Source organism: Oryza glaberrima, chromosome 2, assembly GCF_000147395.1.
Source record: "Oryza glaberrima chromosome 2, OglaRS2, whole genome shotgun sequence".
NCBI lineage: Eukaryota > Viridiplantae > Streptophyta > Magnoliopsida > Poales > Poaceae > Oryza > Oryza glaberrima.
Genome location: NC_068327.1, coordinates 11551628 through 11693505, shown reverse-complemented (window position 1 = coordinate 11693505; position 141878 = coordinate 11551628). Strand labels below are relative to the sequence as shown.

Here is a 141878-nt window from a genome sequence, read left to right as displayed (position 1 = left end):
CGGTGAGGAGGACGCTGGTGGCGGTCTGCAGCGGGGTGGGGTTCTCGTCGATGGAGAAGAGCGTCGGGGTGCGGAGCTCCACGGGGCCATCTCCCTCGCCGTCGTCGCCCGGGGGAGGCTCGGCTGCCGAGGTGGACAGCTCCGGCTCGGCGCGGACGGCGACGGAGCGGCGGAGGCGGAGGGCGGAAGCGGAGGCGGCGGGGAGGAGGTCGCGGGACGGGGGGAGGAGGAGGCGGTGGCGGAGGAGGAGGCGCGGAGAGGAGTGGAGAAGCAGCATGGTGGGAGTGGAGAGCTGCTTGGCGGTGCTCGGGGAGAGAGTTCAGTGGATAACGAACGGGTCGGGCGAGAAAGGGTGTGATGAATTATTTTCATTTCTAAATTTTTATTTTTTAATATTTACAGAAATATTATACCATTTAAAATATTTACAGAAATGGCCCCCTGCCGTCAAAGTGGAGAGCGGCAAGGTGTGCACATTTTGCATTGAGGTCTCTTGCCGCCCTCGTACAAGAGGCTAAATGCAATTTTCGCCATGTTAAAAATGCATTTTGCTAATTTTTCTTTTGCATCTCGGCTGTCCCTCACGTCACCCTGGGTCTATTTTTGTAAATATTTTCGTCGGTATAATATTTCTGTAAATATTAAAAATAAAAATTTAAAAATGAAAAAAGTTCGGGTGTGATCGGTAGATGGGCTACTTTGATGGACCGAGGCCTTCTCCATCGTTTCTTGGTGGTGGCCTGGTGTGCGTACGGTGGGGGTGGGTGCTAAGGGACGGGGAACTGACGGAAAGTTGGAGAAATAGGTTTATATTGACTCCCTCAACTCATGCCCCTCATTGAATCGCATCCCTCAATAGTAAAATCGGGTATAACCCATCCTCCAACACTCAAAACCGTTGCAAATCGACTCCCCGAGCAGTTTCAAAGGTGGTTTTATCCCACGTGGCATCTTTACCTCCGTGCAACGAGGTAAGGAGTAAAACTACAGACGCAGTTGGACGGTGGTCAGGCTAGCTCCTGCAACAAATTGGTATTACAATGTCCTAACCAATTTCATTTCGTACCAAGGAATCTAATTAAATATTATAAAATCTATGTGCAACCTTACAAACTATAGTCCAAATTGGTGGAAGAAGCCTTATGATTCTATTTTCTCCGTTTCATAATGTAAGTTTTTCTAGCATTGCACATATTCATATAGATGTCAATAAATCTAAACATATATGTGTGTCTAGATTCATTAACATCTATATGAATATGGGTAATGCTAGAAAATCTTACATATGAAACGGATGGAGTATCTCTTAAGCAGATTGCTAGGGTGGACATCTAGTCAAACTATAGTGAGGATAGGCTCAAAGTTTAAGTCTAAGGGCCTGTTCATTTAATTTACTATCAAATTTTTGTAATTATATAAGAAATCCTGTCGAAATTTTGACAAGTTGTCAAAATTTCGGCAACTATGCCAAAGTAAACAGGCCCTAAGTCAATAAAAGCAAAGTAAAGTACGTACCTTTACCTACATCAAATTCAATGTTAACATAATCAAATAGAAAAGAAAACGGAGGAGTGCATTGCCAACATAAAAGTGCATTCTTGATTAGCAAGATACTAGAGAAAAATACAGAATCCTCATTGGTTAGCACAAGGCCATTAGCTAATTAGCACAAGGTTATTAGCTAAGGAGCGAACGAGATGAGCAGAGTAGCAATAATAGACTAGAACCAGTTGACTTGCCCATGCCAGTGACTTGCGCCTGCATTCTGCTGGTAGCCTAATGCCTCGGGCACTCCCCTGTGTGGTCGCATCGCCACCTCACACCATCCGCCTCATAGATTTCAGGCATATAGCCTCCATCCCAACCCTAGCCCCCAAATACCAATGAATGAGGGGGGTTCCTGTTACACGCTTAAGCGCTAGCATCAGAGGCGCCGCGCACTTTCACGGCCATAAGAGCGCTTAGCGCTGTTTTTTTTCTTTTTTTTTTTTGATAAGAATGCGTATGTTTCTTCCCTTTGTTTAATTAACTGAAACAAACTTTCAACTTTGATTTATTCAAGATTTGGAAACTTTTCAACTAATATTTGAAAACTTTCAAGTCTAGATTTGAACTTAGATTTCAAAATTTTCAAGCCAAGATTTTAATACTTTCAACTTAAATCTAAAAGTTTTCAACTCTTATTTTAAAACTTTCAAATCTTTATTTGAAAAATTTCAAGTCAATATTTGAAAACTTTCAACTCAAATTTAAAAACTTTCAACTAAAGGTTTGAAAACTTTTAACTCAGATTTAAAAACTTTCATCTCAGATTCAAAAACATTCAACTCAAATTTGAACACTTTCATCTAAAAACTTAAAAACATTCTTCTCAAATCTTAAAAACTTTCAACTATTTAAGTTAAGATTTGAAAACTTTCAACTCTGATTTAAAAACTTTCATCTAAGGTTCAAAAACATTCAACTCAAATTTGAAAACTTTCATCTCAAAACTTAAAAACTTTCAACTCAAATCTTAAAAACTTTCAACTCAAATTCAAAACTTTCAGCAGCAATTAAAGATGAAAGATTCAATTTCTAAAATAAAAAGATCACAAAAAAAATCGGCAAAAAAACATTTCACGGCGCGGGGGAAAAAAAAGAAGCGAGAAAAAAAGGAAAAAAAAAAGGAAGAGATGGGACGCGCGTGGGGGTGGGCCAGAAACTCGCGCCGCTTGTGCTAATAGCGGGTACGCGCTAATTAGCAATTTCGAAGAATGAGGCCTGGTTTAGTTGGGGAAAAAATTTTGGGTTTGGTTGTCACATCGGACATACGGAAACACATTTGAAGTATTAAACATAGTCTAATAACAAAACAAATTACAGACTCCGCCAGAAAACTGCGGGACAAATTTATTAAACCTAATTAATCCGTCATTAGCAAATGTTTACTGTAGAGCCACATTGTCAAATCATGACGCAATTAGGCTTAAAAGATTTGTCTCGCATTTTACATACAATCTGTGTAATTGGTTTTTTTTTCCTACATTTAATACTCCATGTATGTATCCAAACATTCGATGTGATAGCGTGAAAATTTTTGTTTTGGGAACAAAACAAGGCCGAATCACGCCTCGCTGCTACCTCTAACCACCTACCCCCTCCAGTTCCTAATTTGTTGACGTTTTAGACATGATTACACATACCAATGAGTGATTAATTAGTGTTCTTACTTCCTGTTTTACCCCTAACAAATACGGTTTCGAGGTACACCAAACCACAACCTGCTCTTGGTTTGAGTGGCCATCGCATGCAAAACTGAAGCTACTAGTCTTGAGTTCGATTCTTGGTGTCCACTTATTTTTGCACTCATGCACAACGCCGGCAGCGTCAACCACAACGGCGGCGCCGTCCACCTGTTGTGCGAGCTTCACCACCACGGCGCCAGCGTCGACCTGCTCCACGGCAGCGGTGGCGTCCTGCACGACCTGCTCCATGGCGAAAGTAGTGCAAGGAGGCGAATAGAAGGCAGCGCCCCGCGCAGCATGCATGACGTTGGAAATAATGGGAGTAATGACCGGCTGCATGCATGCAAGGGCAAGCAGGTCCAAGATGCAAAAAAAAAAAAAGCTAAAACGTCAAGAAATATCATACAATACAATGGTTCAAGAGCTAAAACGCTAACAAATTTCAAACCGGAGAGAGTAGTCCAAAAGTAAGTACCCAAGTGACCTATGGGCCCGCACTATGTAACGCCAAATCAACCAATTTGACCGAGCGCGTACCACTTTATCTTCTCCCTAATACAGATCATCCTCTTCATCTTCTTCCATAAGCCCAATATAGATAGAAAGCTCTCATGAATCTCAAAATTAGGATATACGGGTCTACCTGCTGGATTCATCCCTGCTTATTTGTAATAAATAAATACGAAAACGGTTCTTCTCATTTTCCTCGGTAATTTTCATTTTCATTTTTCAATGGGCATAGCATCTAAAGTATTAAAACCTCCCCCCGCTGCTCGCTCGTCTGAGTTTTGCGCTGGCGTGGATGCTGCCGGAGCACGGCACGTCAGCGCGCGTGGGACGGCAAGTAGATTTCACGGCCTCTCGTGAGTCCGCGTTGATTCTGTGAATTTTGCAGAAAAGCCCTCTCCTTTATAGCTATTTTGATATATGTCCTCGCCATACTTGTTCCTGTTTAAATATATTACGTTTAGACCCTTCTATTTCTACGAAATCTAATACGAAGGTGACAAAAATGAGAAAAAAGGACCGCGCCCTGAATCGTGGAAACTGAGGGGTCTTTTCGTAGAATTCCCTTTTCTTACATGCCATCTCTCCCCCTCCGGAAACCCCCAGCCACGTCAAAAAAGAAAAATAAAAAGAAAACAAAAAAACTCCCGGCCGTTAGGGTTCCATCGCCGCACTCATCTCTCTCGCTCTCTCTTGCGCGATGCGTCGCGCCGCCTGGATCTCACGGAGCCGTGGCCGCCGCCCACTCTTCCCCCGTTCAATACGCCTACATTTAAGAATTTACCACTTAATTCGTAAGCCTTTAAGATTTTACCACTAGGATAGCGAATTTCTTCATTTCATACCACTCCCGTCAAATTTACAGCTCATCCATCTCCTTCGTTCACACCAGTGTAGGGCGCCACCGTCACCATCGCCGGGCCCTCCCTCGCCACCATGGCGCGTTTCTTTCGCCTTCGTTTGTCATCCCCGCCATTGTGCTCGAAGGCCGGAGCTGCACTCCATGCCATTGCGCTTGGGTGAGCATACCAGCGAGTGATGATGGCGGTGGCCAAGTTCGAGTACTGCACGGGTGCAACGACAATGGCGTGGTCGGGGATGGCTTCACGCCGCTGCATCTCCCCTCCTCCTCACTCCGGGCACTACATCTCCCCTCCTCCTCGCTCCTCTCCCCTCTCTCCTCTAGCACGTGTGGGTCCTACCACTTGAGACGAGGAACTCGTAGCCAAAACTTGCTTCGCGTTCTTGAGGAGGCCATGCGGATGGATGACGTGGCAACGAATATTTGGTTTGGGGAGGAGGCTGTACGCCACATCGGCGCAATGTGAACGCCCTAAGGGTGTTCTTAGCTTTTCATGTCAGCTTTTGCCATCTTCTATTTTTGTCCTCACATGTTTTTAAACTACATAACGTATAAAATTTAGCACTAAACACCCTAAAATTCAGAAACAAGGATACAATTTCTCCCCTTCCATCATTCTCTCTATTCCCCAACCACCACAACTCAACGGCAGCTGGCAGCACAACGAGCTCCAACAGAGGACAGCGGCTCCCCAACCTCCTCCCAAACAGCGGCTCGGAGGGCGACGGCGGCGGCGCGAGAGCTCGCTAGGACCCCTCCTCTCCTGGCCGGCAACGAGCGCTCGGCGAGCGACGGCGGCGGCGTGGGAGCTCGCCGGGGCCCCTCCTCTCCTGGTTGGCAACGAGGTCTCGGAGGGCAACAGCATCAACGCGAGAGCTTCCGGGGCCCCTCCATTCTCGGCCAGCGACGAGGGCTCCGAGGACGACGGTGGCAGCGAGGATCCGAAGCGGCGTGAGAGCTCGTCGGTGCCCTCCACTTCCGGCCGGTGATGAGGAGACAGAGCACCGAGGGCGACGGTGGCGGCGCAGATCCAGAGCGACAGTGACTCCGACGGTGGAGAGAGAGGTTTGTTTCGATGGTGGGGAGGTGGGGATGATGGTCTACAGCCTGGATTCCATGCTTTTATCTGCTTTTTCCGTTGAGCTTCTCGTGTCTCAAGTTAGGATGTGTTTAGTTCCAGGGGTGTAACGTTTTTGAAGTATACGGACACACATTTGAAGTATTAAACGTAGACTAATAACAAAACAAATTACAGATTCCGCATGTACACTGCGAGATGAATTTATTAAGCCTAATTAATCCGTCATTAGCCAATGTTTATTGTAGCATCACATTATCAAATCATGTCGCAATTAGGCTCAAAAGATTCGTCTCGTAATTTACATGCAAACTGTGTAATTGGTTTTCTTTTTCCACATTTAATGCGCCATGCATGTGTCCAAACATCCGATGTGACGTTTTGGCCCAAAATTTTTGGGATCTCAACAAGGCCTAGTCCCGTATTCCTCACAAAGAAATGGTCCCCACTGCCACATTAGCAGCTGTCCTACGTGGCGAGCTGTGCCAACTCGCCACGTTCCTGCACTGTGAATCACAAAAGTCAAGGGACAACATCACAAAAGTCAGTCAACTTGAGAATCATATGAATCATTGAATATGGTGACAGCCAAAAATATCATCTTGACTTGTCTAGATCTGTAGGTAGCAGAGAGAGTAGCAGATAGCCTGTGAAAGAGAGCAATTGCAGAGGGAGGCTTGCAGCTAAGAACTAGTCCCCGTGGAGCATGGCGGAATCGCTGCTTCTCCCCGTGGTGCGCGGGGTGATCGGCAAGGCGACCGACGTGCTTGTCCAGAAAGTCACCCGCATGTATGGCGTCGACGGCGACCGCCCTAAGCTAGAGCGGCAGCTGCTGGCGGACGCCGAGTTGAAGAGCGAGACCAACCCCGCCATCAAGCGCTGGATGAAAGACCTCAACGCCGCCGCCGACGAGGCCGATGACATGCTCAACGAGTTCCAGTACGAGGCGCTGCGCTGCGAGGCCATGAGCCTCGAGTCGCTGGGACACAAGGTACGAAGCTGCATGACCCCACTCGAGTTCCGTTTTACCATGAGCAGGAAGCTTGCCAAAGTGCTCAAGAACATCAACGAGCTGGTTGAAGAGATGAACATGTTTGGCCTGTTGCTGCAAGATGAGCTAGTACATCAACTTCCTTACTGGCAGACGTACTCAGCGCTGCCATCAAATGAATTAGATGATATCTTTGGCAGAGACGACGACAAGGAGGCGGTGGTGATCAAACTGTTGCTCGATCAGCGAGATCAGCACAAGTGGGAGAACCTGCAGGTTCTCCCCATCATGGGGATGGGGGGTTTAAGCAAGACAACGCTCGCCAAGATGGTCTACAATGACTACAGGGTTCAGAATCACTTCGAGCTAAAGATGTGGCACTGTGTGTCAGACAACTTTGAAGTTGTCTCCCTTCTGAAATCCATCATTGAATTGGCTACAAATAAAGCATTCCAACTGCTTGACAACGTCGAGTTGTTGCAAAAGGAACTACATAAGGTCGTTGGCCAGAGAAGGTTTCTGCTCGTGCTCGACGATGTATGGAATGAAGAAAAGAAGAAGTGAGAGGAAGACCTAAAGCCACTCCTGTCTTCTGTTGGTGGTGGTGATGGAACTGCTATACTAGTGACAGCTTGGAGCCAACAAGTAGCATCTATAATGGGCACCCTAGAATCCCATAACCCAGCCTGTCTGAGTGACGATGATTCATGGGAACTATTCTCAAAGAAAGCATTCAATAAAGGCGTACAACAGCAAGCTGAATTGGTCACCGCTGGCAAACTTATTGTCAAGAAATGTAAGGGGCTTCCTCTTGCTTTGAAGACAATGGGTGATATGATGAGTTCAAAGCAACAAGTCAAGGAATGGGAAACAATTGCAAGAAGCAATATTGGGGACAATGACAGGGGTGAAGATGATATACTACCTGTACTAAAATTGAGCTACAGACACCTACCACCTGAAATGAAGCAATGCTTTGCCTTTTGTTCAGTTTTCCCAAAGGACCATGAGATGGACAAAGAAGTGTTGATCCAACTGTGGATGGCAAATGGTTTCATTCAGGAAGACGAAACAATGGGTTTGGAACAAAAGGGGGAATATGTTTTCCGTAATTTGGTTTGGAGATCCTTCCTCCAAGACGTGAAACAGGAAAGGTTTTTTTTCCGTTTGCAAAATGCATGATTTGATGCATGATTTAGTAAAAGATGTGGCAGATGATAATGTAATTTCAGAACAGTTAATCCCACAGGAAGCATATACCGGACGTTGCATATCAGCAATGAGTCAAACAGTGGGATTGCTCAAAACATCATCTTGTCTCCGCACTTTGATAACTCTGTGGTTACCAGTACATATTAATAACTTAAGACAGATGTCATTAAGAGATATTGGTACTGACTTAAGACTGATGTCATTAAGAGCTTTGGGTACTGTCCGTATGCATGATTGCTCTTTTCATAGCCAGGTCATCAATCCAAAGCATCTACGGTATCTTGACCTTTTTGGGTCTGACATGGATGTGCTGCCAAGTTCAATATGCACGATGTATAACTTACAAACACTAAGGCTGAACCGTTGCAAAAAACTGAGATATTTACCGGAAGGTATGAGAACAATGAGCAAGCTCATCCATCTTTATCATTTTAGCTGTCCATTGAAGCGGATGCCACCAAATATTAGCCTACTGAAAAATCTTCGCACTCTAACAACATTTATTTTGGACACTGAACCTGGCCGTGGAATTGAGGAGCTCAAAGACTTGAATCACCTTGCCAATAGGTTGGAATTGTACAATTTGAGAAAAATAAATAGCAGGAAAAATGGAAAAGATGCCAATCTCCATCTGAAGCAAGATCTAAGTGAACTAGTACTTTCTTGGGGTAGTAGTAAATTTTGCATGCCTTTATGCTAAACATAAAGGGAAATGCTGAACATAGCCATCATTAAATCGGATGTGATGGCTGCGTTGCTGAAATTTTGCTCAGCCAACTCTCAGAATTTGGAAATGCTGAACATAGCGATTATTACGTTGCTGCCAAAGAAGGAGGCCTCTACCCTTTTGAAGGATTATAGACCTATTAGCCTCATTCACGGCTTTGCCAAATTGGCAACGAAGGTCATCGCTCTGAGGCTCACTCCGAGAATGGGTGAGCTGGTCTCTCGCACTCAGACATCGTTCATCAAAGGCCAATCTATCCATGAGAACTTCATTTTCGTTCAAGGGCTGACAAGATAATTTCATCGACAGAGGAAAGCAATGGTTCTCCTTAAACTTGACATCTCGAAGGCCTTTGATTCAGTTTCATGGAGCTTCCTTTTGGATATGTTAAAACACAGAGGTTTTGGGAGGAGATGGAGAGGTTGGGTGTCGGCTCTTCTCCTAACTGCAGAAACAAGGATTGACATCAATGGCACTTTAAGTGACCCCTTCAAGCCTATGAGGGGGCTAAGACAAGGGGATCCATTATCTCCTCTTCTTTTTGTCCTGGTGATGGATACTCTTCATGCTATGTTGCAGAAAGCAATGTCAGCCGGGTTGCTTGACAAAGTTAACCACCGGAGCAGAGCACCAAATAATTCGCTCTATGCCGACGACGCCGTCATCTTCTTTAAACCGGTTCGTCATCTTCTTTAAACCAAATTTTGCATGCCTGAAAACAAGGGATGCAACGAGGAAGAAGTGTTGGAGTCGCTTAAACCTCATGCTAAGCTCAAAATTTTGGAACTACACGGATATAGTGGCCTAAAGATCCCACAATGGATGGAAGACCCACAAATGTTGCAGTGCCTAACAACTCTCCACTTTTCCAACTGTTCAGGATGTAAGGATCTATCGACTGTGTGGTTTTTGGTCTCGATTGAGTGTATGTCTTTATCTAAAATGGAGAATATAACCACATTGTTTATGAATGTCGTTGGTGTGAAAGCCGAAGGATACTACATCCCTCTACAAATTTTCCCAAGGTTAAAGGATATGACACTAAGCCAGTTATCGAACTTGGAGAAATGGACAGAAAGTACTACTGGAGAGGCCAATACTAGCTTAGTTACGTTTCCGAAGCTCGCAACGCTATGTATCTCTGATTGTCCAAAACTTGCAAGTGTTCCAGATTGCCTAGTTCTAAAAGAATTGAAAACATATAGATATTGCAGTCTTGCAATGAGCTCACTTGCACATCTAACCACTTTGTCTGAACTCATTTACCGGGAAAATGAGTCTATGAGAATGTCGTTGGGCTCATGGCCATCTCTCACGAAACTACATATTAGTTCGTCATATAACCAAATGGCCACTCTGGAGGTCGACACAAACCAAGGCCCACTAGAAAACCTTCGGATTTTGAGGCTATATGGCCTCAACTTTTTCACAGCTGCATCCGGTTTATCCAAAATGCATCTTGGGCTATGGAAATGCTTTGCCTTTGTGGAGGATTTGTGTATTGGTGCATGCAACGACCTTGTGCATTGGCCAATGGAGGAGCTCATGAGCTTGATTCACCTTCGATCCCTGTCTATTGAACACTGTGATAACCTTGAAGGAAAGGGTTCATCATCGGAGGAAATCATGCCACTCTACTATCTAGAGAAGTTTCACATCAAAGACTGCAAAAGTCTATTGGATATTCCGACGATGCCTGCATCCCTTGAGGAGCTGTGTCTGCTACTTTGCCCCAGATTAGTGGCACTGCCTTCGAACCTTGGAAATTTGGCCAGGCTAAAGACTATGAGTTTTGAGCACTGTCATGACCTGAAAGAGTTGCCTGATGGGATGGATGGCCTTATTTCCCTTGAAGAATTGAAGATTACGGGGGTGCCCAGAGATAGAGAGATTTCCACAGGGTCTCCTCCATCAGATTCCGACCCTTCGATACCTAATGGTAGCAGGCTGCCCTAGCTTGGAAAGACGGTGCAGAGAAGGTGGCGAGTATTTTGATCTGATCTCCTCCATTCCACGTATAGTTGTTCCAGTAGCAAAACATAAGTGACGGAATCAACATCAAGCCTGAAGAAGCTTGTAAAGGGGCTCCTCCCCTCCTGCTCACTCTCAAAGTGAGGTGTGTATGCTTTGCTCTTCCATTATTTCACTCTGCCACTATTCACAAGCTAATTAATTAATTACATAAGCTAAGCGCCGGGAGTTTGCTTTGGAATTGCCGGAAAAATTGGATCCTTTAGAGTAGTAATATTTTTTCAGGAATACGCAAGGAGCGCATTTTTTCCATTAAGAGAAATAAAAGTTATTTACATTTGAAAGAAAAAACAGCATGGGACTGATACAGGACATTGACAGTTAATCCTAGGTCTATCTATCGCACTGAGTTTGGCAACCAAACTCCAGCCGAGTTTAGTTCCAAAATTTTTCTTCAAACTTCCAACTTTTCTATTACATCAAAACTTTCTTACACACACAAACTTTCAACTTTTCTGTCATATCGTTCCAATTTCAACCAAATTTTCAATTTTGACGTGAACTAAACACACCCTCCCTCCTGAATTGCAGCGCAGGAATCGCTGGGTTTGCTTTATGCCAAAGAGAAGCCTCGTCAGCCATCCCTTTGGCCACATCTACCCAAGATCTGCACTGCTGATTGAGAGTAGTAGTATTCTTTAGAGTAGTAGTATTCACGTAAACTTTGTGACTTAGGCGCAGTCTCCATGCCTCTGGTGATCTTTGTAGTCTTTTTCTGCAGCGAACATATAGCTTGTTCTTGAAGATGAACAGCATCAGGAGGATTTCTGGGATGAGCAAAAGTCTAAGGTCCCCTCTGCAATTTATAAAGACAAATATGAGAGCATAGTTTTCTTCAGGGAGCTGTATAAGCGTGACAAAGATAATATCGATTAACCTCCTGGAACACAAGTACTCTGTTGAGTTTGATGCTATCCAAGGTGAGATCTTTGCCTCTTGCATTTCTATTTTTCCTACACATGTTGTCAGAAATGTTATGGACATATTCACAATCTCTTAATATGTCTAGGCGTGATTCAAAGATGGATAAACTCACTGCAGTTTTTGTATTCCTCTCAATCTGAATCTGTGATGGGTGGCCACACCAGCAAAGCCCCATCAGGGAAGGAGGATTTCCTCATAACAGTGGATGAGAAGCATGATTATGACAGGTAGCTTATAATTCACTTGTTCTAGATCATATACCTGTGTTGTTGGAACTATTTTTGAGAAGCACAGCTCGTTTCAGGCTGAAGACGCCTCCAGTTACACCACTGTTTCTTTCCATAGAGACGGAAACCAACCAACTCCTCTCAAATGATTTTCCAGAAGAAGCAACCTATCCCTCAACCAGTTAAACCTTCAGCTTCCAGGGTATACTATCTGCTCTGTATTATCCTACATCTAAAAAAAAAAATCCCAGATGCAGCTTTTCTCCTCAACTGAAAACCACATTTCTAGAACCTGTTTCTTTTTTTTTTTTTGCCGGGTCGGCGAAGGAGCCGACCAAATTTCATTAAGATTGAAAGGGGGAAAGTTATAGATTTTACACAACATTAAACTGTCGAGCCGGGGACTAACACCCCTGGAGAGCAGAAACCGGAGGGGGGGGGTGGCGCGGGTTACTCCTCACAACACTGAAAAACACCCGCAGCTCTCCAAACTGCAACTTCCTCTTTAATATCTGCCACAAGGTGCTTAGCCGTCTTGCTTCTTTGGTCGAAAACTCTGATATTGCGTTCCTTCCAAATTAGCCAGCTCACCAACATGAAAAAGGTGTCAAAAGCAGTCATGTAGCGCGTCTGAAATAGAACTTGTTTCTTCATCGAAGAGCTTATCTTGATCTTGACTTTATCCATGAGAGCTTTCTGGGAGGACAAAGGCAACAAAAAAAAATCGGTTACCCACACCTGACTCATCATCAAAGAACTTGTTCAGACGGGCTGCACCATCCATCTCCACTGAGAATAACTAACCTTGCACAATTGAAAAGAGATCAACTTACGCAGGCATAATGAGCAGGCAAACCTGTTGCTGCAACTGCACCTACAGTTTCTACAGCAAGTAGGAATGCAAACAAGAAACACTCTGACAGATGCTACGTACGCAAGCCAAGGCAGTACCACAAGTGGACTTAAGAATGTGACGAAACCTGAACTCCCTTACAATGCACCGAAGAATCTGACCACAACAAGATCTATATTTACATGCCGTGCGCCAGCATTGGATGTAGGTGAGAAAATAGAAAATGGCAGGATAAGAAGAAAATCATGCCCACCTGTTGCAACAATAGGGACCAAGGAGCAGAGATTAGATGGCAAGAAGAAAGGCCTACCAGCTAAAGTGAAGGCTGTGAGCAGTAGCAATGAGTCTACTTCTAATAATGGTGGCCGTTCTGGTGAGGCCACAACAATGAACGGAACGAGAAAAACAGATGGGAAGAAAGAGCACATGTCAAAGCATGGAAAATCGGCTGAAGAAGTGAACATGTCATTTTATACAAGTTTGTTTTTACAGTTTCTAGTGTTCTCTGCTTCGTACTCTTCTTTTTCTAATGATTCAAAGGACGAAACTGTTTTGCATGATCCGAAAAACATACATGTTGTAACCAATTAACTATCCGGTGCAGATGTGACTTCAAATGAGGAACTTATGTGTTTTATGGGTTCGAAGTAGAAGGCTTTTACCTGTGCTATTAGGTATCTAGGCAAAATGAACAGACCTCTTTTTCATCTACATATTCTAGTAGGTAAGATTTGTTCACATTGCTAGCACCATTGCTGTATCAGTATACATGCATGTACCAGTAATACTTCTATTTGAAGAATCTTGCCACAAAACGAACCAACACATGGAGTATCTAGCTGTAATATGAATGGTAATCGGTTTGGAGCCTGATGCAAGGATCAGATTTGCAAGAGAAAACAGCACAGCAGGCTATCACCAGCATGGCCACCACCAGGGTTCACAGTTCCGATACCACCTTCCATGCCAAACGCTGGCAGCACGTTGGTTTTCACGAAATCCGATTGAAAACCAACAAATTCATATCGGTCGGTCTTTGTGTCAAAAACCGATTGGCTTTACCAAAATTTCGAATGGAAACGTTGAAATTCTTATCGACAGTTGAAAGTGAAAACATCAATCTGTTTGTATCAAAAACCGATTGATTTTGTCAAGAAACCAATGTGAAATTTCAAAAAAAAATTGTTTACTAAAAATGTGGAAAATAGTGAAAAAAAAGCTAGAAAATTGGGAAAATTTCTAATAGTTTTGGCATGCCATTTCTATAAATTTGACCCATTGCTTGTTTCTGATCACAAATAATGAAAACAAATGTTTAATCTTCTATGTAAAGATAAATAAATATATGCATAGGATTGTAGGAATGCTAACCTTACTAAGCTAGTCTAACAAGTTTTTTTTTCTGGAGTATTCTGTTATTAAATGAAATGACAACAAAACAAGCTAACATGTATTTCCAAACGAAAATGTTATAAAGGGAAATGCATGCACCTAGATATAACATAGCAAAGGACGATGGCACCGAAAACCTAGAATGAACTAAGTAAAGTGCGGGAACAGACAAAGGTATTGGACCTGTAGACTTTTTTTTTTTTTGCTAGTAGTAGCTCAAACTAGGTGGAAGATTTGGATATATTTCTAAATTCCTCAGCATGAACTTTAATTTTGAAGCCATTGCCTCTTCATAATGGTAAACAGCATTCCCTTGACAGTTGATTGGTCACCCTCTCATGATATGTTATTGGCGGGATGTCACGATGGAACGGTACCTTTTCCTTACCCAACAAAATTATTTTCTTATCTTAAATCATGTGACCTTTGAGTCTTTCAAGTTGCTGTTCTGAAAGTTCTGTGATTGACTTTTTTATATTCCAGGTTGCTTTAGGGTGTGTTTAGTTCACGTTAAAATTGAAAGTTTGATTGAAATTGAAACGATGTGACGTAAAAGTTGAAAGTTTGTGTGTGTATGAAAGTTTTGATGTGATGGAAAAGTTGGAAGTTTGAAGAACTGCTTTACTGACAACATGTCTGACTGTAGAACTGCTTTGCTGGTTTAAAAGCAGCCAGTTACTGGAGTTCCCAAATCTTCGCTTTTCTTATTCTGTTCTGTTTGCAAACAAAACTAAATCATGTGTTCTGTTGATAAACAGGTTCAAAACCTTTTATGTGTGTAACTGCTGAATCTGCTCCCATCAGAACCGTGTCGTGGGCACCATCTGTGAGGTAGCCAGTTGTACTGTTACTCTGGTCTATTCCAAAAGATAATTTTTGAGTTTTGACTCTTGTCATTCTATCAGTAAGGAAAACGTGAATACCTTTGTCACTGCTGGAGAGGATGGTCTGAAATTCGGGGATTTAAGGTAGGTGTTGGCCTTGTTGTGAACTTAAGCAATGTTTAAAACATCTTTCGAACTACTCTCTTATCCTGCATGAATTTCTAATATTATGTATGGGTCCTCAGAGGTCTGAACATTGAGTGTAGTCTCTCCCCCTTCCTCTCTGAATTCGTGGCACCTCCCAATTTCTGAACCATTCATATTTGTTTCTGTTTGTTTCCTAATGGTAAAAATTCCGAGTTAACAAACAAAAGATAGGCACGATATGCAGAATATGTTATTATCACATGGACCAATGATGTCAGTAGGAGTTTCTTCATGAATCCAGTGCGATATACGGTTTTTTTCTTTAGCTTTTCAATGGGCACTAAGAAACTTGTTCTAGAAGCTGCAGTATGTTTGGCTATGAATATACTGATTGTTATGGTTAAATCACTACCTGTCACAGCCCCCTTGGATTTGCTGTTGTTTTCTACCGTTTTTGTTTTGTAATATTTGGGAATTTTAGTGCATCTCATAAGATATCTTTGCTGCAGAGATCCATATCGTCATCTTTGGGAGTTAACTACTGCTCGAAGGGCCGTAATAAGTCTTCAATGGTTGAAGGATGCAAGGTAATATTTGTTAAGCACTAAATGTACTTGTTTTTCTTCACTAACACGGTGTTTACGTTGTTTTCCTTGTCTTTGAAACACTGCACTAATTTTAAATGGAGATGTATGTTTTCATTAATGTTGGAACACATACTAGAAACCATATTTGCTAGAATGTTGACAATTATTTTAGTCATGTAATTTATGTTCATAGGGCCTGTACTTCTCCGTTAGTGTGTGCTAAGGTGGATATTGTCTTTGTTTATATAATTAGTTCCATTAAAGCATCAGCGTATTTTTTTAAGTAATTCTATTTGCACTTTTTTTTTGCAAACGCTCTATTTGCACTTGTTTACATAATTATTAATATAAATGTTTGTATTTGCCCACGTACCTTCTAAATGAGATGCAAGCTTCCTTCACTGGACATTGTCTTGATGTATTACTGGATCAAAGTAGACGTGATTAAATAGACCACATTGTTTCATTCATGGTGATATTGTGTGTATATATGCCAGACATACCCTTTTTACTAGAATGGTAATGTTAACTGTTATATTTTTTATCTTTGTGTTCAGAGGTATTGTCATATCATTGGAAGATGGCGCATTAAAGTTCGTTAGCTTGTTAAGAATCGCAAATGATGTTCCTGTTACTGGAAGGCCATTTGTTGGAACGAAAACTCAGGGTGTTTCTACCTATCAATTGCCTGAATATTTGATCTGGAGTGTCCATGCCTCAGAAATTACAGGTGCATTTCACCTCATGTCCAACCATAGTAGATGTCAAGTATCGGAATATTGGTTATAGCCTTATATCAATATTTAGTTCCACACATTTGAGCAGAGTAAAAATGTCAAATATATATTCATGATAGTTCATGAATTTGTAATTTTGTTTTGCTGATATCCAGGCTATGCGGCTTATTGTGTGGCTGATGGAACTGCTGTTTGCTTTGAGGTAAACTAAACAGCACATAAACTATTGATTTATGCATGCTATTGTGATTCTCTATAACATTGCTAAATAAATATTCAACTTACTGTAGCTTACTCCGAGATTCTAGGAAAAGGAACCTGGGAGAAACCGTGTACCATATTTTCTTTGTGGTTCATTATCAGAGGGAACAACCATTAAAATTGGTATCGCATTACCAAACTCTCCTTTGTCAAATGTTCCTCTGGGGACCAAACGGGCTTCTAAAACTTGCAAAGATGTAGCTCAATTGCATGTTATAGAAGAAGGGAAACTTCTTACCAACTCAGGTAATCGCTGTCACCTGCAACTTGTATCATTTTGCTTGTACCTGACATGCCTGCTTAACCACCATACAGAATGCAATTGTGCTATAAATCCGAGCATCAGAGATGGTCAACAAGATGAACCTGATGAAGGACAAGAAACTGGTGCCATAGTTTTAGCTGCTCCTTCAATGCAAGAGAACTTTGGCACAAGCACCAGCAGGGGTAGCGAATCCCCTGAAAATTTTGAGGTATTTCCTCCTAAAGCTGTAGCAATGCATCGGTTGAGATGGACCATGAATAAAGGTAGCGAGAAATGGTTGTGCTATGGAGGTGCTGCAGGCATTATCCGGTGTCAGAGGATCTAAGGAACAAGAGCACACTTGAGGAATCTCCTTGCATATCAGGAAAATCTGCATGTGTCCATCTACACAATAAACTGTTGCATGCTGTGGTATGTTTCATCCGTTTCTTTCCTCTACTGTTATTTTGATCACCATGTCCATTTTGGGTTATATGTATTAACTTCTTGCACTGTGCTTGCAATATAACAGATTATGGCCATGTTTGGTTCCATGGGCTAATATTTAGCCCTACCCTTTTAGCCTCAAATTAGCCCTCAAGGATCCAAATAGGTGGGCTAATTTTGAGCTAATATGAATTAGCCCTCCTCAAAACATTAGCCCCTCCAAGGGGTGCTAATGGGGCTAATTTTGTGTGGGGACCATCAAAAAGCAGCACTCTCTCTCTCTCTCCTCTCTTTCTACTCTCTCTCCACCTTTTAGTCTTGAATTAGCCCATGGATCTGAACATACCACCCTAGGCTAATGTTTAGCCTACCAATTCATGACTAAACATTAGCTCTTAAAATTAGCCCTGGGCTAATCTTTCAAAGAGGGCCTATCTTTGGAACTCCCGACGGAGCTGTATAGCCTTATGGACTGAAGCTTTACCTGAGCTGCGAGGTTCTCTGTGTTTTGGGACCAGCAATTCATTGCATGTTGGTTCGAGAATAGAAAATATTGTCACTCCATGCGATTCTTCCTCCACATTACTCTGAAATAAGTGCAATAAGTGCCTTTGGCGATCCAGATTCGCAAAATCTGTTGTAATTGTAATTGTAATTGATAGCTATTCTTATTCATTTCCTGTAACATATGTAAGATTGCACAGATTATTGATGCAGCTGAAAAACCGCACGATATTAGGTGGGATTTCATGCATCGCTGTTTAAGTTTTGGAAGTCATACAGCCTTGTTGCTTCATAATATGTACTACTCTTTTTAAGGATTGTTGAGTTGTTAGGCTGTCGAAGCTTTTTTAAACAAATCAACAGCAATGTGTTGAGGCATTTCTTCGCTGCTGTGCTCAAGTTCTCGTAGGGAGCACGACCCTACGACATAGGAGCATTTCTGTCCTTGCTCCTTACCAGATAAAGAGAAGATCTGATGTATCTTTGTTAACACGATATCATAACAGTTGGGTAAACACGATATAGGAGCATTTTCATTATTGGAGAGAATTTGGCATATTTACATTTCACTTAGCTGTCTTTATCAAAGTGATATTTCGGGTGAAACTGCAGGATGAAGTACTGTACAATAGTAATAAACGTGGCTCCCCTTAAAAAAAGAAAAAAAAACATGGCCTGTTAACATCCCTAATGTCAATGTTCTTAGTGTACAATACAACTATACATGCATAATTCTCAGTCGCTCCAGTTATCCTCATCGACTACAAAATCCATTTGCCTCTTGCCATCATCTTCCTGCAGAGGTTTAGCAGTGCTAACAATCAAATGCCTAAAAAAGCTTATGCAATAATATCCCAATATGCCCGACTACTCCTGAGAAATTTGAATTTGATAGGATGTAGGAAAATTCTACAGAAAGATATATGATAACAAGAAATAGAAAATATACCATTTCAGTAAACGCTGGAGTTGATGGAGACCACACAAGAATTTGCCTGTCATTGCTGCCAGTATAAAGCTCCTGAATTCCAAAAGACTCAGCAATGGTATTGATGCGGGAACATTCAGGGTTAACAGAGGATAGGAGTAGAGGGAAGACTTACTTGTTCTTGTGCACTATAGTAGCAGCAATTAACAGGTTCATAGTGCCCACGGAATGTTTGAAATGTCATACCAGACCATAAATTGTACGCCTACATGAATTTGGCAACACAAGGTGAAGTATAAAATTCAGCGTCCAAACTGAGAAGCTAAAAAATGACCACACCTTAATGCTTGCCATGCATGGGATGAATACAAGTGATGGATCCTCAGTGACAGCTAATTGTAGCGGTTTGCTAGTCTGTAATCGCATAGCTTCAAAATTGACCAAAGTATTACAGCCTGAATCAATATCCCAAAGTCTTAAGCGAGAATCAGAACCTGAAGAGAGAGGATAACAATCATTAATGCATACTGCATACAGGCATAACAAGAAGATAGCCATAGGCAATAATTCCTTTCAAGCAATAGCAATCGAATGCTCATAGAAATAGCAATTAAATTCAATCAACCTGAGCTAAGAAGGTACATCCCATCTGTAGTTGTTCTTAATCCCGTAACAGCACCATAATGCGCCGTTGCACGATTTTGACTAGAAGACAAACCAGGGTGCAATCTCTGTTGGATATGTCCATGTCCAGGGATTTGACTTTTGTGCAATTTGTGTGACTGTTTCTTACTCTTGCCTGTCCTCTGCTGTGCAGAGTAAATCTTTGAAGAAGATGAAGGTTGTAAAGAGTTCAAAGGATCCTAGTCAAAATTAAAAATGAATACATTGATCATTTGCACAACTAGAGTGGAAGGCTGAGTTTGCGCGTCATTTCTAGGGCACAACAATCAACAAGAAACAATGTATGCAGACCTTATATTGTAAGAATTGGAGCACTAAACTGATCCATAGCACCTATATACTGACACTAATATGTGAGACAAACCTATAAATTAATAGCCGCAGAAATCAGCTTTTACTTGAAGGCTGACAGTATTGATCTGTAGCATTACAACCATAATGTTTTACTTAAAGCTGCAACATTTTTGAAGCTTTTGCAGAAAATAAAAGTGGAAGTCCAGCTTTAGCGTTGCAACCAAATATTCTGATAACAAATGTAAGTGATGGATAATGGTGACCATACCTTATCTGAGGTGCCCTCAAGAAAAGGAGGTCGCCTTCCTAGTTGAGACCATGATTGATCAAGAACAAGAAAGCATCCAGCTCGTCTTATGTCCCAAAATCGTATTGCTCCATCACAACCACCGCTCATCAAAATCCACTCACTTGAAGTAGACCACTCCAAAGACATGATACCATCTGACATGTCAGATACCAAGGATAAGGTGGTAACCATACAAACAAAGCAAGCATATTTTCATCACTACACTAGAAGTAAGCAACTAACCACGATGACCAGACAACGTGTGGGTAAAGGCTCCAGAAGCAATATCACATAAACGGACCTGAACATCTGCACTTCCAGTAGCGATCAGCATATGTGTTGTTGCAATTGGGGACATTGCTGCACTGTACACTTTTCCAGGCATCTTAAAATCCATTACGACCTAGAAAAGAAAACCAGGCAAAAAATCAGAACATCAGGATCACACCGTTGCCACCACAAAGGAGGCAAGACAAAAGAAAAATTAGCAATCGACAAAGCAGATGAAAGCATACTTGAGTCGAATTAGTATCCCACACTTTGACATACTGATCAAAAGAAGCTGTCACAAACAGCCCAGTGTCCACAGGATACCATACGGCCATAGATACCGCGAACTTGTGGCCATTTTCATGCTGCTTGTCCACAAGGAGAATGCTCCTATGCTTGGCAATGAACCCAGCTTCGTATTCGATCGCATTCTGCACATCAAATATAGCGGCTGATCCATCCGATGCGCCCGAGAGCAGGTACCGCCGCTCTATCAAATCAACCTGACCATATTGTCAAATTACAAAACACCAGCAGGAGCGACTCAGGAATTGCACATCAAATATGCAAGATTCCATCTACAGGGTGTACAAATCAAATTGATCTAAACCACTAAGGTGAGAGAAGAAGGGGAGTGAGGGAGTGAGAAGGGGGTGGACCTGGAGAGAGTTGACGGCGCCGTTGTGCGGGGTGGCGAACTCCTTGCGGTTGGAGAGTGCGAGTGAGGCGGTGCGGCGCGCCCGGGCGGCGGTCTCGAAGCGCCGTGCCCCAAGCTCCCCGCGTTCCCTCCGCCTCACCGCCTCACACCACATCCACTCGGCCGCGCACGACAGTTGTGTCCCTCTTCTCGGCGGTGACAGCGGGCGATAGAAACGGTGCGGTGTGCCAGTGAGGGATGAGCGGCGCGGCCGAGCGGGAGCTATGCTGACCGGAGATGGAGGAGGTTTCGGCGGCTGCGCTTGGAAGCTTCCATTAAATTAGGCAGTTTCAATCCGTGTTGATTTATGACTGCTCGGATCCTCCCGTGTCCCGTGTTCGACTCACATATGGCCTCATGGGGCACCTGATGGATGTTTGTCTCTGGCTAATCATGAATGATGAGTTGTGGTGTGAACATTGATAAATTTACATATACTATAAAAATACTCGTGCGTTGCAATGGGTGAATACTATTTTAACATTATTATTGTTATATACGAATTCGCTTGGATTTTTTTTAAGAAAATCATGAGCTACAATTACAAGTCCGACTTTTATCTCAAGTTAGCATGTGAGTGATTTTTAAAAAAAGATTTCTTATACGACTCCTTTCGTATTTTCAAAAGCAAACGAGCTTAAAATCTAACTCAAACACATATCTGTATTTCTAAAAGCGAACGAACTTAAAAAATGACTCAAACACGGATGATGTACCAAAATACCGACAAAAACATCTTCAACTTTTATAATAGCAGAGATAGAGAAGTGTTTCGTTATATCATCATTATTTAAATGGGCTTGATAGAATATCATAAGTTAAATAAAGAGTGTTCACTACGATATCGCTCGTTCGTTTTATTATCGAAATAAAACTAACTAAATTTATACTACCACCATCTTCGTATATATGACGTTGGCTAGTTCAAACCCGGCCGCCTCACACCACATCCACTCGGACGCGCACGGCAGCTGTGTCCCTCTTCTCGGCAACGACGGCGGGCGGTGGAGGACGGTGCGGTGTGCCGGTGAGGGATGAGCGGCGCGGCCGAGCGGGAGCTATGCTGACCGGAGATGGAGGAGGTTTCGGCGGCTGCGCTTGGAAGCTTCCATTAAATTAGGCAGTTTCAATCCGTGTTGATTTATGACTGCTCGGATCCTCCCGTGTCCCGTGTTCGACTCACATATGGCCTCATGGGGCACCTGATGGATGTTTGTCTCTGGCTAATCATGAATGATGAGTTGTGGTGTGAACATTGATAAATTTACATATACTATAAAAATACTCGTGCGTTGCAATGGGTGAATACTATTTTAACATTATTATTGTTATACGGTTTAGATAGGATAAAATTCACTATAGGAATTCGCTTGGATTTTTTTTTAAGAAAATCACAAGCTACAATTACAAGTCCAACTTTTATCTCAAGTTAGCATGTGAGTGTTCTTTAAAAAAAAGATTTCTTATACGACTCCTTTTGTATTTTCAAAAGAAAACGAGCTTAAAATCTAACTCAAACACATATCTGTATTTCTAAAAGCGTACGAACTTAATAAACAACTCAAACACGGATGACGTACCAAAATACCGACAAAAACATCTTCAATTTTTATAATAGCAGAGATAGAGAAGTGTTTCGTTATAATATCATTGTTTAAATGGGCTTGATAGAATATCATAAGTTAAACGAAGAGTGTTCGCTACGATATTGCTCGTTCGTTTTATTATCGAAATAAAACTAACTAAATTTATACTACCACCATCTTTGTATATATGACGCTGGATCTATATGATTTTTTTAAGCAACTTTTGTATAGAAACTTTTTGTAAAAAAACGCACCGTTTAGCAGTTTGAAAAGCATGCGCGCGAAAAACGAGAGTGGGCAGTTGGGAACGAGGGGAAACGAACTAAGCCTAAAGCTGTTACTGAAACTGCCAATCCTGAATACAAAGTAACAGCTAACAAGTAGTCTTCACAAATAAAGGTGGGGCTCACTGACTTAGTGACTTCTAGATAAAGGGGATCATGTTTCGCTACTCCTCTGTGCCTTAAACCATAACATCAAATGGTAAGCTAGAAAGTCACAATGTGCATAAATGATCATCGATTAGAGTCATCAAACAACAAATGAGTACAGATTAAGGAAATATATCTACCAGAACAAAAGTGACTTAAACTTAGTGAATTAGTAATAAAACAAGTAAAAGTGCAACTGCATTTTGTTCATGACCTGAAAAAAAAACCTTGTATCATTCTAATCAATAGAAAAACAGAATTGTGCATTGAGCTAATATTGTTACCTAAGGACAATGGAAGTAAGAATATGGCCAATTGCAGTGGCAAAAGCCAAATGAATTCTAATAGCCAGAACAGGAATAATGAAACGGCACCAAAGCATTCCTGTGACAACTGCTTTTTTTTCTGTTTGTGCGGCTATTAATTTATAGGTTTGTCTCACATACTATCAGAGGCACACCATTTCCTAGCCACAATTTTACAGTGAAAGATTGACGATAAATGTCAACTTACGGATGACGGCAATGAAACCAAAGAAAAAAAACTACCATACGGATGAGACTAACATGTGAATATGCAGATTTAGAGACCTAGGAGAAAGAGGACGGGGAGTACACCAACCTTGGGAATAGTTGTCGCGGACTCGGGGAGGAGGCGGGATGCGACGGGCGGCGGTCGAGGGCGGTGCGGGTCTAGGGTTTCGGCGGTGGTACGAGTAGAGGAAGGCGCGATGAGGGAGGAGGGAGGAGTCGGCGGCGTCGGGGTGACGGGATGAGTGCGAGAGAGAGGAGGGCGGCGGTGTCGAACGGTCGACGGTGACGATGTGGGCGCCGGCGCGGCGATGTGGGGAGTCCGGAGGATGGATTGGTGGGGGGCGGCGAGATGCGACGACGGTGGGGGAGCGGCGGGATGGGACGACGGCGGGGGGCGGCGGGGCGGGTCTAGGGTTTTGTCGGCGGCGGCGGGTGACGGATTTGGGTTGGGAGGTGTGGGAGAAATTTCATTATGTACAATCTAATACGCTGAACTTTAAGAGTCTAGCACTCAATTCGTAAGACTTTAAAAGATTTTACCACTAGGATAGCGAATTTCTTCATTTCATACCACTCCAGTCTAGAGGTGAAAACGGAACGGAAACCATCTTTATTATTTTCGTTTTCATATTATTTTTAGAATCGGAATCGGAAAAGGAAACCCCGGAAACAAATATTATCGATACCGAACAAAAACGAACCAGCGCGGATACGGTAATTAAAATTTATCGGAATACAAAAACTCCTTAAACTGAGCTTCAAACTTTTATCAAGTCCAATTATCAAGTCTCAACGGTCAACAATTCATCGTAAAATACAATTATATCAAATGAAATATTTTAATGGGGCCCGACTGTAAGCTGGTCAAAGATGAGTCAAGGGCTGAGGGAGAGGCGTGGGTCCCACTCTCTTTTTATTTTATCTTCTTTTCTTTTCTTTCTCTCTTTCCTCCTTGTCTCTTTTCTCTCTCTCCCTATCTCTTTTCTTTCTCTGCTTCTTTGTGCTTCTCGACTAGGCAGAGAGGGGGACGGCGGCGAGGCAGGAGGATGACGCCCGGGCGTCGGGCGGCGAGGTCGGGCGGCAAGGCGTCATCGGTGTTGGTGGCGGTGAGGAAGAGTCGCCAGTGGGCATCGGCGTTGAGGCATTGGCGTCGGCGGCGTGGACGGCGACGGTGAAGCACACAGAGGGGCGAGACACCGGGGGCAGGGACGGTGAGTGACGGCGGGGGGAGGACGACGCGAGACGGCGGTGGCGTGAGACGGCGGCGGCGTAGGGGGACGGCGGCCGACAGCGCCAGATCTGGCTGCGTGTGGCGTGCCTGCGTGGTGCGCACAATGCACTACCATTGCTCCAAAATCCCTAGCCTCTGCCTCTGACTCTCACTCTCCTCAACTAGGGTTAGCTGTAGTGGGTTGGGCTAGGCAAGCGGGAGGTATTATGGACTTTGTAACTTCGAAATTCCGAGAGAGTTTTCGGAAAGTTTCCGACCGATTCCGAGTTCCGACGGAAACTGCTCTTATCATTTTCGATTCCGTTTCCGAGAAAATATTTCCGTATTCATTTCCGTTTCCGAAAAATTCTGATCGGCCGATTCCGTTTTCGAAAACCTACCCGGAATCCGGAAATATTCCGTACCGTTTTCACCCCTACTCCCGTCAAATTTACAGCTCATTCGTCTCCTTCCGTTTACACCAATGCAGGGCGCCGCCGTCTCCATCTCCAGGCCCTCCTTTGCCGCCACAGCGCACGTCTTTCGCCTTTGTTTGTCATCCCCGCCATCGTGCCCGGAGGCCGGAGCTGCACTCCATGCCATTGCGCTTGGGTGAGCATACCACCGAGTGATGATGGCAGTGGCCGAGTTCGAGTACTGCACGCGTGCGACGACAGTGGCATGGTTGCGGATGGCTTCACGCCGCTGCATCTCCCCTCCTCCTCACTCTGGCCACTGCATCTTCCCTCATCATCGCTCCTCTCCCCTCTCTCCTCTGGTACGTGTGGGTCCCGCCGCCTGAGACGAGGAACTCGTAGCCAAAACTTACTCCGCGTTCTTGAGGAGGCCACGCGGATGGACGACGTGGCAACAAATATTTGGTTTTGGGGAGGGAGGCTGAACGCCACATCGGCGCACTGTGAACGCCCTAAGGGTGTTCTTAGCTTTTCATGTCAGCTTTTGCCATCTTCTATTTTAGTCCTCACATGTTTTTTAACTACATAACGTATAAAATTTAGCACTAAACACCCTAAATTTCAGAAACAAGGATACAATTTCTCCCCTTCCATCATTCTCTCTATTCCCCAACCACCACAACTCGACGACGGCTGGTAGCACAGTGAGCTCCAACAGAGGACGGCGGCTTCCCAACCTCCTCCCAAACAGCGGCTCGGAGGGTGACGGCGGAGGCGCGAGAACTCGCCGAGACCCCTCCTCTCCTGGCCGGCGACGAGCGCTCGGCGGGCGACGGCGGCGGCGCGGGAGCTCATCGGGGCCCCTCCTCTCCTGGGCGGCAACGAGGGCTCGGAGGGCGACGGCAGCAGCGCGAGAGCTTTTGGGGCCCTCCACTCCCGGCCAGCAACGAGGGCTCGGAGGACGACGGTGGCAGCGAGGATCCAGAGCAGCGTGAGAGCTCGTCGGCACCCTCCACTTCTGGCCGGCGACAAGGAGACGGAGCACCGAGGGCAACGGTGGCGGCATGGATCCAGAGCGACGGTGACTCCGACGGTGGAGAGAGAGGTTTGTTTCGATGGTGGGGAGGTGGGGGTGATGGTCTACAGCCTGGATTCCATGCTTTTATCTGCTTTTTCCGTTGAGCTTCTCGTGTCTTAAGTTAGGGTGTGTTTAGTTCTAGGGATGTAAAGTTTTTGAAGTATAAGGGCACACATTTGAAGTATTAAACATAGACTAATAACAAAACAAATTACAGATTCCGCCTGTAAACTGCGGGACGAATTTATTAAGCCTAAGTAATCCATCGTTAGCAAATGTTTACTTAGCATCACATTGTCAAATCATGTCGCAATTAGGCTAAAATAATTCGTCTCATAATTTACATGCAAACTGTATAATTGGTTTTTTTTTTCATATTTAATGCTCTATGCATGTGTCATAACATCGGATGTGACGTTTTTAGCTAAAAATTTTTGGGATCTAAACAAGGCCTTAGTCCCGTGTTCCTCACAAAGAAATGGTCCCCCACTGCCACGTTAGCAGCTGTCCTACGTGGCGAGATGCCACGTTCCTGCACCGTGAAGGCCTGAAGGGACAACATCACAAAAGTCAGTCAACTTGAGAATCATATGAATCATTGAAGGCGGTGACAGCCAAAAATATCATCTTGACTTGTGCTACGATTTAGATTGGATGAGGCCAGAGCAGAGGACTCATAGCCTCCTTGCTTTGCTTCTTGGGCGTATCATCAATAGGTAGCAGAGAGACTAGCAGACAGCTTGTGAAAGAGAGCAATTGTATGGCAGAATCGCTGCTTCTCCCCGTGGTGCGCGGGGTGATCGGCAAGGCGACCGACGCGCTTGTCCAGAAAGTCACCCGCATGTATGGCGTCGACGGCGACCGCCACAAGCTGGAGCGGCAGCTGCTGGCCGTCGAGCGCCTGCTGGCCAACGCCGAGTCGAAGAGCGAGACCAACCCCGCCGTCAAGCGCTGGATGAAGGACCTCAACGCCGCCAACGATGAGGCCGATGACGTCCTCGACGAGTTCCAGTACGAGGTGCTGCACCGCGAGGCCATGAGCCTCAAGTCGCTAGGGCACAAGGTACGGAGCTACATGACCCCCTAGAGTTCCATTTTACCATGAGAAGGAAGCTTGCCAAAGTGCTCAAGAAGATCAACGAGCTAGTTGAAGAGATGAACACGTTTGGCCTGTTGCTGCGAGATGAGACACAGCAACTTTCTTACCGGCAGACGTACTCAGTGCTGCCATCAAATGAATTAGATGATATCTTTGGCAGAGACGACGACAAGGAGGTGGTGGTGATCAAACTGTTGCTCAATCAGCGAGATCAGCACAAGTGGGAGAACCTGCAGGTTCTCCCAATTGTGGGGATGGGGGTATAGGCAAGACAACGCTTGCCAAGATGGTCTACAATGACTACAGGGTTCAGAATCACTTCGAAATAAAGATGTGGCACTGTGTGTCAGACAACTTTGAAGTTGTTTCCCTTCTAAAATGCATCATTGAATTGGCTACAAACAAAGCATGCTAACTGCCTGAAACCGTCCAGTTGTTGCAAAAGGAACTACAGAAGGCCGTTGGCCGGAGAAGGTTTCTGCTCGTGCTGGACGATGTATGGAATGAAGAAAAGAAGAAGTGGGAGGAAGACCTGAAGCCACTCCTGTCTTCTGTTGGTGGTGGTGATGGAAGTGTTATACTAGTGACAACTCGGAGCCAGCGAGTAGCATTTATAATGGGCACCCTAGAATACCATAACCCAGCATGTCTGAGTGACGATGATTCATGGGAATTATTCTCAAAGAAAGCATTCAGTAAAGACGTACAACAGCAAGCTGAATTGGTAACCGCTGGCAAACTTATTGTCAAGAAATGTAAGGGGCTTCCTCTTGCTTTGAAGACAATGGTTGGTATGATGAGTTCAAAGCAACAAGTCAAGGAATGAGAAACAATTGCAAGAAGCAATGTAGGGGACAATGACAGGGGCGAAGATGATATACCTGTACTAAAATTGAGCTACAGACACTTATTACCTGAAATGAAGAATGCTTTGCCTTTTGTTCAGTTTTCCCAAAGGACCATGAGATGGACAAAGAAGTGTTGATCCAACTGTGGATGGCAAATGGTTTCATTCTGGAATATGAAACAATGGGTTTAGAACAAAAGGGGGAATATGTTTTCCGTAATTTGGTTTGGAGATCCTTCCTCCAAGACGTGAAACCGATCAAGACATTTTCTTTCACTGCTGATGAGTCTATAATTTGTTGCAAAACGCATGATTTGATGCATGACTTAGCAAAAGATGATATACCGAATTTTCCGATGATAATGAAATGAGTCTAATAGTGGAATTGCTCAAAAGATCATCTTCTCTCCACACTTTGATAACTACATGGTTACCAGTACATATTAATGACTTAAGACAGATGTCATTAAGAGATTTTGGTACTGACTTAAGACTTATGTCATTAAGTGCTTTGGGTATTGTCTGTATTCGGGCTTGCCCTTCTCATAGCCAAGTGATCAATCCAAAGCATCTAAGATATCTTGACCTTTCTAGGTCTTACATGGATGTGCTGCCAAGTTCAATATGCACGATGCATAACTTACAAACACTAAGGCTCAACGACTGCCTACTTTTGACATATTTACCGGAAGGTATGAGAACAATGAGCAAGCTCATCCATCTTTATCTTCTTAGATGTCCATTGAAGAGGATGCCACCAAATATTAGCCTACTGAAAAATCTTCGCACTCTAACAACATTTGTTTTGGACACTGAACCTGGCCGTGGAATCGAGGAGCTCAAGGACTTGAATCACCTTGCCAACAGGTTGGAACTGGAGAGCTACGGCCAAGCTGGAACCGGTCGGTTGGGCTACTCAGAGAGTTCTCTGATAGGGGAGAGGGGGAAAATGGCTGGGGAGCGAGAGAGCGAGCGCGTGAGGGAGCGCCCTCACCGCCCGGCGGACGGCCACTCCGGTGTCCGACGGCCACATTCCAAACCCCAGTTTGGTTCCTGGCGCGACATCGTGGTGGGGATTGGGGACCACACGTTAGGTAAGGCTGAGAAGGAGGCGGCTTGGATAGAGGTGAGAAGGAGGAAAGGAGTTCATTCAATGGCGACCTACCGGCGCCCAACCACTCGTCCGGCAGCATTCAAGGCGGTGAGGGATATCCCCCAGTGGTTGCAGGGAGGTGTTTCAAATGCCTTGGCCTAGGGCATCAGAAGGCGCAGTGTACCGGCCAGATTCGTTGCTTCCGTTGTTGGTTTTCGGGCCATCTTGCGAGTTTTTGCACCGAGCATGAAGAAGTCTCTTCAGCTTGCCCATGCTCAGTTGCTCAGCCTGCTTCCCTCACTTCTCCAGCTCGTGTGCACCCTGCTGCTCGCCCCGTTCAGCCGACGCCATGTCCTGCTGCTCGTCCAGCGCCGCATATAGCTGCTCCTACTTCTCGCCAGCGTCCGCCATCCCCGTCCGCTGCTTCGGGTCGCACGCGCCCCGGCCTGCTCCGCTTGCCGACTGCGGGGCGGTTGGGCGAGCTGAGGAAGAAGCTCATCCGCGGGACGTTGTCAAGTCTTCCAAGGAGATGGCAGGTTTTCAAATCTGCGCGGCTAGGGAGCACGCCTACATGGAGGGTTTTCGAGTCGGCGAGCCGGAGCTGCGGCCGGGGACTGGCCGCTACGTGCTGTCCTGGACGGCAGGTATGGAGCACAATGAAGCTTGGCTCAACCAGCACTCGCTGTTGGCCATGGTTCTGAAGACGAGACCATCGGTCTCACCGGGGGAGATGTTAGAAGCCATCGTCCAGCACACCGGCATCAACGAGAGCAACGTCCGTGTCGACGTGACACATACGGAGGATTTTCTGGTGTTGTTCCGCATGCTGCAAGATCGGAACCTTGTTCTCCGTTGCTCTCACGAGATTTTCGTGAAGGGGGTTCCCACGTCCTTCAAGCTGTGGAGCCGCCGGAGTTGGGCGGACAGCTCGGACTTGAAGTTCTTCACCAAGATTTCGCTCAATGGGCTCCCTGCTCACCTGTGGGAGCGCGAAGTGGTGCGCAACCTTGTCAACGAGCTCGAGGAGGAGCTCGTCGAGATCATCCCTGCCAACGACGCCAGATGTCTGGGCCTCTTCGCCTGGTTCAAGAATCCCAACAAGCTTCCTAAACGGCTTCAGGTGGAGGTGCCTAAGAAGATAGGGGCGGGCGGCTCCTGGAGGAAGTCGTCTTCGAGCTCTGCTCCTCCTTGAGCGCCTTGAGCACGGCCCTCTTTTACTGTATGGCGTCTTCCTCCACGTTGAAGAGGTAAACGATCCCATGCCGCGCCCCTGATAAATTCTACAACGATGATGGTGACGATGACGTGACAAGGCGCAACACCTTCGACTACTGGGCTGAGTGGTTTGACAGCGCAGGTCCGTGGCCATCGGACCGGGGAGGCAGCACTCGCTATGGAGGAGCATCAGGTTCGGCCGGGGGTTTGGAATGCCAAGCGTTCGACCTCCTACCGTCGGTGATACAGCAACCAGTCTGTCTTTTCAACACGGAGGAAGCTGTGTCGGCCGTCGTTCGTTCCGGTTCGTCGGCTGAGGGGGAGGATTTGCTCCCGTCTTCTCCAGGCGCTGCTGCTATCGTCGGGACGAGGGAGCTGGGCACACAAGTGCCGGTAACGCAGGGTTTCGAGGTGGCGGCGACGGCTGTTGGTGCGGCTGCTTCGGTTACCCCTGAGGTTGGCGCTGCTTGCCGTCGTCCTATGGGGTCTGGTTCTCTCCTCAGCTGAGACGATCAACGCGTCGCTTCAGGTGGCGCAAGTCAACGACGTTTAACAATTCTCGCCATTGACTCAGGCGATAGTGCTGGTCTCGCCCGAAGTGGTGGTCGACACTGTCGAGGTGATCTCGCCGTCCCTACCTCGCGTGTTCGAGCTTGCTGTACCGGGTGCAGGGGCGATATGATCCCCTGTTGCTGAGCTCATGTTGGCAACGAGGTGCTCGCCTGTTGTCTTCGATTTGCTGCGTCTGATGGACCAAGAGCAAGTCGGCGGAAGATTGTGCGGCGGGGTCGAGGTACACGCCCCGGCGGTCTCGTTCGTGTTGGCGGTCGGGGAGCAAGGCGGAGGTTCACGGTGCGGTTTGCCGATGCTGGCGGACGAGAAACATGACGGTGGCCCACGGTATAGAGAGGTCACGAGGTCAACCTCTCCTGTGACACACCATTGCACTGTGGACAAGGTTCACGGTCGCAACTCCCAAGACGAAGAGAGCAGTCCGAGGCCAGCATCGGCGCCTGCTTCCTGCTGGTCGCTGCAGACCACGCCGCTCCCTGCTAGACGCCTTTGCTTCGACGACCTCTGTTTGGATCCTCCATTAATGGGGGCGGTTGAAGGCAGCAGCCCCCAAGGTGGGAACTCAGCGGGGGAGCATTTTCGAGCTGGAGGTCCGGCTCCTACTGAAGTCGTCCGTGGGTCGTATTTGGCAATTCCTCAAGCAGCCCAGGAACAGGTGGTGCCTTTTGACCGTGTCTACTCTCGACGAAAGGAGGCCGGCTCTAAATTGGGCCCGTTGCCAGCTCAGATCGCTGTGTCGGCAACCCAGGAAGTGCAGAGCGCAGCCGCAGCGGCCCAGGAAGCAATCCTCGTTGCGGCCGATGAGAACATGTGCGTACAAGTCAACATCTTCGTCGACGCTATCTCCACGCCGCCCTCATCGTTCGTCCTCAGCAAGCCGCCTGCCTCCGTCCCAATCACCAAGAGCAGATGCCGCCCGGTGATCCCAGTTGATTTCAAGCCTTGGAGAAGCCCGCGGCTGGCTCTGCAAGGCTCAGGCACCCGACGCCACTCCATCTCCAAGGCATAGCGGGTGACTATGAAGAATCTGGGAATCATTGAAGAAGAAGAGGAAGCAAACGATGAGGCGATGGAGGAATATGTTCAACTCTTCGACGAACCGCTGCCGCCTCACCATGTTGAGGCCTTGGCGGAGCTGCTTCATCTTGAACTGGTGGAGCCGGAGTTCCAAGCGCTAGCGGATGTGGCACCTTTGGCAGTTGCTTCTCCTGCTTGATTTTGTATGCTGTGTTAGCCGGGGGCTGGGGGTGTCTGGTTGTTGTAATGTCGGGAGTGAGTTTCAATCTTCTAGTATGGAATGTAAGAGGGCTAAACAACGCTGCGAAGTGCTCCCTGGTGAAGGAGTATGTTGTTTCCTCCAATGCGTCGGTTGTGTGTTTCCAAGAATCTAAGTTAGAAGTTGTTGATCGTGTCACTGTCTTTGAACTCTGCGGCCCTGATTTTGATCGTTTTGAATTTCTTCCTGCTCTTCAAACTAGAGGTGGCGTGGAAGGGGGATCTATTCCAGGGCACTCTTGTCCATGTTGGACAATGGTCGGTGACAGTTAATCTGGATTGGCGCCAGGGAGGGAGATCCTGGGCTGTGACCTCGGTGTATGGCCCTCAAAGGGATGATGAGAAGCTGTTGTTTTTGGAGGAATTGTCTGTCATCAAGAATTGTTGTTTGGGGAAATGGATGATAGCCGGTGATTTCAACCTCATTACAGCAGCCGAAGACAAGAATAACACAAGGATCAATCGGCGCTTGATGAATGCTTTTCGCAGTAAGGTGAACGATCTAGAATTAAAGGAGATGTATCTTTTTGGTAGAAGATATACTTGGAGCAGTGAGCAGGCAATCCCAACTTTGGTGAAACTCGACAGATTGTTCATTTCCACTCAGTGGGAGGATCTCTTCCCCGAAGCTCATCTGCAGGCTCTGAGTTCTTCAGGTTCAGACCACTGTCCTCTTCTTTTAACCTGCGGTAACCGAGTCCCTAAGCAAAAAAAAAGGTTCAGATTTGAAACCTTTTGGACAAAGCTTGATGATTTCAATGACGTAGTGCAGGAGTCTTGGGGGAGTGAGGTCGATAGCTCTGATCCTTTTTGTATTTTGTATGTGAAGATGGCAAGATTAAGCAAGGCACTTGGTAAATGGGGACAGCGGAAAATCAGCTCGTTCAAATTACAACTTCAGATTGACATCAATGGCACTTTAAGTGACCCCTTCAAGCCTATGAGGGGGCTAAGACAAGGGGATCCGTTATCTCCTCTTCCTTTTGTCCTGGTGATGGATACTCTTCATGCTTTGTTGTAGAAAGCAATGTCAGCCGGGTTGCTTGACAAAGTTAACCACCGGAGCAGAGCACCAAATAATTCGCTCTATGCCGATGACGCAGTCATCTTCTTTAAACCGATTCGTCATGAGGCCATGCTAGTCAAAGCCGTGCTTGATCTCTTTAGTGAAGCCACTGATCTTCTTCCCAACTTCTCCAAGAGTGCAGTTTCACCAATTCGCTACACAGAGGAACAGAGCTCCTTGGTTCAGGATATTTTACATTGTAGATTTCAGAACCTTCCAATCCTCTATTTGGGTCTTCCGCTCTCCGTGAGGAAACCAACAAAAGCAGAGTTACAACCTCTTTTTGATCGCTTGGCTAAAAAGGTGGCAGGCTGGAAACCAAAGTTCCTTTCACCTAACGGGCGGCTCTGTCTGATCAAATCAGTTTTGATGGCCATTCCGGTTCACTTTCTCTCTGTGATGCAGCTGCCGAAATGGGCCATCAAGGACATCGAACGCCACTGCAGGGGTTTCTTGTGGAAAGGTCAAGAAGAAGTTAATGGGGGTCATTGCCTAGTTGCTTGGAGAGCCGTCTGTATGCCGGTTGAATTTGGTGGTTTGGGAATCAGGGATATTGAGCTTTTCGGGAAGGCTTTACGACTGAAATGGGAGTTTAACAGGCTTGAACATGAAGATAGGCCATGGACAATGGCTAATTGGGAATCTGATAAGGATGTCCGCGACATTTTCAGCTCAACTTCACAGCACATGGTGGGAGATGGCCGTTGCATCAATTTTTGGAGAGGTAACTGGCTGCCTCGTGGGGGAAGTATTGCAAATAATTGGCCTATCATTTTCTCCTTTGTCGGTCGAACGAAGATCACAGTGGCTCAAGGACTGACGAACAACAGGTGGGTTAGAGACTTGCAGGGGTCCATTTCCAATAGGGCCCTTGCTGACTATCTGAATTTATGGGATGAGCTGCAACTAGTGTCTCTTCAAGACGGGCAGTCAGATTCGGTTTTATGGAGGTTTACAGCAAGCGGCGCCTTCTCGGTTTCCTCTGCATATGAGTTCTTCTTCTACTCTTCGGTGAAGTGCCCCCACGGTGAGCTGATTTGGAAGACCAAAACGCCGGCAAGAGTGAGGTTCTTCCTTTGGTTAGCTGCGAAGGGCCGGTGTCTTACAGCTGACAACGTCAGCAATCGAGGCTGGCCACATGATACGACATGTACACTGTGTCGAGCTGCGCCGGAAGACTGCATCCATCTGTTTACAAAATGCTCTTTCACTAACAGAGTGTGGCAGCAGTTGAGAACTTAGCTGAATGTGGCGTTTCCCCTTCCTGATCAGCTCGGCCTACAGCTTGCAGAATGGTGGCTGCAGGTGCATGTCTGTTTTCGGTCAAGGTACAGTGCTGCCTCCGATTCTCTGTTCATGTTGGTCTGCTGGAAGCTTTGGAAAGAAAGAAACGCAAGGATTTTTTATGACAGATCAAGGGTGGTAGAACACTTGGTGGCAGACATCAAAGAGGAGGTCCTGATCTGGAGAGCGGCCGGAATTTTTTCTTGCGGGGAGTAGCAGCATGTTTTTTGGCCCCCTGTAAATAGTTTTCCTGTTCTTTTTCGAGGTTTCCCTCGACTCGACAGTATAATGTTGTGTATATTGTATTACCCTCTTTTATCTTAATGAAATTTGGTCGACTTCCTTCCGCCGACCCAGCAAAAACAGGTTGGAACTGTACAATTTGAGTAAAATAAATAGCAAGGAAAATGGAAAAGATGCCAATCTCCATCTGAAGCAAAATCTAAGTGAACTAGTACTTTCTTAGGGTGGTAGTATATTTTGCATGCCTGAAAACAAGGGATGCAACGAGGAAGAAGTGTTGGAGTCGCTTAAACCTCACGCTAAGCTCAAAATTTTGGAACTACACGGATATAGTGGCCTAAAGATCCCACAATGGATGAAAGACCCACAGTTGTTGCAATGCCTAACAAATCTCCACATTTCCAACTGTCCAAGATGTAAGGATCTATCGACTGTGTGGTTTTTGGTCTAGCTTGAGGGTCTGTTCTTATCTAAAATGAAGAACCTAACCACATTGTTTATGAATGTCGCTGGTGTGAAAGCCGAATGATACTACATCCCTCTGCAAATTTTCCCAAGGTTAAAGGATATGACTCTATGCCAGTTATCAAACTTGGAGAAATGGACAGAAAATACTGTTGGCGAGGCCGATACTATTTTGGTTACGTTTCCGGAGCTCGCAAAGCTATGTATCTTCGATTGTCCAAAACTTGCAAGTGTTCCAGATTGCCCAGTTCTAAAAGAATTGAACTCAGCTAGATGTTGCAGTCTTGCAATCAGCTCACTTGCACATCTAACAACTTTGTCTGAACTCATTTATGAGGATAATGAGCGTGTGAGAATGTCGTTGGGCTCATGGCCATCTCTCACGAAACTAGATGTTAGTTCGTCATATAACAAAATGTCCACTCTGGAGGTCAGTACAAACCAAGGCCCACTAGAAAACCTTCGGAGTTTGACGCTATATAGCCTCAACTGCTTCACAGATGTATCTGGTTTCTCAAAAATACATCTTGGGCTATGGAAATGTTTTGCCTTTGTGGAGGACTTGTCTATTAGTGGATGCGACGGCCTTGTGCGCTGGCCAATAGAGGAGCTCATGAGCTTGATTCACCTTCGATCCCTGTCTATTGAAACTTGTCGTAACCTTGAGGGAAAGGGTTCATCATCGAAGGATGGTCAATTACATATCCCGATGCTGCCTGCATCCCTCGAAAAGTTGTGTCTAGTATATTGCCCAAGATTGGTGGCGCTTCCTTCGAAGCTTGGAAATTTGGACAGGCTAAAGATTATGAGTTTGCAGCACTGTTATGACCTGAAAGAGTTGCCTGATGGGATGGATGGCCTCGTTTCACTTGAAGAATTGAAGATTTGGAACTGCCCAGAGATAGAGAAATTTCTGTAGGGTCACCTACAGCGGCTCCCCACACTCAAAGAGCTACTTCTATGGGGATGCCCTAGCTTGCAAAGACTGTGCAGAGAAGGCGGTGAGTATTTTGATTTGGTCTCGTCCGTCCAACGCATAGACATTTCAAAACCAGAAACAGAACTGGCTGAATGGCCCGAATCAGAAACAGAACAAACCGAATCAAGATGTAACAAGAACAAGCAGCTTGTAAAGAGGCTCCTCCCCTCCTTCTTGACTCTCGAATAAGGTGCGTACGCTTTGCTCTTCCATTATCTCACTCTTGTCACCTTTTCCATCATTGTCAAACGACAGGAATAGAGGAGCCAAAAAACCAGGATGATAAATTGATAAGCTGTACCGGAGAAAGAGTCGGGATTACCACCCTGTTACAGGCAGGGCGACGAACTTGGTTGCTGGGGTGGGAAGGAGTGGCGGCTGGATTGTAGTTGTTATGTTGTTGACAAAAGCCTCAACTTGCTTCGCCCCCTGATCAGCATCAGAGCCTCCCTGAGCTGCAAAGGAAGTAGTGAAAACAGGGGAGGAAATACGCTGGGAGTCAGAGTCAGGCGAGTAGATGGAGTGCTGCACAGAAGCCTCATGAATCAAGGGATCAAGGTGCCGCTCTAGCAAGCTGAGCACATCATCATCCTGCGAGGAGAAGCAAGTGTGAGCTTGAAGGAAGGCGTGGTCTAGGATCGGAGACCTCGGAGAAGGCAAAGCGTGTGAGCGTAGCAAGCGAGCGTTTGCTTTGTAAACGGGCGCACGGGTGCAAAACTTGAAACATTTGCCCAGGAAATCCTGTCAAAAAATTTTGGGTTGCTTGATGATAAATCTGCCTTTGATGATAACATCAAGAAAATTTACTTGCAGCTGTACAAGAAACCACTCTCTCTGGCGTCTCTGCAGACAATCGCGCATTTGGTCGAGAAGGGTGGCTGCAAGAGCGTTCGCCTGAAGGCCACAACCAAGAAGTCTACGGTGGCGCCGGTATAAGCATGACCGGAGCTGTGCTGCAAGGTCGCCAAGCAATTTAATGAAGTCTTTCCCGAGCTCACTTCGCAATCAGCTGTCCCGGACTTGCTTCAGTATGAGTGTCTTGTGTCTGTTGGTAGAAACTGTGTTTGCAACTCAGCATCACCTCTGTATGCAGCTCTCCACCCCTTCTTGTTGTGTTTCTCCCTGTCTATCTGGGCTGTGTTTCGGCAAGAACGGCTATAACTGGGGATTGCTAGTTTGTATCTTAGTCGATCTGTGTTTCCATGTCTCAAGAAAATGTTTTCCACTTTAATTGCAATGTTAGAGGTCTAAATGCCAGAGCCAAACAAGATGCTATAAAACTTCTCATTCAACAATACGGCGCGTCGATTGTCTGTCTGCAAGAGACAAAACTTTCAGCTATCTCTTCCCAAATCCTCCTCAACTCTCTTGGATAGAGATTTGCATAGCAATATGCTGCACTGCCGGCGGATGGCACAAGAGGTGGAATACTGCTTGCCTGTGATGAAAATTATTTCTATCTCTCTGATGTCTTTCTCAGTCAATACTCTGTATCTGCTACTATAACCATGCGCGAAGAAGGGCTTCAATGGTCGATCACAGTTGTATATGGCCCTCAACTCGAAGCTGAAAAAATTGAGTTCCTGGCCGAACTAGAGACACTTCAACCCACCATGAAACCAGCTTGGATGGTGATCGGAGATTTCAATTTTATCTACAAAATTTCTGACAAAAATAATGATCGTCTCAATAGAAGGATGATACAACGTTTTAGTGGTCTCCTGGATAAAATCCAAGTGAAAGAGCTGCACCTTCCTGGTCATCGCTTCATGTGGGCGGGAGATGGGGCAAATCCAACACAAACAAAAATCGACCGAGCGTTTCTCACAACTGATTGGGATTTCATGTTTGGAGAAGCACACCTTTTCCCCCTCTCCTCTGCATGTTCAGACCACGCACCTCTTTTCCTTGTTGGAAAAGAGAAAAGAAGCAAACCACCTCAATTCTGTTTTGAAGCCTTTTGGTTGAAAATTCCAAGTTTTTTGGAAGTAGTTCAAGAATCCTGGCACAGATCAATCTTTGCCACCAACCCTCTTGCAGTTTTCAGGATCAAGCTTTGCCGACTAGCTCGTGATCTTAAGAGGTGGAATAAAAGTCAGGTGGGGGACATTGCACTGCAATTTGCGGTGGCGACTGTAGTCATTTTTCAGCTTGACGTAGCACAAAAATCAAGAAGTCTATCTGACAAGGAACGTCTGTTAATCTCTAACCTGAAATCTCGAGTGCTAGGGCTTGCAGTGCTTAACAAAATTAAGATCAGACAGCGGTCTCGACTCACCTAGATCAAGGAGGGTGATGTTAATTCAAAATTTTTCTACCTAAAAGCCAACTCAAGGAGAAGAAAGAATTTCATTCAGTCTTTACAGACCCCAATCGGAATTGCTGTCACAAACCAAGATAAAGAAGAGGAACTTTACCGTTTCTACAAAGAAAGATTGGGTACCAATTTCCAAAGAAGTGTGCGGTTGAACTGGAACTCGCTGCAAATACCTTCGGGACTTGGCTGATCTTGAAGGAGACATTTCTGAAGAAGAACTCAGGAACACAATTTTCGAGATGCCATCAGAAAAAGCACCTGGACCGGATGGTTTTATCGAAGCCTTCTATAAGTTAGCTTGGGAGATAATCAAAGGGGATTTGCTGGCAGCCATCTCTTCTTTCATGAACCTTAATACCTCACACCTTGCAGATTTGAATTCGGCTTTTATGTCTCCTCCCAAAAAAAAGATGATGCTAGCAGTTTGTTCACAGCTTCAAAAAATCATTACCAAAGTTATGGCCAATCGGTTGGCACCGAGACTCAATGAGTTAGTCTCGCAAAATCAAAGTGCGTTTGTTCGTAAAAGGGCCATCCATGACAATTTTCTTTTTGTCCAAAATATGGTTCAGCTCCTTCATAGGACTAAAAAGCAAAGCCTGTTCATCAAAGTGGATATTGCGAAGGCGTTCGACATGGTATGTTGGCCTTACCTCCTTGATGTCCTTCAACAATTTGGTTTCTGCACTCAATGGCTCAACTGGATCTCGAATCTTGTTGCGATGTCTTCCCAAATTCTTGTCAATGGCGCGCCGGGACAGCAGATCTTCCATGCAAGAGGCCTGCACCAAGGTGACCCGTTATCGCCAATGCTTTTTATCCTTGCAATGGAACCTTTTCATCAGATTCTATAAGCAGCCGAAAATACCTCCATACTTTCCCCGATTGACAGAAATCGGGTCAGATTCCGATGCTTGTTATATGCCGATGACGTTGCAGTGTTTGCAAAGCCGAACATTTCTGAGCTTAACATTTTTACCCAGCTGTTAATCGTTTTCGCCAGAGTGTCCGGTCTGCATACAAACGGTGCCAAGACAGAGATTTTCCCTATCAGGTGTGAAGAGGTAGACCTTGCTTCTTTGCTACAAGCTTTCCCCGGCATCGTTAAATCTTTCCCTTGCAAATATCTTGGCCTTCCACTTCATTATCGAAAATTAAGGAAAATTGATTTTCTCCCCCTCATTGAAAAAATAGGGGAAAGGCTTCCCACTTGGATTCTTCACTTCTTCGGGGCGCGAGACGTTGGTAAAAACGGTCCTTAGCTCCATGCCAATTCACCACCTTTCATCTCTGCACATGCCCAAATGGGTTTTCAAGAGGATCGACCGCTTTCGAAGGTCCTTTCTTTGGAAAGGTGAAGACCCAGATCACACTAATCCCGGCAGCTGCTTGGTCAATTGGAAAACAGTTTGCAGACCGAAAAGAATAGGAGGACTTAGGATCCCTGATCTTGAAAGATTTTCCAGGGTTCTTTGTCTACGCTGGTTGTGGTTCCAGTGGAAAGATGAGGATAAACCTTGGGTTGGCATGAAAGTGCCTTGTGATGATACTGATAGACGGTTGTTCCAAGCAGCAACCACAAACGTACTGGTAGATAGAAAAAAATGAATTTCTGGCACGATCATCGGCTCCAAGGTAAATGTCCGAAAGACATAGCACCTCTTTGCTTTCGTCTAGCTAAAAGAAAACAAAGGTGTGTTGATGGAACTCTCTTCCAACAACTGGATTATCTCTTTCAGACATCTTACATCAATTGAAGAAATCAATGACCTAGTGCAGCTGGGAGGTTTACGGCAAGAAGTTCAACTATCACAAGGTTCTGATAATATTTCCTGGAATTGGACTACTGTGGGTTGCTACACAAGTAAGAGTGCTTACTCTTATTAATTCGAAGGATCCTATACACATGTCGATTTTAATTCCCTCTGGTCGGCCCCAACTGAACCAAAACTGAGGTCTTTTGGCTGGCTCATTCTCCATAAAAAACGTTGACAGCTCAAAATCTGCTGCGAAGGCATTGGCCTTGCAACTGGATTTGTTGCCTCTACATATGTGCTTTCGAGGACACAAATCACCTTTTATGGGACTGTGCTTCTACGAGAGAGGTGTGGACCTTGATCCAATCCTGGCAAATTTTAGCTCCCATTAACGCTCAGCCGATTGATGCTGGGAACAGTTGAGCAGATCACGGAGCATCGATATACCAAATGAAAGATATCCAAAACTTTCTCCTCACACGCGTCAAGTGGGCCCCACCTCCAACCAAAGACACAGCGAAAAAAAAGGCAACCGTCCTCACGAAAAGGAAAGGCGCAGCCCACAACCTCCACCGGCCACCGAAGCTCTCGTCTCCTCCTCCCTTCCTGGGGAAGCGCGACCATCCCCTGAATCCCCCAACACCCCCAAACCCTCGCGAGCCCCAAACCCTAGGATCCATTCCATTCCCCTCTCTCTCTCTCTCCCCGCGGCCGGCCGCGATGATGCAGATGCTGGGGCTACGCGGCTCCGCGTCCAAGGACCGGGACCGGGGCCGCCGCGGCGGGGACGAGGCGTCGCCGGGCCCCGGCTCGCCGTGGACCCCGTCGTCGTCGGCGTCCTCCCCGCGGTCGCCGTTCGCGGGGGGTGGGGGTGGGCGGCCGCTGCGGCTGGTGTACTGCGACGAGCGGGGGAGGTTCCGGATGGACCCGGAGGCGGTGGCCGCGCTGCAGCTCGTCAAGGGCCCCGTCGGGGTCGTCTCCGTCTGCGGCCGCGCCAGGCAGGGCAAGAGCTTCATCCTTAACCAGGTTCGCTCTCGCCCCCCTCTTCTTTTTACCAATGGTTGAACAAATCTGTCCTGTGGATCGGCACTGGAACACTAGTAGGATCCTGATAAGAATCTGGAAGAAATAAAGATCAGTTCGAGGCACTGTAGGGGACACTGGTAGGGAAGGTTGGGGTCTTGGTTGGCGGCGTAAACATTCCATTTAGAAATAGGAAGAAAAGACAACATTTCGTGGGTTGTATGTCTCGTGCAGAAATTGCATTGCAAAAGTAAAACTTTTGCTTACCGTGTTTTTTCTTCTCAATAAACTTTCCACCTGCAGGAATCAGTTTTGGTCCCTGTTTTTTCTTCTTTCCGCTATACATTCTTTCAGAACCGTGATAAAGGTTGGGTGTATTAAGGCATGCAACTTTCCTAAATAATCAAAGAGGGCCAACTTTTCTTATGCATTGTGTGTACTACCATATTGGCGTATTGCTGCCCGGTTACTTTGGTCATTGATTCGATGAATTTATGGATGACTGATGACACTTACAAGATTCTCCTGAGGATATTTTATATTTGTTAGACCTTAACATTGATTCTGGTCTAGTGGACCATGAAACATCCTTTGGTATTTATATAATGACTTATTAAGGATTATGATGTCTTGAAAATAAAATCGGAAAGGAAGATGGATTAAGTGTGGTATATTTTCTATTTTGTGGAATCAATGTATGCTAACAAGGTTTACCATAAGTTTCATTTTTTTTGGGTGTGAAATGACTGCAGATGTCCTTTTACTCCTATCAGAGCATGACCTGTAAAAGTATTTCTATTAGACTTTGTAGTTTGGAGAAGAGTCTGTTTTTGACATCTCAATTACTTGCATTTGAAGCCTCGTTAGCAAATTCATATATATCAAGATTTTGATTACGGAGTACTTTATATACCAGCTAATTATCTTGTCAAGGAGTAATCTGCTCTATTTCTGTGTTTTTGACAGCTTCTAGGAAGAAGCAGCGGATTTCAAGTAGCAAGCACCCATCGGCCCTGCACCAAGGGCCTTTGGATGTGGAGTGCCCCAATAAAAAGAACTGCACTTGATGGAACTGAATATAGTCTTTTGCTTCTTGATACTGAGGGCATTGATGCATACGATCAGACGGTGAGTATTGAGTAATACCTCGATGATCCCACTTTGTTGCTAAGCCTCAGCTTCTTCAAATATTGATCCCATGTGTTCTCTATGTGTTGTCCATTCTTCAACAAACACCTGTTCCTTTGCTATTTCCCAAATGTTTATGCTGTCTCATGCACGCATTGACGTTTATGCAACAGCCCTTTTTATGTATGCATGATTTAGCAGACTGCACCCATCTGGAGTTATTGATGTAATTGAGTGTTCTCCTGGTGTGTTATCAAACATATTCATGCTTACAATTCTGGCCTACCTATGGCATACTGATACTGTTACCTTTATCTGCTTGACTTTTGCTTGTATGATGTGTAGGTCAGTAATTAAATTTACCTTTATCATGTGATGTTACCAATGTAATATATTGCCCTGGTGTGTTGTCAAACATATTCATGCTTAAAATGCTAGGCTTCCTAGTGCTTAGGGTATGAGTTTATGTGTACTTGTATAGAAGCTCAAGTAGAGGAATATGTTCAAGCTTTGAAGTCCTTTCCATATATTTTAGGATTACTTTCCCCTAAATTTATGGACTAGCCCTAGTGGTATGGTAGCTACCAGACCTCATCGACCGCATTCTTGTACCCTAGTCCCAATTTTCCATGAAATCTCAACAGATATTTTTTTGAATAATTTTTTTTATTGTGGTGAGCCAAATTATGAAATTTCATGATGCATACAAGTAAAAACTGAAAACCCGGAATTTCAGATCATAGAAACCTGCTGTGCTTCATGTATACATCATCGTTTGATAAGTATGGAAACTTGGGAAGTCTGAATATCCATCTGTCTGCTTTCCTGTTCATTTTCACATTTTTGTTTTTCTGGTCGACTAGAGGTTCAAAACAAGGCAGCAATTTGTTCTCAATGAATTCAAGGTAGTGCACTGATGAGATGATCTATCTGGTTTATATCCCCAATTTTTGTTTAACATCATCACTCAATTCATGTGTTTTGCTTATTGAATGGAAGAGGTTTTGATCTAACAATTGCTTGATGGCTTATGCAAATGCATTTCCCTTATTTTCTTGTGCATTTTCTGAAAACAGTTCAGCATTGTCCAAGATTTTGTTTTTGTGATGATGCAAGAAAAGTAGTAATGAAAAAGAAAACTTTTAATCTGTAGTCTATACATTACTGACTTGTTTCCTCTTTGGCAGGGCACTTACAGCATTCAGATATTCTCACTGGCAGTCCTACTTTCAAGTATGTTTATATATAATCAGGTGTGGTGCAATTATTTCTTTTGTCTTGATCCTTCCGTTCTGGCATATGACCGAATTTCACTTAATAAATTATGGGATTTTTCATTCTTGCCTTATCTATGTACACCTTATAGTATTATCTGGTATTTCATGCATGCTTTACTGTGAGTTCTTGAAGGAAATTTACTTCAAATGCCAAAATTTATGAAAAGGTTCACAGATAATTTATACTTTGGCTAAAGGTTGTCTAAGTATCTTTATGGTTTCAGAATTCATATTTTAATTGAGTTTGAGTTGATGACGGAATCTTAAGGTAGTGCAACATAGCGATGCTGCTGCTGCATTAGGGGTTGATTTTAGAGTAGAGAAAGAAAGCAGAAGCAGAATTTTTTTTAAGTTGGAAAAGAATGTTGGGTAGATACTTGAATGAAAGAAACAGTCAAACAATTTGTATGCACTCCCCTCACCATTTGGCAATGACTAAACTGTTAAACACCTGAAAGGGTTGTTTCGAGACATAAAAATTTTATTGATGACTTGATGCTGCCTTGCTGTATAGAAAACCAGCATTGTGCCCATGTGTTGTGACTGATCTTGAATAAATATTTCACATTCAATTTTAAAAGTCAGTTGTTATTAAAAAAAAAATCCATACATCATATTATCAACCAGCAATCTCATATATGCATTTGCAAATAATGAAATACTTTGGCAAAACAAAATATAACACACATGCGTATACATAAATATATCAACAGAAGATCTGGATCGAGGGTGTAGAGAACACGATCGCTAGCTCCTCTTTTTAAGGATTAAAGGTACCTGATTGACTTGGCACTATCTGTCTGCAACTAGAATGGCTTCAATAGGCTGTCTGTTCTTGTGGACAGACGATAACAAAATGGTCCATTTATGTACTGAGGTTTTTGGTAGTATCTTTTTTGGCCATATTTATTTTTCTCTTACCAGTGTAGTGCCCAAAGTGCGTTTTAAATAAATAATTAAATATATCATAAGTTCAACTTAAAAATGAAAAATAATTAGCCTTGAATGCAACAAACTGCATGCGTGCATTGCATCAACTAGCCATGCATATATACATGTGTGAAGACAATGCAATCCTTTACAAACAAAGATTACAAAGTATTAATAAGAATATTTATTGTCCAAATAATTAATTATGTTCCAAGCATATGTATAATGTATTAGTTATTTGGTAATGTGTCAGTTTTGTTAGGAAACTAGAGGTATGGTCTGTTAGGAATGTTAATATCCTACTCTTGAGTGTCAAGTTAGATCACAATTTTCTCTATTATTGATGCTATGATGATGTGACCCCCGAAGGCATGAGAAATAACATAATTGCAATGTGTTTTATCTTTTGGCACTAAACATGTTGAAATGCACAATAAATATACCTTACTGTTCTTTGTTCTTTCCATTTGCAGATGGGTGGTATCGATGAGGCAGCTCTTGATCGCCTTTCACTTGTTACTGAAATGACCAAGCATATCCGTGTGCGGGCAAATGGTGGGAAGTCTACTGCATCAGAGCTCGGGCAATTCTCACCTATCTTCATCTGGCTACTGAGGGTAATTGATTTGTGATTTTGATCTTCCTTTTCCATTTATTTTTTGTAAACTATTGAAGGATTTCTCTAGTCTAAGGAAGATACCTTTTTTTAGGATTTTTACCTAGATTTAGTTGAGAACGACAGGAAGATAACTCCACGAGATTATCTTGAAATCGCTCTGAGGCCTCTTGAAGGCAGAGGAAAAGATATATCTTCAAAGAATGAGGTACTCTAGAGTACTAACACCTGTAATTTTCTTTTTGTAGTTTTCATTGTGATTTACAATTTTATTAATTGTTTATTTGAATTGTCTTAGATCCGTGAGTCCATCCGTGCCCTCTTTCCTGATAGAGAATGTTTCACACTAGTGCGCCCATTGAACAGTGAGAATGAACTTCAACGCCTTGATCAAATTCCTGTAAGTCACTTTCCCTTCTGTTATCACTAGGGCGCATATGGATTTAGGGAAAAGAGTGGAGATAGGAACAAGGAAATGGAGCGAGTCATAATGCACCCCATATTCCAATCTCTATCCCACCTTTCTATCCCAAAGTCCAAATGCGCCCTTCCCGTGGGATGCATGCTGAAAGAAGTGTGCACAACATATCTGAAAGAACTGTGGGCACCACTTAAATTGGACCATTGTCTTGTTCGCAGATAGAGAAATTGCGGCCTGAATTTCAAGCAGGACTCGATGAATTAACTAGGTTCATTTTAGAGAGGACAAGGCCAAAGCAAGTTGCTGGTACAGTCATGACTGGACCTGTACTTGCTGGTGTAACACAGTCTTTTTTGGATGCAATAAACAACGGAGCTGTACCTACTATATCATCTTCTTGGCAGGTATTGTTGATTCTTGAGCCATGGCCCTAGACAGTAGAGTGATGCATATTGGATGCACATTCTAATATGATGGATAACATCAATGACAATGAGATGCTGATACATTAGGGTTATGAAAGAACCATGTAGTTTGCAAGTTGATATCATACTCTGAAACCAATTTTTTAATGGACTGTAGTTTGCAGCTTGAAAAAATAATATAAAAAGAGTAAGGTGTGGTTTGTAATACGTACTTAAAATTATATGAATATAGATCTGCGTTGCCTACTTGTATCATCTTGAGTTTAGATGCCTTTGATATTTGACTGCAGAGTGTTGAAGAAGCAGAATGCCGTAGAGCATACGATTCTGCTGCAGAGGTCTATCTTTCAGCTTTTGATCGCACTAAACAAGCTGAAGAAGTAAGTTAAAAGGTTTATTCAGTATATAGCACATGCTGCAAATTCCATTATGCCTTAACTCTGCATTTAGGATGCTTTAAGGGATGCACATGAAGCTGCTTTAAGGAAGGCACTTGAAGCATATGGTACCGTTGCTGTTGGAACTGGCACTTCCCGTATGCATTATGAGAAAGTTCTTAGCAACTTCTGCAGAAAAACATTTCAGGTATCTGCAGTTTTACTCTAATTATTACATCGAATCTGGTATTGCCGTTAAACATAATCTGATGTTGTGGAATCATACATATCGAACAAGAAGTTAATGACACCCTTAGTCATTCACATAAATAACAAGAGCACCGTTAGGTGTAAATAAAAACATTTCTTAACAATATCAGCTGGTTTATTTGATCATGGACTATGATGTTGAGAAAGTAAGTTTTTTTGTCTTTTATATGTTTGTTTGCCTTAAATGTTAATATTAACATAGTTAATAGTAATCAAGTGGTAAACCTTGTTAAGAAAGCTTCAACTTGTTTTCATTTTGTTAAGCTCAATCAACTATTCATCCTATTCCTATCAAATGCTTAATTCCTCTAATTGATATCATGTACTAGCCTTTGATTTATATGCTGGTATATTCAACTTTTCGTACCCAAGAAGTGAGTTGAGAACATTCCTTTAGCGTGACAGAATTTCAATTGAGTTAGTGCACAATTTGATATTGATTATTTTTTAGGCAATGTGCATAAGACTTGTGCATCATTGTTTTAAGATTGAACGGAGCAAAGTTGTCACACAACCATTCACCCAAGGCAAACAGAACGACCCAAAATAGAAAAGAATTAGCAGCTACTCCATCCACAAAAGTTACACCTATTACTTTTGTCACCAAGACCAAGGAAAAATTAAATCATCTTGGATGCTACAAAATGGAGGAGTGAATGCAAGCATGCAACCAATGAGTATTTAGATGACTCCTTGGATTCTAATCAAACATTTAATTATCTCTTCATTTAAATCTTGAATGCATAAAGACTACAAATAGGAACAACTTATTTGGAAAAACCCAAATGTGAAATAGGTGTAACTTTTGTGGATGAGGGAGTATCTTGCAAGAGCTTTCTGCGATCCACTACATGATTGTTACATTTGTTATTGATATAAGATCCAACATGTAGAAGTCTCAAGCCCTCTAAAGATTATTTTGTATAGTGTATATATCTCTATCTTGAATTCTTGATTAAACATTGTGTTGTTGATAAAATATCAAATAATAGGGTATGTTATAATGGATGCATCATGCTGCCCCCACCCCCACCCCCCACCCCCCCCAAAAAAAAGGGAAAGATTACCTTCATTTTATACCAAATAGCTAAGGATATGATATATGCCTGTAAAATTAATTGAGGTTCTTCTGTGTGTCATTCTTCGTATGTTCCCAAATATTGCATTGTGGCTTACTGATGCCTTTGGTTCTTATTCCTGTGGCTCATTTGGTTTCATGGACTTACATTTGTTTAGGAATACAAAAGGAATGCCTTTTTAGAAGCCGATAAGCAGTGCTCAAACATGATACAAATTATGGAGAGGAAACTCCGAGCAGCGTGTTCTGCTCCTGGAGTCAAAGTTTCTAATGTGATTCAGGTATGTACCGACATCTATGCTCCTTTAAAAGACTCCAATGGTGATGGTGAATGACATCTGCCATCACCCAGCACAACTGCCATGTGATACCCCTAAATAGTGAGTAGGTGGACTCCTCTATAGACAGATGTACAAACACATTTAAAAGCAGCTATGTAGATTGACATGCATGTAAAAATTATGCGAAATAATTAGTATTGAGTACAATGGGAATATTTTTATTATGACTTTTGGGGCTTTAGAGCATACAGTGGGGGTTCTCTTGTTTAAATTCCAATGCAAAAGCACATGCATTTAGCTAATGACATGGATGTTTGCTTGTGGCCATACTTACTTTTAAGTATGACTGTCAATGATCCAATTAAGCTAATTTGCTACTATTATTTTATTCTCGATACTCCTTATGTTATTTTTCACCTGGTGTTTTTATGGCATTAACAGTGTCCAATACACACCGTTGACCATTGCTTTAATAATTTTATGTTCATAAAAAACAGTAAATACACTGATGTCAGTAAAAACAGTAGCTTTGATGGAAGCTTTTGTTTCCTACCGTGACATTCTTTCATGGAAGCTGCTCTGGTGTTATTTCACTCTGTATATGCACTCAAGCAGAGACCACGTTACATTTTGCAGGTCCTGGAAAGTTTGCTCACTGAATATGAAACTTCTTGTTCTGGCCCAAGCAAATGGAGAATGCTTGCAGCCTTTTTAAGACAGTGGTTTGTTCCTGCCCCTACCTAATTGTTTTAATGCTTGCACTTACAGATATTTTGAATTTGCTTTTGTCTGGAGATGAACTGGATGAGAATCTACAATACGCCACCTATCTTTTGGTCAAGTGAGACTGTACAAAATATTATTTTTCTATATTTAGCCACCTTAGTTTCTGCTGACTTGATCAAGTTGTTTGTAGAAATTTGCCTGCTGTCTCAACTGTCCCAACAACTGATAACTTTCATGGTAGTTATGTTATGTTGTTGAATTTGAAATCTCGAATGGCAATTGCATGTTAGATCATGTGTTGAGTGGTGCAATATTAGATGCTCCATACCCAAACTGTAGAATATAATTGTGTTCCAGTCAATTAATTGTGGTAATACTACCGTCCATCTAGTGCAATACAGCTGTAGTAATTTGTTCAGGAATCCATGACATCAATTATTTTCATTCCTTCTCTTTTTGTAAATCTATTGTCAAGTTAAAGTTAAATGGGTAATTCTGGATTTTCATTGTGTGTTATCAAGCCTGTTAATTAACCATCATTTGAATATGGATCCTTTGGTCAACTGGTCAACTAGTTGCTTAGCAAGCATATCTAAAAGTTACTACATCTTTTTCTTGCAGTTTGGAAGGACCCATATTGGATCTCTGCCTTAAGTTAGTAAATGAAGCTGAATCAGAGAGGACTTCCTTCGCATTGAAATATCGTTCAAATGAAGATCAGCTTGAGCTTCTAAAAAAGCAACTTGAAGCAAATGAGGCCCATAAATCGGAATATCTAAAACGATATGAAGCTGCTATAAGTGAAAAACAACGAGTTTCTGAAGATCACAGTGCTCATCTTGCAAACCTGAGGACCAAGTGTAGCACACTGGATGAGCGCTGCTTGAGCTTGTCTAAAGAACTTGATCTTGTACGCCATGAATGCACTGATTGGAGAGTGAAGTATGAGCAATATGTTACTCAGCAAAAGGCTGAGCAAGATGGATTCATTTCTCAACTAGCAACTCTTGAGTCCAGATATAGCTCTGCAGAGGGAAAGTTGGGAGCAGCCCGTGAACAGGCAGCGGCTGCTCAGGATGAGGCCACAGAGTGGAGGGATAAATATGAAACAGCTGCTGCACAAGCTAAAGCTGCATTGGAGAGATTAGCATCTGTGCAAGAGCAAATTAACAAAATTGCCCATGAAAGAGAGAGTGGTATAAGGGCTGAGTTTGCTTCACATCTGGAGGAAAAGGTAGGCCGTACCCACAACATGTTTCATATGCTTGAGTAAGACGGTATATATGCTGATAGCATCTTAATATTGACAGGAAGAAGAAATGAAGAGATTAGTTGCAAAGATCAGACATGCAGAGAGTGAAGAAAGTGTGTTGGCTGAGCGCTTGCAGGTCACTTAACCTTCATCACTACCTTTCAACCACTTCATTTAGTTGATGCATTTATTGTATGAGTGCTAGTTTTCTAATGCTGACATGTTTTTTCAGGTAGCGGAATCAAAGGCACAAAACCATAACAAGGAAACTGCAGCCTTGAAGGATGAAATAAGAGAACTAACAGGAAAGTTAGAATTTCTAAGAGACAGGGCGGTATCATTTGAAAAGCAAGCAAGAATGCTTGAACAGGAAAAGAACCATCTTCAAGAGAAGTTCTTATCTGAATGCAAGAAATATGATGAAGCAGAAGAAAGATACAAAGCTGCAGAAAGGGAAGCAAAAAGAGCTACCGAGTTGTCTGATGTAGCTCGAACCGAGGCCGTTACAGCCCAAAAAGAGAAGGACGAGGCACAGCGCTTGTCAATGGAAAAATTAGCAGTGATTGAAAGAATCCAAAGACAAGTTGACAGACTGGAGCAGGAGAAAGTAAATCTACTGGATGAAGTGCAGAAGATGCGTAAATCGGAAACAGATGCCTTGTCCAAGGTTGCCTTGCTTGAGAGTAGGGTTGCCGAGAGGGAGAAAGAAATCGAGGAATTAATGATACAGAGCAATGAACAGAGGTCCAGTACCGTGCACGTCCTTGAGTCTCTTTTGTCAACAGAGCGTGCAGCTAGAGCTGAAGCGAACAAGCGTGCAGAAGCCTTGTCTTTACAGCTACAGTCTACCCAAAGCAAACTTGATGTACTCCACCAGGAGCTGACATCAGTTCGCCTTGTTGAGACTGCACTGGACAGCAAGCTCCGTACCACCACTCATGGCAAGAGGTTGAGAGAAAATGAAGTAGGCATGGAGTCGGTCCAAGATATGGATATTGATCGTCCGGAGAGGAGCAGAAAGAGATCTAAAAGCAATACTAGCCCGCTAAAGCATTTCCAATCTGAAGATGGCGGTTCTGTTCATATGGGTGAAGACAGTGTCACAGTCAGCACAGACACTAAAGATGGCAATCCAGATGGGTATAAAAAGCTCACGATTGCAAAGCTGAAAGAGGAGCTTACCAAGCATGGATTTGGAGCGCAGTTGCTAGAGTTAAAGAATCCTAACAAGAAGGATATACTTGCGCTCTATAAGAAGCTTGTGTTGGGCAAGTAAATTACCCCCGGTATCTGCAGAAATGCTTGACCTTATGCTTGCTGAGCTGTGTGAAGTATGTGGTGGAAGCGTTTCAGTTTGCAATGTGCATTTACTGTTTATTAGTACATAGAGTAGCATGCTACCTAGTAGGTTATATTTAACAAGAGAAAGATGCCTGATTGTTTAGGGCATTTGGTGGTCCTGCTGATTCGATTGTATCTTGGTGTAAATTGATCGATGGTTGGTTTGCGATCAGGATTGCGTTTGCTAGTTTGTAATTGTGTGAAGATTGCTAGGCTTGTACATCTGTGCTAATTTGACAAATGTAGTGTTTGGCTGGCTATCAACTATCGCCTGATCACTGCCCGATTTGCCGTATGTGTTATTACCGCTGCTGTTTAGTGCCGGCGTAAATGTTGGCCCCGTATGCAGGGTAAATATATCTAGTGCATACAGATGTGATAAGATGCCAGGCGCAAACTGTGGACTGGTATTTGCGGTAACCGGGTAAGCAGGGCGCGGTGAAAATGACAGGCTCTTCGTGCAGACGTTCAGGCAGCAACACCGCAACAACCGAAAATGTGCATGTACAGCCGTACAGGTGTAGACTGATGACAGAAAGCCTTTGGTTTCATATAATAGGGGAAATACATACATATCGTATGTATTTCAAACAATATGCTAGCTCCTCCACCAACTGTTCCGTCGTCAACATGCCTTGAGATTAGCCCATTGTCAACATGGTTTAAGATTGGCCCAGCTAGGACGAGAAATACTCAAAATATAACCAGGGGTACCCTCTGCAGTCCAGTACAAAAAAGAAAAAAAAACAAAGTGTTTGGAACTGCGGCTTCATTTTGATAACCTCTGCTCAGTAGGAGATGGCACACATAAGCACGGCATGTTGACACAGAATTATCTATTTTGATGAATTATTCTGCCAAAATTGACAATTTTAAGTTACAAAGGTGGAATAACCAGAACCCACAAAAAATGAGTCTTTGGATGGTATTCACATTTCCCAGCTTAACATCTGATTGGTCTCCCCAGTGCACCCAAAAAACCAGACAACCTAACGGTATATTGTGTTCCTCAAGAAGCTAGTAGCCTCTTAATTTCTGATTTCTGCTCAGACGTCAGCCTTGAGGGGAATTTGATGTTGAACTTGATCCTAAGATTTCCCTTCTTTGATGGATCCTTCGGAATTGGCATGCCCTCTCGGAGAACAACCTCCTCGTAGCCAGGGTAGACGACATTATTGATTGGTACTGTTAGGTTCCGACCATCTAGTGCTGTTACCTGAACTGTACATCCTGTCAAGGCCTCAGCCAAGGAAATCTTCTGTGTCATGACGAGATCATTCCCCTCTCGTGTAAACAGATCATGTGGTTTCTCATCAATCACGAATACAATATCCGCAGGAATCACATGCGGAGACTCGTTACCCTTTTCAGGAAAAGTAATTTTTGTCCCTTTCTTCCATCCAGGTTTTATGTCGATTGTTAGGATCTCCTCAACAACCATGGTTCTCCTGCCAATGCAGAAATACGCTAGTAAGGCACCAAATGGAAGTCTATTGCAAAGTATATAAAAATGGCATATCAAATATTGAAGACAACACAAGATAAACACAGAATGAAACAGACTGGATAAGAGCATGTCCCATATGACAAAAAAATGGAAATTAGTGGAAGGCAACAGTAACACTCAAAATAATCCGAAGCATAGTACTAAATAGCGGCCACTATTGCAGTAGCAGGCTTTCATAGTAATTTCAAGCCCAGTCAATTTCAATAATTACAGGTCCTAGACAGGTTAAACATGCAGAAATACAAAGTTGATGGTGCTAGCTTGCACATGCATGAGTTTTCTGCTGTTCCTGTGCAACTAAGATATAATTGTTTATCATGAATGTAGCTATGCATACATACCAGATCATCTTCCAGTTCTACTTATGATTGATGTCCTTGTATGCAGTGTACTTCTAATACCTGTCTTATTATGATAAATGCCATCGTATGTTCATGGTTAAGTTAAACTTCTGATTTATGAGTATTTTTTATAGTCCGCTTTAGGAATGTAACGCCGACAATATCCCCCACAATCCGCTACAACTCTGCTATCTACTTTTTGTTATCTTGATCCTAATGGAATAATATGACTCATACTCAACCAAGAGAAACAGAACCACAACACAAAATTATGTTTGGCCAGTTTGCGAAATATTAATTGAGTAGAAACCAAAGCAAAATATATCTTTGATGTGGTGACAATAAGAAACTGCTGATATTTGTAAATCTAATAATAAGAATTTCTATAAAAGTTGCAGAAACAATAACAAGCCCCGCTAAATTGATAAGCCAACCTCATGTCATGAGTATCCACTGTATTAAATAAAGTGTTCCACTTGAGTGGTGAAACAATTATATATAAAAACCAAGTGTTTCCTATGTACGAAAAAATCAGAATGAGTGAAATGGGATGATGACATTTGGGCCAATTAGGCAATGCCTGAACTTTAAATGGCTTCCTAACCAGTTGTTGCGCTTAAATGCAACCAGAACGATTACGCAACAAATCTTTGTCCAATAGGTTTTTAACTTCCAAAAACAAGTCCATTTGGTCAAAATGGAAGACATTAATGTGTCAAGATGCATATCCAAAATCCAAAAACCACCTTACGGATATGGCCACATAGTGCTGTCCATAACAGCGTAATCCTAAACAATGAGGGCACGGTTTCACGTTAATGCAGTTTTTCTTTTATTTGTAGTATAGCTCATCAACAACTGAAACTGAAAACAACATTTTGGTATATTAACACAATGAGTACTCAAAAGTGAAAATTCTGTAGCAATACTGCATTAATATAATGGTAGATGAAAAATCAATTGTGTCCAATAATATGGGAGATTATAAACATATCTTATATTTTTGAAAATGATATTGGTTTAACATTGACATGTACACATTTGACTCTGTTTCTCAGCATATTTTTAATTTACACAATATTGAAAGAAATATAAAAGATGATGTTGTCAAAAGTATGATATAAGAACACCTATGCATAAATGTGTCCATTCAGCAACAATTTCAACATCATAGACAAGATCCATCAACATGCTGATGACCAAATGTACATAGAAGGCTAGCGGAGCACTAACATGGGATGACTTGTTATAGGCTATTTCAAAAACAATAGACATGTGTGAAACCACCCACCTGAATGAGCACAAAACTACTATTTCAATATCAAGACTAAAGCATTGCGATATCAAAGGAAATATGTCAAGTTTATAGTCCTAGAAGGAAATATAACCTGTTGAACAGAAGTCCTAACGAACTCTATACTATCACCATTAGTCACTACATTCTCATTCATCCCTAGGCAACCAATTTGACAAGGGAGTAAAAGGATGTTGATATCTCCTTAATCTGATTCTTAAAAAAAACAGCGCTTTCAAGGTAATGATGATATACATTAGACCTAGATTGTGACATCTATTTAATTGATAACAGGCAACCATAATCATGTGCAATTTGCCATATTATCAACTAGTGTACAGAACTTTACTTTTGTACACGCCATGGTAATTCACATAATTCATAGACCCCACTTGAAATGCTAAAATGCTTCGTACTTTTTTATACATACTAAACGTATGCCACATACATATTCAGAAACCAATCCAGTACTGAACAAGGAATAACTTTAAAATGACATGATAATAGAGCTAATTACCCGCTAGAATCTAATATTTCCCGTGAAATTTTCATCTTCCTGGTGGTGCCTTTGTACAAGTCAGCTAGATTGCAAGGCAGTCGGTTCTCAATTGGTGCAGCCTTCTGGGGCCGTTGGGGAGCATGCATTGATGCCTCACCAGGGAACTGAGAGAAGGACCCAAATATATCATTGTCATACATCCCAAACTTTGATCCCCGCATGCCCCTGTCAACACCTCCACCCATGCCACCCATACCACCCATGCCACCCATGCTTGAGAATGGGCTGGAAAATCCGAAGAACTCAGCAAATATATCATCCGCGCTTCGAGGGTTGAACCGGAACGTCGACCCATCACCCCCATAGTATGAAGACCCACCAGGCCCACCTGCTCCAGGAGGTGGCACCTGCCCTTTGAGCCCCTCTTCTCCGTACTGGTCATAGACTGCTCGTTTCTGGGAATCACTTAGCACCTGAAATCATGCAAAGAATATGAATTATACCATAACCATCCAGTCAATAATAAAGTGCATAATAGGGTTCCAAATTTCCAGTATGAGCTGCATCATAATTAGCTCATTAATACCTCCTGCAGCAATTTTTGTTCTAAAAATTGAATATAACGTGCCATTCCCTGAAGTTACAAAACATACGTAAAGATCAAAAAGAACAGTGGGCAAATTCCAAAATAACAAAGAAGGTGGCACAATAACATCAGAATCCAGAAATACAAAAGGCCATTGTTCCCAACCTAAGGTCAAATGTTCCATATTGTTGCATGAAATGAATCGTCTCTTGAGTAACAAAGGCACTACATTGCTCTGTTTGGATCCCACAAGCACCGGGAAAAAATGCAGCATTTTCAGATCAAACAGCATTGCTTTGCAGCACCCAGATCTTCCTACCAACAACATCGCATCGCAAGAACAACCTCGTTTAGGTAATGGCGAACAAAAAAACTACTTCAATCGGCGAGCGGAGAGGAAATGGGGGTAAGATTGATCTCTCTCGTTTAGGTGCACCCTCTATACCAGCCCCCATTCTTGGCGGACCAACATCAACTAGGGAGCACACCGGGCGCATATATACAGATCAGAGGCGAAAATTCGCGAACGATGGGGAATGCGCATATAGATACAGAAGAAGGTGTTGTGACCTCGTAGGCCTCGGAGATCTGCTTGAACTTGGCCTCGGCCTCCTTCTTGCTGTTGGGGTTCTTGTCCGGGTGCCACTTCATGGCCAGCTTCCGGTACGCCTTCTTCAGCTCCTCCTCGGTGGCGCCCCGCTCCACCTGCAGCAGCTTGTAGTAGTCCACCCCCATAATGAATCTCCTCTCCTCTCCTCTCCTCTCCTCTCCTGCGCCTGCCTGATGAATCTCGCAACGCCTCTCTCTCTCTCTCTCTCTCCTCTCCTCTCTCGCGGTCGAGGAGCGGAGATGCGGTGGGGGATGGAGGATTATTTTTTCTTTTCTTTTCCTTTTGCAATCTCGACGGGAGGAGAGGAAAGAGGAGGAAGGACGCAGCGGGAGGGTGTCCACGTCACGTCGGTTTTGCCGACGCGAGGGCTCCTCTGGGAAAATGGATTGGCATGTGTTGTATAAAAGTCATTGCTGTGTTGGGAACTTTGGCCATAACCATTTCTTTAGATTTTGTTAATATGTACTAGTGCTATGTTTTGGATGATACATGTCGGTGAGATTTGGCTTATTATCTTTTTTTAAAAAAAAAGTTTGGATGTTGTGTCGATAATGTTTAATTAAGTCATATTAGTAAAATACTAGTGTGTTACAATGGGAAAAAACAAAATTATAATTATAACAAATTATGTAGTATAGGAGATATGTGATAACATCATCATGATCATCTTGAGAAAACCATTTGATATATCCATGAATATTCTCATGATTTTGCTTGAGATAGCTATTTCCCTGCCTATTATAAATCAAAATATTTTTCCAGTTGAAAACTTAGTTTTATAGTAGCTAGTACTATATGCTCTAGAAGTGTGTACTTATCAATATATAAATATTAAATATGTTCAAATGAAGACATATATAAACATTGTTTTGTTAACTTCATCACAAATGATCATTCTCGGATCGCATAACAACAAAGTTTCATTACATATGTTCCTTTTTCTACTCTTGAAGGGTTTTGTATTTGTTTTCTTACGATGGCGTGCTCTAATCGTCAAACAACAAACCAAGTGCATTGCAACACTCATGTTGGATAAAGTGGCACATATCGGTGCAGACATTCGTAAAGTAGTGTTTCCTTGTCGAATTGTTATGCTACGGGAGGAATTTCAAGAATATATAAAAGAAATATGAAAATAAAAGTTAGAAATTTTGATGTCCGCATTAATAAACTGCATTACTATGGGATAGTATTTTTCAAAGAACAAATCTTTGTATTTACATTGTCCGGGTTTGTTGTGTAACTCCCATTAACCTTAAGCATCTCACACATGTAATATCCACACACTACGGTCTCTCGGTGGTTGCTCGTCCTGTCTTTCAATTATTATATATGTTTTTATAGAACTTTGGGCATAACCATTTCTTGATTTTATGGTATTATGCAGTACTATTATGTTTTGGATTATATATGTTGGTGAGATTTGGCATGTTATCTTTTTGAGTTTGGATGTTGTGTCGATATTATTTTATGTCATATGTGGGCAAGATTTAGCTTGTTATTCTTATAGCTCAAGTAAAAAAAATAAGCATGAGCCAAAGTCTAGGCTTGATGACTTTTGATCTCGATCTAAGGCTCACCATTAGCCTGAGTTTTGAAGGTTGATAGTCATAAAAGAGGGTATTTGGATTTATTAGATGCTTATGTTGTCTATAGTAATGGCATCTGATAGTAAACTCTAATCATTTGAGCTGTGGTTGATAAGTCATAGGAAAATATACGATACAAAATAATTTATTAGTAAGACTTTTGTACATATATTATTTGTGGTTTAAAGTTCATTGTTGGCAATGAAAACAAATCAATTCTAAAGTTAAGTTTCACAATTTAAATTTTGGTTACAACTAATAAGCTAACACATACACGATAAAAAGCCCAAATATCTGTACCAATTGTGGGTCCAATAGAAAATGAAGTAACTCTAAATAAGGAATCAATTTATTTTATTAAATCCATGAAACTACGTAAAGGAAATTCCTAAAATTTGGAAAGTAATTATCTCCCAATATAGGTCAATGGAATAAGCCACCCTTTCAGGAAATATGAAAACTAAATCCAAGTTCAAATCATCCACACACAAACTCAAATAAAATGGTAACTCTAAATATATTCGCTCTTTGGGCCCAATCCTCATTCCCCATCTTTTCTTCCCTTTTGTAGTCCAACCCATCTGAGCATCATCCCCCCTCCCCCCTCCCCCAACCTCCTGTTGGACCGGACCATCAAGGCAGCCCGATCCAGCTTGACACGGAATGGATCATCGGGCTACCAAATGTCAAAAGACTTGGATCCCCTTCAAGGATGATATAAAAGCATGTACAATCTTGCATTTAGAGAGGGTTCTATAAAAGAGAGAAGATGATAGAACCGACTCTATACACTATAAGATTATTTTCAGCCGCTCCTAGCTTAGGGCCAACCACCGGCCATTGTATTCTTGAACTCACATGCCATATGCCATTGCTCTCCGAAATGAATATATCAATACCACATCTTCCTTGTGTTAATCACAGTGGGTCTCACTCTCCATGGCACCCTGTGGTTATATACATTACAGAAGTTTTCACAAAGCACATATTTTTGTTATGAGATCTACACATAGTACGTTGTCTATAAATAAACACTACATATGCCCTAAGGTACTCAGGGAGGGCATTACTCATCACCACTCAACACCGTATTTACCACCTCCACACCAGCCATCTCCACTCCACTCCACCTTTAACCGTGCGTGGGTAGAGCAATGTAGTAACACCCTTGTCAACGAATACAACTGATTTAACTATTGTGTATATATCCCGAAAGAGAAAAAAAGTAAAACAAGAGCGAAAAATGTTCCGAAAGAAAAATATCAAAGAAAAAAGAGGGCCTCATCATTTGCCTTATAACTTATAGACCAATGCCAAAAATTAAAATATTGAAGTTGATTTTAATATTTATTAACATAGTTTCTTTCTCAGTTTTATTTTTAAGTTGTCAAGGACACATACATGAAAGCTTTACTTATAAATTATTTTTTCACTAATAAACTGATGGAGACTTCGTGTAAGGGCATTTTGCTAGTTAATATTCCTAGTTACCAATAGAACCTTGCTATACGTACGACTTCTCCATCCGACCGGCGTACGACCAAAATCAGTGGCGATCCTACGTGTAGTTTCCCGGGATCCTCGAACCCCGGGTAAATTATCCAATTCTTACTAAGTTATATCATGTTAATTAGTATACAATTAAAAAAAATAGATAATTAGTACGTATTGGACCCCCGGTAATTTCTGTTCTAGGTTCTCCACTGACCAAAACAGCAGAGCAGCACAATACATGACGGCGCGAGGCTTCATGTGATGTATAGCATGATGTTGATGCCGCGCGGCACTGTTTGTTTCAGCTTAAGATTATTGAACTAGATTACTATAAGCTGAATTATAAAAGCCAACATAGAATAATCTGTGAGTTATTTGTTTCCCTAGATTATAAGCTGTTTATTAGTTGTTAGCCACCCAATAATCTAAAAAAACACCTTTAGAGTGGATTAATAAATTATATAGTAATCTGGCTTATAGATTATAATAATATATCATAATAAGCTATATGTTTTTTTTAGCTTATTTCTAATAATCTAGATTATAATAATCCTAAGCTGAATCAAACGGGTCATCCAAAAAGTCAGACGCTCCGGTCGTTTGTGTAGCATTTTCGTTACTAATATTAGGGCATTTTGCTAGTTGGTACCAATATAAAATTGGGCCTACACTACAAAACCAGTGTAATTCAGAATTGAGCCCACGGGCAACCATTCTGCTCCGCCCGACCGCCCGTACCCGTCGCGTCCACCTCTCCAGTCCAGTCCGCCACCGCGCCACCATGAGGATCGACGCGGCGATCCTCGCCGCCGTCGTCGCCTTCCTCCTCCCCCTCCGCCTTCTCTCCCTCCTCGCCCGCCTCAGCCTCACCGGCAGCGCCGGCGACCTCCGCCGTCCCTGCGCGGCCTTCGCGCTCTCCGCCGCGCTCCTCGCCGCCATCTTCGCCCTCCCGCGCGACCACGCCAGGGAGTGCGCCGCGGCATCCGTCGTCGTCCCCGATGACGGAGAGGGTGCCTTCCGCGGCGAGGTGCGGTCGGATATCGAGCAGCTGAAGCTCCAGCTCGCCAGGCTGGGTACGTGGGGACTGGGGAATTAGCGGCGACCCATACCCCTCCATCGATTCTTTTCGTGGCCTGAGAAATTAATGTATTTTTAATATCGCGTATGAGTTCTCTCCAATTTCTTCTATTCGTGGCCTGATCTGTGTGGTCAATTGCTGAATTATGCCGCGCGCACAGAGTCTATGTGGGATAACAATTCAAAACCATTGGATGGGAAAAGTGGTGCTTTGGAGGAGGAGGATGGAGAGGTTGTGAGAGCAATGGGGCTGGATATTCAGTCCCTGATCAATGAGCATGAGAATATCAAGGTATGATGTTCTTTTAGGATTTGTCATATCAATTTCCATAATCCATAGTTCTGTAATTGGTTGCTTACAGAGTTACGGTGTCAAAAATTACGGTCTACACATGCATGATGACGGTTCTTGATCCTCCCATTAAGACCAGTGATTGTTTTTTATTAGGGACAGTTCTGTAACAAGGAGCAGGGAAACACTCATTTCTTTGTCTGATTGTGTAGGAAGGAAGACCAAAACAAATGACTAAAAATAGGTCACTTAATTAGTAATACCATGCGCTTCACTTAGCAACAAAACATTACACATATATATATACAAAGTTACATTTGTATTTTCGTACATCTATGGATTCGTGCGCCTAGGAACAACCTATACCTGGTACCTTACTGTCATTCTGATAAGTTGCATTTCCTACTTTTGGAATTTTGGTTAAATAACAGAATGCTTACAAATCATGCATTGGTCTTTTGTGCCTTCCAATCTTGTAGGAATCACTTTGTGGCTCATATTCTGATAATACTATCAAGGCAATGGAAAAGGAGGTTCTCTCTCTCTCTCTCTCTCTCTATCTATCTATCTATTTCTCATGTGTGGCCCCGCAAAATTGTGCACCTTTTTCTTTTTCAACTATGTTATGTGTCACCAATCACCAATAGAAACAGTTACATTAATAACATGTATAAAGTTTCTCAAGCTGTCCATATTCAATGTTTCTTCATACAAATGTATATGCTTCATTGAGAGGATTATCATGTCTTTTTTCTGCTAGAACATTGAGTTTGCAGTATTTGTGTTACATACAAACTAGAGGATACTGTTTCTATTCTTGGTCTTTATTTTCAGCCAGAGATCTTATGTAAGATAAAAATTCCTATTTGCATTGCTGAAGGTTGTTCTTGAGCATCAGCAACCTCATTCCAATCGTGAATGAAGCTGTTACACTCAAACGCCAGTCCCTTGAACTAAATTAGGTTAACTAATATTGCAACTGGAGTAACTAACCGCATTATTTGGAAACACTTTAAGAGTACATGAGTATGGAAAAATGGATTACAAAGTAAATAGTGACATTTTGTAAGCATGAAGCACTGAAAAACATCAAATACTAGCATTCATCTAAACTGAAATGCCATATGATCTGGTGAAACAATTTCTGAGTAAGTTAAGAAACCTACACATAAAACGTACTACCAGTAATGCAACTTGTAGATTTATGAAATATTTTCCCTTGCCTATGATTACACTTTATAATGGTTTTAATATATCCCAGTATTTTCAATCACTACAGGCTGCAAACCAATCAGAAAAGTACGGGTGATGTAAAATTTCCATGCCTTCCCTTGCACCAATGAGCATATGCTCATAGCATGCTTAGCTTTGTTTGTACCAATCTTAGGTTATTTATGTTTCCCTTGCACAAAATGAATTACTTTGAGAGCCCTTCATTATAATTATTATAGTATAATATATTACGAAATCTGGTTCAAGGTGATCATCTCATGGATATTATGATTACAGATTCAAATTCTAATGGATGAATCAAGAAAGATGAACTCCAATATTCACAATATATGGTCAATGGCAAAGGATACAGATAATAGAGTCAGCGCTCTGCATTCAGATGTTAATATGGTAAGGTTATCATCAGTTTTGATTGCCATGAGTAACTACCAATTCTATAACATTTTATTAATATTAGTTTTTGATCATGCATTTGATTTATTGTGTTTTTTCATCTGAGATTAGAAACCTCACATTTGAATACATTTTTTTAAAAATGTCTTTCAAGCCTAAATACATATGAAGACTCAGTATTGTGCTATCTTATTTGGTAAATAAATTTGATGTGTTGCAATATTGTCATTCTGAATGTTCTAGTTCAATCTTGATGTGTTACTTTTCTGAGCTATTATGATTTTTTTGGGGGTGGAGGTATTTTGAGTAATTCATCTCATCAGCATTGTGATAAAAGGTTCAGGTTCTAATGGATGAATCAAGACAGATGAACTCTAATGTTCGTGAATTATGGTCATTGGCTAAGGATACAGAGAGAAGAGTAGAGGGTCTACATTCAGATATGAGAAAGGTATCACTATCTAGGTTATTATTTATTTTGATTGTCTTGACTCTTGAGGTTGTTAGAAGCTGCATTGTACTGTTCCTTTGTGCATATAATTTATTTGAATTTGTTATATGAGAGTAGAATTTTAATTTTTCAAATTCAAGCACGTCTAAATTTATACTCTCTTGTTTTCACAATGTTTGTCTATTTAATTAGGATATGGCATTTTAGAGTGCTTGTCTATCGAGAAAACCAAGAGTTTAGTCATAATTCTACTCTCTACCCTTAACCTAATGCATGAAAGGGGTTGAGTCCTAATTGTATCATGCCGTTTAATAAGGGCAATGTAAAGCCGTTCTGTAGTTAATTCTTTTATGTTAAATGCCACCTTGGTCTTTGTGAATGGTGGGGTATGATGACTACAGTGTCTTGCAATTGCGCTGACACTCAAATATTCAATGGAGGGAAGAGGAGAAGAGAGATGAGAACTTGTGAATTCAGTGACCCTAGCTGTAAGCTTGTACATAAGGTCTCATTGCATGAACTGGTAGTTGTTGCTCTCGATATTGTTTTCTGGCCATGATGTTACCGATAGGCAATAGTGAGGTGTTCTATGACCAACTATCCATCGACAGCACGATTGCTCCTCCAAGCTATGTTTCTTTTAGATCAAAGGCTTTCGCACAGCTTTTTACTAACAAAGCATAACGATTGTTCTCCTCCAAGCTATGTTGGAATTCTATTGGCCTTTTTTGCCATTCTATTTGCCTTCAAATATCGTCATGATGTTAACTTATATCCTACACATGAAATTAAAATATAAGCCGCTTTTGTTGTTTGTACTTCCTTCGTTTCATATTATAAGACTTTCTAGCATTGTCCACATTCATATATATGTTAATGAATCTAGACATATATGTGTGCCTAGATTCATTAACATCTATATGAATGTGGGCAATGCTAGAAAGTCTTATAACCTGAAACGGAGGTAGTAATTTATATCTATTCTCTCCAGTATTGGAAGATTTGATCTGATTTCCTATTTCTTTCTTACTATACTACTCTAAGTGATCATGATGGTATAATATGGGTTTCTATGCTTTCTAATTTTTGTTATATACTAAAAAGTAAAAACATTAGAAAAGTATAGTTAATAGTTAAATGTAAATGTGTACATTTTTATCTACCTGTGCCATATAGCTTTTTTGGCATTTAGATGGTCATACATCACGCATTTGGTGTTTTGACTTTGACAACTGGACAGTAACTGTTCCTATTATTGTGCTTTTCCATCATTCATTCTTTTGTATTCTGAATGTTGTTCAGTTGTTTATATCATGGGTACGATGATTACAGGTTCAAATTCTAATTGATGAATCAAGAAAGATGGAGTCTAGTATATACAAAATGTGGTCATTTGCAAAGCAGACAGAGAAAAGGGTTGAAGATCTATATTCAGATGTGAAAAAGGTAAGATTATACTTCCTCAGTCATCTTTGAATTCCTAACTCTTTTTCAAATATAAGTCATAATAACTTGAGGCACCTTTTACTATCTCTTTTTTCCTTTGTCCTTTTTGAATACATATTAGCACTCATGAACATGTCTCCCACTGTGTATAAATGAAGGGCAACGAACTCATTTGATCACTTTCTTAATCCTTGTGCACAAGTATAAAAACAGTTTGTATATGGAATCAGAGTCTCAGAGAAAGTATATATTATCATTTGTTTTGACATTCATCTGAACATATATCTAATGCAGAAATGCTGTATTTTTGTGGGTACGACTGCTGCATAATCCGAACTACTTATTAGCTTTATAGTGGGTGGTTAAATACATGTGCCTGACAGGAGGTTTCTGCTGGTGGTCATCCTTACTTTTTTTTTTTAAAAAAAATGTTCCAGATGAGATATAATTTTTGGAGACACCAGGGTAAAGAGAACTGTGTGGGAAATTCTAGAATAATATACCCAAAACTAAAATACCTTATTTTTCTCAAAAACACAGGACTGCGCCTTATTTTATTAAGAAGAAGAAGAAGAAGAAGAAGAAATATGTACAAACGAGGGATCCAAAAGGACCCCTCAAGACCCCAAAAAGTCATCACAAAAAGCGACACGCAACTAAAATACCTTATGAGAGGGATAATAAATGCAATATAAAATAGGCCCCGTTTAGATTCCAACTTTTTTCTTCAAACTTCCAACTTTTCCGTCACATCGAACTTTCCTACACACACAAACTTCCAACTTTTCCGTCACATCGTTCTAATTTCTTCAAACTTCCAATTTTAGTGTGGAACTAAACACAACCATAGTATTGGCCAAATGGAGTGCTTTCACGTTGGTCTTCTTTCCTATATCCAATTCAGCACTCACTGGAAATTCTGTGTGCCCCTACTTCACTTCAGCTTGGTAGTTTCCCCCACCTTTCCAGGAAGCCTGGGTATATAACTGCAGACTTGAATAGCCACCTATGAATGCTTTATGCCCAATTATTCCAACTAACTATTTCATCCTATCTTTGCGTAGCTTTTGCCACAGAATTAGCTGATGATTATTCGCCAGATAATATTCCTCTGAAAACATGAAAACATTCCAACTAAACTATTTCATGGATGGTCGCAGTCCTTTTGTATTTCTTTGGCAAGCCGTTTTGTACTAAAATCTGCCCTAATGGGCTTGTTTGAGTCCTTTTGGACTCTTTTCCTTCTTAATATAACGATGCTCAGCTCTCCTGTATGTTCGAGAAAAAAAATGAAAACATTGTTGGGTTTGACCAATGATTAAGGACTGCCATGATCTTCAACTGCTGCAGTTAACTAGTTAAGAGTTTCCGAGATATGCAATTGCCAAGTGCTATTGTTCTGTTAAGTGTTCTGAAATGTTCAACAACTCACATTCAAAGTCTCTACATATTTCTATATGTACTGGCATGGTGTAGTGTATTCATTCATACTATGGAAGCTAAATATAGAACTGTGTGACTGAACAATTACCTGCAGATAACAGTGTCCTATTGCTTGCACATGAGAGTAGTAAATAATTTGAGTTTGCTTGCATATGTGTTTGTTAGGTTGATATCACCCTTATACAATGTTCCAGATAAGATAATTGTTCGATGCACCACAGTAGAAAATTTTCCTGGCAGCTTCTTTAATTAATGATATGGTAAAATAAAAACATTACAAGTAAATAAAATGCTTTATTCATTAAAGAACATGAAATATTAATATGGGTTTGAGTAGGGAAGTTTTATGATGATTCCTGCAGATATTAAAATTTCAAAATTTATATTGTTTATTTTTCTGTGCAATTTACCCTGTTTCAGTACCGTTGCACTAATAACATCTACACAGGGCTTCAAGCAGAAGGGAATAAAAGTTCCATCCTGGATGGATTGGTGATGTTGTCGACTCGGTGAACTATCATTAACCTTGGCGGAGTATAGTGCACCCCTTGATATTGTAAGTTGCAACAGTACTTATTTAGCAGCTGATCATGCATTATCTATGTTTTTTTGTGTATATAGATATATGTCACAATAGGTTCTTGGCGTAAGTTCATCATGTAGTTATCAGTTATGTGGTCTGCTCTGAATGCGACTGTTTGATGTCACTACGCCGCCATGGTACTGTACATATATCGCCATTCGGTAACACGTGACCTCAAAGACTTGAGTGCTTGTAAATAAGTTTGTGTTAATCTTGTTTTGAAGAGTTCAAGGATAATGATCGCTCATAACTTTAAGTGTGGAATTTCGCTCTTGCTTTGGCGCAATCGAAGTGTCTTGTGGAGTAGACACAAGTGAGAGTTCCTGTCTGTCCGTGCCAAGTTGTGCTGTGAAAACCTAGTTCTTGTCAGCAATGAATTGGCTGTATGATTCTGACGTGTAAGTGCTTGCGTGGTGCCTGCCAGATGAGCAAGGTCAAGTGCAACGATGAGCACACCATGTCTCCACGGAGAAACGTGTAGCAGAGGTACAAAGACACTGTTGATAGATACTCATACTACACAAATGATCCTGAGATGTTTCCAGAAAATGCATCAGCACATGATCTCTACATCTCCTGTTTATACCAATAATTGCAGTCTATAAACATGAATTATACTCCCTCCGTATTTTTTTAATGTATGACGCCGTTGACTTTTTGACTAACGTTTAACCCTTCGTTTTATTCAAATTTTTTTTTGCAAATATGAAAATATTTATGTCATGCTTAAAGAACATTTGATGATGTTCAAGTCATAATGAAATAATTGATAATTATATAAATTTTTAAATAAAACGAATGGTCAAATGTTAGATAAAAAGTTAACGGCGTCATACATTAAAATATAGGGAGTATGATTTATCATCATATAAAGAGTTTTTCTTCCTTTGTGTCTTCACCGTCGATAGTTTTTTTTTTCTAAAATATCCAAAGCACCCGAATTTATCTCTGTCCATTCCACTAGAGTAGAGTGGGATAAAATAACGCCATAGACACCCTTCGCCACCATGGTGCCTGTCAGGGTGATGGAGAGGAATTAGGGGAACCATCACAGTAGATAAATTTATCTAAATGTCTCTCTTGGTTTCCAGCTTACAATTTTCCAGCTTACAATTTTGCCACTCTAAAGAGGTTTTTGCCTACGTGGCACGTCAGCGTGGCTTACAAATGGGAAAAAAACAGCGTGGGACTCAGCCGTGAGCTTCTCCCACTCTCCCCTTCTTTTTCTTCTTCGGCGTGTTTGTACAGTCACGGCGAACTTGAGCCACGACCCCCGGCCCATCCCTAGTCGCTACGACCCCCAATACCACTCCCTTCCCGTGCCACCCCCTCTCTCATCTTGCTGTTGCCACCCCAACAACCACCGTTGTAGTGAGTAGCTTCCGAGTACTAGCCCCACCGATTAGGGGTGGGCATTTGGTCTAACCGAAAATTTTGGTCTCGGTTTTCGGTCTTTCGGTCTTTAAAAAGTGAAGACCAAATTTCAACGTAAAAATGTCAGGACCGACAAATTCGGTCTCGGTCTATAAGCAAAGACTCTTATTAGGTTTTATTAGGTTGCATGCCTAGAAGAAGTAGAAATGTGAAAAATAGAGTTTAATCCTATTGAACTTAGTGGATTGTAGGTTGCATTTAGACATTTTTTTGTTAATTCAGTCTTTTCAATCTATTCGGTTAACCGATGAGACTAATCGAATTGACCAAACAAAATTCTGTCTTTCACTACTTAGGAACGCATTGATGACCGAATTTCTCGATCTCAGTCTTTTTCTGCTCACCCCTACCACCGACGATGAGGGGTAGACCCTCCACGCCGCCGATGACGCTCGCCACTCTATCCCCAGGAGTATGTGTTTCCCCTTCTCTCCATCCCCCCCTCCGACACACACCGACGGGATGGACCTACTCCAACGACGACGGCGTTGTCGTGACGCTAGGATAGAGCATCGTGCTGCGCATGAGGTTCTACGGCTTCCAACGTGCCTTCCTCCTCCTCGCTGCCATTTGTCAACATGCATCGTGGCGCACATGTAGGGCTTCCACCTTGGTGGCGCGGTCGCCACCTGCTCATCATTGAGAGGTTCTTCGTTGTTGTGTAAGAGTCTTGGGTGTGTGTCCGCCTCGAGTACCTCGCGTCGGGTTGGCCAAGCACCCGGTCGCCCATGATGTCATGCCCGCGTGCATCGGAGAGGGAGATGGACACAAGGAAGAGGCTGGCGGGTGGGTCCCATGTTGTTTTTCATGTTTGTAAACCACGTAGATAAAGGTGACAAATAGTTAAGAAGTCACCTATGTAGAGTGATAAATTTGTAAGCTGAAAACTAAGAGGGTATTTTTATAATTGCCAAATGCAATAGTGGCAAATAGTTAAATTCACCCGTGTAAATCACCATTGCTAGATGGAAATGTCCCTAACCAGTAACAGAGCTTGAGAGAAATTTGAGGGGCTAATATGTAAAATTTATTGGTCATGGGGGCTAGCTACTGATGTCATAAAAAAATGATTTCATTGATTTTCAGGAAAGTTGGGGACCATAGGAGCATGGCCCATGATGGTGTCTATGAAGCTCCGCCCTTGGCCCAGTGGACTGGAGCCCCTTCTACTTGACGGGTACACGATGGTGGTGACCTTAGCACGGCTTATCAATTTTTTTTACCATCTTCCTATTTTAGTCCCCTTTTGATTATAAGGAAATTCACAGAAATTTTAGAGAGTTTTATTTCTACAGTAATGAACCCTATGAAATCTTATAAAATTTCTATGGAATGTCTCTTTCCATGCAAATTTTGGAGGAAATTTAACCTGAGGTAGAATCTAATAGAAAAAAATCATTTGAGTCTTTATCTCTCCTCAAATTCTTGTATTTTTCCTACGGTCCAATTAAATAGTCATTCCTATGTTTATTATGTGTTTTGCAAACCTATGCATATTTGTATTCCTGTCAGAATTCTATGTTTTTCTTATTTATCTGTTTTTATGCATATTTGTATTCCTGTCAGAATTCTATGTTTTTCTTATTTATCTGTTTTTTCATTTATGTGATTCAAAGGATGCCTTAGATTATTCCTAATATTTTACAAGTATGAGCAGATATCAGCTTATCAACTCAGTTTTAGCATTGACTACTCCCTCCGTTTCATATTATAGTCTTTTGAATTTTTTTTCCTAGTCAAATGTTTAACCAAATTTATAGAAAAATTTAGTAACAGCTAAAATATTAAATTAGTTCTATTAAATCTAACATTTAATATATTTTGATAATATGCTTCTTTTGGGTTGAAAATATCACTATATATTTTTATAAATTTGGTTAAACTTAAAGAAGTTTGATTAGGAAAAAGATAAACGACTTGTAATATGAAACGGAGGGAGTAGATAACATATATGCACCATTCAACCACCTAGAATGATTTGCAATGAGTGGCATATCCATTCTGGTCTATATGCTGTTAATTCCTACTCCATCGTTTTGGTCAAATTCTGGCCAATATTAATTGATCGAAATTAACATGCCACTTGTTATACCGTTTCAAGCATGAGTTCTTCTTCCATCGAATTTGGCTTAGTTGATAATTAAATTATGTATAGGTAAAAACTTATTTATCTACGTCATACTTTCTTTCGTTACTACTCCCTCGTTCCCAAAATATTTGACGCCGTTGACTTTTTTAAACATGTTTGACCGTTCGTCTTATTAAAAACTGTTGTGAAATGTGTAAAACTATATGTATACATAAAAGTATATTTAACAATAAATCAAATGATAGGAAAAGAAATTTTTTGAATAAGACGAACGGTCAAACATTTTTAAAAAGGTCAACGTCGTCAAACATTTTGGGATGGAGGGAGTACCACTTTTAAATATAGTTACATGATAATCTCTCAAAATAAGTAGGTTTTTCCCTGTGCACCAGTAATAAAGATGGTGCCTGCCTCTGTGCCACTAAAAACTTATGAGCCTCCCTCTATGTCATCGTCGAACTTTATCGCGCTCTCCACAATATTTTGTCGCTATTCTGTTTAGGTTTAACCGTTTGGCAGCTATGGCATGTGGGCCCGGGCAAGAAAAATATCGTTCTTGCCATTTCAATCGCTGGCATCAACGTCTGCCTCGTCTTCCCTTGTCACCATCGTCTCCGCCGAGCTGAGCGGACAGCGCCGCTGGCCACCCCTCCAACCGGCGCCCGACCTCCTCCTTTGCCCAGCGCCGCTCCGGCTCCTCCAGCCTGACGGCCTCCATCGCCGCCGCGCTGGCCTTCCCCCATCCTCCTTGCCGCCCCGACCTCCTTCCCCGATGCCGCAGGGCCACCTTCAGGCCACGGTGTTCATCAGCGTCAGCGCTACTACCGGAGACGGACGCCGGCGCGTCGTTGTCTTCCGCGGGGAGGCGGTGGAACATGGGACTGGTGAACGCGACGGCCATGACGACGATGGTGGTGGCGGCGACGAGTGGGCCCGCCACGGCGCCTCTGACGATCTGGCCGTGTGGCCCCCGCGAGAGATATCGAGAGGTCGCCACCGCGCAGGGCCAACCGGCGCCCGGGCGCCACGCCGCCATCGCCTTGGCCCGATCGCCGGCCTTCCCCCATCCTCCTCGTTGTCCCGGCCTTCTTCCCCGATGTTGCAGGGCCACCTTCAGGCCGCCGCCGCCGCGCAGGGCTCGCCGCCGCCTGCCGCCACCCAGCCGGGACACCGCGCCGCCGTCGCCACGGCTCACGCCATCGTTGCCTTGGCCCGGTCACTGGCTGCGCCGCCGCACCTAGCCTTGCTGCTGCACCGGCCACGCAGGGCTGACCGCCGCCCAGCCGCCGCCCAGCCGGGACACTGGGCCGCCGTCGCCTCGGCCCGATCGCCGGCCGTGCCGCTACACCTAGCCTCGCCGCGCCAAGCAACGCGAGGCACGAGGGAGAGAAACGAAGAAAGCAAAGAGAGAAAGAGAGAGCGGGTTTTTCCCTGTGTGCCGTCTCAAGCCTAAGGACAACTAAGTCATTTGGCTGCGCAGTTACCCACCGTTACGACCAAAAACAGACGGAATGGTGTGAAGAGCGCGATAAAGTTTGACGATGGCATAGAGGGAGGCTCGAACTTTTTAGTGGCACAGAAGTAGGCACCATCTTTCTTAATGGCACAGAGGGAAAAACCTCCAAAATAAGTGTACTTAAGTAAGGATGTAACATATGAACTACGAATCTGAATAGCCTGTACAGATTCATAGGTCTAGTGTATCACATCCTTACCTAGGTGTAAGGGTGCAAGCGGGCAGGCTTGCAAACCCGCTTATATACCTTTTACATAGGTGCACTTATTTTGAGGTGAACGATCCATTTTATAATAATATAATTATTGTATTTTTTTATTATAAACCCAAAAGATTACAATTGTATTGGCCGAAATGTCCTAATACATTATAATATAATATGATTATTTAATAGTTGATAAGGATGAGTTAATTCCAAAAAGGAATATTCCAAGGTTTGGATGAGCTTCACACCTCAAAATTTGGCAGACCAGTCCAACATAATTTCTCTCTCACTGACAAGTGGACTACATCCTCCCATCTATAAGAAAAGACGAGACCACTCTAACCCTCATGCCAAACAGATAATGAAATCATCCAATTCTAAATAATACGGATGGGTCTAACCCATCCTTTCTTATCCTCAAACCAAACACACCCTACGAGGCCTCATATTTTAGGGTGGCTTTGATGGAGATTTTCAGACGCAAATGAAACAAGAAAACTCATTAATGCGTGATTAGTTGAGTATTAGCTATTATAAATTTAAAATTTAGATTCATTTGATTTTTCTAAAGAAAACTTTTTTATATTTTTTCCACAAAACATTTTGTTTAGTCGTTTAAAAACGTGTTAACCAAAAATAAGAAAGTTGTTGGTTGAAGTTACCGCCTAAAACTCAGTCTTACTCAGAAACTATCAAGTAGTTTCCAACTTTCCATACTTACCATATCATTTAGACACTATGTATATAAACTATATATCCAATGGATTGTGTCTTTAAATTAAATTTTCATCCAATCATCTTCATTCTCTCTCATTTTATCAACCAATCTCTTTATTTTCATTCTTGGTTCTTGTGTAGAGATGGTTTCTTAAATGAGAAATAGTTTCTTCATCTTTTTATCTCTCTACTTATTAACTCTCTTGCCACATTAGATTTTTACTCATGTGACAATGTATTTAATGTTATGGATACTAGATGATATAAAGGATTGGGGATAGCCTTAGTGCAATGGCCACATAATTCTTTTCCATAAAGAATAGCAGCAAGCATTCGTCACTCAGCTCAGGGGAGAACCACCGCATAGCATGCATGGATCATGCTTTGCCGCATCCTCCGTGACGATATACGGTCCACAAGAGTCCGAAACGGTCCCCAAAAATAAGCCAAAATGTTGCCGGGGCTTGCGTCTGACCAACATTGATCGATCAGGTCGCAATGGGCCTCTATCTTTATCTCACTTCCCATTAACACGTTTTTCAAATTATTAAATATATGTTTCGTGCAAAAACCTTTTTAAAAAATATATAAAAAATACTAAACAAATTTATTTATTAAATTTATAAATAAATTTATAATAATTATCTCGTTTCGCGTGCTCCGAAAAATCTCGCATTCGTATCTAATTCGAGTCGAACGGGGCTTATATACTCCTCGTGCACCACCACCAAGAACCAGGCGCGCATGCATGCTTCATGCTGCTGTGCCCCACCCGAGTCCGTGTCCCACACCCGTAGAATCTCCTACAAATATAGCGGCACTAGCTATCCAACGCGCACCACCACCACCTCCTCCTCTGCACCGGAATTCACCAACAAAAAACAGAGCACGGCCATGGCACCGACGACGGCGGCGGCGGCGGCGAGCAGCAACGGCGGCGGCGAGAGCGACGGCAGCAGCAAGGAGTGGAGGCTGACGGCGCCGACGAGGGGCGGCGCGATGGCGGCGGCGGGGGACAAGATGAGCATCCGGGCGGTGCGGTACAAGATCAGCGCCAGCGTCGACGACCGCGGCCCGCGCCCCGTCCTGCCGCTCGCCCACGGCGACCCCTCCGTGTTCCCCGAGTTCCGCACCGCCGCCGAGGCCGAGGACGCCGTCGCCGACGCGCTCCGCTCCGGCGACTTCAACTGCTACCCCGCCGGCGTCGGCCTCCCCGCCGCGCGACGGTACCACCCACGCCATCCACTTCCGTTTTTTTTTTTTTGTTTTCATTATTTTCCGGCGAGTTCAGATATTCGGTTTTGGTTTTATGTTTTTTTTCCGCTTCCGTTTCTTTGCCGATTAATTGTTCGCTACGTGTGCATGGTTCATGTTTGCCTTTTATGGCCTTTATTAAAATTAGTTTATTAAATTTTCTCAACTATTTGTTTGTTAACGAGAACTAGCAAGCTGAGCCGAGGCGAGCCATCTATAGTGAGGCCAGTTTTCGTTCAAAATTGAATAGTTTAGTTTAAAAAATTTATCAACTAGAGTACTTTCGAATCGAGCCAGTGATAACACGTATTTACTAATAGTGCTTATTTTATTCATTAATGATAATTATAATACGAATTATACGAATAGTGTTTAGGGACTGATTGGTTCATTTGCTTATTTTGTGTGCCAAACAGCATATATCACCAATTTAGCAAGCTATAGTTTTTCGACACTCGACAAAAAGCTCGCCACACATATGGCCAAAATAAATCAGCTTGCAAATTGAGTCTATAAGCAAATCTAAAAACGCTACAATTGCAGTTATAAGCCAAACGTTTTGCCAGAAGAACCGGAGCTGCCTACTTTAGACGTGATAAAGTTTGGCAATAAACTAAAACAGTCCCCTACTGCGTACCATTCTTTGTTTACTAATAAAAGCGTGCTACTTTACCCACCAGTTATATAATTTGTTCACTTTGATCCGATTCCTATTTTGCAACATGTACGGGTGATATATATTTCATATACACATCATCAGGCACCTATAATTAAGCTGCATGGGTCTTCTCTGTTGTAGTGAGCACACTTTGGTCATAATTTTAAGGACTATAGCACTGAAAAATAGATTTATTTGAATTTTTTAAACAACTTGCACATATAATTTTTTTTATGAAAATATATCATTTTACAGTTTGAAAAGTGTGCTGAAATTTGGAGTTCAGTGTTGAAAAAAAAACCGGCAAAACAACAACCCCATATGCAACACGAGGTCAGTAGGGTCACAACTCACAACCTCCCTGTAATGTAATCCCGGGGAAGATTTGTTTCGATTCAAACCCATATAGAACCATGGATTTAATTGAATTTAAACTGGATGAAGAAAACAATTATTGAAGTAGTGTTATTACACATGTCACATGTGCGCGAATACTGTATTGGCGTCGATCTCGAGGCGTACTACTCCCGTGGTCGGCGAGAGCCAGTAGGGGAGGAGAACTGAAGTGGAACCAACGGCTGGCGATGGACGGGACGTACGGCCCGAGCGGCGCACGCGCCCGCGGCGGGGGAGCACGAGCCCCGCGTCGTCCACGCCCGCCCCCACCGCGTGCTGGCACGCCCCCCGGCTGCTGCGGCTCGTCCGACGTGGCGGGCGCACAGCCTGGATGGAGCCTTCATTGTGCATCTGTGCTAGCTGTAGGACTGAAGGCTGTAGCTGCTGGATTTCTGGGGGAAAAAACAAAAGAAAGAGCAGGAAAAGAAAGGAAGGAAAATGTGCTCTCTTTTGAATTGAGAACAATCGTGCCTTTTGTGGACTAGAAGCAGGGGAGAAGAATATATAGTCCAATAATTCGGTTTTTCTGGGTTGATGATGCATTTCTTCTTTAGAAAGGATTTTACATGCTGTTTTTTTTAATAATGGCATGTTGTTCATTATGTTTTTTTTTGCATGTATGATTATTAATTAAATGTTTTATTTGCGCCGAGGATGCAGTTCTTCCTGAAAGAGGCATTTACGTGATGTTGGTTCATGCTTGCTTATGTGATTGTTAATTATATCATAATATATCTTGATTAATCTTGTGCCTTTCTTTTGAATATAGTGCTGTGGCAGATCATTTGTCACGCGACCTCCCATACAAGCTATCTTCTGATGACATCTTCCTAACCGCTGGAGGAACTCAGGCCATCGAGGTCGTAATCTCAATCCTTGCCCAACCTGGCACAAACATATTGCTTCCTAGACCAGGCTACCCAAACTATGAAGCTCGAGCCGCGTTCAACAACCTTGAAGTTCGTCATTTTGATCTTATTCCTGAGAAGGGCTGGGAGATTGACCTTAACTCCCTAGAATCTATTGCGGACAAGAACACTACTGCGATAGTCATCATAAATCCCAATAATCCATGCGGGAATGTGTACACTTACGAGCATTTATCCAAGGTTCAGCTGGTTTATTTAAATTTGATAAAAGTTTAAATAATATTATGGGCAACTTATTAATGTGCATATGTATTATTGTTATTTAGGTGGCAGAGGTAGCAAGGAAGCTTGGGATATTGGTAATTACTGATGAGGTGTATGGTAATTTGGTTTTTGGGAGTTCCCCATTTGTCCCAATGGGTTGCTTTGGGCACATCGTACCAATATTAACCATAGGATCGCTATCAAAGAGGTGGATAGTGCCGGGATGGCGACTTGGTTGGGTAGCAATATGTGACCCCAAGAAGACTCTACAAGAAACCAAGGTAAAATATATATTTAATACTGTTTTGATACTTTTTTTGTGAATTGATATTTGAAATATATATTTTTCTAAGTGTATACTACTTTCTTTGTAGATTGCAACATTAATTACTAATTTCCTTAATGTTTCAACTGATCCAGCAACTTTCATTCAGGTTAGTGTTTTTTTCCTTAACAAGCCAATGTTTGGGTTATAATTTTGGTCATTTATCTGCTTTATGTAATGTTTGGTGGACTATGTGTTGTGGTCGCTCTTCGGAAATTGGATGGCTGTTCAAAATGCACAGTGTGGTGTCTAGCATTGTTTGTAGCTGAGAAAAACTACTGGTTTAAAATATACTATCGAATACTTACCAAATAAATAGTACTTATGAATCAGAGTTATAATCAAACATAAGTTCATCAAAGTAACAAAAAAAAGTTTAATTCAGTTTTTTATGTTCATTTCATCCTATTTCTGTTAAAACATAATAATATGTTTTAAAAATTAATTGAGAAGATGAGGTTTGTATTTTGTGTTCAATCTGAGGTGCGTAGTTATTAAGTGATAATGTGAAGTTCAATGTTACGTTAAAGTAAGCATACAATTCTTATACTGAGATTATTTATTGGTATCTTGCTTTAAAAATATTATATTGGTCTCGTGTATTCATTTTATCTCAAATAATTGAATTGTGCATGTTTTGTTGTTGAATTTCTTAGGGAGCTCTACCGAATATTCTTAAGAATACCAAGGAAGAATTCTTTAAGAGGATAATTGATTTGCTTACGGAAACATCAGATATTTGCTATAGAGGAATAAAGGATATTAAATGCATCACTTGTCCTCACAAGCCCGAAGGATCCATGTTTGTGATGGTAAGATTTCCTCTTAAATCATTTTATCATTAGAGCTGTACTAGCATCAATTTATCACACTCAAAAAATAATTATGCTATATTTAATTTAGTTGGCACCTAAAACACTTAATTCAGAGTCATGAGAAATTTTTGGTGTATTGTGTTGAAGAATAATGCTATAATTAGGAAGTTGTAGTTTGCCATGTTAACATCAATTTTCTTTTGTTGCTACAACATACTTGTCACTTAAGCTTCACTTCCAGTAATCTTACATTGAAATCCTATAAACAGGTGAAATTGAACCTATATCTTTTGGAGGGAATCCATGATGATGTTGATTTTTGTTGCCAACTTGCGAAAGAAGAGTCGGTGATTCTTTGCCCAGGTACATCTAACATTTTTGTTAATAAATGGATATGTATGTGCCTATTTAATTAAAGAAAGTTATAAATTTAATATTATATTATTCAATTCACTTGTTATGTTCTTGTAATTCTCTAATGCTATACCATGACATATAAGTGATGCTACCTTATTTAGTTTCTCACAAATCTAATGATTACTTTTTGGCTAAACATTTATGCTTATTAATTAATTTTGTTATGAAACTTTGAAAATTATTCTATGATTTTGTTGCTTAAAAAAAGTTAATAGTTAATTACTTTTAGTTTTGCATCTCTAATCACTAATAGATAATAGTTTAGTTAGAATATTTAAATATATGTGGTTATGAGTTTTTTATTGATTGCATGTAAACTTTTTATATGTGATATATGAATATGACGACATTATTTTATTTCTATATATGAAAGAAAATTTAGCAAAGTGATGCAATGATATTCAGACAGGCACATTATATCCCTACCTGTTGTTTTTGTCTTATGGATGAACAAATGAAAGATCATCTGCTTTTTTTATAATATTCGAGAATACAAACGGATATTGACTATCTAAAAGATAAAAGTTGTTTTAAAATACAAGAAACTTATATGTAGAAAACATTTTGCAAAAACCGCACCATCCATGAGCTTGGAAAGTGTGCTTGTAAGAATCCATAATCTGTAAGAGGAAAAGAACAGGGCCAATCACATGTAAATAAAAATTGCGTATGCCTTAATTATATGAGAAAATATAATTCAATGTCCAACAATATTTGGGTACACGTACTTTGTCCTTTTAGTTTATGGATGTTGATTACTTTAAGTACTGAAGGAAAAACTAACAAAGAGATCTAATATTATGCTACCACTTTAAATATTAGTTAACTCTGTAGTAGTAAATTAAGCTAGAGATTTAATATAATATCTTAAATAAAGTAAATGTTATAGCCTTGTTAATGTTTCTATTTTACGAATAATGTATTTATACATATACTTTACGTATCCTAATTTAACTATGTTGCCTAAATGCAGGGAGTGTGCTGGGAATGAAGAATTGGGTTCGCATTACTTTTGCTATTGATTCATCTTCTCTCCTGGATGGTCTTGAGAGGATCAAATCCTTCTGCCAAAGGCACAAGAAGAAAAACCCTTTAAATTATATCTAGATTGTACTAGGATTGGAATGATCAGTACTAATTGTGATGTTTGTGCTTTATACCTGTTGTCACCAAAATGGAACTGTTAATTTGCTATGAATAAAGCTTACAAATTCATATGTGTCAATGAACTCATCTATAAAAGTTGCACATGTAGTTTACATAGACTTGACGGTTACTTCTCATCAAGGACTTTTATTTACCTTTGTTACATTTTGAAGGCCCATTATATGTTATGGGGCCTCTAATTAGTCTTATGATTTGCCAATGGTAACATACTTTTCTTAAAACTCGAATAAATAAATAAAATATTGGCATATACCACATGAACCAGAGATTAAAATAACAGCATATTGGTGAAATAGTCCCTTGTATTTGCCAAATTATCTCACAACCACACATGTATACTCTCACTTAAGCCATTTATTGCAATGATTTAGTTTGTGTTGATGGCACACAAATTAGGAATTTCGGTACTTTGCCATTCCACAAAATGAGCATCAATTATTTGACATCTTGGGCCACATGCTTGGTCTCACATGTCTACATTTCCCAAGTAGTAAAATGTGCCTTCGTATTTGCAAAACAGGAGGCACTCATAGTGCACGCGTGGGAGCTATAGTACACTGGTGGAGAAACTGAAAGGGTCAATTAGGTTTAGAGGGGGGGTGAATAGGCTAATTTAAAACTTAAGAAATGCGGAAGCAGTAATTTTTGGAGCTAGGCTGGGAATTTTCGGAACTTCCGAAAATGCACAGAGCAGCGCACACAAAATGAAAACTCTAGATCTATAAGACTATAACAGGGAATACAAGGCACAATCAGCAACTAGACCAATAGCGGCACAAGCAAGCAAAGCTAGAGGAGAGGGATGAAGAAATATCACCAAGATGTAGCTCCCAAAGTTTTTCCCCGGAGTTCAAATCCTTGAGGGGATTCTACTCTCCGTTGAGGAGCTCACTAAGAGCCGGGTCTTAGCTAACCCTTTTCTCAAGAGGTTGCACTAAGCACTCCTCCTTTCACTAAGAGGTATCTCTTCCCTTGCGGAGGCGAGATCCGGCCTTCACAAACTTCTCCCGGCCAACCACAAGTAGATCGGTGGCTCGGGAGTGACACCTAGCCGTCTAGGAGTCCTCAACCTCCAAGAGTAAAAGATGATGCAAAGAACTCCCGGAGATGATGCAATTGCTCACAAATCTTCACAAAGACCACAAGAAGCACCCACACAAGCTCGAATCCACACTCTCACACACACACCAAATCCAAATCAAACACGGGTGGAGAGATGAATCGAGGAAGCAAGGCTCAAATGAACTAGAGAGAGAGAGAGCAAGCCAAGGGCACAAATAATTGGAATGGAACCAGCAACCCTCACAAGTGAGGGGAGGTGGGTATTTATACCCACAGCACAAATCTGCCCATTGGAGTGCAATAAAAGGGATTTTCGGAACTTCCGAAAATTCCAGATCTGAGAAAAATCGAAGTCAACGCAATTTTCGGAACTTCCGAAAAATATTTTCGGAACTTCTGAAAATTTCCAGAACGCTTCTGTGTATTTTCGGAACTTCCGAAAATCATTTTCGGAACTTCCGAAAATTTCCAGAACGCCCAAACACGGTTCTGTGTATTTTCGGAACTTCCGAAAATTTCCAGAACGCTCCAAAAGAGAAATGCTTCGAAGTAAAATTGATTTTGAGCACACGCATCACTCCTTATATGTCTATGCATCATCCCCCTTAATAGTATGGCTTTCCTACGACACAATGCGAGGAAAAAGATACAATATACCATTTGATCATTGCCGCATTGCATCGCGATGTCGCATTCACGGGATATGCATTGTATTACAACACGTTGAGAACTTAACAACCTTCACATTTGCTTGAATAAAAATGTTAGTCCTTTCTAATCGCATTGTAATCAATCATCAAAATCATTAGGGGCCTAGATGCACTTTTAGAAACCATCTTTGGTCGGTCGACCAGATTTTACAATAGTCCCGGTTATATTAAAAACCGGGACTAAAAATATCTTTAGTCCCGGTTTAAAAGCTACATGGTACTTTTCAATCTTTAGTACCGGTTGGTGTTAGCAACCGGGACTAAAGATCTATTTGTAGTCCCGGTTGGTGACTAAAGATCTATTTATAGTCCCGGTTGGTAAAACCAACCGGGAGTAAAGATCGACGCGGAGATCGGAGAGGTGTGCGCGATCGGATCGAGGTACCTCCTCCTCTCCTTTAACTCCTCTCTCCTCCTCTCCTCTGAATGTGCAGAGATGTAGCCTAGAGGGGGGGTGAATAGGCTTTCCTGAAATTTTCTCAACAATCGCAGCGGTTAAATTGACAGGGCGCGGAACCTCCTGGTGATGAACACCGGAACTTCCAGGCAGGATGAGTAGCCCGGAACTTCCGGAGTTCTTGAGCCAGGAACTTCCGGGCAGCAGAGAAAAACGAAATTAGGGGAAGTATAACAGGTCCTAGCTAGAGATGATCAGGCACAGAGTTGCACAAGATGTAATTCTCAAGATACCAGCAGATTCAAACACAGATCATGCACAAGGGAGACAAAGGCGATTTTTTTCCGAAGTTCGGATCACACAGATCCTACTCTCCGTTGAGGTGCTCAAAGAACCGGGTCTCGATTAACCCCTTGCCTCACTTATGCAAAGATCCCAGAAGAAGTCCACAGCCTTCAACTCAACACTTCTAGGTCGTTTTCTAGAATTGAGTGACCACCAATATCCAACTCACAATTCCTTCTAGAAAAGACCACAAGTGCAAGTTCCTCTACCTAGGACAACCTCTGAAAACTCAGCACAAGAATCTTTACTCACTTACCTCGTTTCCTTGCGGAGGTGAGGAAAACCTTCACAAACTTTCCCGGGACATCTACAAGATCTTTGGAAGCTCACGGGCGACACCTAACCGTCTAGAAGAAGATCTCCAAGAGTAATAAGCCCAAGTGACAGCCCACAAGGTATCCAAAGTGCTCAATCAAACCTAATCTTCAAGCCATCTCCAAAACACTCCTACACTTTAATCTAATCTCTCAATCTCACAAGATAGGCTCTAGATTTGAGTGGAGGAAGCAAAGGAAGCTTGGGAGTGGCTAGAAAACCCTAGAACATGAAAGAGCTGAAGTGGAATGGCCAAAGGGTGACCTGGGGATGAAATCCATATATATAACGGCTAGGTGACGTCATCTAGCCGTTACTCACAAGATTGAACTGGAAACCTGCCAGGTGGTTCCGGGCAAAAGTGCCAAGAACTTCCGGGCAGCACTTAGGAAAAATCTAGCTAAACTTCGGTGCCCGGAAGCTCCGGCCAGAACCTCCGGGTAGCCCTCTCTGTCCCGGGGAGAAAATAAACTTTGGTGTCCGGAGGTTCCGGCCAGAACCTCCGGGTAGGCCTCTCTGTCCCGGGGAAAATCATTTCCACAAATGATTCCAAAAACCTTTAGACTCATGGATATGACTAAGAGCACTTTGTATACCCTGGAATCACACTTGAAACCCCTCTTAATAGTACGGTTTTTCCTAAACTCAATTTCGAAAGTGAAAAACCTAGTCTAATCACCTTCGATGTTTTTCGCAGTTAGGAACATTCAAATTAGGGGGTCTCCTTGCATTCTTAGCCATCACAACTTGCTTTGGGACTAAACTCCTGTGAATAAACTTGATAAACACGTTAGTCCCCTTTAACCACCTTGTCATTAATCACCAAAACCCACTAGGGGGTTTAAGTGCATCTTCATCCTCAACCTTATCTCCTCTTCTCATCTCTATTCCTCTCCTTCTCCTCTCTACTGCCAGGCCGGCGCGGCGGTGGCTGGCGGCCGCGCGGCGGCGGCGGCAGCGGTGCGGCGCGCGGTGAGGCGGCGGGGCGCGGAGGGAGGGCCGGCTGGCTAGCGCGACGGCAGCGGGCGGCCGCACGACGGCAGGGCGCGGAGGGCCGGCCGGCCGGCGCGGTGGCGGCGGGCGGCTGCGCGCCGGCGGGGAGCGGAGGGCCGGCCGGCCGGCACGGCGGCGGCGCGCGGCGAGGCAGCACTTTCTCCTTTTTTTTTTTGGGAAGAATATGAGATTGTTGTGTGATGTATTTGATTGGATCTGAGATTGTTGTGTGATGTATTTGATTTGTGTGTGATGTGAATATGTGATGAATTTTGTAGAAGTTGTGATGTAATTTTTTTAAAGATTTTGTGATGTATTTGAGTATTTGAGATGATCGATTTGTGGATTTGGAGGCAATTTGAGGATGAATGATTTGGGATTTTGGGGACGGGATGGGGTGAAATTAATATATTTAAAAATAATGAAGAAAAGAAAATAATAAAGAGGAACCGGAAAGAGCAACCGGATTAGCCTCTTTAGTCCCAGTTGGTAACACTAACAGGGACTAAAGATGCTTTATCTTTAGCCTCTTTAGTCCCGGTAGGTAACACCAACCGGTTTTTTCACCGGGGACTAAAGATAGCTATCTTTAGTCCCGGATTCGTAATCCCGGTTGAAAAACCGGAACTACAGGAGGGTTACGAACCGGATTCGTAATCCCGGTTGAAAAACCGGAACTACAGGAGGGTTACGAACCGGGAGTAATAACCCTTTCTCCACCCGTGGTAGTTGTAGATTTTAAGTGTTCAATTGGCAGGTGTTCACCTTATAAGCCACAACCAAATTTAAAATTTAGAATTCATTTAGAAGCTATTTCTTTGCTTTCTATTTTCTAGCTTTAATTTTTGGTTATTTAAGAACAAAAGTATAAATTCTCTCCCTAAAAATATGTTTTTACTTTGTTTATTTTTCTCAACTTATATAAGTCGTGGCTCAACCAATGAGAAACAAGCTATTACATCGTACTGTCATCAGCTACGGTTTTTATTTTATTTGATTTTCTGACCATGCGAAAAAAAGGCTTTGACTGATTAACGAGCGAAATGGTACTTCAGTAGATCAAGTCAAATCTAGAAGTGGTGCACATCAGGCTTACGAGTTAAACAGCAATAACATTAATGGTCCGGTCAACAATAGTTACACAAAAGATTGGGAGTTCACCGATGGTTGTTACACAGGGGTCACAGTTGGTTATGTTCGCATCAGGGTCTCAGGGATAGTGCGAGCACTAACCCAATGGAACCTGTGGTAGAACTCTTACAACTCTTAGGGCCCCTTTGAATCGCAGGAATGAGAAAACATAGGAATAGGAAAAACGCAGGATTTTGATAGGAATGAGAAAACATAGGAATAGGAAAAACGCAGGATTTTGATACGAATGTAAGTGCAAAACAGAGGATTGCAAAACACAGAAAAAAACACAGGAATGGTCGTTTGATTGGACCGCAGGAAAAACGCAGGAATTAGAGGAAAGATAAAGAATCAAAGGAAAGTTTCTAAGAGGTTTTACCTCATGTTAGAATTCCTCCAAAACTTGCATGGTATTAGGCAATCCATAGGAATTTCATAGGATTTCATAAGGTCCATTTATTTGATTCAAAGGGTTATATAGGAAAAATTCCTATAGAAATGAAACCCTCTAAAATTCCTATGAATTTCGTTTGAATCAAGGCCTTAAGGCTGTCTTCGATCCTACTAGTTGGGAAAACGGAACAGTCGGAACACAGGAGAGTTGTATTGGGAACCAGGGTATCGAACTAAGCCTTAAGTGGCCTAAAATGATGACAAGCTAAAGTTTGTACTAGAGCCTTTTCTAGCGATGACTGTATGACAAAAAATGGGTGAATTATAGAGTAAGTTGGGTTTTAGTGTTTTACTGCCGACAGATATGCTAACTAGGAGACCGAAGAATGGCTTTATCAGTACTCTTGCAAATCCATTAAGGTTTACAAACAATGACCCATAACCTTTTATGATTTATGAAAAATAAATAGCTAAATTGATACCATATATAACAAATTTAGGGATGGCAATTTTACCCACGGGTCCGGGTATCCGTGGATACCCGGCCCGATGGGCATGGGCATGGGCATGGGTATAATTTTTTTTTTGTCTATAGGCACATCCGCCCGAAACCTGAAAGTACAGTGGGCAAGAGCTGGGTATCAATTTTTACCCGTGAGTAACCCATGCCCGACCTGATATAAGTATTAGTACTGATTTTGGCCCATCTCTTTATTTTCATACTCCTTCATGTTGACCCATTTGACCCATTACATATACGTAGAATATAGCAATCAGCGGCGACGGCAGCAGCTCACGACGCGGCCAAGGTGGCGCTGAGGCGGACTCGGGCGGTGAGCGGCGTGCCAGCGGCAGCGGCGCCGAGGCGGGCTCGGGCGGTGAGCAAGCACGCCTTCGCCGCCATCACCTCGCAGCCCCCGAAGAACCCCGCCTTGTCGCCGCCAGCCTCCTCCTTCACCATCGACCAGCAGCTGGCAACACGAGTGCAGGCGGTGGCCGGCGACGCGGCTGTGCACGGCTGGCGACGCGGCGGCGCACGACAGGCAAGCCTAGTGGGTATCCGTCGGGCATGCCCATGGTTTTGCTCAATACGCTTTGCGGGCGTGGGTCGGGTGCAGACATATTATCAGGTCGGGCATGGTTTCTCTCTACCCATGCCCGACCCGGCCCGTTACCATCCCTAAGCAAATTCCATATAACCGCTCCTAGTAATAATATTATACTACCTCCGATTTTAAATATATGACACTTTTGGTTTTTTGACAAACGCTTAGTAATTCATCTTATTCAATTTTTTAAATATAAAAAAAACATGTTTAAAAAACATTTGATGATAAATCAGACCACAATAAAATAAATACTCCCTCTGTATTTTAATGTATGATGCCGCTGACTTTTTAACCAACGTTTGACCATTCGTCTTATTCAAATTTTTTATGCAAATATAAAAATACTTATATTATGCTTAAAGAACATTTGATGATAAATCAAGTCACAATAAAATAAATGATAATTACATAAATTTTTTGAATATGACGAAAGGTCAAACGTTTGTCAAAAAGTAAACGACGTCATACATTTTAAAATACGGAGGGAGTAATAATTACATAACTTTTTTAAACAAGACAAATGGTTAAGCCTATCTCAAAAAAAAATCAATAACATCATATATTATGTGTGGAATATAAGAGCAAGTAGCATAAAGAGAAAAACGAGGGACTATTTATTCGCTGGCTCTGTGAAAGGAGATGTAGCCTAGTGGTTGCAACGACCTGAGTAGCACCCCAATGTCCTGAGTTCAAATCTTCATAGGAGCGAATGTCATATTGGGTTATTTGAGGGCTAAATTCCCTATTAGATAGGCTAAGTTCCTAATTTAAAAAGGCTGCACATATCTGGTTAGATATAGAGGCCAGGTAAAAATACCCTTCTCTAAAAAAAATTATTCACTGGCTCTACGTGCATGTAGAGGTATTTTGCCTGCCATGACCCATCTGTTACTCACAACAACGAATGAAAAATACTAAACGAATGAAAAATACTACCTCCGTCCTAAAAAATTATTCACTGGCTCTACGTGCATGTAGAGGTATTTTGCCTGCCATGACCCATCTGTTGCTCACAACAACGAATGAAAAATACTACCTCCGTCCTATAATAATTGTATTTCTATCATGCAAATTTTGTCAAAAAAAAAATTGTATTTCTAATAAGATGGGACACAACAAATGGAATGTGTACCCACAACCTTCCTTTTAATTAAGATTACATATGGTGTGTCGCTTAACATTCCTTTTAATCAAGTATACATATGGAATATACGCATACAATATAGTTATTAAATAGGATTATTGTGGTAAATTATGTTTGCTGTTAATATGTCTTTAATTTCCAAAAAATATAATTATGGGACATAGGTAGTATAGTATGAACGTGAAGTGGTGGTTAGTAACTTGGAAGTAGAGATTAGCTTGATTAAAAAAATAAAAAAGTGTTGAATGTTTGTTGTACGTATAACATATTAAGTATCGCTTAAATAACATACTATCTATATCAATTAGAGCAAGTTTAATAGTACAGCTAACTATAGACTCCAAATTAGCTAATAGCCAGTTGGTACAATAGTTACCAATAAACATGTACTGTATAATTAATGTCTGGTCCCAGATGTCATACACACATACATCTTGAAGTCTGTGCTGCAGCTGGCTATAAATCTGTAGCCCGCTGCTCTTATCTCTCTTCTTTTACCTTATTAAAATATGTTTATAGCCGGCTTATAGTCTACTATTGTACCTGCTCTTAGAGCAAACGGTCGACTATATTAGTGACATTGCACTAGATGAGTAGAGAGGGGTTTACTTGATGGCACAGAGAAAGACTCCAAGAGTGACTTATGTTGTAATTTAGGCTTAAGTCAACTCATATGAAATTATAGTAGGATGAATATTAAAGTCAAACAAATATTCATATAATATACGAGCATTTTATCTCTTCTTTGATTTAGAATTTGAACTTTCTGGGAAAATTTATGCAAAACTTATACCCGCGACATCCTCGAGATTGCAAATAGGGCATGGGTTTCTCATCTCATGAGTCAACGTCGCGGCGGGCCAGCACCTTCCACTCCCCCCCCCCCCCACCCCCCACCCCCCCGCGCCTCCCGCTCATATTTGGACACCGCCGCGGCGGCGGAGAGCGCAAACCCCCGCCACCCCCCTCGCCGCCCGCCGTAAAACCCTAAAACCATGGCCGCCGCGGCGGAGGCCGTCCTCTTCCTCCTCCACCACCACCTCGCCTTCTTCGGGCTACGCATCTCGCCCTCCGTCTCCGCCCCCTCGCCTCGCCGCCGCTCCGCCGGAGAGGTGGCGCTGCTCGCCGTCGTCGTCATCGCCGCGCTCCTCACCGCCACCACCCATGCCGCGTCCGCAACCATCGAGTCGCGCCCCGCCGACGCCCTGCGGTCGGAGGTCGACGAGCTCAGGCTCAGGGTTCTGCATTTGGGTGAGGCACCGCTTGCTTTGGCCCTCTCCCCTTTCCCACCTCGGCAGAGTGCTGTTTCTTGCGCGCTGTTTGGTGTTCTTGCCATATCTTAGATTTGAAATGTCTTGTGCTCATCGTGCGTACACTGACATATTAGTGCTCGAAAACTTGCGTGGGCGTACTAAGTAAACGACGAGTCGACGAGTACTTTGCTTGAATCACACCGTCTGAATAATAGGGTTTAAAAAAACTTATTCAGAATTGGAACTACAATGTTATTTGACCAATGCTTGTACTTATTTCAGCTTTCGATATTGACTCCAGGTTCAGGGATTATTTATGCTATTGTTTCTACATTATATGCTATTCCTGAAGTTATAATATTTTAATTTGTAACACTATTTGCAGTTTTAATCGTTTGTAATGTAAACGTTTCCACAATAATTGGATTTAAAAGTACAACTGTTTCTAACATAGAATTTGAAAACTCTGTTTCAAGTTCCATTGCACTTATAATTTGTTATTCATTTAAATTTATTGGCAGTGTACTTTTTTGCATTATATGAATATAAGAATCACAATTCAATGAGTTTTCTATAATCTGACCAAGAAGTAAAAAGTGGATCAAGGACCTGAATGATTGTGATTCTTCTGGCTATTTTGTGTACTTGTGAGTTATTTATGCTATTCTAGTTCCTGTTTCGTTTGTTTGTACCTGCAGGGTTAGTGTTATGATTTTAAAACTGCTTGCCAAATCCATTGATTTGGTCTTTTACTCTTCTGCAGTTGGGTTTGGTCATAAAACTTGAAACCCATAAACATGATCCTCATGGCGGTATGCTATTGACGAACAAATTTCTAATTATTCGTTGTCGGTTCATTCTGTGGTTGAATTCAATCTATCGCAATGAGACCGGTTAAGCTTTCCTAGACTTAGTTGAATTAAGCCTAACTGTAGACTGTTACCTGCCTGTGATGTTAATATGTTATTGGATCCTTAGGGGATAAACACCACCGGGAGGACAGCCTGTCATAGCTGGGTGGTATTGACTAGCTAGCTAGGGGAGAGAATAGGCTAGATGCTGGGATTTCCAATAGGGATCTAATACTTAGATTGATTAATCTCCTTTTGCTTTATTCCTGATCAATGATATCAAACCACATTACATACCGAGTGTCCTAACACCCATTGTAATGGAATAGTAAATATGGACTGGATCGTTGCAATAGTTAACTAATCCTAACAACAAAGAGAACTAGAGATGAAAGAATCAATTTACCGGATCCTGATTGGTTGAAAATGCTGCTGCTGTGCTGGAGTCGTTGCCTTTCTGCAGCTGGCTGTGCGTCGTGGTCACACATTTACATTGTATTCTCCTTTGAATTGAAATAGCTTACCTGGTAGCATATCATATCAACACCATATGTAATGGTTTTCCAATATGTTTTTGACCCTTTATGCTCTAGTTCTGTTTGCAAAATCTAACTTACGAAGCTTCTTTGACACTGTCAACAATATAGTTTAATTGCATCTGGAATTCTTTACTGCTGATTGAGCCAATGGCATTTGTTTTGAATTTTGATAAATATATCATCCTTCAACCTTTACAAAATTTATATTTTTTGTTCCAGAATCTTTGTTGGAGGAAAACACAAAAACTTTGAAGAGTAAAGCAAACAATTTGGAAGAGAACAGCAATCTTATTGGAACTATGGAACATGATATTGAGATTTTAATGAACAAATATGAGAGTACCAAGGTATGCGGTTATATCAGTGAATGCTTGTGTTATGTTGCTCTGTAACAAGTTAGCCATCTCGCTGTAGATGAATAAACATCACTTGCACTGTACATAATCTCTTCTTCAAAAATCATGGAATTCTTTTTTGTAGAAAACCACTTTAGGACTAATAAAGTGAATAATGGTGTGGATGTATCATTGCTAACTATGTACTTCCTCCTCTTCAAAATATAAGACTTACTTTGGATGGGAACAAAGATGAAGAAGGGTATGAAACCAGAAAAAAGTGAAGAGGAAATAATCATGTCTTCCATACTTAAGTACAAAGGAAATATGAGAGAAAATAATTGGTATGAGTATTAAATCATAATGCAGCTAAGAGAAGATGTGATAAATAGGGGCAAAGGAAGTAGAACATCAATTAAAATCTACATGCACACATTACATTTTTTGAAAAAGGAGTGTACAGTATCGTTCTCGTATAACTTCGTTTATTAGCTGGTCATATTATTCTTACCGAAACAAATATCTATGGCTATATTAGTGGGGACTTGGGGAGCAGATAAGATGAGCACTGCAATAGTAGATCTGTAGATGAGTGGATAATTTTCTTCATATACTATTCTTTATGAATCTTTTTTACAATTAAAAGATCTCAGTTTCTATGTTCTCTATCAATATTTGAAATTCAATGGCTTAGTGAGATGACATGTTAGTGGGGATTGCTTAAAACTTAATGTGTATGTTTGACCTTAACCACCACTGCACGACCCATCCAACTGACTTATTCAGCATTTACTCTGATGATTTTATGTCTCCTATTGTGAAAATGTCTGCAGTAGGATGTATTCAACTATTTGTCATCTTTCTAGAAATTTTGTCCAACTGTTGATGTACATATAATTTCTTTCCTCGCATATGCTAATATTTACACTCTCTGGATGTAGAAATCTCAAAGCAAATCCTACCCAGAAAGCAATGTGAAAGCTTTGGAAGATGAGGTACCTCTCGCTTTATCTTTAGAATAATTTATTAATTATTATCCATGATATAACATGCCATAATTGGGTTTCCCTCTTTTGTTGGGTGTATCATATAATCATATCTTTGAAATGATATATTACATATATATACTTGTTTCTATATTCTGCTGGCTAAAGCTACATATATTTTTCAGTATAATGTTTTAGTATTAGTAAAATGTTATGAGGAAGTTGCAGCTAGTCCCAGGGACATTTGCAAATTAATTTTTGTGTAATTTAGAAACTTCTGAAAAAAATGTAAATGTAGATCATGCCACACTAATCTATTTGAGCAAAAACTTGTAGAAGATTGGAAAATTATGTCTTTGTTGTATCACACACATAATATCATATTTTGTATAAATTACTTGTCAGCATATATATATTTTTTAGAAATTTCTAAATTCCACAAGTGCAAATTAGCAGAAGTTGCAAACAAAACTCCACCAAAATTTTGAACATGATGAGATCAGACTTCAATTGGAAAATTCATCATGTGACTCCTGACAGTGTTCCTGTGCAGGTGCAGCTCCTCTGGAGAGTGGTCAGAAAGATGAATGAGAATGCTGACTCAATAGAATCCCTAGCAAATGGTGCTGAGAAAAGGGTTGAATCTCTGAGTTCAGAAGTCAAAAAGGTATTATGTAACTGATCAGTTGAATCTTTAATAGAGTAATATCTACTTTCCTTCAGACCAGGTCGGAAATTTGTTAAGTTATTTTATCCTTCTTCGTCATCAGATAAACAGAATCATGCTCTGTAGGATTTGAATGCTACTGTTTTAATTTTTTTTCTTTGACTCATTACTCATGTCACCTGTATTAATTATTTCGACAGAGGAAAATAACATGTTTAATGCTTATTTTTGTAAAGTTCAAAGTGCTCATTTGTGGCTTATCAAGAGGCTATGGTGTAATAAAGATATTTGTAAAAAAATATATAAATCATCTTCTGTAGCTTGTTTTAAGTCTTAACAATGAAGAGCAAAAACTATGTGGTTCAGTTGAGCTATCTAGAATTAGTTTTCTAAGAGCTACCCTTACACATAAGAAGTGCTGAACATTCTTATAAAGCAGCCATTCGTCGTTATGATTGACCTTAATGTTCATTGGTGCTACACTGCTACTAGATTTATTTTATACCTATCTCACAAAAGCTTAACAACTGTTAGTTTCACAATTTTTGAATCAGATGGAAGGTGTAATTGCAGAACAATGGATCCAAATTCGGCAACTTGAACAGGCATTTGTGTTGACGAAGGTAATTTACCATATATTTGTGCTGCTATAAATTATGCAGAAGTAGTTCACTAGTTTATTCATCAAGTGAAATGAATGCAGATGATGACATCAAAAGTTCATCAAAGAAGCAGGTTATCCGAGACTGCTTATAAATGGCCTGGAAAAGATTTAGTCCTTAAGGTATATTGACAGTTTATATATATTAATATGTTCGTGTTCAGTATATACTTGTGAATTATATAATTTCTGCATCTTGCGGTCCAAATACAATGTATATATTTTGCATGTTTCTTTTCCTAAATATTACAAGTTTATTGCAATATTTTGATGTGAATTGGTCTTGTATCGCATTATCAAAACCTTCCAGAAATTTGTTCTTCACAGCTTAATTAAACACGCTCATCTGAGACTCTGATTATTTACATTTTTAAAATACGACTACATTCACTTATTTATGTTAAAATTCGTTATACTGCCATACTAAGGGCTACTTAGGCTTATTGGCTTAGTTTTCTAAGTCAGATTAAATTCCTAAGTTTATTTAGGCACTTAGAATCATTATGCAAATTGAGCTACAGTCATTCAGTACCACAGTTAATTTACACATCATTAATCACCTGTTGTGTAAATGATGTGCAAACTGGAATCTTTATCCCTTTCTGATTTCCAAGAGTTCTTTGTTGATGGTTTTATTATCTGCAGTATTTCAGGAATCTTCATGGCACTTTTCTTATGGGGGTATCATACACAAAGTCCTGCTTTTCTCATACATATAAACATGGCAGGAGTTTCATACAAGCAATGAACAGACCCTACCATGAGGTGCCTACATGATTATGTTTCCATGTTGGTGAACCCATATATGTGTTCACCTCTTATTTATTAGGCAATATGCATTATTAATATTTGTAAGTATGCAATTCAAACCATGTTCTCACCTAGCTGCATTAAGCATGCAAAATATACTGATAAGTGATATATATAACATATTGAAATGGTTGGATGGTATCTATGAAAATATTGTGCTAAGCACTCGAAGTCCTTGAAGTTTTCTTAGTTCATGCTTCCATAAAAGTTCTTTGTATTACTGATGTAGAAGCATTGGTAAGCTAGCGGTACCTAATTTTCTTGATGGATAATGATTTTGTGTCATTGCTCCTGACATATGTTCCAACTTTTTACAGGTATCACGGTTCTGTAAGGCAATATGTGGCCAGCATATTCGCGATGTTGATAAGCCTAATGTCTTCTTCTTGGGTGGATCCATCTCCCGATCATGTATTTCTGCACCTTATAAACAACTCAAGATTTTCATGTTATTGGCTCAAAATTTTCATCATAAGGTACCCATCTTCCAATATCATCTTTTAGTCCTTTGCCCTTGATATATTTGGTTGACTTGTTTTTAACTGTCTTAATCATATTAACATCTATATGAATATGAGCAATGCTAGAAAGTCTTACATTATGAAACGGAGGAAGCAACTTATTGTACATCATGTCTCATGTGCTGTCTATAAATAATGTGGAAGAAAAATTACATACAACGTGTCTCGACGATTGAACATGTTCTAATGGGTCCAAAAGGGCTTCACATGACGGTGGTTAACTTGCTATCCTGTGACTCCAACGCATGAATATGTAACTAAATTCATGAATTACATATATGTAGGTCCAGATATTTCTCCAGGATGCAATGAGATCCAATAGTTACAGTAGAGGTTTCGCAACTGAGATAATTACGTTCTGCTTGGTGAGTACTTTTCAACAACTCCCTTTGTCTCGTTGGTGTTACTCCTGTTGGAATACCTTTTAAGTTTCTCCCTGACCAAACTGCAGGCATATTTTGTTGTTATATCTCCAATGTGGATTCTGTGGTTCCTCTATTCAACGCGATTTGGCTCAAAGAAATGACCAGTTGCCATAAAACAAGAGTTGCATATACTGTTTTCATGTTTTTACATTTTACAAGTATAGAAGAGTTGCATGAGATGGTGGAAAATGCGTATAATTATATCTTGTAATTTATATCGAGCACATTGTATCACATTCTCCATGGAACCTCCCCTTTGCGGGGTGGTGTATTTATACCCCTAGCTCGCTCGCATTCTTCAGGGACTTGGATGGATAAATTTGTCTACTGATTTAGGCAGTCCTAGGTCTTCAAAGAAGAAGCATTTTTTTTTTGATCGTTCAAAAATGCATCTTCCTTATCTGCTCGATATTCTTGATTTAGTGAGTTGTTTCTACTATATACAGATCGAGATATGATTTCTTCATCGGTGTATCCATGTACTTGTGGTACGGACAAATGGGACGGGGACAGAAATAGATAGACGCTCAACCCTTTTGGATAGAAAGGGAATTTTGTGTGTGTGGCCTGAGTCAATCTTTGCCAAATGTGCTGTATGGGGGTTTTCTTGCAGTTGTTTTTTTTTCTAGAATCTTCAAACTTTTCATATTTTCGCCTATATTTTAGAAGATGTATTTGTAAAATTAAAAAAATGAATTAGAAGCTAGAAGGTGAAAAACCTGCCTTTCTAGAGCATGTCTAGGGTAGCTTGGGGTAGATACAACTTCTAAAATCAATAGCTCCCTTGAATATTCTAGTTTTTTTTTTCTAGATTTTAAGAAGCTATAGCTGTAAATTTAGAAAATAAACTAAAAGCTAGAAAGTTCTTTCTAGCTTAGCTTCTTCTTTAGAGCTTTTTTTTTTTAAAGAATCTAAAGCTTCCAAAACATGTTTTTACATTCTGCCCAGCCGGTTGCTTACATTTCCAATAATCATAAGCTTCCTAAACAGAGTCAAAGTGAATGGCAAATGATTGAAAACATGATGGGAGTCCTTAAGAAAAGGAATAGAGGGAACTTTGGATACTATTAAAGTAACCGATAACTCTTGATAGTATAGAACCGAAAATGTGAACTTTTATGTTCTAAAGCAAAATTTGCAGAAAAAATTGTAACTACAAAACAAATGAAGTTTAACTTTTAATTTCTTGTGTGCTTTTTTATTTTCCTAAATAATGTAGCTTAGCTTTTATTTATTATCATGCTATATAAATTATGATTTCCAGATTCATTTTGGTAAATTTCACAAAACTACAGACATTTTAATCAAAATATTACAAACTATAAATTGAACAACAAATTTATCACACAACTATATATTTTAAGATAAAATATCACAAAACTACTAATAAAATTATCATAAATCATTTAGCATTTTATATTCACCATTCTTATTTTTCTTTACGATCACAACTCATTTTCTCCTATCTATATAAAAAAAAATGATGCTAGGTTTAGCAATGGGAGTGGATTCTAATTTCTCGAGGGGATGTCCCACGCGTACTTTTTTCTTCTAAATTCGATACAAAGTTATGATTTTTTTATAAATGACAATGAAGTCATGTAAAGTATAGTGATATCTATCAATCCATCAAAAATTAAGTTCAAATTCGATCTATACATGAAGGGAAAAAAAGAGAAATTCAGATGTTAACAGTACACTACTATTCGTACATTGAATTTGTTTTTTTATATATACTAGAAAATGCCCGTCCGTTGAAATGCATTGATATGAATGATGATGAGAGATATTAATATCAAGCAACTAAAGCTTGTATTTATTATTAAGCTAATCAGCTAGCGATCTTACACCAACTCCGATAATAATTTACACATGCACGTGTAGTGTCTGATTAGCACTTGTGCAATTACACTTCTGTTAACAGATTAACCCTTCAGTTTGTCACAATCTTAATTATCCTATTAAACATGCTGGATCAGATTAATTACCGTGCAACCACTGGTGGAGAAGTGGTTTTTACTCCCCATTCGTAACCCCTATATAGTCCCGGTTTTTCAACCGGGACTACAAATTTGGGACGCTATCTTTAGTCCCAGGTAAAATAACCGGGAGGCAAAACCAACCGGGACTAAAGATAAAGCATTTTTAGTCCCGGTTAGTGTTACCAACCGGGACTAAAGAGGCTAGATCCGGTTGCTTCTTTATTCTTTTCTTTTCTTCACTGTTTTTAATATATTGATTTCACCGCATCCCGTCCCCATAATCCCAAATCAATCATCCTCAAATTGCCTCCAAATCCACAAATCGATCATCTCAAATACATCACAAAATCTTAAAAAAATTACATCACAACTTCTGAAAAATTCATCACATATTCACATCACACACAAATCAAATACATCACACAACAATTTCAGATCTGAATCACAAGTTCTCAAAAAAAAAAAAACGCTGCCGCATGCCGCAGCCGCCACGCCGGCCGGCCCTCCGCGCCCCGCGCCGCCGCTAGGCCGCCAGCCACCGCCGCGCCGAACGGCCCTCCGCACCCTGCCGCCCTCGTGCCGGCCGGCCCTCCGCGCCCCGCCGCTGTAGTAGAGAGGAGAAGGAGAGGAGAAGGAGAGGAATAGATAAGGAGAGGAATAGAGATAAGGTAGAGGAGAGGAGTTAAAGGAGAGAGAAGATAATGTTGAGGAGAGGAGAGGAGTTAAACGGAGAGGTGGAGATGGCCTCTATCCGATCGGCACACCTCTCTGATATCTGCGTCGATCTTTTTTTCGGTTGGTACCAACCGGAACTACAAATCTTTGGTCGGGAGTAAAACATATGAAGATCTTTATTCCCGGTTGGTGTTATCAACCAGGACTACAAATAGATTTTTAAGTCCCGGTTGGTAATTAAAGATTGAAAAGTACCCTGGAGCTTTTAAACCGGAACTAAAGATGTTTTAGTCCCGGTTTTTAATATAACCGGGACTATTGTGAAATCTGGTCGACCGATCAAAGATGGTTTCTCCACCAGTAAACGTCATGACCGGCGCATCAAAGCTTCACTTTGTCAATTATATATGAATTTTTGGATGATGTACGTAGAGCATATGCTTTGCGGTATATTAACTCGTCTATTCCAATGACTAGTTCATGCTAGCTTTGTCCATGGAGAGCAGGAAACATCGATCTCGTACCCGAGAGCGTGAGCAATCACACGTTGTGCGCCCCGTGTCGTCACTCGTCACGTCGAGAAGCTACCTGCCGCTCGCATTGGCCACGATCACCGGCTTAACGATCCAAGGAGTGCACGCGCGCGGCTACGTACTCCGGGTCGGCAATGGTGGTGCATGGCGGCGTCGACGTGCCTAGAAGGATGCCCACTCCAGCATGCACGACCGTGGGGTTCTCACTTGTTGGCCAGCTCGGGAACATCAAACTGAACCAGAACGCAGGTACGACTCTCTCGGCAAGTCATCCTGACAGACGGTATTTACCCCGCGACAACAGCGACGCCATGCGGCGCCGACCGTCCTTGCTATTTCGTCCGGCTAACAGCAAGGCTAATAATACAGTTAACCTGTTGTTGGCTATAAGATTGTTTGTAATCTTCTCTTAGCCTACTCATATAATAGTTAGCTTTTTACAATTAATACAAGATCCACTTGTCTCTCTCACAGAGTTTTTTGGTTCATGTGTCTAAGCCGGCTGTAAGTTTACCGCCCGCTTCTCCTCTCTCTGCTCTCTTTTCTCCCCCACCTTAACATTTAGTCAACTTATAGCCTACTATTATACTTGCTCTAAAATATCCAAACCGACGAATCGCAAAGGGCGAAAGGATGATGAAATACTCGTGCATGGTGAACCAATCCAAACAGCTGATACTCCCCCCGTCCCCTAATATACGGGATTTTGACATTTTACTTGCACTGTTTGACCACTCGTTTTATTAAAAAAAATTTGTATAAATATAAAAAATGAAAAGTTCGGCTTAAAGTATTTTGGATAATAAAGTAAGTAAAAAAAATAAATAATAACTCTAAATTTTTTTTTAGTAAGACAAATGGTCAAACAGTAGAAGCAAAATGTTAAAATCTCTTATATTGGGGATAGAGGGAGTATGGTGTAATGCATGCCTTGTTTAGTTCAAAAACGTCACATCGAATCTTTGGACATATGTATGGAGCATTAAATATAGATAAAAAGACTAATTGCACATTTTGCATGGAAATCGCGATACGAATGTTTTGAGCCTAATTAGTCCATGATTAGTCATAAGTGTTACAGTAACTTACATGTGCTAAAGACATATTAATTAGGCTTAATAAATTCGTCTCGCAGTTTCCAGGCAAGTTATGAAATTAGTTTTTTACTTTTTTTATTTGTGTCCGAAACCCCTTCCAACATCCGATCAAATGTCATTCGTGACGTCGAAAAATTTTCTTTTCGCAAACTGAACACATCCACAATATACGATGGGGTGCCTTCTATTTTTTCCCGCGCTATGATCTATCGGAGATGGACGAAAATCCTTGACAAAAACAGGACGCGCGACGCGTGAAGTTTTGCGTATTTTTTTTTGGTTCTGATTTGATTGATAAAGTTTTGCGGCGGCGCGAAATGCGTATTTGGAAAACAGCCTGATCGCGGCGTGCGTCAAGAGGTGCGTAAAAAGGTGCGGACCAAATTAATTCGTGTACTAGGATAAGAGGAACACTCTAGCATAAATAAAAAGAAAGAATACGATGAAAAAATAAAATCAAAACTGATTGAAGCACGGATGATATACCAAAATTCTTGCGAAAACATCTTCAATTTTTATAGTAGTAGAGACAAAGATAGAGATAAAGATCTCAACGTGTGAGTTTATTTTGGACCTAAGATTACGTGGAGTTGTATAAATATACTGTACTCTCTCTATTCTAAAATATAATAACTTTTAGCCTTTTCAATTTATCCCAAAATACAACAACTTCTTCATCAACATTCTCTTATCAACAAATCACAACCCTTCACTATTCAATTTTCCCATCTACCTCCACTTTTCAACCAATCATAATTTTTTCACCATTTAATTTTACCTATTTTGTTAATAACCGTGTCTACCTCTAAAACTTACGGAGGTAGTAAGAGTGTAGTAAATTTATTTTTAGAATTTTTGATAATCGTCATCCAAACGAGTTCTTTTCTTCTCCGTTCACCGTTCATCTTCCCCTTTCATCTCTCTCCCTGTTGCTCTATCTCACTCTTCCCTAGATCTGGACACTCCCGTAGATCCAACCTTACCTACGAGCCATGGCTACTGCAAGCAAGAGGAGGTACAGCCGCCTCTCGTGCGGACGCCAGGAGGAGGAGGAGATCGGGGCTTTGCCACTGATGGCTTGGTCGGATTTACTGTAGCAGCGGAGCTGCGGCAATTTGTTGCGGTGGTTCCTCCTGCTGAGATAAGACAAGGTTAGCCGAATTTTTTTTTAATGGTTTTGTCGTAATGTTGCAAATTGGGCTCTTTGTACGTTGCAAATATATAGTTTTTAGTTGTTCCAAAGAATCTTTCTCGTATTGTTGTACTGACTTCTGTATTTTGTTGCAAATCAGTTTCTCGAGTGCTGATGCAAGTAATGTTTAGTTCTCGAAAGCAGCAAAAAAAAATGTTTTTGGCTTCATAGAGTTGTTACAATAAGTGTAGTACTTCTATTTGTTACAGAAGAACATTTCTTTTTGTTGCGTTAAGAATTTGCATTTGTTGCACTACTACCATGGTATTGTTGGAGCTGCTTAGGTGTAGAGTGCTATCAAGTACACGAATGCCTGAATTTTAATTGTTGGCGATTACTTTCCAAATCGAATCATCATTACGAGCGACTATTCTGAATGAAATCGCTCTTTCGAGCTATCATGGTCACATCTTTGTGTTGCTTGATGTTAATCTGATGCCTAATCTTATCCATTTTCTTCTGTTCTTTTTCTAAATTCTCCTATTTCTTTATTGGATAGATGAATGGATTAAAGGCCAGCTTTCTGAACTCCTAAATGTTTCGAATAATGTTAAAAGAACTTTTTATATATGAATAATGTTTCGAATCCATTCTCTAATTTTATAGCCTCGAATAGTTATCACAAATCATTCAACTATTCAGCTATGCAACAGTAAAAGAGCATTTAGGAGGCCAACGCGTAGGGTTCCTTGATTCTTCTCTTTCTGGCAGCTTCAGGCCTCCTTCCTCGAGACCTTTGTGCGTTTGTGCAGGAATAATATTCTATGATCGAACATTGCTTGACTGACTCAGAAAGCCAATGCCTTTTGACGCGCTCTTTCGTCCCAAATAATTTCGCCTTTGAGCTCTCCAAAGCTGCTGTGTGTTCTGTAAGCGTGACCTCGTGAGTGGCGATAGCAACAATGGCAGAGATGGTGGTGATCAGGCCGCTGGTCTCCTTGCTGAAGGAGAAGGTGTCGAGCTACCTTGTGGAGCAGTACAAGGTGATGAAAGGCATGGAGGAGCAGCGTGATAGCCTGGCACGCAAGCTTCCGGCCATCCTGGATGTCATTGAAGATGCACAGAAGGGGGCTAGCCGACCAGGAGTAGTGCTTGGCTCGAAGCACTCAAGAATGTGTCCTATGAAGCGATCGACGTCTTTGATGAGTTCAAGTATGAAGTGCTGTCACACCCTGAAGTTTTCCCCCCTTTTCTTGCTTTAAAAATTGGTTAAATAAATTGCCCGAAGAAATTATCTTAATTAACCTAGAGCTAAATCCCTAATTAATAAATGCAATTAATAATCGGAAATAGCGTGGTGGAATTTTTCTTGAGTTCCCCATGCTCCAATGCATTAACAAGATTTTTAGTGGAATTTTCAGAGCCTTGGAAATAATTTTAACCAATTAAAAATCACCAAAGTGCAATTTTAAATCCCAGGAAAAATCCTTTCTTCTTTTTCTTTTTCTTTTCCTTCTTTTTTCTCTATTGGGCCGTTGGCCCACTCCCTCCCGCGCTCGGCCTCCTTCCTTTGGGCCGGCCCGCTCCCCTTTCCCCTCTCTCCGAGACACTGACAGGTGGGGCCCACCTGTCAGGTCGTCCCCTTCCTCCAGCCGCCCGCCCCACGACGGCAACCGCCGCCGAAACCGTCCGCGCCGCCGCCTTCTCCGCTCCACGCCGCGCCCCCACTTCGCGTCCCCACGTCACCGCCCTCCCCGACATTCCCGCCCGCGCGCGCACCCGCAAATTGGCGGGATTCGATTTGAATCCCCCCCACTCTCTCTCTCTCTTCCCCCACGTCGCCGGCCAAATCCGGGGGTTTCCCGGCCATGTCCGCCCTTCTCGAGCCCCTATAAAGCTTCCCCACATCCCCCTCTCCCTTTTCCCATTTTCGCCGCGCTCTCCCGTGCCTCTTACCGCCGCCGCGCCGCTCGCCACTAGCGCCGCCGCTTGCCGCCACCTCCGGTCGCGCGCCGCAGCCGTTAGAGCTGCCGCCGCGCCAAGCCGCCGCCGCCATTAGCATTGCCACCGCGTGAGTCACCTCGGCCGCCGCTCGGTTTCCGCTAAACCCCACCGGAGCCCGGTTCTCCTCGCACGCCGGTGAGCTATCCATTCTCCTTCGTCTCCGGCCAACAATGGTGGCCGCCGTGGTCACTCTCCCTACTCCTAATCCTTCTCAACTCCCTCCGTAGGTGCCGCCGCCGCCCGTCCGCACCTCCTCATCGCCGGGTCGTCGCCGCCACCTTCATCCTCCGCTCCGGCCACCATACTCGCTGGTGAGGATCCCCCCTCCTCCCTCTTCCCCTCTCTCTCGTTTGCGCCGCCTCTCTCCATGCGCTCGCCGTCGCCTTCGGTCGACGCCGCCGTCCTGTACCCCGTCCGCCGTCGCTTCCCGCGCCGCCGATTGCCGTCGCCGGTGACCGTGCGCGTCGCCGCCGGTTGCCATGGCCGGCCGGCCGGTTTTGAAGCCGAGCCGAGCCGTGCCTAGCCGCCGCCGTGCCGTCCGATCGGCCTCCCGGCCGATCCGGACTGTCGGTCCCGGGACCGGCGGTGGACCACCCGCGTGGTCCCGATCCACGGTAGACCGGCCACCTTGAGCCACTGCCCGTGGGGCCCACATGCCGGCGCCCCCTTCCTCTCCCCTTTGAGCCACTGACCAGTGGGACCCGCCTGTTGGCGCCGCCCCCCCTGGATGACGTCAGCCCTGAGTATTATTGCGCAATAATTAATTAAGGACTTTTTCTTTATTAGTAAAAACACAGTTTATCTTCTAAAATTCATAAGTAATTCATCCGAGCTCCGTTTAAGTCCATTCAAGTCTCAGTAAATCAAGAAAAATGCAAAGAATCCATTAAAATGGTTTTGTTTCCTGTTTCAGTAGTCTTATAGCATGTTTTGCTTGTGTGCTTTGTTTGTCGCGTAGGTTTCGGCTGTTTCGTCGATCCGCGGTTTCTCGAAGACGTTGCTGAGGTCTCATCAGTTCGAGAGCAAGGCAAGTCATGCAATACATTTGATCATATTGTACCCAATTTACCAATATCCCGCATTTCTATTAAATGTTACATTCTTTTACAATATCATGTGGGATGGGTCCTACTACTCAGCCATATAGTGATTTCCTTATGCCATTGACAACTTGGGTATTAAAATGACTAGACGTTGGTTTAGGAAATGCTTAGCCATGCTTAGTTCTACTAGTACACAAAAAGGGAATCACATTAAAGCATAGACTTTGATTATTGGCAATAGCTTTGGATTGGTGCCACCGCAATGGTGTTAGTTAATTAAAATACACTGAATGGTGGGCTATGGGTGCATGGTTTTGCTGGTCGCACCCATGGCAGTTAAGGACCGGTTCACGGGAAACCCTGGGAGACTTACCGTGCTTACCACAAGCGGGAGTGGGTAACTGCTTGATCTAAAGTATAGCTCGACCCTTTCCTAGGCACCGGTGGCGAGGGTGGGCGTGATGGAGTTGGGTCGGCCGGGGTGTTCGGTTGTCCAGCTGCCGGATTCACCGCAGCGCAAGAGGGGACCGCCCACTGCCTTTTGAGGGGTGGGGGTGAAACCTTAGCGTGGTGTGGATGGTTAGGGGAGGGTTATGTGGAGGGTCTTGTCACGATTTCCCCCTTTGCAGTATCATGGTGATACTTCGGGGCATGGCGACATGTGTGGAATCGTGTCTTGTGGGTATAGTTGTACACCTCTGGCCAGAGTAAAACTATTCGAATAGCCGTGCCCGCGGTTATGGGCGATCAACCAGATTCACCGTGATTAGTCTCACCCCTAGTTTAGCTTAATGAACTGGTGTAGTTCAGGTGGTTGGTTGGGCCTGTTGCAACGTGGTGTAGCGTTGGACAGTGATTGGTTAATATTGATTAATTACTACAGCTGTTTTACTGCTTTCAACTACTGCTTTGAAATGCCTGCTTTATGCAAAAGAACCCCTAGCTTCCTTTGGTTATATCCTGCATCATACCTCCTCTTCCGGTATGACTTGCTGAGTACAGTGGGTAGTACTCAGTCTTGCTCTCTTTTCCCCCACACCAGAGTTGAAGTTCTTCTCAGTTGGAGCCGTCTTAGAGAGGTTGGTTTCGTCGCTGCCGTCAAGGTTTGCCTGTGGAGTGGAGTCGCCCGCTGCTGAAGTCAAGCTTCCCGGTTTAGCTCGCTTTTATCTTTCCCGCTGCATTTGTAATCTTTTATATTTTTGTAAGACGTGGGTCTGTATGTCAACAATTGTCGTTTGTGTACCCTGGCTGGTTCTGGACAGGGATTTAATGCACATTCAGCTTAGAAATTCTGGTTCGAGAATTTCTGGGTGTGACAAGTGCTCCGGCGTGATGCCAAGAAATAGGGGCACTACAACAAGCTCGGTATGGATGTTATAAGCCTCTTCCCTTCTCGTAACCCTATTGTATTCCGTTACAGAATGAGCAAGAAGCTGAGCAAGGTTGTGCGTACCATGGATGTCCTTGTCAGACAGATGAATGACTTTGGATTCACACAAAGGCAGCAAGTGACACCATCGATGCAGTGGCGGCAGACTGATAGCATAATGATTGACTCTGACAAGGACATTGTCAGCAGATCTAGGAACGAGGAGAAGGAGAAGATCATAAAGATATTGGTTGAGCAGGAGGGAAATGGGGGTCTCATGGTTCTTCCTATCGTTGGAATGGGTGGTTTGGGCAAGACTACTTTTGTGCAACTCATTTACAATGAACCTCTAGTCAAGGAGCATTTCAGTCTCCAAAGGTGGTGTTGTGTGTCAGATGATTTCGACATTGGTAACATTGCAAGAAACATCTGCCATAGCCAGGAGAAAAATCATGAGAAAGCTTTGCAGGATCTCCAGAAAGAATTAAGTGAACAGAGATACCTTATTGTGCTGGATGATGTATGGAATCGGGATGCTGACAAGTGGGGAAAACTGTTGACATGCCTTAAGCAAGGTGGCAGGGGCAGTACGATACTGACAACAACTCGTGATGCAGAAGTAGCTCGAGTTATGACCATGGGTGTACCTGGAGCATATAACCTTGAAAAGTTGGGTAACAAGTATATGAAGGAAATAATCCAGAGCAGAGCATTCAGAGTGCAAAAGCCAAACAGTGACGAGCTAGATGTAATAGTTGACAAGATTGTGGACAGATGTGTCGGTTCTCCTTTGGCAGCCAAAGCATTTGGCTCTATGTTGAGTACCAAGACTAGCATGCAAGAATGGAAGGATATATTAGTCAAAAGCAACATTTGCAATGAGAAGACAGAGATTTTACCTATACTAAAGCTCAGCTACGATGACCTACCACCACACATGAAGCAATGCTTTGCATTTTGTGCTTTGTTTCCCAAAGATTATCCGATTAATGTGGAGAGATTGATCCAACTATGGATGGCTCATGACTTTATACCTGCACGGGAGGAAGATAACCCTGACATGGTAGGCAAAGAAATTTTTAATGATCTAGCTTGGAGATCATTCTTTCAAGATGTGGAACAAGCCCCTCCACCGACTGGTTATTATGTAAGAAGACCAAAATTCCGTTACATAATGGTGTGCAAGATACATGATCTTATGCATGATGTGGCTCTATCTGTTATGGGGAAAGAATGTGCAACCATAGTCAATATGCCCGACATGAAGTCATTTATAAATCCTACTCGCCACTTGTTCATATCATACCGAGAAATTCACACTCATCTGGATGGTATGCTGAAGAAGCAATCTCCAACACTCCAAGCGTTGTTATATACAGATCCCTACACTTATGTCTCTCCACCACGGTTATCAAAGCACAATTCTTTACGGGCAATGCAACTCTGTCGATTGAGAAAACTTCCAATCAGGCCAAGGCACTTGCAATACATTAGGTATCTTAACTTTTCCAACAATTGGTGGATCAAAAAACTTCCTGAAGAAATAAGTTTACTATATAATCTACTGACAATGGACGTTTCTGATTGTGACTCTCTATGCCGGCTTCCAAATGCTATGAAGTATATGAAAAACCTTCGCCATATCTACACTGGTGGATGTGAATCATTGGAATGCATGCCTCCTGACCTTGGACAACTGACTTCTCTACAGACATTAACCTTTTTTGTGGTGGGTTCTAGCTCTAGTTGCAGCAATGTTTCCGAACTCGAAAACATAAATCTTGTCGGAGAATTAGAGTTGACTGGTCTAGAAAATGTAATGGAAGCTCAAGCAAAAGCTGCCAGTCTTGGAAGTAAAGAGAAACTAACGCATTTATCTCTTGAGTGGAATAGTGGGGGTCCTGAGGAACTAGTACAAGATTGTCATGCGAGGGTGCTAGATGCTCTTAAACCTCATGGTGGGCTGGAGATGCTAAGAATTGTTAACTATAAAGGCAGAGGTGCACCAACATGGATGAAAGAACTTAGTTTGTTTCAGCAACATCTGACTGAGCTCCATCTTGTTGGCTGTACATTGTGTACCGACTTCCCTGAATTTTCGCATTTGAGGGCCCTTCAAATTCTTCACTTGATAAAGGTAGATAAATTACAGAGCATGTGCAGCAAAATGGCATATGTGGAATTTCCAGCATTAAAGAAACTCCAATTACATGATTTAGAGAGCTTCGAGAGCTGGGTGGCAACACCAGGAAAAGAAGAGCTGTCCTTTCCAGTGCTTGAGGAGATTGATATTAGGAACTGTCCGAAGTTGACAAGTCTACCTGGACCACCAAAGGTCAAGGTTGTCAAGCTAAACGAAGACATGGCACAGCTATCCCTTTCCCTAATCACATCCACTAGATACATGTCGTCATTGTCTGTTTTAAAATTGTCAGTTAGAGACAGTGAACAACACTGGAGCTTGATCAGAATCATGAATTATCAATTTCAGTAATCAAAATTACAGGATGCTGCTTTCTCTTCACCTCAAGTCCATTGCAACCTGTGGTTGGGATTTGGAAATGGTTTGGACAACTTCAAAAATTGAAAATTAGTCGGTGCGATGCTCTCATCCACTGGCCAGAGGAAGAGTTCCTAAGCTTGATATCCTTGAAGGAATTGATCATTGTTTTATGCTCTAATATAATTGGCCGTGCACAAGTGAATGGAACGGCAACACAAGCAAGGGATCAGCTCCTGCCACAGCTAACAAAACTAGAGATAAGACATTGCAAAAGCTTCACATAGCTGTTCGTCCTTCCTCGATCTATAACATACATATGTATTAGAGGGTGTCCTAACTTCCAGTTCTTATGGGGGAGCGGGACAGGTGATACAGAGTCGATTAATTTACAGGTGGAGCATGGCAATGACCTCACGCCCACAAGTGTCTCAGAGAAGCCAGGAAATAACTATTTACCTTGCCTAGATACCCTATTCATAATGGGTTCCGATAAGTTGGCCATGCTTCGAAATCTGCCTCCATCTCTCAAGAACTTGTCAATTTATCACTGTCCGGAGCTTCGCTCCATATCAGGGAATTTGGATCAACTCGTGGACGTGAGTATTGGGGGCTGCAATAAGTTGGACTCGCCTGATTGGGGGAACCTACCTGCATTAGAAGACTTTGGACTTTTGAATTGCAAACGTCTGACATCATTACCTGGTAATCTTGGGAATTACTCTGCTCTCAGGAGGGTTCTCGTCAAATACTGCCCAGCCATAAATATGAAGCCTCTTTATAAGCACCTACCATGACTTGTCACATGCTCACTCAAGCTATCCTGTAGAAGGTATCATTCCATTTCCTCGTCTCTCTCTCTCTCTACACGGTGTTCATTTGGTTTGTCAATGTTTTGAGATGCACTTTTAGTAATTCTTATTCCCATGTGACCTTTCTGTTATGGCAGACCGGTTGATAGGGAGTTTGCTTTCAGACTAGCGGCCCATTAGAAACTAATGCTGACGGTGCTCTAATCTGGATTGCACACAAAGTTTCTCTCCTTGCAGAGTGTTTCAGTACAAGTGAAAATACACGGTAGTAGTAGTAGTAGTGCATCACCATTTTATCCATCTCAAAAAAGAAAAAGAATCACCATTTCTCAGTTTCCATCAATAAGATGGGAATATTTTTCTTTTCCATGAACAATTCATTATGACTGGTGTAATACATTCCATTGTAAGTTTCTATGGTAATTTGTTTTGGCATCGGTGTAGTTGATGTACGGAGTGAAATAATCAAACCGTTTCCCATATTCAGGGCCTAAACTACGGGACCCAAGATCTTGGAAATATGCTATTCCTGGGTGTCAAAATTGGACGTATCAGCGCCACCAGAATTACTGAACACAGATCCGGCCAGAAGCAGTGAAGGTTTGTGGGACTAAAGGTTTATTGAAACAAAAAATGTATTGATAGGCTTGAATATTTATGTTGCTTTCCCCTCTTCCTTTCCTTGACCCCTTTTTTTTTTTGGCTTCTTGCAGCATTGGCTCACGAACAAACGTTTTGGGAACCTCCTGCATTATATTTTTGGCGGTTTCGCATGGTCCGTTGCGATGAATGGAGGCCGCTGTGAGGGCTCAAGTGTTGACGAAATAAAATCCATGATTAAAAAAGATATGGGGAAGTTCCAGTTGAAATGTTCCCCCCTTTTTTTTCCATTCAGTGGAAGGATGCTGGTTCGAAGCAAACACTCTTGTTGCCTGGTGCCGACATAATGTTGTCTTTTTGTTTACATGATATTCTGGCACGAACTGGAGCTCTTGTAACAGTGTCGTCATATAGCCTTTGCTGATCGTGTAGTATTTTGCTTCTGTTTCTTATTCATATCTGGTCGCCTGCTGCCAAATGTAGGAGGTGCTTTCCTCTCAGAAAGGCCTCCATCTCTTGTAAACGTGGTTAAAGTGCAGGAGACCCTTCTGGCTGGGTAATAATGTTTGACTGCATAGCATATTCTTTAGATTGGTTTTGCAAAACCACGGGATAATATGAAATGCAAACCACATATGTAGTAGAAACATGGAAACTACCGTTGGATTGAGAAATGGACGTCCGAGATTCGTCCACGTCACCATGAGTTAAAATTTAACTCCTAGTAAAATTTCAACTCATGAGTGAATCTGCGAGTTAAATTTTAACTCAGGGTGACGTGGACGAATCTCGAACGTTTATTTCTCGATCCAACGGTAGTTTCCAAGTTTTCACTACATATGTGGTTTGCACTAGATATTTTCCCGACTATATATCGGTATAATATATGTAATGACAAATGGCTGCAATTTGTTGTGGCAATTTTACCGAACTACTACAACTTTGATACATAATAATAGAGGATAACAACTTTGGAAAATTCGCAAGAGAATCGACTATAGGGGCTCGTTCATCATCCAAATAGAGCGGTGGTATATTTGAACTTAAACGGGATGGCCAATGCTCTATTAAGATGATAGGAAAACCTAACCATAAATTCTAATACGAGTTTTTGAACGCGGTAGTTCTATGTTTCCAAAGGTCAAAGTTTTCGTGGTTATTATGTGAAACTAGGAAGGTAGCCTGCGCATTCGCACGGACATGTATCGTGGGCTGTATTTGAAAACAAATCATATTTATCAGATAGCCTCTGCCATGTTTTGGAAGTACATTTCCTCAACAAATATTCTTCGTTGGCATCACTTTGATAATTTCTCTACGCTATATACTATATAGTATTTAATTAATATGTATAAGCAATTATCTATAATCTTCATCATCATTGGAGCTACACCTAGTATGTTAAGAAAACATGATTATTAAATTAAAAGCAAGGTGTTTTTTTTCTTTGTTTTTTGAATGCTTTGGGCCCTGCTGGTGAAAACGTAAGACCTAGTGAATTGCTAAATTCACTGTTCCTTTTTCCCCGCCAAACGGTTTTCATGCAGCTTGCAGTTCCTAGTCACCGTGTTGAGATGTGGTCATTGCACCTATGGAGGTTGCCTTGTGATTCATCATAGTGGTGATCACATTTTTGGTCAAGCTTAGTTAGTCCTATTTCCATGTCTTGTTATATCGTAAAATCTCCAAAGTTAATCATTCAAGTATATATATCAACAAAAATATATTCACAAACGATTAATGTTCATATATAGGGATGATTCACCTTTTAAATGGTCTATGCACAAAGAAAATAAACTGAGTTACTCGGAATGCTTAGAAGGCCAGAACAACTTAGCACGCTTGAACATACATCAATGATATATTAAAAGTGCATTAAGCACCATCTAAAGTCAATTAGATGGTAACATAGTTTAGAGCAGATACACGAAAGATCATTTAGCATGCTTGGATTATTTTAGCACATTTTACAAAAGTTCACGAAGTAATTGGATTTTTTTTCTCAAACTAAAGCCATTGGATTTTCTATGCATTGGTGGTTTGGATTTCATATTTTAGTTAGTCATATTTGCTTAGATAGTGCATATCTAATTTACCTATGCATGTTCGAGAAACAACATATGATGATGCAACCTGTATTGGATTATTTCGTAATTCTTTTATAGCAATTCAAATGACATGTAAAAGGGTAGGGGTGTTCTTCCTCAATAAAAAAATGTTTTATAATTCACTTTGTAATTTTTGTTTGGATACTATTGATTTAATTTAGCTATACATGTTTGTAGAATGATGTATAGTGATGTAATATATGCAGCCAATTTGTTTAAGGTATTTCAATCATATTTAGATGGTATGCAAAGCGCATAGGGCCGTGGGCTAGATGTGGTCGAATGTCATATTTTGTATATAGGAAAAATATAAGGATAGCGATCTTAAATTCCTAGTTTAGTTATAATCAGAGCAACATTTTTTTTAGAAATCAGACGTGCAGCTTAAAAATTATGGTTATTTTAATATATTAATTATTTCTCTTTTAGTTTACTCCTACGCAAAAAAAGGGATGGGATAGGAAGTGGTCTGCGCGCATGTGAGGGGGACAAGGAGGTAGATGCGATTTATTTTTCTAATTTCTCCAAATAATGTAACTTAAAACCAATGATGATAGGTTTAATTTTTTTTCTCAAAATTTCTAAGATTATTTCTGATTTTCAGGACATTGATTTAATTGAAATATTTATAAATTTAAAATGTGACATATGGTGATTTAAGTGTGCTCTAAAGGGTGTTTAATTGGTTTTTATTAAGTAGACCGATTTAATATGAAATAATATATGTTGTTATTTTGTTATAGTTTTTCATTGTCATTTAGTTTCCCACAAAGGAATATTTTAATTTTTATATAGTAAAAAACAAATATGATGGATATTGAATTATGTAATTACTTGTAAATAAAACAATAGTTCAAACAAATTAAAAATCAAATATAAATTTAGAAATTATAAACCATTTAGCTTTGTTTTTTAATATTAGGTTGTTAGTTAAAAAATAGAAGGGGAGAGGATCAGACGAGGTATATGTACAGCAGGTTGAGGATGAGGGGCGGAGATTTTTTTTCCTAAGACATATTCCAACGGGTTCAGTCTTTAGTTATCTATTTTTAAAAGATAGATATAATTTTAGATCTATTAGAAAATATGTCAGGTATTGTATTTACTAATATAAGCTAAATGTTGCTAATCATATAGTTTAAAAATCTATGTGATTTTTCTAAAAATGTATCGAGTGAACCAATATGTAGTCTCTAGGAAATACATTTATTTTACTTTTAAAATGCATTTAATTTGGGTATTGAATTCTAAATTTTATTGCAAATAATCTCATGCCGTGCACAGATTAAAAAATATCTATTTAGATGGTATATTTGTTTAAAATAATTTAATACAAAATATGTTTTCCAATATTAATTAAGAAAAATGCTTAAAAATAGGTGGGCATCGTCCTCATGTATTAGGGTGAGAGCAGGGACGATATATGATACGTTATACGTACATAAGTAACTATTCGTACATATACCTACGATATATAATGGCAGCGGTAGGGTGTGGGCCTTTTTTTTTCTTTAAGTAAATCCGGTGTGAGCCTTTCTTTTTTTTCCTTTAAGTAAATCCGATGGTAGAAAATATGGGTCCACCGTATATTAGTGAAAATCGACGGCTAGATGTTTTGTTATTTTCTATAATTCCCTAGAGTGACATATGGTGAGATTAGAGCGTTTGTAGAATGCTATATATATATATATATATATATATATATATATATATATATATATATATATAGAATAGAAAATGACAAGCATGAAACGTATGCTTGCATATTCGTCCATAGGGCAAATCGGATATGTAATTATTGGAATAATTGTTGCAGACTCAAATGATGGATATGCAAGCATGATAACTTATATGCTTTTCTATATCTCCATGAATCTAGGAACTTTTGCTTGCATTGTATTATTTGGTCTACGTACCGGAACTGATAACATTCGAGATTATGCAGGATTATACACGAAAAGATCCTTTTTTGGCTCTCTCTTTAGCCCTATGTCTCTTATCCCTAGGAGGCCTTCCTCCACTAGCAGGTTTCTTCGGAAAACTCTATCTATTCTGGTGTGGATGGCAAGCAGGCCTATATTTCTTGGTTTCAATAGGACTCCTTATGAGAGTTCTTTCTATCTACTATTATCTAAAAATAGTCAAGTTATTAATGACTGGACGAAACCAAGAAATAACCCCTTATGTGCGAAATTATAGAAGATTCCCTTTAAGATCAAACAATTCCATCGAATTGAGTATGACTGTATGTGTGATAGCATCTACTATACCAGGAATATCAATGAACCCCATTCTTGCAATTGCTCAGGATACCCTCTTTTAGCTGCTAGGTCTATTTCTTAGTTCAAGATCCCTCTTACTAACTGGAATAAAAGAATTAGTAGATCTGTTTCGCCCAAAATGGGAATGGGCGCTAGGGTAATGAACTTATAATCATGGAATCGACTCGATCATCAGATTATAAGTTCATTCCATACCGGACCAGACCGTGCACATTCTTATTATGAGAAGGGGTCATTCGAGCCTATGGAAATAGGATACTCTGTTTACATAGAAATCCCCACGTCCTTACATTCTATTTAGGATTAGGAATAGGTGTAATCAGACCTGCTTTTGACATATCTATCCTATCCTTATTTGGGTACCATATGCACCTCTTTGGGCTTCTATTGAATCGAGAAATTGGATTGTACATCTTTTTGATTTTGATACATATAAGGTGTCCTACGGATAATGCAAATCGAAGCTATTTGATGTCTGACTCAGGCCTATATGACCGATCGATCGAAATACTCCAAGACTCCACCTTTGTCATATATTCCATATATCACATTAGATAGATATCATATTCATGGAATACGATTCACTTTCAAGATATCACATTAGATAGATATCATATTCATGGAATATGATTCACTTTCAAGATGCCTTGATGGTGAAATGGTAGACACGCGAGACTCAAAATCTCGTGCTAAAGAGCGTGGAGGTTTGAGTCCTCTTCAAGGCATAATACGGAGAATGCGCATTCAATGAGCATTCCCCGTAGAAGTATTTCGGAAATTTGCGCCTGGCGTTCTCCTCTATCTTCTGAGGTCCTTAACCACTTCCCTGAGAAAAGGAGACAGTAAAAGCCAAAATAAACTAAATATAGCCTGAACGATCCTAAAAATCCCTCGAAGGAGATAATATAATAAAGAACCCAAAGCAGACGGTATCCTACTGCAACGGTGGTCTTAAGAATCCAAAAGAGGTTGCTCAGAAGAGATAGATGTATCCCAACCTCTATTGCTCTCGCGTAAAGCCTTTTTTTTACGCGACAGGAAAAAGTGACTACGAATTCCCCTTTTTGTTTGCGAATCCCTGTTTGTATCCTTTGAGCGCACGCCCATAAGTAGCGATCAAGGAAATCGATCAAACGATCCCAATACCGTGAAAGAGAAACTTCCCAGATCCAGGGAAGCTTATCATAAAGGGCTTCGACAAGGGGTTTTATTCGTTCTTTGAGCAAAAAGATAAAGATCGGATAGATTCGAACCGCAATTGCAAAGGTAATCACTACTATGCCAGCCCAAATCATGATCTTCACCAACTTGGATTTGGTTCTCTCGCGAAAATCGCGAGTTGCAGAGATGAGAACCATGAAAAGCAAGATCCCGAATAAGAAAACAGAAACCGAGGAAACCACAAGAGTGAAGACTAGTAGAGTCTCGTCTTTTGTCATTCTTTGCTCCTTTTTCACTCAATGATTCATTCGAATTTCCCGACCAAAAATTCTATATGTCTATTCATAGGGCCTCGTTGCTAAGTGCTACAAGATCTAGTGCACTGGAACTCGTGGTTATGGGCCCGAATCCTTTAGTATGGAACATTGTCTTTTCCAAGTAAAAACCCCCAGTATATGAAAGAATGAAAAGGTGCTTTCGTTCTTTTCTTGTGGAATAAGAAGCCCTCGTACCTTAATGAAAGGAAAATAGGAATTTTTCATTAGGTATTTGACCAAATAGGATCGTCCAGTTCCTATAGAACCTATCACTAAAATACCCGATAGGGCTAAGCGGAACGAAAAGGATTTTCCCTGAGATGGTAAATGAAAACGATTAGCCCCATACGAGGTTTGGGAATAAGTGATGAGTAAGGAATATACGTCTTTCTGCTAAAGAGGATCTATTAAACTCATAATTCATTAGATCCTTATTATCAATGTCAACTAGGTATCATAAGTAAACGGATCCCGGTTGTTCAATCCTTTGATAACCAAGGTCATTCTTTGCTAAAGAGAAATGATCACTATGAGTCAGACTCAATAGAATTGGATCCATTCCAAATAGCGAGAATTAGGATTCTGGATCCCTCTCAATCTCTCTTTCAATTCGAGGATCCAGAGAGGTGTTTTCATAGTCATCTCCGAATATTTGCCATCTCCGAATATTTTCGATTTCATTTTTCTATGATATGTCTTTCTATATGAAAATTGGTTATTTACGATGTACGATGATCCCTGTTAAGCATCCATGGCTGAATGGTTAAAGCGCCCAACTCATAATTGGTAAATTTGCGGGTTCAATTCCTGCTGGATGCACGCGAACCGGAACGTTCCATAAGTCTATTGGAACTGGCTCTCTATCCATGGAATCTCATCCATCATCCATACATAACGAATTGGTATGGTATATTCATACCATAACATAAGAACAATAAGAACTCGAATTCTTATCGATACTGGAACTCAGAGCATAGGAGGGAAAGTCGATTTATGGATGGAATCAAATACGCAGTATTTACAGAAAAAAGTCTTCGTTTATTGGGAAAGAATCAATATACTTTTAATGTCAAATCGGGATTCACTAAGACAGAAATAAAGCATTGGGTCGAACTCTTCTTTGGTGTTAAGGTAGTAGCTGTGAATAGCCATCGACTACCCGGAAAGGGTAGAAGAATGGGCCCTATTCTAGGACATACAATGCATTACAGACGTATGATCATTACCCTTCAACCGGGTTATTCTATTCCACTTCTAGATAGAGAAAAAAACTAAAGGAGAATACTTAATAATACGGCGAAACATTTATACAAAACACCTATCCCGAGCACACGCAAGGGAACCATAGATAGGCAAGTGAAATCCAATCCACGAAATAATTTGATCCATGGACGGCACCATTGTGGTAAAGGTCGTAATTCCAGAGGAATCATTACCGCAAGGCATAGAGGGGGAGGTCATAAGCGCCTATACCGTAAAATCAATTTTCGACGGAATCAAAAAGACATATCTGGTAGAATCGTAACCATAGAATACGACCCTAATCGAAATGCGTACATTTGTCTCATACACTATGGGGATGGTGAGAAGGGATATATTTTACATCCCAGAGGGGCTATAATTGGAGATACTATTGTTTCTGGTACAAAAGTTCCTATATCAATGGGAAATGCCCTACCTTTGAGTGCGGTTTGGACTATTGATTTACGTAATTGGAAGTAACCAATTAGGTTTACGACGAAACCTAGAAATCGATCACTGATCCAATTTGACTACCTCTACGGGATAGACCTCAACAGAAAACTGTTGAGTAACGGCAGCAAGTGATTGAGTTCAGTAGTTCCTCATAGAAAATTATTGACTCTAGAGATATGGTAATATGGAGAAGACAAAATTGTTTGAAGCACGCACAGAACCGGAAGCGCCCTTTGTTTCAAAGAGAGGAGGACGGGTTATTTACATTTAATTTGATGGTCAGAGGCGAATTGAAAGCTAAGCAGTGGTAATTAAGACCCCCAGGGGAAAATAGGGATGTCTCCTACGTTACCCATAATATGTAGAAGTATCGACGTAATTTCATAGAGTCATTCGATCTGAATGCTACATGAAGAACATAAGCCAGATGACGGAACGCGGAGACCTAGGATGTAGAAGATCATAACATGAGCGATTCGGCAGATTTGGATTCCTTTCCTATATATCCACTCATGTGGTACTTCATCATACGATTCATATAAGATCCATCTGTCTAGAGATCGTCATATACATCTAGAAAGCCGTATGCTTTGGAAGAAGCTTGTACAGTTTGGGAAGGGGTTTTTTGAGAGAAAAGAAGAATCTACTTCAACCGATATGCCCTTAGGCACGGCCATACATAACATAGAAATCACACGTGGAAGGGGTGGGCAATTAGCTAGAGCAGCAGGTGCTGTAGCGAAACTGATTGCAAAAGAAGGTAAATCGGCCACTTTAAGATTACCATATGGGGAGGTCCGTTTGGTATCCCAAAACTACTTAGCAACAGTCGGACAAGTGGGTAATGTTGGGGTGAACCAAAAAAGTTTGGGTAAAGCCGGGTCTAAGTGTTGGCTAGGTAAACGCCCCGTAGTAAGAGGGGTAGTTATGAACCCTGTGGACCACCCCCATGGGGGCGGTGAAGGGAAAGCCCCCATTGGTAGAAAAAAACCCACAACCCCTTGGGGTTATCCTGCGCTTGGAAGAAGAACTAGGAAAAGAAAAAAAATATAGTGATAGTTTTATTCTTCGTCGCCGTAAGTAAATACGTAACTAGGAATATGGAAAATTGCATTTTTGGAATTTGCAATAATGGGATGGGCGAACGACGGGAATTGAACCCGCGCATGGTGGATTCACAATCCACTGCCTTGATCCACTTGGCTACATCCGCCCCTTATCCAGCTAAAGGATTTTCTCTTTTTTCCATTCATCATTATTCTATTTATTTTGACCTCCATACTTCGATCGAGATATTGGACATCGAATGCCACTCTTTAAAATGGAAAAAAAGGAGTAATCAGCTGTGACACGAAAAAAAACGAATCCTTTTGTAGCTCATCATTTATTGGCAAAAATAGAAAAGGTCAATATGAAGGAGGAGAAAGAAACAATAGTAACGTGGTCCCGGGCATCTAGCATTCTACCCGGAATGGTTGGCCATACAATCGCGATTCATAATGGAAAGGAACATATACCTATTTACATAACAAATCCTATGGTAGGTCGCAAATTGGGGGAATTCGTACCAACTCGGCATTTCACGAGTTATGAAAGTGCAAGAAAGGATACTAAATCTCGTCGTTAACCGAATTCAGGATAGAAAGATTCAAAATAAAAAAAAAAGAAATAGGTAAGCGGGGAATAACCTTATTTATGACAAGTTTCAAACTGGTAAAGTATACCCCTAGGATAAAGAAGAAGAAGAGTGGGCTAAGGAAACTCGCAAGAAAAGTACCAACCGATCGTCTACTTAAGTTCGAACGGGTTTTCAAAGCACAAAAACGCATCCACATGTCCGTTTTCAAAGTACAAAGAGTTCTGGATGAGATTCGTTGACGTTACTACGAAGAAACTGTTATGATATTGAACCTCATGCCTTATCGAGCATCTTATCCCATCTTAAAGTTGGTTTATTCGGCAGCAGCAAATGCTACTCATTATAGGGATTTCGACAAAGCAAATTTATTCATCACTAAAGCCGAAGTCAGTAGGAGTACTATTATGAATAAATTCAGACCTCGGGCTCGAGGACGTAGTTCTCCCATAAAAAAAACCATGTGTCATATAACAATTGTACTAAATATAGTAAAGAAATCGAAATAATCTTTAGATCCATCTAAGATTTGATTCCCGGTAAAAAAAATAGAATAGAAAAATATGGGACAAAAAATAAATCCACTTGGTTTCAGACTTGGTACAACCCAAAATCACCATTCCTTTTGGTTCGCACAACCAAAAAATTATTCTGAAGGTCTACAGGAAGATAAAAAAATACGGAATTGTATCAAGAACTATATACAAAAGAATAGGAAAAAGGGCTCGAATAGAAAAATAGAAGCAGACTCAAGTTTCGAAGTAATTACACATAATAAAAAAATGGACTCAGGCTCAAGTTCCGAAGTAATTACACATATAGAAATTCAAAAAGAAATCGATACAATCCACGTCATAATCCATATTGGATTCCCCAATTTATTAAAGAAAAAAGGAGCAATCGAAGAATTAGAGAAAGATCTACAAAAAGAAGTTAATTCTGTAAACCAGAGACTTAATATTGGGATCGAAAAAGTGAAAGAACCTTATAGACAACCTAACATTCTTGCAGAATATATAGCTTTCCAATTAAAAAATAGAGTTTCATTCCGAAAGGCAATGAAAAAAGCCATTGAATTAACTAAAAAAACATATATAAAGGGAGTAAAAGTAAAAATTGCAGGCCGTCTCACGGGAAAAGAAATTGCACGTGCCGAATGCATCAAAAAAGGTAGACTTCCCCTCCAAACAATTCGCGCTAAAATTGATTATTGCTGCTATCCAATTCGAACTATCTATGGAGTATTAGGAGTTAAAATTTGGATATTCGTAGACAAAGAATAACCAACCTGTCTTCCCATTCTGTTCAGTAATAGAATAAAAAATGACAAGAGCCTTATTTTCCCTAAAATCCCTATATATATATTGATCGATCAGGTGAGCCCTGGGCCCCTGGCTTTCCCTCTGCTTTTTTTGCAGGCAAAACGAGGCCGCCGCCACCACCACCCTTGCTGCTTCTGCGATCGAAGCACAGGAAGAGTGAAAACTAATCCCTGCCGTCGCGTGCAGATGGACGATGTGTTGGCTACTTGGTTATGAAGTATGAACTTATGATCTTGGCTAACAAGGGTTTGCTTTCCCCCATGGAAACCGACCGGTTTTTCCCAAAAACCGTGAAATCAACAGGGCCGGGAACTAATCCCACCGGGAATTTCGAAGGATGTAAGTAAAAAATTGTGAAAAAAATTATAAAATAGGAAAAATGTAAATTTAAATCGAGAAATTATGAAAAAAATAATTAAAAAAAAATCCTATAAATATGGTGACATCTATATATTATATACTAAAAGTCCATTAAACTTGCTACAGACGCTCCAAGACTGCCATGTGGCATCCTATAAACGCTCTTGAGTTGTCACGTGTCACTCTAATAAATTTTAAAATCCGATGGACCCATTATTTCTCACCATTAGATTTATTATAAAAAATACAATTAAATTTATCTAAAACTCGCATTGTACGTGCACGTTAGGTATTTCCAAAAAAAAAAGAAAGTACGTCCATACTTTGATAAGTACGTACGACACTGGACCCACATATTCTTTTTTTTCTTTTTTTCTTTCTCACTTATTAGATAGAAAATCAAACTGCCTATATTTACTATGCAAAATATATGTTATATAGAGTTTCTAATTAGGCGCATTTCATTCAAACATCCATAAAAATATAAATAAAATAAAAACAACTCTAATTGTGACTAACAATTCTAAAATTTTCCATTTCCTAGGTAAAAGATAATAATATGTCAAAATGATATTACTAAATTATCATGAACGTATTTTCAGGTATTATGTGTTTTCTCTATTCGTATAATATTTGAAAATTAAAGATCTTATATATTGTTTTGACACCGTGTCGGAGTGTAGCTTCTATCTCCGACTTAGGCTTTAATCTAGCTCAATAGCTGAGCTTATCTTGGACACTAGAAACGAGTCATTAGTGCAAGATTAATTAAATATTATAAAGCCAAAAATAGATTTATCTTTTATCTAGAATATATTTCTAATAATACGCACACTGCACTTAAATATATCAAATGCAGGTCATGATTATCAATTTAATTATAAGGAATATAATGGTTTAGACGGACTTAGATATTATTATCAAAAGGTATTAATTTCTTTTATAAAAATTCCTAGATCAATTGAGGAAACGTGCTTGTCAGGGTTATGGATACCACATACCTAATCGTAGTTGACTAAATCTCGGCAGGACCCACCACATACCATGTTTATACGAGAACTGACTTCGGATATGGAGGGAGTTCCGGATAAGGAAAGACAACTAGAGTTTTACATGGAAACAACAAGGACTACTCGGATTGTATCCATATTGGTTTCCCTAGTTCTACTTGGACAAGGGGACACCTATGGGTATAAATACAAGGACCCCTAGGAGGAGAGGGGACACAATCAACATACATGGAACAACATACAAGCCAACATACGCCAAGACAAGACGCTGGACATTGACTTTAGAGATAGACATGGCTAGTCCCCTACGGTGCCTACGGATACCATCAGGAGAGATATAGCACTGTCTCTGATCTCGCCGGATACGGATTCGAGGATGAAGGCTACCTGTTGTCGACTACGAGTCAGAACTCCAGACCGCTATGTCGATAATAGTTAGATAGGCTACCCCAAATATTGTACTGGTGTGATTATGATGAATAAGAGTAACGACCGGCTTCGACCAACAGGATGTAGGGCTAATACCTGACAATTCAGGGGCCCGAACCTGTATAAAAATCCTCGTCTCTGTCTCTTTTACCTCAATCTCGCATATATCCTAGTACCAACGATCCCCATACTATGCAAATACTGGAATTGCGACATCAAACGTCGACAGTGGCGCGCCAGGTAGGGGGTCTTTTGGTGCTTCAAGGTTTCGACGAGATGGATTTAAGAGATGGATTCTCCGACAACGAGCTACTCGACGACTTCAGCTGAGGGGGAGATCCAACCTAACCAGATCGGAACCATCATCGTCATCGACAACTTGGTCTATCGAGATCATCCAAGCCTCAAGCTTCGCGGCATACCAAAAGATGTCAGATCGTATGATGTCGAACGAGTACGCAACAAGGTAATTGGTAGATTGGTTTTTTAAATTAATCTACTAATTTCGTAGATACATCTGGCATGTATCTACAAAGGTACGCAATATTTTATCTGCAATTTATCAGATCATACAACATTGTCAGATCTATAATTTATTATGTTTACCTAGAGCATGTTTTTTTATACAATATCTATTGTGCGAATATTCCCTATATTAAACCAACTACGGTTTAATGCTGGGGGCTCGCTCTGTATTCCTCTGTATAAATCATGCTTGTTTACGGTTTACATAATGCTTGATATTTAATCTGCTCGTTATATCCTGATAATGCTAGAAGATACATGCAGTTTTTTGAGTACATACTCGATATTCTCTGCTATATGTCTTGCCTTCTAGAAAATATTTTTCAGGAACAATTGAGCACTCGAGTAGGTTGTGGTCGAGTATACCCTATTATCGAGAACGATCTTGACAAATGTAGAGTCATCGCGCCCAACCTGCCAACGAAGACCGACGATCTATCTCATAGCACCGGCCATGGCTGGACTACTCGAGAAAAGGCTGTTAACGGATAATTCCTCGCGAACGTCGTCGGCTTGATCACCCGACATGATTGCGAACGGACATCCAGATATGCTATAAGTTGGGTATGTGAGTCATGCTGGCCACATGAGATGCACATGTAATAAATCAACTTTAGCGCCCCTATAGGTGATTAAGAGACTCCTACTCCTGGTTCTCAAACCAGTAAAACGTAGTGATCTCTCTCGCCTTACTTCTAGTGGTTGAGTTACGACTACTACCTGGTCCTCAACCAGCGGTGTAGCGATTCTCCCACTATTTCCACTTCTAATGGTCGAGTTACGACTACTACCTAGTCCTCGACCAGCGGTGTAGCGATTCTCCCACTATTTCCACTTCTAGTGGTCGAGTTACGACTACTACCTGGTCCTCAACCAGCGGTGTAGCGATTCTCCCACCATTTCCACTTTAACTAGTCGAGTTACGACTACTACCTGGTCCTCGACCAGTGGTGTAGCCATTCTCCCACTACCTTTACTTTAAGTGGTCGAGTTGGGGCTACAACTGGTTTTCGACCAGCGGTGTAGCGATCCTCCCATTACCTCTACTCCAACAAAGTTGATATCAGGTACACAATATCACCAAGTGTTTTATCCAGAGATCCCTTACCACGACGACACCTACAGTTGAAACCAATCCTACTGTCCCTTTACGCCGTCTTGGCAAGGCCTCCAAGGAACCTAAGGGAACTTCGGCTGGGGACGCCCAGAGCGGATAAGGCCTTGTCGGATCATGCAGAGACAAACGACCATGTAAGATCTGGTCATGTAAGAGTTCTTACCGTGCGTATTAACCAAGCCGTGCAATCGGAAATTTAGTTTTCCAACTTCACGGCTGGGGGCTAGGGTCAGTGCTTTTTCAATCAAGGCAGGTCAAAGGGTCCAAGAGCCTTATCCTCCGAGAACGATTCTCCGACGACAAGGCTAGGGGCTAGGGAGAGCGTATGACTCAACAAACTGACTGATCGAAATCGGTAAAAGAGAAGACACTCGCACACAAAACATTGGTCTGTAAATTTAATTTATTTTCAGTTTTCCATACATATTATAACATGTCACCCTTTGAGCGTTCGCTAGGGGGCTATTTCCATCTAATATTCTTTTCTGAGTATTGATTTCAGGAAAATTCTATTCGACATCGTTGAAGACTCCATGTCTCTATGGTTCTACACCAAGATCGACTAATTCTCGATTACAGCAAGACGGGAGACTTAGTCGTATGCTCTGTACTTTCTTGGTTGACGTCGGAGATTGACTCAGACAAACCCTATAGGTACCCGCACGAGGCTGATAAGGGAAGTCTAAAGTTATCTTTGAACTTACTGAGAACGGTCACGTGAGCTCGATAACAGTTACTCCAAGGTCTGCGGTTGAGAATATGAATTTGTTCATTTGCATTGAAGTCGGGAGGCTACTGTCAGGGTTATGGATACCACATACCTATCGTAGTTGACTAAATCTCGGCAGGACCCACCACATACCATGTCTTATACGGAAACTGACTTCGGATATGGAGGTAGTTCCGAATAAGGAAAGACAACTAGAGTTCTACATGGAAACGACAAGGACTACTCGGATTATATCCATATTGGTTTCCCTAGTTCTACTTGGACAAGGGGACACCTATGGGTATAAATACAAGGCCCCCTAGGAGGAGAGGGGACACAATCAAAATACATGGAACAACATACAAGCCAACATACGCCAAGACAAGATGCCGGACATCGACTTCAGAGATAGGCATGGCTAGTCCCCTACGGTGCCTACAGATACCGTCAGGAAAAATATAGCGCTGTCTCTGATCTCGCCGGATGCGGATTCGAGGAGGAAGGCTACCCTGTTGTCGACTATAAGTCAGAACTTTAGACCGCTATGTCGACAATAGTTAGATAGACTACCCCAAATATTGTACTGGTGTGATTATGATGAATAAGAGCAATGATCGGCTTCGGCCAACAGGATATAGGGCTATTACCTGACAATTCAGGGGCCCGAACCTGTATAAAAATCCTTGTCTCTGTCTCTTTTACCTCAATCTCGCATATATCCTAGTACCAACGATCCCCATACTATGCAAATAACGGAATCGTGACATCAAATGTCGACAGTGCTCACAATAAATAAGAGATTAGCCAATCCGATAAGTACTTTACAACTTATTGCTTACGTACTAAAACCCTTAATATGTAGTATATAATATACTTTATTTTATTTTTAATAAAAATAAAATGCGAGTAAAAACATAGAAAAAAAGGAAAAAAGATAAAGAAAACGTGCAAAGCAGACAAAAGAGAAAGACCCTGTCTTTGCTATACGTAGGCATGTACAGTGTACTATCTCAACTGCCATTCCCAACGACTAACTCCCCTGTATCAACCAAACAAACAAAAAAAAAAAACATCTTTTTTAAAAATGGAAGAGAAAAAATAACAGCGGCCATTGATTTTGTTTTATTATTTTGGTTGGTGGTGCCGTGTAGAGGGGGAGGCGACGAGACGAGACGAGAGGAAGGAGACGAGACGATACGCGGAGATCCGGGCGGCGACCCGCGGAGGAGGAGGAGCCCGCGGCGCCATGGATTCCGACCACTGGATCTCCCGCCTCATGGCCGCCAAGCGCCAGTACGCGCTGCAGCGCGCCCAGAATCACCACCACGCCACCGCCACCGCCACCGCCACGTCGCACTCCCACCTCGGTATACCTTGCCTTGATTTCTTCCCCTTTCTTGATCCGGCGTAGAAAGCCAAGCCGCGATTTTTTGTTTCCCTGAGCGGAAGATTTTGGTCTGGCCGCGGAGGATGGATGTCCCCTTTCCGGATCTCTCGATTCGTCGTCGCTAGTTTGAGTCTTTTGAGGCTCGGTTTGTGATGGGTTGATTTCTAGGAATTCGATTGATTTGTGTTTGGATTCATGTTGTTTCGGTGAGGACCCAATAAGAGGAGGATTGAGCATGCATCGTTGTTTCGTCTCATTTGGCTCCATTTCTTGGTTTTGAACTTTTGATGGGGGCCTATTTGACTCGTCTGAAAGATTTGACCTTTGATGAAATGCACCTATGCCAAACGTGATAATCTTTTGAATACTCAGTGCGTTCATATTGATTTTCCGTTTTTGAAATGCTACGTTTTCCCTGTTCAAATGTAAGTCGCGAAATGACGCTTTCGGATTTGGTTTGACAATATTGCGTTATTTCTTTCTTCGGATATTTGCAATTATTTGAGATTGGTTTGCTTTCTTCTGGTTCTTGATGTTCTATTTGTTTGCCTTATGGAGACCTGATTGAAATTAACATTCATTTTATTCTATCTAACTTTTGCATGTCTTAAATTAATTCACTTGCAGATCGGTATGGGTACGATGATGTTGAGCCAGAGGACGAGGTACGGCCAGACTTCCCATGTCCTTACTGCTATGAAGATCATGACATTACATCTCTTTGTGCCCATTTAGAGGATGAGCACCCCTTTGAGTCTAAAGTTGTGGTAAGTATCTCTGCTTTCTACTCTCTTTCTGTATTTTCTTATATGCTTCTTTTATCTGAAGTCAGTCAAATGTGTGAGAAATCATATCCACTCCTTTTGTTTCTTTCATTTTGGATAGCCATAGATTAACCTTGTAGAACTCGAGTAGGTTACTAAATTTCGTTGTGAATAATCAGTGTTTTGTTACTACATGGAGATATTGAATTAATACATAAATGATGGAGAGAGATTGTGAGAAGAAGCTAGATGGAAATACTCATATTTTGCAGTTGTTACACATTGGCTACATGAACCTTTAGGTTAAAGTTTAACTTTGATGTGTATTGGACCGTTCTGATATGATTGCCTTAATTTGTTGTGTTGCATATGATGTATAATTTGTTACTTAATTTATAGTTGTATGCTGCAGGAATGATTTGTTTTAATTCTTATCCAATGTCATCTCTTTAAATGATCCATTTAAATGTTGAGAGGTTTCTCTATGAATGTTTAAAGGCTGGGCTTGCAATACCCAGGTACCAATATGTTATTTGCATAGTTTAATCTCTCTCTAAAATGATTAATTTAACAGACAGTATTTGATCTAGGACAAAGAAAACACTAATGCCTAGATATTCATTTTAAAGACAGAACATACAATTAAGGCATAGATCTTCTTTTCTAGCCAGACCAGACAATTAGAACTCAATTGTTCCTTTTGCCATAAGGATACTATACTAAGGGGACTAAGGGTTGGTTTGGGATTGGCATACTGCGCTGGACTAACTGGGAACACGGTTATACTGGAAACTGTGGAAACTGCTGGTATAAAAAATCAAGCTCCTTCTGAAGGTGCATCGAAGTATCGAACTATAGTCAAGTTTGGTGCTATCAATTTTCTGAAGACATGAACATTTGTCAGTAACGTGATTTAGTACCGAATATGTTCATTTCAATAGTGAAAACAACATCATGATGCACACAAGCAAGATATTTACACAGTTCTTATATAGGATTAAGCCAAAAACCAGATTCAGGGCTTATAAATTAAAAAAGTCAGCCAGCTTTTGGTACAATAACGAGGTGGACCTAATACTCCTTCCATATGATATATTCTGTAGTTCCTACTCCCTAACCATACTTGTATACTCTCCACAGGCTTGCCCGGTTTGCTCGGCTAGGATTTCAAAGGACTTATTGGATCACATAACCCTTCAGCACAGCTACCTGTTTAGAATATCCTTTTTGAGATGTTAAAAGTCTCTAAATTCTGTATCATGTTTTGTGAACTGTTATTTTCATATGTTTCCTTAATGGTGTATTACCTGCAGAGACATCACAGATTACGCAGAGTTGCTGTTCCTAGCAACCATGCTCTCTCCCTTGGAGGGAGAGATCTACAGGAGACCTACTTAAAGGTTCTTCTTGGAAACAGTAGTCGAAGCAGTGGTACCAATGCAGCAAGTTCAGTCACTGATTCACTACTATCTTCACTTGTTTTAAATTTATCTTCATCCGAAGCCGAAGATACAGCAAAATTTTCTGCTCCAGCTGTGGTAGAAAATAATTGGTTTAAAAGAACACTGCCTTCAAAGACTTGGAAGGCAAGGTATGATCAATACCTTCCTGTGTGCTACTAGTACTATTTTTGTGCCTTGTATGGTTTTCTAGGTCTTAATCCCAGATAAAATTATTATAACTTTGTGAACAAATAATCCTCAATTTACCAGTTCAGATATGCTTTCCGATACTCAAAATTGTAGATCTGCTTGGCCTAGATTTCATTCCTACCAATTGTGTTACTGTATGTACATCCTAAAGTTCATTTGTATGCTATAAATTGTGTAAGTAAACTCAGCTTATAAGTCACTATAAACTTGTGAGCTCTATTGATCCACACTAAAGTTGGTTTATCTATAACTATACTAATATGGCAATCTGAGGAAATTCCCACTAATAAATCTGACCATCTATCTAGGTGGGACCAAGTTATTATTTGGTTTATACACACTGACATTGAGCTCGTCATGCTCTATGAACAAGAGCGTATGTTAATCGACTATCTTTCTTGCAGCTCTGATTCTAATCTTAGTCAGGAAGAAAGGGAGAGAAGGCGGAGGCGAGCTGCAGTGAGATCATCTTTTGTACAGCACCTGCTTGTCTCTACCCTTTTTGATGACTAGCAGAAGAAAAAAAGAGCAGCTCCGTGCACTGGAATCTCGAGTGGGCCTTTTGTCCACACATTTCTGGATGAATGATGAAGTAAAGCATCTTCCAAATCCTGAAGCAGTTCATCCAACCGGAGGCTGGTTCCTGATCCTTTCGACATTGATGATGAACCGATGTGGCTGGCCTCTTACTTGTCATGGAAGCAGTTCTGAACATTTATGTTCGAAATCCAATTCAGATTGCTAGGCTATCGACTAGCGTTACTGTATTGATTGTGTTATTCCATATGATTTCATTATGTGCTTAACAATACAATGAACATTACCCCCAATTTGATTCTTACTATAAACATTTCAAAATTGAATTCCATGTTTGGTATATTCATGAGGTTACATTATCTGTTCTATCTGGCGTCAATTTTCCTGCAATAGCCACATTACCTTTATTTTGTTTGGTAGAGTTCCAGATGAAGCAATTTGCTTGGATTTACATCCATCCTAAAGTATCATTTCTAATCTCTACTCTCTCCGTTCCAAAAAAAAAAAAAGGTAACCTAGAAAGGGATGTGAACTCTCCTAACGTCCAGATTTATTATACTAGGGTCTTTTTTTTTTTCTGGGGGACAGAGGGAGTACTAGTGAAGAGGGAGTACTAGTGAAGAATGAATCTGAGAATACAACCAGGATAAGTCACATCATCTGATTAATATTATCTGTTAGAATCATAAAATGATCGAATAGATAAAATAAATCTCAGCTATTGAGGGTATTATGGAATTTTCCAACATTCCCTCATCGTGGCAAAGAGATAAAAATAGTAGAGATTAGAGAGAAAAGAAATAAAGAAAAAAAAAAAGAAGAACTACAAGCTACAGCATCGTCCATGTCTCGCATCCCTGCACCGAGCCAGGGAGCTTGGGCCTATAGTTGTTGATTGAGTTAGTTGACTGTTAGATAGGTCCATAAATATATATAAGATTTGGTTTTTAATATGTTTATAAGTGCATATGAGATTTTTTTTTTATATGCTCTTCTTTAAAAACATAAAATAGAACCGATTGATCCCATGTGAAAAAGGGCATATTAAACATTGCAATGCCAATAACTACAACCCCAGATCTCACATCAAGTGCGAATAATAAAAATATTATACTTTCTCAATAGGAAGTAATTGGGCACCAATAAATTTTAAATACACATCTCTATTCATAGTTGTCGTTTGGAAAATGGAAATTCTCATCTACTCTGTCCGTCTTCAAATTTTCCAAATTATACGGGTGATCTCCAAACGAGTAAATTCTCCGGGGTATCTAAGTATTTTCACCTCAATCTTGAACTCTACTAAACAACAACCTAGGACTAATTATATTTGTGGACGAATGGAATACATAATTTATAATCGGACACGCGAACTGCGAACAGGCCGCATTACGACATAGAATATATATGTTATTGTTATAACTACGCTTCTTTACAAAGTATGTTATACGGACACTTATTTTAGCTAATTACTATAAATAACATTTAATATGTTTCCTGAAGGGATATTATGGTCGCGCACGAGGCTGTGTTCGGAGGTGGGAGTTGGGAACCCATCTCCTGTGCACGGAAAACGGAGTGGTCCATTAACATGTGATTAATTAAGTATTAGCTATTTTTTTTCAAAAATGAATCAATATGATTTTTTTAAGCAACATTCATATAGAAACTTTTTTTAAAAAACACACCGTTTAGCAGTTTGAAAAGCGTGCACGCGAAAACGAGAGAGGGGAGTTGGGAAAACAGAGTACCGAACACAGCCTTAAATACTCCTGGGAGTAGGCTAGTAGATATGGACTGGACAAGCTTGTATGACTTCACCTGTGAGGTTTGAAATCTTGGTTGCCAAAAGAAGCATGACACTTAGATATGAATTTGTTATGGGTGTAATGCTTCTAGGAAATCTTGGTGTCATGCTTCTTTGCACCGTTCAGTCGAGTAATTTTGTTATGGGTTCTTTACTTGCGATCTTCAAGATATGAATCGTGTAATTTCTTACTTTTTATTTTTAGAATTATGGAATTCCTTTTTTTAGTAGCTTTGAGCAGGATTACAATCGATTTGCAGGCATATTTGCAAGAAAGGTGATAAAAAAGCCACGTGCATCTTCCTCTACTACAAACATTCTGCTTAGGGCACAATTTCGACATCAGCTATTTGGATAAACTTTTCACCTCATTTTTAGATATAATATATATAATTCGTATGATAGATTTTCTATTAACATATAATTATCTACAGAGGATTCATATGATTAACATTATACTTCTATAAGCAGTCTATACAATGACATGAACGATATAATGCTACCCAAATCATAAAGGATCAAATCTTCCTTCCTGACAATTGATATTACACCACTATTCATACCCTTAGCACCGTACGTGCTCAACACTGTTGCGACATCATGAGAAAAAAAAACATGAAACAAATGATTAGAAGAAATTCCTGCTATGCTCTCTTTGGGTTTCTTGACGATCAGAGATATCTCTGCCCTGGTTATATGTGTTTCAAATCAACGCAAGCTTCTAATCAGTCCCGGATTGTTTGGTAGGGTATTTGCCATAGACCAAAAGCTGTACTCAGAGCCCATATCACAGCTTGTCTCCATGCCAACGCCTATTCCTGGATATCCATAATGAACGCACACCACAAATGAAAATGGTAACACGTACACCTCCAAGTTTGAAAATGATACTTCCTCCGTTCCATATTATAAGACTTTCTAGCATTGTCCACATTCATATATATGTTAATGAATCTTAGACATATATGTGTGCCTAGATTCATTAAAATCTATATGAATGTGGACAATGCTAGAAAGTCTTATAACTTGAAACAGAGGGAGTAACAATCATTTCTTTGGAAAAAAAAAGTACCCAGAAATCCTTGGCTACTATGCACTCAACAGGAACACGCGTGATAGGTTCGACCTCAGCACCACAGATTACATGTGTGAGACGATCAATGCACCTCGACTACTTGAACAACATAACAAGTAGGCAAGAAGCCAAATCTTCTCTCCAACAGAAAACCTCACCTTTGGAGTCTGCTTCCAGTTCAGCACAACTCCAGTCCGTAATGAGCAAACTGTATGTGGTTCTCACTGAATGTTGATTAACCTGATGTCTCCCATGAGCCCAGGCCGACAAGTCCTGAATTTTGCAATCAAGATTGTATCAATATTAGGAGAAAAGAACATTGTCGTATGTGTCATTCCAAACACTGCTATCAGTGATCAGATCAATCTCTTGGCACCAGAGCCTCATCAGTGGGTGTTGAAACACTGATATTGAGATACTCAGGGACCGAAATAAAAATTTGTGGAGCTTCTATAAACTGTTCTAGTTAGCTCTCTCAGTCTCTTGCTCAAGCACCTTGCTGCTAATAACTCGCCACTGGTAATTGAGAAGAAACCTTTCTTTCTAGTTCAACATCCCTGCACACAAAGAGCATTAGAATTTGTAAAATATCTGCCAATCTTGTTTCCCAAATGATGCCAGATTGAACAATGACAGGTTTGGAAACCCCACACCTCCATGACATTCTGGTAAATAATTTACTCCTGATCTCTGGACAGAATTAGCAACTGCAAAAAGTTGCGCAGTCAACCTTTCTGACCTATGATAAAAATATTTTGATAATATTTTAAGTGGCTGCAAGGAGAAAAAATAAAAGTGGTTATCAAAAAGTTATTATGAACATATTCTATCTCAAATGTATACTAATAAAAGAATGTCAAAGCTGCATTTTCGATAACTAAATTGAAAAACAATCTGTCATGATAAACTCCAGTACTTATCCAATGCTTAGGTAACTAAACACTAGAATTGGACCCAATATCTTCTCCAGTGCAACAAAACCACTATGCAATACCACTTTTATGTTACATGTTAGATCAGGCTATCAAAACTTTATGTTGGTAAAAACACGTACCGAGAAAGATGAAATATTTATTGGAGAATAAAATAATTGTGCCTGCATGAGCATGAAGAGGACATTCCTCTGAAAAAGATGGATTCATGAATTCCCACTGAAAGAGCAAACTGAGAATGATCTTGAAAGTTTTCTCAATGGGACTATATTTCCACTTTCCAGCATGATCCGTGAGCTGCTTTTTGCTGGTAGAGTGGTAGTAACAGTGTTCAAACCTTCTGAACATGAAAACATTCAATTTTAACAGCAGAGCAAAGGGCAATAGTATCTGTCGTCAATTCCTACTCACTAGGTCACCCTATTTGCTGCATTTCTTCTTTTAGCTCAATTGACCTTTGAATGATGTAACAGGCCAACAAGAGTTCCCTGTCACTCAGTATTTCATCACCCATTTTGAGTTTTAGCTCAATGCATTTTTTTTAAAAAAAAAACGCTATATATCTCCAATATAAAACCAATCAGATTTCACTAGTAACAACAAATAGCTTACTTTTTACCATCAGAATGAGAAAATGGGTGAAGTCAGAAGTGCCAACCGTTAGCACGCCAATAGTTACGTGAATTAGCAATTACACGTGCATCTCTGACCTTCTTGAACAAATTGTATGCAGTCTCAACTTTGTTCATCTCCAACAATTTGTTGTTCAGTTTGCCATAAACAACTCTACCAAGACAGAAGCCTTTCCGAATTGATTCCTCCACCACAGAAACAGCAGCATCAACCTTACCAACATTACAAAGCCCATTCACAATAAACTCATAAATCTCCTTATCAGATGGATGCCCAGATTCTTGCATCTCCTCCCAAATCTGTAGAACTGTTCCACTCTTCCCGAACATAGCGAGCCTTTCAAGCAAAAGTTTATAAGCTTTCATGGATATTCTACAACCAGCCTTCCTACTCCTTTTGTAGATCAGCAAGGCAGCATGAGGGGGCCCAAATGTGCAGAGTGGTTCAATGAATAACGTAATCATCCCAGTACTTGGCAGAATTCCTCGACTCAACATTTCATCAAACATTTGAAGTGCATCAGCCACTTTGCGCTCCCTCAAAAAGGCTCTTATCATTTTTCTGTATGTGTCAATATTTGGAGGACAATTGTTGTCTAACATATCTTTGTAATACTTGATACATCTGTCAAAATCTCCCACCGATATAAAATTAAAAATAAGTGCATTGTAAGCCATCGTGGTTGGACAATATCCCTCATGTACCATCTTCTCAAACACCTGTAGTGCTTCCTCAGCCCGGTTTGCTCTACCCAATGCCTCGATGAGATGGCAATATGAAACCTGATCGGGCACAAGCCCATCTTCCAGCATCGTTTCCCAGAAATGTTCCACTTTATCAACCCTCCCAAACCTCGCCCAACCACCAATAACCTCATTATACATATGGTTATCAAGATCAATTGTCTCTCCACGAGAAGCCTGCAAGAGCGAGCTGGCGAGACCGACATGCGACCTCCGACAGAGGCAGTTGATGAGGACAGTAAAGATCTCCTTTCTCTGGCAAGTTTGCCAAACTCCAAGTCCAAAATGGTCAGTGTTGATCAGTTGGATGGCTGTGTTGACATGCCGAGCAGCAATCAGACTATCGATGATGATCTCCAGCGTGCTTATGTCAGGAGACACGCCGTTTTTACGCATGATCTCCAGGGCGGGTTCGAAGAAGGCGAAGAATTTCCTCCTGCCCAAAGCCCTGATGACAATATTGCAGGTATCGACGGATGGCGGGAGCTTGCTGTTTGCGATGGCCCAGTCAAAGAAGTCGACAGTGGCGGCGCCACTGAAGTTGCCGTGGCTGACAACGCCGGAAAGCACCTCCGGTGAGAGGGCAGCGGCGGCGTCGATGCCCGTGGATGAGAGAGCACGGTGGAGGGCGGCGCGGCCGGGGGGCTTGAGGAGGAAGACCCCGCGGAGGCGGTCGGCGGGGGATAGGAGAGCAGCAGCAGCAGCAGTAGTAGTAGGGCTCGTCGCCGTTGCATCCGGATCGGGATGAATGGTAGGAGGAGGGAGAGTGGTTGGTTCGCTAGGGCTAGCTGAGGAGAGGATGCGGAGGGAGGAGACGACCATGTCCTCGGCGGAGGAGACGGAGACGGAGTAGCGGCGGCGGAGGTGGTGGAGGAGGAGGAGACGGCGGGCCATTCCTGCATCCGGGCTCGTCGGAGGGACTCGAGTGAGAGAGAGGTGGGGAAGGAATCGCAGGCGCTCGCTCACCGGAGAAGAGGCGGGCCGGAGCAGGGGAAGACGAAGGCGCCGCGCCGCTCGGACAGCCGCGGGAGGAGGCGGTCAGCGGGGCGATGGTGGCGGCGGCGGCGGCGCGATTGGGCAGAGGGTGTCGCCGGCGGCGAGGTAGCCCACCGAGACGTCGGAGAGAGTCTGGGCCGAAATGGAGTGCTTCAGTGAGGCCCATTAGATAAGCTGGTAGAATTTGGGCCTCTTTTAATGGGCCGGATGGGAAGTGATGGACAAATTTGGGCCGGGCCAAGATGGATATATTGGGGCCAAGGAAAAAGTACACCCAAAGGTCCTTCAACTTGTCGTCGACTTACGAAATCGTCTCCCAACCACAAAACCAGATATATAACATCCCTCAACTTACAAAACCGTTCACTTTAGGTCTTTCGGTGGTTTTTGACCCGGTTTTATCCTACGTGGCGGCTAAGTCAGCATGGGACTCACGTGGACCCCACATGTCAGTAAGCCATGTCATCACCTCTCTCTCTTTCCTCTCCCTTCCTCTCTCTCTCTCACTTTTCTCTTCTCGGAAGGCCGGCCAGCGGGTGGGGACTGGGGAGGTCGCCGGGGTGAGGCGGGAGAGGAGGTCCCACAATCGCCGACCGGCCACGCGGCGGCGGCGACAAGGGATAAGGGGAGGGCGGCGGCAGCGGTGCCTACCGGTACGAATCCCAGCGCCGCGCCGCCATGTCCTCCAGCGGGCCGCACTTCTTACGCGTCAGCACCGTCGCGCACACCGGCCTAACCACCACCAGGTCCCCACCGGGCTCGGACGCGGAGAGCGGCGCCCACGCGCGTGGAGCTGGGCCCGGCGTCTCCTTGCCGGAGGAGGCGAAGTGAACCACGGGCACCCGCCCACGGCGAAGAGGAGCTTGCTCTGCCGCGCGTGCCCCATCCCCAGCGCCTCGAACGTCGTGGGCGCGCGCTCGCCGCCGCCGCCGTCGACCGCGACGAGCGCCTTGACGCGGGCAATGGACTCGGGCGTGAACCAGAACGACCTGTGCAGGAGCGGCTCGGCGCCGTCCTGCGTCGGCGAGCCGCCGTTATCGCCGCCGTCGATCTGCGCGAACTCGTGGTGCGGGAAAGCGACCTGCGGAGAGCGGCACACCCCTCGCACGAGTTGACGAACTGTATGGCGCCGACGCCGTCGAACATGCAGTGGTTGATGGCGAGACCCAGCACGAACCCGCCGCACTTGAACTTAGTCAAGTGATCCATCGCCATTAACAAGAACTCGTAGATGATTATGAGCAAGAAACACAATGATTAAATGGATAATTGCATGCATGAGAGTTCATGTACGTGCCTGAGCTGCGAGAAGGGGCATCTCGACTTCTCGAGGACGTTCTTGGCGCCGGGGACGCTGTACACGAGCTCGCCGAGGACAGAGGGGTCGGGGCGTCGGTGAGTGTCAGGCGCGCAGTGGAGCGGAGCGGCAGTGGGCACGTATGCGCAGCGGGTGAGCGCTGCAGCGAGCGACCGGTCGGCGGAGCGAAGCGCCGACGGCGTCGGCGTCCTCGCTAGCCTCGACATCCCGGCTCGTCGCCGCCGGCTTCCTCGACCGCGTCCTCGTCTTCCTCCGCAACGGTGACGTCACGCTGCAGCACTGCGCCCTGAAGGCGGCGCACCGGCTGTGCCACGTCTCGGAGGACATCAAGAAGGCCATGGGCGACGCCGGGTTCATGCCGGAGCTTGTGAACATCCTCCACGCCGTGGAAAGAGGCAGCCGCCGCGCGCCTCCCACTTTCCCTCGGCCTCCGCCGTTTTTCTCCCCAGCCTGCTCGACACCGCGGCACTCGGTCCTTCTCGGTCAGGGCCTACTGCGTGGCCGTCGCCTCGCCCTGGTCCGCCGTCGGCGCCGCACCAAGTCGAGAGAGGAGGAAGGGAGAGGAAGGGGAAGAGATAGAGGGCTGACGTGGCTAGCTGACATGTGGGGCCCACGTGGGTCCCACGCTGACTCAGCCGCCACGTCGGATAAAACCGGGTTGAAAACCACTAAAGAATCTGTTGTGATCAGTTTTGTATAGTTAAGGGATCTTGCATATCTGGTTTTATGGTTCGAGGATGTTTTTATCTCGTTGGCAAGTTGAGGTCGCTGACAACCTTCGGTGCACTTTTTCTTGGGGCAACGACGACGTGGACAGCTGAATTAAACTGAGCGCCAAGCGCACCTCACAGTTGACAGTCACTTATTTCATCACCCTGCTGCCATGCCCATATAATTAGGGGTTGACAGTGATCGAGAAACATTAGATCCCGGTGATTACGAAAAAAGAGGTTGAGGTCAAAGGATGATTGAGTAACATTTGAATCAGATGGTTAGGGAAGAGGAGTGCACGAACGTGTTAAGGTGGTGGGAGGAGCAGATAGAAGAAGGGTGACTCTGCTTTTATACTAGTAGACATAGTGTCAAAGGGATTAGAATTATACGGTTTAATTTTTCTATATCTCTATTTTAGTGATGGGTTTAGTTGTTCTGTATCCTGTTTTTCAGTTGATTTTTGCATCAAAACACTGGTTTTGGGTGTTGCGGTTCTGTTAGAGGATGTTTTTTACGTAGGGAATTATGATGGTAGAGGTGGAGGAAAACTGCGACTTCGCTTTTAAAGTGGTAGAAGATACTCCCTCCATCAACAAAAGTTACATATATTACTTTTGACACAAAGACTAAGGAAAAATTAAATCACCTTGGATGTTACAAAATCAAGGAGTAAATACAAGCATGCAACCAATGAGTATTTAGATGACTCCTTGGATTCTAATAAAACATTTAATTTATCTTTTCATTTAAGTTTTGAATGCATAAAGACTATAAATAGGAATAACTTATTTGGAAAAACTCAAATGTGAAATAGGTGTAACTTTTATGGATGGAGGGAGTACGGTTGTAGATAACATTGTTTTTTTAACCATTGTAGGATTGTATATCCACTGTACACACATCTATCATCTATGGATGTAGAGATTGAGAAAAAAAGATTGGCCAATTGTCTACTCGTTAAAGAGCTACCATCTAGGAAAAGATCTGAACTTCCTCCATCAAAAAAAAAAATTAAATCCTGACTAAATATATTTAGACTCATAGTTAGGATTTTTAAATTTTTTTTAACTGAGGAAATAGTCTGGTAATGCGCTCGTAGCACGGTAGCATCAGTGGCCAGTAATGATATGAATAGTATTATCAACGGCCGGCGATGATATGAATATAGGCGATCTGTAGTACACATTTGTATTACTCCGCCTATGGCGTCCATTTCTACATGTCTATACGCATCAAATTAAAGACGTTGACAGCTGATTCTCTTTGATAACTCCAGTTGTAGGGCAAGGCATCAAGAACCTTTCTTTCCTTTTAATTTGTTTCCTGATTTTTGTACGGTACTCCACATAATTTTTTGCTTACCCTGCGTTTGATTAGCAGGTAGTGCTGTTTCTATCTTAATTCTGACCTCGTCGTCAGCTTTGAGAATACCGTTGATCGAGGCGTTGAGTAGCTGGCGTCTAGCCCAACCCTTCTAGACGCCAAATGGCCTTAGTGAATGATTTGACCACAAGGAGCCTACTACTGTTTGACCTGTGCCCTCAACTGGACAAACACTTCATTAACAATAGTTGGTAGAGAAAGGCCTTTTTAGTTACTCACTTAAACTATCTCGCTAGACTACTTAACACACCCCCTTTAATTTTTATCTCATACCCCAAACCAGTTCTCACCAGGACTACTCCGTCCTACCAAGAGTTTAATTTATAACTTCGCGACTTTTTGAATTTAGCTTCCAAACATGGTAAAAATCAATATTTAGGGCGGACACTTTTAAATTATGGATAATTCCTACTGGACATCACGTCCATTGAAAATATTATTGATCTACGTTTGAAACGGTGTGAAAGGTCAGAATTACCGTTGTCCTTACCTATCAACTCTTCCATCTGTTTTCTCTCTTTCTCCTAATCTTCACCATAGCTTCCACTGTCATGAGGCAGTCAGTGCATCGGCCTCGCTCTCGATCTCCCTCGCCACTGCCATGGTGGCACTCATCGGCAACAATTTCTCTCAGCTCATGCCGCTCGTCCTAGCCCCACGGCAATGCAGAAGCTCATGCTTGTCGTCCCCATCCCTGGCATCCCCCTCCCCCACCATGATAGTCGAGTCCTCAAGCAAGGAGCTACGCCCGTCACTGTCGCCCTTATTCCACTCCCACACGCAAACGACCACCAAGGTATCTGTCTCTGCCCGCTGGGACACTTCCGGATCTAGTTCACCTCTGTGGAGCAGAAGGAGTGAATGTGTTGTTTACCTCTGCGGTTTGCAAAAGAGATTGGGAGAAAGAGAGAAGGGAGAGTATTCATTCAAATATTGTATTCATTGCAAATCTTTATAAGATCACACATAATTATATTTTTTAATTGAAACAAACTTATATGAAACATTGAGTTATACTTATATTGAAACATCACGTAATGCTTTCTGCAACATATGAAGAACAACGTGCAACATTTACTAATGAGCTAGTGAAACGTTATAATATACTTACTGAGACATTCAAGTTACACAATGTGCAACATTAAAAACAGACACATTGCAAATGAAAAACTTAAACGATGCAACATAGTTAAAATCCAGTTGAAACATTTGCTAATTACACGTGAAACATCAAATTTTAATGGTTGAAACATATATTTTTTTTCTCTAAATTATAATCATGTGAGATCTTATTTTAAAGATTTAATTAAAAAATTTCAATGGTATAATCGAATTGCAGATCCATTAAATAGTTTAGGAGAAAATTTATTTTAGATGCTACTGATATAGTTTTAAACCTATAAGAGAGAGAAGAGTACACATTGTACTGCATACAATATGAAAGAGAGAGAGAGAGCGCGCGCTATTGTATATAGTATAGAGAAAAAGAGAGCAGACCATCTAGAACGCTCGATTCTTCTTATGGTATGTTTAGTTCTTTGGGTGTAAAGTTTTTAAAGTATACGGACACACATTTAAAGTATTAAACGTATACTAATAACAAAACAAATTATAGATTCCACATGTAAACTGCGAGATGAATTTATTAAGCCTAATTAATCCGTCATTAGCAAATGTTTACTATAGCATCATATTGTCAAATCATGGCGTAATTAGACTCAAAAGATTCGTCTCGCAATTTACTTGCAAACTGTACAATTGTTTTTTTCCCACATTTAATGCCCCATGCATGTATCAAAATATTTGATGTGACGTTTTTGGCCAAAATTTTTTGGGATGCAAACAAGGCCTTAGTTTTAATTGGTGTTAACACATGGGAGAATGGACGAGGGAGTGCTCGATTTTTTTCATTGCAGGTTGGGCGCCCGAGGAGAATCATTTTTGAAATCTATCCCATAATAATTATTACTTTAAAATAGTACTTGTCAAATAAATCAAATCCTATTCAAATTTCTCCCCATTCTACCCTAACTACCCTTTTTCTTCCAACTATGGCCTTGTTTAGTTCGCGAAAAGAAAAATTTTTAGGTGTCACATCGAACGTTTGATCAGATGTCGGAAGGGGTTTTCGGACACGAATGAAAAAACTAATTTCATAACTCGCCTGGAAACTGTGAGACGAATTTATTAAGCCTAATTAATCCGTCATTAGCACATGTGGGTTACTGTAGCACTTATGGCTAATCATGGACTAATTAGGCTCAAAAGTTTTGTCTCGCGATTTTCATGCAAACTGTGCAATTAGTTTTTCATTTTATCTATATTTAATACTCAATGTATGTGTTCAAAGATTCGATGTGATGTTTTTGGGGAAAAAAAATTCTAGGAACTAAACAAGACCTATACATCATTTAAAAGGAACAATACAATTTTTTTCTCTTAATTGGTACTTAAAAGATACATAATTAATGACAGTATTTCTGGACAGAGGGAATATACGTACTTTCTCTGTTTCATAACGTAAGACTTTCTAGCATTACCCACATTTATTTAAAAGTCTTACAATATGAATCGGAGGAAGTACATCACATCTTGGCAGTCAATTAAGTTTCGTGCAGACCCTTTCGTAGAACTTTTTACATGCGCAATTAGTGGTTGTGCATATATAACCTACTGTACATATTTTTCTCGTAGAACTATGATGCGGATTACATGCGCAATTAGGGGTTATGTATATAACCTACTGTACATATTTTTCAAGTAGAACTATGTTATGGAGTCCTATATTCTACTCCATCCGATTCATATGATAAATCGTTCTGACTTATTTTTTAAATCAAACTTTTAAAAGTTCAATCAAATTATGAAAAATATAGCAACACTTGCAACATCAAATTAGTTTAACTACATCTAACATTAAACATATTTTGAAAATTTCTTTTTTTTATTAAAAAATATCGCTTATATTTTTATAAAACTTGATCAAATCTAAAGAAATTTATAACTTAAAAAAATCAAAACAACTTGTAGCACGCACTACCTCTGTTTTAGGTTATAAGACTTTTTAGAATTGCACATGAACGGAGGAAGTATATGTTTTCATTTTCGAAAAACAAATGCACCCTGGACGCGGTAACAAATATAGCTGTCAGGCATACATGCTCCAAGCCTCCAACCCCTTCACTGTTGCGCGCATGCAGAGACGTAACACTCGGCGTCTCTCTCTCGGCCGCCCGCGCCGGCCAGCCGGCGCCGGCCGCCGATAATTATAATATTCATAATTTCATATCATTTCAACGTATATTTTTGGCGCCACCTCGCCCCCCTCGCCCCCCCCTTCTCTTTCGTTGATGTCTCACTCCTCGTCGCGCTCCTCCTCCCTCTTCCACCTCCACCTCTTCTTCCCCCACCACCGCCGCCGACGCCGGCGCCACCGCTCCGGCGCCGGCGCCATCGACGACGACATGGGCTGCGCGCAGGGCAAGCCCTCGCAGGGCTCCCCGGCACGCAGCGACGGCCGTGGCATCGACCACCTCATGCGCAAGAACCGCTACGTCCCGGTCGCCTCCTCCCGCCTCTCCGATCCCCTCCCCGCCGCCGCGCCGGCCGCCGCCAGGCTGCTGCTGCGGCCGCAGGGGCAGCAGCAGGACGCCGCCCGCGGCAGCGGCCGTCGCGCCGCCACCGCCGCCGTCGAAAGGGAGCTGCAGACCGATCAGCGGGACGGCGGCAACGATCGTCAGACTGATCATCATCAAGCCATGGATGAAAGCTCCGCGGCGGCGGTGGCGGAGGCGGAGGCGACGGCGGCGGCGGCGGCCGTGGATGAGGAGGAAACTCCGGCACCGGCTCCGCAGCCGGCGCCGCGGCGGGAGGATGAGCTGGTGGACGGGTGGCCGACGTGGCTGCTGGACAACGTGCCCCGCGAGGCGCTGCAGGGGATCGTCCCCAAGAGCGCCGACGCCTACGACAAGATCGCCAAGGCACGCACCTGCACCGCCATGCCTCCATGGCCGGCGTCTCTAGCTACCTTAATTACAGCTAAAACTGAAAGTCTAATGGCGGCGGCCGCCATGGATGGATGCTGGTGCAGGTGGGGCAGGGGACGTACAGCAACGTGTACAAGGCGCGGGAGAGGGGGACGGGGAGGGTGGTGGCGCTGAAGAAGGTGCGGTTCGACACGTCGGAGTCGGAGAGCGTGCGGTTCATGGCGAGGGAGATGATGATCCTGCGGAGGCTGGACCACCCGAACGTCATCCGCCTCGACGGCATCGCCACCTCCAGGATGCACCGCAGCATCTACCTCGTCTTCGACTTCATGTACTCCGACCTCACCCGCATCATCTGCCGTCCCGACCACCGCCTCACCGAGCCCCAGGTACGCCGTACGCACGCCGCCATGGGCAATGGCCATGCAGCACGGCCTCACACAGCCGGCACACCGGCCATCTTCCTCCTCACATCAATATTACTTGATGATATCTTGTCCTTGGATACGCAGCCTGCTGCTTCCATTTGTTGCCACATGCGTGGCCTTTTTCCTCTTTTGTTCCTTCTGGTTTTTGGTGGTTTTCAGACGGGGCCAGCCCGGAATATTTTATTATCCAATGGGCTAAGTCAAAACTTAGCTGGGCTGGCAATTTTGTTCTGGCTAGCTAGTTCGCCGTTGTTGTTGTGTTGGATAGCTAGGCTAGCAAATGTTCATTCGGTTTCAACTTTGGGCTGAATTTGATTCGAGTACTTCAACTATCAAACCAAAGTACCAAACTGTGTATAGAGATTTCCTTTAAGTTTTAGATCGATTTACCTTCCTAAACGGTTTTTGATGATGGTTTCGTCCTAGGTAACACCTACTTGAAATTTTAACCTGGCCTTTTATGTGATGTGACGCTTACATAATATTTCAAGTCGAAAAAAGAAACAAAATGCATATACAAGTCTAAGTCTTTTAGGGAAAAGAATAAAAAATATATGGTCCACATGCCATCCCCGGCCCTCTCTCATTTTTCCCTCCTCTCACTCCTTGTTCTCCATCTCTTTTTATGCCGGAGTTGTTTGACCGTCTCATGTTCCACGCCAATACCGTCGGCGTACGCATACACCACCCCTTCGGCCCTTCCTCCCTAGCCCCTTGCTCTTGGACCTCCTCTTCTTGAACCAACCAAGACAGCTGATTTTTTTAGATGATCATATATTTCTAATTTTCTAAGATAAAAAAGGGCTTCTTCAGAACCTAGATAGTGCTTTAACACTTTAGATAATAATCATATATTTCTAACGGCCTACATGAATCATTTAATTTCTTGTTGTTGGATTAGACATTTAAATTGTCAATAAAATTTATGACCTTTTTACCCATATATTTTTGTTTTCTAATCATAGTGTGCAAATCGATATCTTGCATCAACTTGTGGGGTGTTGTCACCTAGTTATAAAACCACAAATTGAAAATTAGAATTCAAAACAGAACATCAAATTGGATAGCAATGTTAAAAAGAACAATCATCAACATGACACCTTGGAAATTCGAACTGAACTACTAGATTGGAAGAGGAGTGGCCCACAAATTGTAGAACATGACTCTGAGATGACGCCAGCAACTCGAAAGGGGATCGCCATGAAACTAGCTGCCTAACCTGCACATGTGGATGCTGAGATGGCGCCAATGTCTTGAAGACGATGCCCGCTTGTGGCATGGATCGAGGTTGGAAAGATGTTGGCAACGTGGATCGAGGGTGGAGTAGAGAGTGGTGCCGATGAGGTCAAAAGAAAGCTGAGCACGAAGGCTATTAATGGTAGGGTGGAGAAGGGAGCGGTGCCCGACCATGAGGTCGAGAGCAAGCCGAGAGCAGTGGCAGTAGGGCGAAGTGGAAGCTGGTTCGCAAGGTCACGTGGAACCAGGAGGGTAATGAGAAGAGCGCCAAGTTAAATCGAATTATTGTGTGGGCTCTTTAGGTGTTTTGTTTTTTTTGGGTATAATGGGCCCAATTGGACGGATTTTAATCCGGAAACTTGCCATCCAAACACTCTTTTACAGCCCACCATGCAAAAAGTTAAGGGCCAGAAGTGTACACTAGTTTTGGGTTTAAAACTAGGCTTCACTCTTAGTTTTGAATTTTAAAACTGGCTTTATTTATTTAGTAAACTTCATGCTTCGTCATCTATTATAGTCCAAGTTGCACAAAACCACAGTGATTTTAACGTAGCACATAACCCGAGCATTATGCTCTTAAAGTTTCACAAAACCACACCATTAACCAAATTGACATACTCCTGTATCAAAATTTTAAAACATTTCTATGATGAATAAATAAATAATAAATTTGAAATGTGATTATAGAACTCAAAAGTATGA

General features: G+C 41.9%; 11 protein-coding genes and 5 pseudogenes across 20 annotated transcripts in view; 12 read left to right on the top strand and 4 right to left on the bottom strand.

The window, feature by feature from the left end:
* Positions 1-333, bottom strand: part of LOC127764649 (uncharacterized) — a 3203-nt gene extending 2870 nt beyond the window's left edge. The window contains exon 1 of the mRNA XM_052289556.1: positions 1-333. This exon is cut by the window's left edge and continues 62 nt beyond it. Coding sequence (XP_052145516.1) covers positions 1-277 — 277 coding nt within the window. The 5' untranslated portion in view covers positions 278-333.
* A 6047-nt stretch (positions 334-6380) lies between these two features.
* Positions 6381-10651, top strand: LOC127762502 (disease resistance protein RGA2-like; annotated as a pseudogene).
* A 729-nt stretch (positions 10652-11380) lies between these two features.
* Positions 11381-13230, top strand: LOC127762501 (uncharacterized; annotated as a pseudogene).
* Positions 13231-16105: 2875 nt separating this feature from the next.
* On the top strand, positions 16106-17393 carry LOC127762500 (uncharacterized; annotated as a pseudogene).
* Positions 17394-18269: 876 nt separating this feature from the next.
* Positions 18270-23903, bottom strand: LOC127763732 (WD repeat-containing protein ATCSA-1-like). 5 transcript variants are annotated; one of them, XM_052288521.1, is made up of 10 exons: positions 23583-23901; positions 20907-21331; positions 20493-20750; positions 20221-20380; positions 19957-20132; positions 19336-19573; positions 19050-19204; positions 18886-18975; positions 18732-18803; positions 18270-18577 (listed from the first exon to the last, which is right to left on the bottom strand). In XM_052288521.1, exons 2-10 carry the CDS (start codon positions 21057-21059, stop codon positions 18518-18520), a joined length of 1362 nt encoding a protein of 453 aa, XP_052144481.1. In that variant the 5' UTR covers positions 21060-21331; positions 23583-23901; the 3' UTR covers positions 18270-18517. The 5 variants fall into 5 exon arrangements, with proteins under 5 accessions (XP_052144481.1, XP_052144482.1, XP_052144478.1 ...); XM_052288522.1 differs by lacking the exon at positions 23583-23901 and having other exon boundaries at positions 20493-20737; positions 20907-21044; XM_052288518.1 differs by lacking the exon at positions 18270-18577 and having other exon boundaries at positions 18584-18803; positions 23583-23903.
* Positions 23904-26958: 3055 nt separating this feature from the next.
* Positions 26959-36277, top strand: LOC127762499 (putative disease resistance protein RGA1; annotated as a pseudogene).
* Positions 36278-40957: 4680 nt separating this feature from the next.
* Positions 40958-51842, top strand: LOC127763923 (uncharacterized). Its single transcript, XM_052288730.1, has 14 exons — positions 40958-41437; positions 42401-42562; positions 43750-43815; positions 45243-45386; positions 45480-45593; positions 45684-45785; positions 46025-46210; positions 46522-46611; positions 46682-46816; positions 48115-48237; positions 48874-48959; positions 49585-50197; positions 50274-50351; positions 50448-51842. Exons 1-14 carry the CDS (start codon positions 41132-41134, stop codon positions 51489-51491), a joined length of 3249 nt encoding a protein of 1082 aa, XP_052144690.1. The 5' UTR covers positions 40958-41131; the 3' UTR covers positions 51492-51842.
* Positions 51843-52234: 392 nt separating this feature from the next.
* LOC127763924 (uncharacterized) lies at positions 52235-56753 on the bottom strand. Its single transcript, XM_052288731.1, has 3 exons — positions 56354-56753; positions 55216-55670; positions 52235-53004 (listed from the first exon to the last, which is right to left on the bottom strand). The coding sequence occupies exons 1-3, from the start codon at positions 56516-56518 to the stop codon at positions 52566-52568; spliced, it is 1059 nt and encodes a 352-aa protein (XP_052144691.1). The 5' UTR covers positions 56519-56753; the 3' UTR covers positions 52235-52565.
* A 3430-nt stretch (positions 56754-60183) lies between these two features.
* On the top strand, positions 60184-66650 carry LOC127764468 (uncharacterized). Of its 3 annotated transcripts, none has more exons than XM_052289352.1 (7): positions 60184-60549; positions 60715-60845; positions 61325-61378; positions 62355-62468; positions 62815-62922; positions 64255-64368; positions 66260-66650. In XM_052289352.1, the coding sequence occupies exons 1-7, from the start codon at positions 60258-60260 to the stop codon at positions 66305-66307; spliced, it is 861 nt and encodes a 286-aa protein (XP_052145312.1). In that variant the 5' UTR covers positions 60184-60257; the 3' UTR covers positions 66308-66650. The 3 variants fall into 3 exon arrangements, with proteins under 3 accessions (XP_052145312.1, XP_052145313.1, XP_052145311.1); XM_052289353.1 differs by having other exon boundaries at positions 62809-62922; positions 66272-66650; XM_052289351.1 differs by having other exon boundaries at positions 62809-62922.
* Positions 66651-73061: 6411 nt separating this feature from the next.
* On the top strand, positions 73062-78578 carry LOC127764751 (nicotianamine aminotransferase 1). The gene is made up of 7 exons (XM_052289668.1): positions 73062-73581; positions 75433-75772; positions 75859-76077; positions 76171-76230; positions 76778-76933; positions 77206-77299; positions 78327-78578. Exons 1-7 carry the CDS (start codon positions 73100-73102, stop codon positions 78458-78460), a joined length of 1485 nt encoding a protein of 494 aa, XP_052145628.1. The 5' UTR covers positions 73062-73099; the 3' UTR covers positions 78461-78578.
* An 8451-nt stretch (positions 78579-87029) lies between these two features.
* LOC127761465 (uncharacterized) lies at positions 87030-93633 on the top strand. Of its 2 annotated transcripts, none has more exons than XM_052285757.1 (10): positions 87030-87370; positions 88982-89109; positions 90039-90092; positions 90643-90750; positions 91305-91373; positions 91454-91534; positions 92057-92176; positions 92539-92697; positions 93027-93107; positions 93194-93633. In XM_052285757.1, exons 1-10 carry the CDS (start codon positions 87115-87117, stop codon positions 93266-93268), a joined length of 1131 nt encoding a protein of 376 aa, XP_052141717.1. In that variant the 5' UTR covers positions 87030-87114; the 3' UTR covers positions 93269-93633. The 2 variants fall into 2 exon arrangements, with proteins under 2 accessions (XP_052141717.1, XP_052141716.1); XM_052285756.1 differs by having other exon boundaries at positions 90637-90750.
* Positions 93634-99548: 5915 nt separating this feature from the next.
* On the top strand, positions 99549-105467 carry LOC127762498 (putative disease resistance protein RGA4). The gene is made up of 3 exons (XM_052287016.1): positions 99549-99805; positions 103054-105343; positions 105438-105467. The coding sequence occupies exons 1-3, from the start codon at positions 99549-99551 to the stop codon at positions 105465-105467; spliced, it is 2577 nt and encodes an 858-aa protein (XP_052142976.1).
* Positions 105468-114057: 8590 nt separating this feature from the next.
* On the top strand, positions 114058-116932 carry LOC127762497 (50S ribosomal protein L2, chloroplastic-like; annotated as a pseudogene).
* Positions 116933-122699: 5767 nt separating this feature from the next.
* Positions 122700-126256, top strand: LOC127764741 (protein DEHYDRATION-INDUCED 19 homolog 4). Its single transcript, XM_052289656.1, has 5 exons — positions 122700-122952; positions 123600-123739; positions 124877-124954; positions 125044-125327; positions 125793-126256. The coding sequence occupies exons 1-5, from the start codon at positions 122832-122834 to the stop codon at positions 125899-125901; spliced, it is 732 nt and encodes a 243-aa protein (XP_052145616.1). The 5' UTR covers positions 122700-122831; the 3' UTR covers positions 125902-126256.
* Positions 126257-127977: 1721 nt separating this feature from the next.
* LOC127764510 (putative pentatricopeptide repeat-containing protein At5g43820) lies at positions 127978-132230 on the bottom strand. 3 transcript variants are annotated; one of them, XM_052289399.1, is made up of 3 exons: positions 129862-132230; positions 128966-129581; positions 127978-128550 (listed from the first exon to the last, which is right to left on the bottom strand). In XM_052289399.1, exon 1 carries the CDS (start codon positions 132007-132009, stop codon positions 130384-130386), a length of 1626 nt encoding a protein of 541 aa, XP_052145359.1. In that variant the 5' UTR covers positions 132010-132230; the 3' UTR covers positions 127978-128550; positions 128966-129581; positions 129862-130383. The 3 variants fall into 3 exon arrangements, with proteins under 3 accessions (XP_052145359.1, XP_052145358.1, XP_052145357.1); XM_052289398.1 differs by lacking the exon at positions 127978-128550 and having other exon boundaries at positions 128783-129364; positions 129461-129581; XM_052289397.1 differs by lacking the exon at positions 127978-128550 and having other exon boundaries at positions 128783-129581.
* A 6760-nt stretch (positions 132231-138990) lies between these two features.
* LOC127762496 (probable serine/threonine-protein kinase At1g54610) overlaps positions 138991-141878 on the top strand; it is a 5227-nt gene continuing 2339 nt past the window's right edge. Inside the window, exons 1-3 of the mRNA XM_052287014.1 lie at positions 138991-139086; positions 139327-139506; positions 139617-139901. Of these exons, the coding sequence (XP_052142974.1) occupies positions 138991-139086; positions 139327-139506; positions 139617-139901 (561 nt within the window). The remainder of the gene's footprint in view (positions 139087-139326; positions 139507-139616; positions 139902-141878) is intronic.

Excerpts from the sequence above, each read along its gene's own strand:
- LOC127764751 (XM_052289668.1), top strand. The coding sequence starts at position 73,100 with ATGCATGCTTCATGCTGCTGTGCCCCACCCGAGTCCGTGTCCCACACC. Across the intron at positions 75,773-75,858 it reads CTTACGAGCATTTATCCAAG|GTGGCAGAGGTAGCAAGGAA; the intron begins GTTCAGCTGGTT and ends ATTGTTATTTAG. Across the intron at positions 76,231-76,777 it reads ATCCAGCAACTTTCATTCAG|GGAGCTCTACCGAATATTCT; the intron begins GTTAGTGTTTTT and ends TGAATTTCTTAG.
- LOC127764468 (XM_052289351.1), top strand. The coding sequence starts at position 60,258 with ATGAGGATCGACGCGGCGATCCTCGCCGCCGTCGTCGCCTTCCTCCTC. Across the intron at positions 60,846-61,324 it reads ATGAGCATGAGAATATCAAG|GAATCACTTTGTGGCTCATA; the intron begins GTATGATGTTCT and ends CCAATCTTGTAG. Across the intron at positions 62,923-64,254 it reads TACATTCAGATATGAGAAAG|GTTCAAATTCTAATTGATGA; the intron begins GTATCACTATCT and ends CGATGATTACAG.
- LOC127763923 (XM_052288730.1), top strand. The coding sequence starts at position 41,132 with ATGATGCAGATGCTGGGGCTACGCGGCTCCGCGTCCAAGGACCGGGAC. Across the intron at positions 42,563-43,749 it reads TTGATGCATACGATCAGACG|GGCACTTACAGCATTCAGAT; the intron begins GTGAGTATTGAG and ends CCTCTTTGGCAG. Across the intron at positions 45,594-45,683 it reads ATATATCTTCAAAGAATGAG|ATCCGTGAGTCCATCCGTGC; the intron begins GTACTCTAGAGT and ends GAATTGTCTTAG.
- LOC127763924 (XM_052288731.1), bottom strand. The coding sequence starts at position 56,518 with ATGGGGGTGGACTACTACAAGCTGCTGCAGGTGGAGCGGGGCGCCACC. Across the intron at positions 55,671-56,353 it reads AGATCTCCGAGGCCTACGAG|GTGCTAAGTGATTCCCAGAA; the intron begins GTCACAACACCT and ends GCATGATTTCAG. Across the intron at positions 53,005-55,215 it reads GAAATATTAGATTCTAGCGG|GAGAACCATGGTTGTTGAGG; the intron begins GTAATTAGCTCT and ends CTGCATTGGCAG.
- LOC127764741 (XM_052289656.1), top strand. The coding sequence starts at position 122,832 with ATGGATTCCGACCACTGGATCTCCCGCCTCATGGCCGCCAAGCGCCAG. Across the intron at positions 123,740-124,876 it reads CCTTTGAGTCTAAAGTTGTG|GCTTGCCCGGTTTGCTCGGC; the intron begins GTAAGTATCTCT and ends TACTCTCCACAG. Across the intron at positions 124,955-125,043 it reads AGCACAGCTACCTGTTTAGA|CTGCAGAGACATCACAGATT; the intron begins ATATCCTTTTTG and ends ATGGTGTATTAC.
- LOC127763732 (XM_052288518.1), bottom strand. The coding sequence starts at position 21,059 with ATGTGGTGTGAGGCGGTGAGGCGGAGGGAACGCGGGGAGCTTGGGGCA. Across the intron at positions 19,574-19,956 it reads TTGAGGGCACCTCAGATAAG|GATCCTTTGAACTCTTTACA; the intron begins GTATGGTCACCA and ends AATTTTGACTAG. Across the intron at positions 19,205-19,335 it reads GATGTACCTTCTTAGCTCAG|GTTCTGATTCTCGCTTAAGA; the intron begins GTTGATTGAATT and ends CTCTCTCTTCAG.
- LOC127762498 (XM_052287016.1), top strand. The coding sequence starts at position 99,549 with ATGGCAGAGATGGTGGTGATCAGGCCGCTGGTCTCCTTGCTGAAGGAG. Across the intron at positions 99,806-103,053 it reads TTGATGAGTTCAAGTATGAA|AATGAGCAAGAAGCTGAGCA; the intron begins GTGCTGTCACAC and ends ATTCCGTTACAG. Across the intron at positions 105,344-105,437 it reads CTGGACCACCAAAGGTCAAG|TTAGAGACAGTGAACAACAC; the intron begins GTTGTCAAGCTA and ends TAAAATTGTCAG.
- LOC127761465 (XM_052285756.1), top strand. The coding sequence starts at position 87,115 with ATGGCCGCCGCGGCGGAGGCCGTCCTCTTCCTCCTCCACCACCACCTC. Across the intron at positions 87,371-88,981 it reads GCTCAGGGTTCTGCATTTGG|AATCTTTGTTGGAGGAAAAC; the intron begins GTGAGGCACCGC and ends TTTTTGTTCCAG. Across the intron at positions 91,374-91,453 it reads AGGCATTTGTGTTGACGAAG|ATGATGACATCAAAAGTTCA; the intron begins GTAATTTACCAT and ends AAATGAATGCAG.
- LOC127764510 (XM_052289399.1), bottom strand. The coding sequence starts at position 132,009 with ATGGCCCGCCGTCTCCTCCTCCTCCACCACCTCCGCCGCCGCTACTCC.